Here is a 143498-nt window from a genome sequence, read left to right on the forward strand (position 1 = left end):
CAGCAATATCAAAATGAACTTTCACAAAAGGGTAAAATAAAACCAATATTGTGGCAATGATAGCTTACACAGCTCACTGTATTTCCTACTCTTGGTGGAAGGTTACATTTTATAGAAAAACTCATGTACCAAATAAATGTACTTTAATTTTTAAACTTTGGATATTAAGTAGCAGAAAAATGACATAATTTACAAATGGTTTACATTTCCTTTGCCTCACTGATATCATGTCATACATCCTTCTTACGCTAAATTTTTGACAATGCAGTCTGCCTGTATCATGGCAGCCTGCCTTCCTCATGCTGTTCCTTTCTGCATCCACAGCAACCCGGCTTCTGCCTCCGCTGAAAGTGTCAGGCATTTCTCAGAGATACCAGGGGTTCGGTTCTAGACTGCAGATGAAATGAATCACAAGAACTTTCTGGTTTCTCAGTGCATATAAAATTTGTGTTTACACTAATATTAAGTAGGCAATAGCATGATGTCTTTAAAACATGCATACCTTAATTTAAAAATACTTTGTTGCTAAAAGTGCTAATGATCATCTGAGCCTTCACCAAGTCATAATCCTTTTGCTGGTGGAGGGTCTTGCTTCAGTGTAATGGCTGATGACTGATCAGGGTAATGCTTACTGAAGGATGGGGTGGCTGTGGTAATTTCTGAAAATAACAATGATATGCTGGTGGAGGGTCTTGCTTCAGTGTTGATGGCTGCTGACTGATCAGGGTAATAGTTATTGAAGGATGGGGGAGCTGTGGCAATTTCTGAAAATAAACAATAATATTTGTCACATCCATTGATTCTCCCTGTCACAAAAGATTTCCTGTAGCAAGCTATGTTGTCTGATAGCATTTTACTCACAGTAGAACTTTCAAAATTAGAGTCAATACTCTCGAACATGGCCACTGCTTTATCAATTAAGTTAATGTAAAATTCTAAATCCTTTGTTGTCATTTCAACAATGTTCATAGGATTTTCACCAGGAGTAGATTCTGTCTCAAGAAACCACTGTCTTTGCTCATCCATAGGAAGCAGCTCATCATGCGTTCAATCATGAGACGGCAGTAATTCAGTCACATCTTCAGGCTCCAATTTTATTTCTAGTTCTCTTTTTATTTCTACCACATCTGCAGTTACTTCCTCCACTGAAGCCTTAAACCCCTAAAAGTCAACCATAAGGGTTGGAATCTACTTTATCCAAATTCTTATTAATGTTGATATTTTGATCTCTTCCCCGGAATCACAAATATTCTTAATAGCATCTAAAATGGTGAATTATTTCCAGAAGATTTTAAATTTACCCAGATTCATCCGAGGAATCACTATCTATGGCAACCATCAATTTACAAAATGTATTTCTTCAGTAATAAGAGTGGAAAGTCAAAATTACTCCTTGCTCCATGAGCAGCTCATGGAGTAGCACTGTTAATTCCTTCAAGAACTTTTCATTTGCATTCACAACTTGGCCAAATGTTTGGTGCAAGAGGCCTAGCCTTTTGTCTGCCTTGGCTTTTGATATGCTTTCCTCACTAAACTCAGTCATTTCTAGCTTTTGACTGAAAGTGAAAGGTACATGATTCTTCCTTTCATTTGAACACTTGGAGGCCATTGTAGAGTTATTAATTGGCCGAATTTCAGTATCACTGCATCTTAGGTAATACAGAGGCCCAAAGAGAGCGAAAGAGATGAGGGAAAGGTGAATCGGTGGAGCAGTCAAAACATGCACAGCATTGATTAAGTTTTCTCTCTTACATGGATGCAGTTTGTGGTGCCCCAAAACAATTACAATAGTAACATCAAAGATCACTGATCACGGATCATTAAAATATATATAATACCAATGAAAAAGTTTCCAATATTTCAAGAATTACCAAAATATGACACAGAGACACAATATGAGCACATGCTATCAGCAAAATGGAGCCGATAGACTTACTCAACTCAGGGTTGCCACAAACCTTCAATTTAGAAGAAACACAGTATCTGTGAAGCACAATAAAATGGGGCGTTCCCGTGCTCCTAACCCAGTCAATGCTGACTCCTTAATGCAATAGACATTTTCAGTCTTAACTTTTATTTCTCCCTCTGCTGTTTTTAATGTTATGGATCATTCTCTATTGCTTAACACATTTTATTTCTCTCATTTCTGTAACATCAAACTCCAGTAATTTGTTTCTAAATAATCTTAATTCACTTTGTCTCTATTATTTCTTAAAAGCTAGTGCACTCAACTTTTTCCTCTCCACTGAGTGAGTTTTCTTATACTAAATGTCTCCTTGAAAGATCACCACATTTTTTACCTTAATCTAGCTGTATGTTCTTACCTTTTCAAAACTCAGCATTAACCAGGATCTCTCTTGAGAAAATTAAACATGTATATCTACTCTACTTCTGAACCTCTCCACTTTATGTCTCAGGAGTTTCTTAAATTCAAGATATCTAAAATGGAACTCATCATTTCCCTTCTAAATCCCACATGTTAATTTATAGTTCTACCAACAATTCAGACACCTAGTGAGAAGTCTCAGGTATTTTGTTTATAAGGACCTTACCTTTACCTGTATATATAATCTACGAGTCTTGTCAATTCTATTTAATTATTATGCATCAAATCTGGGCAACCACTTATTTCTGGGTCCAATCTTCCAATTTAGACCTTCATCCTCTTTGGCCTAGGATGTTCGAATCTACTTCTGATATTTGTCTTCTATACCCTTCAGATACATTCTCCACTTTACCAATTGATTGATTTACCTTAAACATAGACCTGATATTACTCACTTGGTTAAAATCCTTCAATACTTCCAACTTATCTAAAAACTTAAAATTTTTAATGTGCATATGATGATTTGCATGGCCTCATCCCATCTGCTTTTTAGTTTTGCCTCCTCCCATGTACCTTGCACTTTAGCAATAACAACTATTTAGAAAGCACTAAACACATCATACTAAGCCATGATTACATGCCTTTTCCAAACTCTTCCATCTGCTTTAAATAGACATACTCATGCCATTCTCTCTTCCCCTGGTAATCAACACCCTGTCTTTTAAGACTCAGCACCATATATCACCTCCTCCAGAGAGGCTTCTAACACCTCTCCTTTGTAAGGTTAAACACAATTCATCCATGTTTCATGATATCCTATACAACCCTTTAATGACACTTTGAATATTGCAATAAAATACTACTTTATGCCCCTCTCTCTTTTTACTCCTTTCTCCTAACGACAGAGATTCCTTAAAAGCATTTGTATCCTTCTTTGTATTAACACAGCCTGATATTTACCTAATGCCTAATAGACCTCAATAAATGATGGCTGAAATGAAATGGGAAAAGAAATAGAAGCTTCCATGGGGTGCCTTGTAAAGGGATTAGAAATATGCCTACACATGAAATATTTGGATATTCAAATGCCTCTTATTCTGGCTATTCATACATCATAAAGAGATTCCAGCTAAAGTAGAGGTAATCCTGACTCCACTAGTCCATGACTCTAATTATACTATGCCTCCCTTAGAGCCTAATTGTCAGCCCCTAAGACTTAGGCACTAATAGAATTATAACTACTAAATAATAATCTGTGTGTGAAGATACAGAAAAATTGCAAATGTTAATTTGTGTTTGGCATTTTAATTCTTGAAATCTCTGACATTTGATTTCTTCTCTAAAATTATTGCCTCTTGTTTAATGCCTCATACATCTTTACTACCATTAAAGATGGTGTGCAGGCTAGACAAAGGGGACAGAATTCAATTTATACACTCAATCAGTTTACCCAAATTAATCTACACAAAAAAGGAACATAAGTGACTTTTTAATGTATACGTCTATTTGAAAACAAAACTATGAGAGCTATAGTTTGATTGTTGTTTCTTTGTTTGTTTTTCAATTATCTGAGACTTCCAAACTTAGCTGTCTAGTTTTTGACCCTGATTCTCTTCTGGAGAGTGCCACGTATTTTCTCTTTAGCACTCTTCCCCTCCTGATTAGAATTTTTAAACACTCACTAAAGAAACTTGTGATTAATGACAGTTAGAACTTATTGGACTTGAAGGACAAATGTTTGCTTCACCAGTTAAGGGAACGAGCTAATCAAAATGAAGAAGTGCAGGGCAAGGAAGAACAGGGAGAGAAACGAATGCTGTGAATCTGTATGGATTCGCTTGAAGAGATGAGCTGAACTGTTAACTTTTCATTTACTGCATCACAAACTTGACTCAACTTTGTCTGTATTAAGAATAATGGAGCCATTCTTATAAAAGAGTGTAAAACTTCTCAAATTAAGCCTCCCCCCTCTTACTTTTATAGCTTTTGGTTGGTATTATTCCAGCTTTTTCACAGTAAATGTTTCACAATATCTTTCATAGATTGAAAAAGTTTTCCACCTCCACAGTTACAAATCCTGCTATAACAAACCAAACTGGCTGTCTCTTCAGGGACTGTGCTTCATACTTCAGCACGAAATTGAGACTGAACTTTTTATTTACTGAAAAGGTGACACAATTTTCTTTTATATGGTGTTGCCTCATTCTTCGCTTTTACAATGACCTCAGAGGAGTGGGTACCTCAAATATTTAGTGCTAGATTGTTTGTGAACTAGAGATGAATCAGTCTTGAAAAGGAGGTAGAAATCCTTTTTGGTGGAAGGGCGCCAGGTAACATCTCAGAGTTTGCCATGTTGATATTTTCTATGTGTTTCATCAAAAAATTGCACTATTGATAGAAACTCAGGCATCTAGGAATGTAATGTAGCTGGCTATATGTTCTTTATTTCTAACTAATCTCTGCAGAGCAAAAGAGAAGAGGGTTAGAAAAACAAGGATGAAAGTTACCATTGCCTGAAAACGTTTGTGTATGTATAATAGTACTTACAAAGTGGAAAAACGAACTATGTACTTTCTGCTTCCCGTGAGAAAAAAATCTAATCACAAAATTATGCCTACACTGATTTTCAGAAAAATTTATGTGAGGATATGATATGTTAGGACATTATGTAAAGGGGGCTTTACAGTACTTGAAAATTTAAAGTATGCTCAGAGCTACTGTTTTTTTTTTTTTATTTTTAACCTTTGCTTCTCCAGGAAAGATTCATTTGCATATTTCTTTAAAATATCTCTGCTTATATGTCCTAGTCTATATAGTAAAACATCACATGGACCAAGCTGAATGACAGCTAAAAAGGTGCGATAGTTAAAAATAGATAAAGTAGGGCCAGGCACAGTGGCTCATGCCTGTAATCCCAGCACCTTGGGAGGCTGAGGCGGGTGGATCACGAGGTCAGGAGATCAAGACCATCCTGGCTAACATGGTGAAACTTCGTCTCTACTACAAAAATACAAAAAATTCGCCAGGCATGGTTGCATGTGTCTGTAGTCCCAGCTACTCAGGAGGCTGAGGCAGGAGAATTGCTTGAACCCAGGAGGCAGAGGTTGCAGTGAGCCAAGATCAAGCCACTGCACTCCAGCCTGGGTGACAGAGTGAGACTCCATCTCAAAAAAATATATATAACTATATATATATATATATATATAACTATATATATATAACTATATATATAACTATATATATATAACTATATATATAACTATATATATATAACTATATATATAACTATATATATAACTATATATATAACTATATATATAACTATATATATAACTATATATATATAACTATATATATATAACTATATATATAACTATATATATAACTATATATATATAACTATATATATATATATATAACTAGATAGATAGATAGATAGATAGATAGTAAGTAAGTAAGTAATCTGGCCTTTATTATTTCTGTGCTTTTCTTTGTCAAAAATACCCTTCACTTCCCTTAATAATCTTCTCAGGGAAAGCACTTGTTGTTCTATTTATATGTCTCCAGGGGGCGATAAAGCAAGACATCAAATCTCTGCAAATGACTCAAGGGCTCCAGTGCAATAAGGGGATCAATGTTCCCAAAGCTGTTGGACATCAGATGCCTGTTTAGTTTGGCAGATTAAATGGCTAGTACTTTTCCTTCAGTCAATTTACTGGAAGCCCCTCCCTTTCTTACTCTTTCCTCTCTTCTCATACACATAAGCTCCCTAGGGGTTCAGAGTACTTTCAAACATTTTTTAAATGTTCATTTTGTTCTGTTATTAAGAGCTTTTTATTCTAACATACAAGTGTTTCATAATTTCCCTTCTTAAAAAACAACTCTCATGTTTCAGGAAACTATTCTGTAGTATATCTCCTGGGATAAATTTTAATACTTAAGTGCAATTTTTGAAAATCACTTTGATATATTATTAGTTTTATTAATATGACTTAACTTCCTTCTCATTAGTAAGGATTCAAGTTTCCTATCTCCTTGTTGAAATCATGTGATGTGTTTTCAGTGCAGTCCATTTTGTAGTCAATTCACCTAATGAATACTGTAGAAATTTAGAATGGAAAAAAAAAAGTAGATTAGAAGCTCAAAGGGATGCAACTCTGAATCTGATTCTAAAATCTCTTTGAAAAGACACAAGAAATAGAACAGGAAAAACAATGTTGGAAAGGAAAAATGAAGTGGGAAGAATGATGCTATCTGATTTTAGGACTTAGCATAATGCTATAGTAATCAAGATATTGTGGTATTGGTGAAAAGATAGACACATAGATCAATGAAATGAAAAGAAAGTCAAGAAACAGACCTACACAAATATGTCCAATTGATTTCTGACAAAGGTGCAAAAACTATTCAATAGAGAATGAATTTTGTCAATAAATAATGTTAGAACAATTGGACAACCATATGCAAAAAAAAAGAATCTCAACCTAAAGCTCTTTCCATATACAAAAAAAAAAACTCAAAAATGGATCAGATCTAAATATAAAATGTAATACTTCAAACTTCTAGGAGAAGGCATAGAAGAAAATCATTATAATCTATGGTTAGGTAAAGAGCTCTTAAAGATGACACAAAAACACATCACATAAAAGAAAAGGAATTGATAAATGGGTTTTATGAAAATTAAAAATGTTTCCCTCATTAACGGCCCTAGTAAGAAAATTAAAAGACAAGCTATAGAAAAGAAAAATATACTTTGGAAGCATATATCTAACCAAGAGCTTGTTAGAAAATATATATACTCACTACACTTTTTACTGGAAGGAAACAATTGACTAAAAAATGGGCAAAAGACTTGAACAGACACGTCACTAAAGAGGATATATGGATAGAAAATAAACACATGAAAAGATGTTCAATGTAAGAACATCAATTTAATGTCATCGGAGAAATGCAAATTATAACTGAAGTGAGATTCCACTACTAGATTTATAAGAATGACTAAGGTAAAGAATACTGATAGTATTAAATGCTGATGAGAATGAAAAGCAATCGGAACTCTTATAATTTGCTGCTAGGAATGCAAAATGTTTTGAGTACTTTTTTTTACAAAGTAATCAATGATGTGCAGTCTTGTGCTTTTTCTCTTTTAGCTTGAACTGACATTTGAATTGTTTGTATTTTCTTTAATATGAGAAGCAGAACTATTGCATTGACCTTCTTTATATGGCCTTTAGTACCTAATAAAGTATAATTCTTTAACTCATTATATATTTGCTGATATTATTTTTATTTCATGTGATTGGTAACAACCAATAGTTTTAATGTCTAGAACCAACATCATGAACTTGCTTTCTGACTGGATAAAAATATAAAACTTGTCTGTGTACTTAAATTTATAGTTGTTGGATTCTGAAAATAAAAGGAGTTTGGTGTTTTTGTGTTGTCATTTTTTTTTTGTCTTACTAAAATAAGTGCCCTATGTGGCTAAATTAATTGGCTTGTAATCTTGAAGCATTCATCTTAAAATAAAATTGTGGGGTATAGATTACTTTTAAATCTACAGGTAACTCTGCATGAGGGTTCCCCAACCCCCGGGCCATTGCCCAGTACCAGTGCATAGCCCGTACGGCTTAGGAACCAAGCCATACAGCAGAAGGTGAGCAGTGGGTAAGTGAGCAAAACTTCATCTGTATTACAGGAGCTCCCCATCACTGGCATTACCACCTGAGCTCCGCCTCCTGTCAGATCAGTGGCAGCATTAGATGCTCATTGGAGCATGAACCCTATTGTGAATTGTGCATGTGAGGGATCTAGGTTGCCTGCTCTTTATGAGAATCTAATGCCTGATGATCTGTCACTGTCTCCCATCATCCCAGATGGGACCATCTAGTTGCAGGAAAACAAGCTCAGGGGTCCCACTTATAGTGAGTTGTATAATTATTTCATTATATATTACAATGTAATAATAATAGAAAGAAAGTACACAATAAATGTAATGCATTTGAATCCTGAAACCATCCCCCATCCTCACCCTGGAATGTGGAAAAATTGCCTTCCACAAAACCAGTCCCTGGTGCTGAAAAGTTTGGAGAACCACTGCTCTGCATGACCATGCTTTCCAAGGAGACCAAAAAGAAAAACATAGATTAAAAGATCGCATTGCTATAAATTAACTATGCAAAGATTAGTATATCCTTTCATTTTGCTTTAATACTACTTTTGTCCACACTTTAGATGACAGAATGGCATCAATCTTATGAGAGTTAATACGAAAGTTACTGCCTGGAGATACTATCTCTTAAACGTTGCCCAGAGCAGAATTTCCTCTTTAATTCATCAGACTCCAGACTCAGGGTCATAAAATAAGTACCATAAAGCGCCTTTGAGACCCTCCAATTGTCAACAGACTTCCCTAGAACCATTCATACCCATAGGTGATAGATTTCTTGTCCTTTTTCTGTTTTGCTTGGCTCTTGACTTTACAAATAATTTCCTGTTAACAGCTTTGTCTCCCACTTTGGAAATGATGTTTCCTGTGTCTTCTGTGGCCTTGACTTCTGGCTTCCCTTCTTGACCTAAGAATGATATATACCCTTTTAGTTACTCTGTCTATAGCTTCTCTAAGTAGACATTTCAGCTGGTGTATGCTGGACCAGGAAGGCTACACTTTCAGCAAAACTTCTCAATCAGCTTTATTATTTAATTTGCTCTGAATATACTGTAGTATTTTATAATGCATGAAGAGTTTCCATTTCTATTATTCATTTATATTATTATCATTATTCATAATAACTAGCTAAGATTCTCAGAACAAAAATAATCGTTTCTGTATAAAATATAAGAAAACTGAGGCTTAGAGAAGTAAAGCACCCTGACTAAACTTTCAGTAATTTCCTGAAGGGTTTAGAGCTCCTACTGAGGCCTGCTGATTCCACTTCCAATGCTATTTTCACAGATCCACACTAAATCTGATTTATCTCCTGGAAGAATGAAACCATAAACAAAAACAGCTGTTTCTTAAAGTTTCTTTTTTTTTTAACTAACAAATTCTAAAATTTCTAACAGTGGTCTTAGTACTTACTTTCTCTTTTTAAATATAAATATTTAATAGCTATAAACATGTCCTATACCCTGCTCTATCCCCAAGAAATATATGACTAAGCCTACAAAAATCAGGTAGTAGTCTAATAGGAAAATTTAATACACTCAGGCTCTTATTTCTCCTCCATTCTTATTAATTTTGCATGAAATGTGCCAATAAATTAACTCTTAGTATCCACTGGTTGTAAGATATGCTGATGCATATGTTTTCTTAGTTTTATGGAGAAATAAGGAATCGTCTAGCATAGAGAGAGTCAAGTAAAGAGGAAAATATTAAGTAAAGTTAAGAGCAGTGCCTAGTTTTCAGGAGAAATTATATATGAATTAATTTTACATAAATATACTTGACTCAAATTTTAAAATTATTCCTTTCTATCCTGTTTCATTTAGGAGAACATGCTTATTAATCATCTATAAGGATATAAGGTATAGTATATCATCTGTGAATATTCCAAAGCTTCTGAACCTTAGTAAAAAAACACAGATTTAATCACAGAATTGCCAAGGTGGCATTGCTATTTGAATATCTGGCATGCCGTTTATACTGTATAAAGAACATACACATAGTAAGTAAACATAAATGCTAGCTACTATGATAATTGCTAGCATCATGACATGAGGTTGATAATATCAGAGAGAGAAATAATTGAACTCACGTATGTATGCATAGTGGTTATAATGATGTGTATATCCTGCTCATTAAATAGCCCAAAGTTTTCTAATTTCTTTATGTTAGTCTGACAATAACAATCCTATTGAAAGCATTCTTAGGTGTAATTCTTTTTTAATTTCTGTCCCCTGGTTAATTTTAATTTTTATTATTTATTGTTTAATATGAAAGAAATATTTATCTCATAAAATATATTATTGTTTGGCTGGTCAATGTATTGAGTATTAATCTTGTTTTGTTTTTGGTGTTTTAACATTTTACTCAAGTTTCTTGTTAATGGTCTCAAATATTTTTTGAATGATACTTTTTTTGCTTCAGATTTGTGTTCAATACCATAAGAGATTTGCTTGTGTTCTGAAGTGAATTCTCCCTTTTTGTAGTGTGTGTATATATATATATATATATATATATATGTATGTATGTGTATATATAAAACATATATGTATATATATTTGCATATATACAAACATGTAGAATTGTAATCTATAGAGAGAAAATTGTTATTTATATATATACATATATATATAAAGACATGTAGAACTGTAGTTCAGGTATTGTTCATTGTCTTTTTCTTTTCTTTTGTATAGATATCATGTGATTTTTGGATATAATAGATATAATAATTAGAATACTGGCAAAATAACAGACAACTTATTATTCCTCAATGGGACTAGTTTTGGTTCTTTATTAACTTGACGTTTTGAAATACAAACATATAAAGACCAATCTCTTTCTTTAAGAAACTGTATTCTTTACCCTGTATTCTAAAATAGTTCCAATCTATATTCAGATAGTATTGCTACTCTTTCCAGCTTACTGCTAGTGAGATTTCTTATTTCAAACATCTTAACAGTTCAGCATGTGTACTTTCTTTGGGGAACCTTGTCTATCCCACCCCTAAGTTATGATTTTATTTTTCATATAGAAAAACCACTGACCTTAGTATTTTGCAAAGGCTTTCATATTATTTTCATTTACCACAAAATTATTATATCTTTTAGAAATGAATATTTAAAATTTTGTCAAAAATGTCACATCAAGAATAGAACAATAAAGTGGCAAGAGCAGTGCCACATTTCCAAAGACCTTGGTCTCCAGGAGATGTCTCAAAACAGGGAACAAGTACCTAGAACAAGGTCAGTTACACCATGGATATTCCATAAGTGCCTCTGGATAAATGAAAGGATGAGAAAATGAATAGCTATTTAAAGTGGACTTAAAGCAGGCCATATTCTACATCAGTGCAGGGTGTTCTTGATTACCTTTTGGCTCACTCAGATCTTAGAAGACATAAAAATCCTCAGTGGGTCATTTTTCATATTCAGCTAAGTAACTTAGTAATAATAATCATGTTAACACTTCCTTGCTGTAACTCCTATCTCAGAGCAACCTCATCTGAGGCAAAAAGGAATAGTAGGAACAGTGGAAGTGGTACAGTTGCAACAATATCTTTCAAGATCATTACAATCCCAATCACCAGCCCTTCCAGAGAATAAACTGTCAGCTTTCCCATCTAATAATTAGTCTTTGCAGTCATATTGTTAGGTAAAGAGGTAGAAGCAACATCAATCTGTTCTCTACAACTTATTCACAGTTAGACTGATACAGATAGGTAATTGAGAAAAAAAGTCCATATATAAAACAACAGATGTTCTCAAACAAGCAAGCTTAAATTTGTATACTAAGACAAAAACCTAAACACAACATTTTTGAGTCCTGCTTCTTATTTTTAATCTTACAAGTTAATAAATTAATGAGTAACTCATAACTGGGGGATTCTGTATTGCCATCCCTTCTTTTGCCCAAATCAGGAATTTGCAACCAACTTATGATGGCATGTCATTTTAATGCAAGCAGTTGATTGTGTCCTAAGCTGTATATTTGGCATCTGTGCAGTTCTTTCTTGGTGCCATCTTGAAGCTATTCACTTTTCTTCTAAGAATGTGAAAACTATATGATGAGTTTCTTATCCAAATTATGCAAGAAATCACAGCCTTTTCTTTCTTCTTATATATGATTTTATATTAAACAGTGTTCTTTATTTTTAGTTCAAAACATTTTTATACTTTATATGTTTTTACCTATTTTTCCAAAGATACTATCTAAATATTTTAGTCAGTTTTAGCCCTTATTATTTTACTTCCCAACTCATATTAGTAAGAAATTGATATTTATTGAATACTTGTGGCTTTTCAGAGACTTTTGTTTGGCATTTCAATTTTGATCAATGTTTTTTATTATATGACATGTTAATCTTATTTAAAAACTTGGAACTCCTACATTGCAGTTCAAAGACTAATGACATTATCCCCATTTAACCAATGTGCATCAAGTAATCCTTCATGCCAGGAATTATTCGACGTCCTCAGCTCACAGTTGTGAGCATTACAGAAAACAAGATTACATTTTAACACAGGAATAAAAATAAAAAATAATAAAAACTTAAATAAATGAGAAAACATTGGATTAGAATTAAGTGCAAGGGAGATAATTAAATTAAGATGCTGTGATTGAGAATGATGAGTAGATACTTCATACTCAATGGTCCGGGAAAAACTTTTCTGAGGAGATAACAATGAAGCTGAGACCTAAATTTTTAAAAAATGTTTTGTGCTAATGCTGTAAGTTCTTCTTGTCTTTATATCACTTTTCTGGCATTGTTACTCATCTAGGATTTTATGATTAATGTTGTCATTGTTATTATTATTCACTTTTCAAATTCACATAAATTTTACTTTTTGATGTACCACCCTGTCAAATTTGATAAATGCTTACAGTCATATAAAACCATGACCACAATCAAACTGCAAAATAGTTCATCACCCCCCAAATAACCCCTGTTGCTGCACTTTATAGTCAACACCTCCTGCCTGCCCAGCCCATAGCAAACACTAATGTGCTTTCTGTTCCTATAATTTTACTTTTCCAGAATGTCATTAGATAGAATCATACCATATAAAATTTTTTCTCTGCCTCTTGTTACTTAGCACATGCATTTGAGATTCATCCATGTTGTGTGTATATTATTAATTAGGTTTTTCTATTGCTGACTAGTATTTCATTGGATGTATATGTCACTATTTATCCATTAACCAATGAAGGATGTTTAGGTTTTCCCAGTTTTTGACAATAATAAATAAGACCATTATAAACCTTTCCATACAAGTTTTTGTATGAACCTAAGTCTTCATTTACCTTGGTTAAATACTGTGAGTAGGATTACTGAGTCATGGGCTTATGTTTAACTCTATAAGAAATTTCTAATTTATTTTCAAAAATGGTATATCACGTTTATTCTTGCAAACAACCTATGGTATCTCATGGTTTCAATTAGTATTTCCCTAATGACTACTGGATTTTGAGACTCTTATTATGCATATTTATCATCCATATATGTTTGGTGAAATACCTGTCAAATCCTTTCCTCATTTTCTATTTGGTTGTTTGTTTTCTTAAAATTAGTCTTATTAAGGGTGGGTGCACACCTATAATCCCAGCACTTTAGGAGACCGAGGTGGGCAAATCAATTGAGCCTAGGAATTCTAGACCAGCCTGAGGAACACAGCAAAACCCCATCTCTACAGAACATACAAAAAATTAGCTGGGCATGGTGGCACACGCCTATAGTCCCAGATACTTGAGAGGCTGAGGTAGGAGGATCACCTGAGCCAGGGAAGTTGAGGCTGCAGTGAGCCAAAATGGTGCCACTGTATTCCAGCCTGGGTTACAATGTGAGACTCTGTCTCAAAAATATATATATTCATATTAAGTATTTCAGATTCTTTTTATATTATAAATACAAGTCTGTATTAGTTACCTGTTTTGCACATATTAACCCAGTCTGCAGTTTCTTTCTTTTCTTAACATTGTGTTTGCAGAAAAAATACTCTTGTTTTTATAAAATAAAATTTATCAAAGTTTCTTGTGTTCTTTTGTTGTCGTATTTTAAAAATATATTTAACAAGACCATCTATTGAGAAAAGAGGGTTCACATACTCTCCAATAAACTACTTATATCTACAAAATATTAAGAAAAAGTCCAAGTGCCTATCTGAGAGGGAAATTTTCATCTTTGTAGGTGATTGCTAGAAAAATGTTCTACCTATATTTTCATATCTCAAGTCAAGCTAAGACAACCAACCACTTGTCAAAAATGAGGTTTACTGTAAAGAAGAAAGAATTGTAAAATTGGTATATACTTTGAAAAGTAAAGTACACCAACCTTTTCATTCAAATCTAATAAATGTATCTAAGTAAACTATTTAAAACTTTTCAACAGATGCAGAAAAAAAAAGCCTTCCTAGAGCTTTCTCTATCTGAGTAAAAGTAGAAACTTATGGGAAATAAGGCTGCTATAAATTGCACTTCAGGGTAGATCTAATCCCAGAAGGGAAAATGTAAATAAAACCTACCTCAAACCCCTTCTCCAGGGGAGTATTATGGCCCTGAAGGAAACAGGAAAAAACATTCATAACTATATAGACAAACATTATCACAAACTTTATCTCCTGTTTTTTCTTCTGAAAGCCCATTTATCTTTCCAAAAAGTCATCTGTTTTCCCTAGGTGCCTTTCTCTCTCTCCCTTTCACCTATTGAAATTGTATTATCTATAAGCTCCAAATTCTAATTACTTCTTTTGTGTCACTCATCATTGAGTTCTTCCATGTATATGGGTGCTGCAAGCACAAATAAATTCTATTGTTTTCTGCTGTGTATAATATGGGCTAAATTTATTGGTTGGGTTTTGGAGGCTATCTAGAAGAATGTCAGCAAACTATTTCCATATGGTAGAGCAGGTGGAAAAACATGTATGTACACATGCATATCCAGAAAGAACAACAAAAAAGCCCTCTGCTGATCAAAAATATTCTAATAAACTCAATATATATACAATAAAAATAATACAAGTAAAAAGATAATAGAGCATAACAATTATTTACATAGCATGTACATTGTATTAAGTATTGTAAGTATTCTAGAGAGGATTTAAAGTATATGGGAGGATATTGATAAGTTACATGTAAATAATATGCCATTTTAAATCAGGGACTTGAGCATTCATGGATTCTGTTTTAGTGGGAGTGATCCTGGAACCAATTATCTCCAGGGATACTGAGGGACAACTGGATAGCTTTTCCATCACCCACGCGGATGTAAATAACCACAAGATCATCAATAGCATTAAAATATGGTGGAATAATTAGAAAGTAATGAATATTGAGTATATATTGCATGTTTTTATTATAATATATGGAAGATATGGAAGTATGGATTTATTCTGTAGATTTTTTAAAAACTGATATGTGCATTTAAAACCTGTCTTGCAAAATTCCTAAAAATTTAATAGCTGGCTTTTAATAGACCATAGAAGGCAGCTCCAGCACACCACTGGTCTTATGCCTCTGGAAGCTTCCCACAGCAGAAAATAAAGCCTGAGAGTGCAACAAAGCTGAGCCTATTCTAACTCCATATCTTGGTTAGCCATAAAGAGGAAAAAATAACTATAAAACAATGACAGATCTCCTTACTCTACCGGTAGTAAATTTGTGTATGCTGTACTGAACTCTTTATTGCCAGGCAAAATTCTATGTCAGTTCCAGCAGCATACAAGACCAATGAAACCCCTGCTCTCATGGATTTACATTTCAGTAGCCCATTTTTGTTGCCCCATGACACACTCCTTTTCTTTTAATTTGTTGATTTAGAACCTCAAGCTTCTTCTTGGCTCCTTGGACAAAACCATGTTTATTCTTGGGATATACCCTATCAACCCTGATTTCTCTTTAAAGATGTACTCATTCTCCTTTACTGGGAATTCTCCATTTTTGTGGCCTTCTCACTACCTCCTTTCTTGTTGTTGTTTTTTTTATCATTAATTTGTTCTTATAATTTTGTTTTTGTTACTTAAAAAAAAGACTGTGAGAAAACATTGACAAGTGTATTTTCTGTTCACCTTAACCAGAAAATATTATCTGATAATTTGAAATCAGATTGTTAATCTAAATAGAATGAATTTTAAAAGTTCTATCTTTTTTTTTTTTGATGGAGTTTTGCTATTGTTGCTCAGGCTGGAGTGCAATGGCACGATCTCGACTCATTGCAACCTCCGCTTCCCAGGTTCAAGCAATTCTCCTGCCTCAGCCTCCCAAGTAGCTGGGATTACAGGCGTATGCCACCATGCCTGGGTAATTTTGTATTTATTTTTATTTTGATTTTTTAGTAGAGTCAGGGTTTCTCCATGTTGGTCAGGCTGGTCTCGAACTCCCGACCTCAGGTGTTCCGCTCGCCTCAGCCTCCCAAAGTGCTTGGATTACAGGTGTGAGCCACTGCGCCCAGCCAGTTCAATCCATTTCTGAAAGTATCGTGGAAGCCTGGAAGATTTATTTAGTGGCCCTTCAGATTAACATATTAATTTTTTAAAATAAACATAAGATAAAAGAAATATAACATCAGAGTGAAAGGAAAATTGGGACCTCATTGAGTACAATTATTCCATAGCCTCTCTATAATTGGCCAAAATACACATACATTTTTGTGACACACTTAGTTCTAAGATTTTATAAATTTCTACTAACGTCCTAAAAAATCCAATAAATGTAAAAGTTGAGCAAACTGTCTTTGAGATCCATCCAGCTAGAATTTTTTTCTGTCTTTAACCATTTTGTGGAATATATTCTTATATTTATATTTTATCATATGTTACAAATTTATAGTTTTCATGTGTTTTTAAACTGGGTGAACGTTTATTGTATGGGAAATAAGAACTCTACATGTTAAAACTTAAGTTTAACTTAGAAGCAATTTAGTTAACGCTATTAAGTTTTAAGCATGTATTGATTTCGTGTTTTCATCTCAGAATGTTGTGATGCATTAAATCTACAATTACAATAAAAAAGGCATGAGTTCAATTCCTTTAATCTGTAACGTTGAAATGTTTTATTTAATCTATTTTAGGGTAGAAATTCAACTGGGATCCATCAAAGCATAAATTTTGTTTGATTAAAAAGCTTATGTATTGACAATTAAGCATTAAAAATATTCACTCTTTTGCATCTCATTCTAAATGAAAATAGTGACTTTTGTAATGCATTGATCAAGGAAAGCTGGATAATTTACATCTTTGAGTGATATTATTTTACACTATCTTTCTGCTTTTTAATATCTTACTGTCTACTATCACCTTTAAATCACTGTTGATGATTATAGCACAGGTCAGTTCTACTTCCTTTAAGTTTCATCTGAAATGCTGAAGTTATCAGATCAAGATGGCAATGAGTAAATTGATACTGTTAGAGGTTTGTATTTGGTCCAATCTGCACATATAAATATATATATATATAAAACCAACCTATATAGGTCGTATATAGTACAAACTGTTTTAAAAGCCTTTCCTAGGACTCTTTTCAAAAAGTTGTTTAAACAAATAAAATCAAGAAGAAAATAAAATATGCTATACAACTATTTATGGAGAGTATATATTTTTAGTTTGACTTCATACTGTCAACATAGATATACTCTATGACCAGTTCATTTCTCTCCTTGCTACATATTCTTTTTTATATAATTAGTTCTTGTCTTCTTGTGCTTTCTGAATATCGCTGCTGTATAGAGACACCTGCTGGGAAATAAATGAACAGAAGAAAATTCAAACCTGTGCTTAGAAACAAGAAAAGCTTCTCTCTTATACAGTTTAAGCAAGCTTTCCTCTAATAATGTATTTTGTATCAGAGCATACACGCCTTTGAAATATATGAAAATCTACCTATATCTGGAGCTTTGCTATTAATCTTAAAATCTCTACCTCGGCATGAGGTTTCCAGAATCTACATATAGGTACGCTTGCGGTATAAAATAGGTATGTAATACAAGACAGTTGTAAATCTATTTCAACTAAGTCATTTAAGTGTTCACATGTATCTTTAAAAATTTTTACACATAATTATTTTTCAGTGATTAGGGCTTCTCTTATTCATATTTTTACATCTTAATTTTTATTTAAAACATTTGCTAAAGCAAGGCAAACTTTTATTATTGATTGGTTTAATGTAAATATTTGCATTAATGAAAATTGTCTTTTGAAAGTTTGTTTACATGAGTATCTGTTTACATAAACCTTTGTGTTCAATTTCAACCTAAGTTGCAAATGGCAAGAATTCATTATTTTTTACGGTTGAATAATATCTCATTGTGTATATGTACCGTACTTTCTTTATCCATTCATCTGTCGGTAGATACTTAGGGTGATTCCGTATGTTGGCTATTGTGAACAGTGCTGCAATAAACATGGCAGTGCAGATATCTCTTCAATAGACTAATTTTCTTTATTATGGATATATACCCAGCAGTGGGATTGCTGGATTATATGATAGTATTATTTTTAGCTTTATAAGGAGCCTCCATACTATTCTCCATAGTGGCTATATTAATTTACATTCCCACCAACAGTGTACAAGGATTCCCCTTTCTCCATATCCTGGCCAGCATCCATTATTACCTATCTCTTTGAAAAAAGCCACTTAAACTAGTGTAAGATGATAGATCATTATAGTTTTGAATTTCATTTCTCTTTTGAGGGAGTTTCCCAATTGTAAACCAGCAGATCAACAACATTGAAAATTAAATGTAAAAATACATTTAATTGATAGTTTAATAACAAACCATCAATTAGGTATTTCAATTGTGTTCCAAACTCTGGGTCAAGCTTAACTTCTTCAGAATTGTGCTGATTTCTCATGTATAAGATGATAAGTCTTGAAGATGATATGAGCATATCTGAGTCCTTAAATAGTTTTAATAATTTCATTTATGTGCTTTGCTGAATGAATATCAAATAGCAGGGCAAGATTACAGGCAGGTCTTGAAGTGCAGTTACTACAGCAGTTCTCAAGTGATATTCAACATAATTCAGCTGAACATAGACCAGTCATGTGCGGAGAATGGATGAGAGCAGGATTTCCAAGCACCTGCTCTCTGCTCCCAACCAGATAGGAAAAATACAGTACATGGTGACAAACTGATATCAGGCCTCCAAACATGTGGCAAAGATGCTGACAATTGCTAAGAAGCCAACCAAACATATTATGATTAGAGATGGGGTGAACACAGTATAATTTCAGAGGAGAAGAAGAGAATTCACTTTGAGAAATTACAGTCTTGTAAAAAGAAAATTCACTTTATACTTAATATTAAATGACCTTAAAAATTCAGATTGTCCTATTCAGATCAAATATATAAACCAATTCCAGGATCTCAATAGCATCTTGAAAGAGAGAATAATTTATAGCGTAAGAACACAGACTCTGGAATCAAACAAAATCAAGTTCATTCCAGTGAACTTAGAGTCTCCAGTGCTAAGCAGCTGACACAAGGTCTTTAACCACTCTAAATAGAATTTTCCCTATTAACACAAAAGATATATTAATGGTACTATTGGGATGATTGATAGTAAATAAGATAATGCATATAAAGTGCTTACTAGAATATTTGGTAAGGGTAAGCATTCAACTAATAGTGACATTTTAATGCTGAACATCAGCCACAGGGGAGATTTCATTAAATCATTGTACACATTATTTCTACTACTTTTGTCGGATTATAATGACATTATTATTTATATTCTTTGTAGAAAGAGAATATTATTTATATTCTTTGGAGAAACAGAATCTTAAATGTTGGCTTTTTGAACATTATCAAATCAGTTGGAAAAATCAGATTGAGGGATATACCACAAAAATACAAGTTTTAACTAGACTGACATTACATACTTTATGTATTATTTTCAAATATTTCCAATAAAATTCAAAACAACATTATGCCAATATACATACTATCAAAAGGAAAATACTGCCTTAATTATGAATTTTTTGAATTGTGCTTCTGTCTCACCATTGATATTTAAATGACTCCTCTTGGGCCTGTTCTCCTGGTCTACCCCCCAGGTATTTAGAATAGTGTTGCATGGCTAGTAATAGAAGTCCAACACAAAATATTCAAGGTAATTTTAGTTCAGATTTTAAAACAATTTGAGATGCACCACAATGTAAATCAGAATATTATTGTTTGTCACAGGACTTGAGATTGAAAAAGTAAGCTATTAATTTTAATAGCTGAGTAAAAAGAAGAGTGACAATTGAGCAATTACAAATTGGAGGCTCCACATAACATCGACAGTATTTATTATCTCTTCTTGTAAGGAAACAAAGACAGTTTTGTAGAGATTTTGGGTTTGTTTTTGCTTTGCATGTGATTGGAATATATGTCGGCCATAGAGAGAAGAGGAATTTGGTAAAACAGAAGAATTTACTCTCAGAAATATTGACATTCTTGTTTTGTTTGATATTCTTCTTAGAAATAAGTGAAAAAAACATAAATAATGCATATGATTCACCAAGGCAGTAATTTAAACTTTTCACAATATAATATCAATGACTATGTTTGAATGTTTCATAAACTCTTTACTATAAGTAATGGTATTATAAAGGTATCTTAAGGAAGATAGATGATAGATAGATAGATACATACATACATACATACATATATACCTACATACATAGAATATGTACACATAAAGATATAGACAAAATAAAAATAAGTAAATGCAGTGTTACCAATTGGTATTGTTTGATTATCTGGGAAAGTAAAAGATGGTAAAAGATATGTGTGATAAAAATGAAGAAGGAGAATAAACCAGAATTTAATAAATTTAATAGGAGGATAACAGTTTCAGAAAATTTTATAAAAATATTACTTTTGACCAATCATTTTTCTTTAGAAGTAGAGGACAAATTATAAAGCAATAATTTAGGGTTCTGCTTGTATTACTTTAAGCACTTTTCCTGAGTTTGTCTTACAAACTGAACTCAGATATAAGCAAGACCGAACTCATTATTGTACCCTGAAGACAGCATGAATGTAAATCAGCTAAAATATAAGACTCAGGGTAACTTTTGGGCTAGTAATAAAATTCATGGTGCTTAAATTGCTTACTTCTAATGCATATTTTACAAGTCTCCGAGGAAACCTCTGAAACTCATAGACTTCCCCCCTTTCCTCATTACTGTATTTGATTCACTTTCAAACTCTGTAGGATGCATTTAATACTGTGTATAGCACCAGAAACTCCTATCTGAAATAACCTGAAGGTGCTACAGAAGAGTTGCTATTTATGAGTCAATTTTGGAGTGCTGAATGGGAAAACTGAAGACAAATTTGTCCAAAAATCATCTAACACCGGAAAAAGCTTGGTCTTCTAACTTACACTATGATGCTGGCATTTACCTCATGGTCCCTTGATCTAATATAGTATAAATACTTCTTTACCATCAGCACTTTAAGCTCTTTAAGAAGATTTTGCTATGGTGGATAGGTTACATGTTCATTCTGATCTGTTTACATTTCCATCCCTTGCTCTCTGTTGGGTAATATGTTTTAGCTATTATTGAGTGATGGCCTATGGCCATGAAAGAGTACTAAGCTTACTGGCTGTCATGGGGATGAGAACATGATCTTCACTCAATTGCCATCACTCTTAAAATAGCTTATCAAACTAACCAGAGGAACTAGAGAAACACTCCATGGGGATACAGAGGTGTCAGGAAAAGTAACAAATCTTTAGGTCTCTGCTCTAGAATCTTGCTTTCCTTAGAAAAGAACACCAACTTACTGTTTTATGATTATATCCCACTAATTTCTATGATAAAAGACAGACTTCCACAATCTTTGAGTAATATCGGAATTTAAATAAAGTGGAATTTAAATACATTCCTAATAAAAAAAAGTACACCTGTCTTACTTCATTCTGTGCTGCCAAAGGTATAGAATACCTGAGACTGGGTAATTCATAAAGAACAGAAATGGATTCACTCACAGTTGTAGAGTATGGGAAGTCCAAGAGCATGGCACTCACATCTTGTGAGGGCCTTATTGCTGTTATCATCCCATGGTGGAAGGAGGAAGAAAAGAGTGGAGGAGCCAATCTCACTGTTATAACAATGTCACTCCTGCAATAAAGATACCACTGCAATCATGAGGGCAGAACCCTCATAATCTAATCATCTCTTAAAGATACCATCTTAAGTTTCTAACACATGAATCTTGGAAGACACATTCAAACCATAGGAAAAGTGTACATAAACATTACATAGACAAGAATACAACCATTTGGATTTTTTTTTTTTTTTTTTTGGTGGTGGTAGGGGATGGTGGCTGAGAATTGATTTACTTCATCTTCATGCTAAAAGAAAGATATATTTGCTGGGTATAGAATGATGCATTAATAAGTATTTTCTCTCAGAACACTGAAAAAGTTACTTTCTCTGTCCTTTAGCTTTCACTGATGAGAATTCAGCTGCTATTTTTTAAAGTTAATCTGTATTTCCTTCCCCACCCCACCCCAGCTGTTATCTACCTGTAGTTTCACAACAGTATGTCTAGGTGTAGATTTCCCTTTATATAGCTCATGCTTGGGGTCCTCTAAACCTGTATATTTGTCATTAGTGACTTTCATTAGCTCTATGACATTTTTAGATATTAGGTAATCAAGTATTGTTTTGTGCTAATTTTTACTGCTGTCTCTTTCCACATTATTCATTAAATCTTTTCTCCCTCCATGTTTTTTACCTTTTCTCATATTTTTTCTTATTTTTGCTTCTCTGTACTTTTTTTGAATAATTTCTTCTGATTTGCTGTCCAATTCACTAATTGTCTCTATGTCTGTGTCCAATCTGCTATTAAACATGTCCATTGGGTTTTTAATTTTTATTACTGTGTTTTCAGGTCATATATTATAGCTTATTATTCTAGAAATACTTTCAAATTTGATTTCGTCCCCTTTAAATATACAACCATTGTTAGTTTATAATCTGTGTCTGATTATTTCAGAATTTGAAGATGTATGCATCTATTTCTGCTGTCTGCTGCTTTTGCTTATTTCTAACTCATTATGCCTTCTTGTTATGTGTATTTATTATTTTAATATATTATTTTTCTCAGGAATTTATTCATGCAAATTCCTTAAGGTCAAGGATGGACTGTATTTTTCTAGGGATGATTTATGTTGCTTCTGCTGAGGACCCGGGAAGACCATGTTTCTGGGATCATTTAAACTGAATTTCTAGTTTAAGAATTTTGAGTACATTAGGGAAATGCTAACTTGACTACATTTGTAAAGTACAAGGTTTGTGATTACAATTTCTAAGATGCACTGTTCTACTTCAATGTCAGGGAGCCAGGTTTGTTTAGTGTCATCCTCGTTATGAGACTATAGTCTTTTAGGGCCTCAGTTTCAGGGGTAAAGTGTAGCCTGTTAGACTCTGACCTTTCAGCTTTGATTCTTGTCATCTTTGACCTGAATTGCAATCAAAAGCTGAAGTCAGTTTCATTAGATCCAGCAAATCTTCAGTGGTCTTTTTAGCTGTATTAGTTCCTGCTTTTTTTTTAGAGTACTGCCTGGTAATTTTTGACACTGTCTCAGTGGTTTGAAAAAATAAAATCTTGAAATATTTTATATATTTTTAGTTGTGTTGATGGAAAGATGTGGCCAAATCATCTAGCTTGTTAAATACAGGCATAGAGACCAACACTTTTTTCTGCTCCACTACTATTGAGGGTCAATATATTTTAATTAAGTTTTCTTTGCAACAAACTCAAATTGCAAGTTTTGTGAGAGATACAATAGTAGAACAGTAAAAACTACAGTATAAGAATAGTGATAACTTTTACATAGAAAGATGAAAAAATAAGCATATATAAAAGTTGTTTGTGTGTGTTTTAATTTTCGCATGTGATGAATATTGACTTAAACTGTGTAGAAATGATTTAGGTTAAGCTTCACAAGATTTTAGCTTGAGGAAATAGAAGCAGTGTTAGGGAAAATCTACTTTACCAGAGTTGTTAGGTATGTTACCACCCAACAATAATAGCTATTACTTACTGAGTAGACTTTGGAGGTTAGACCATTTAAATGGATGGTTTTACATCATCTTCACAACTGGCTTATAACTATGTCCCTTTCACCTATGATAAAATAGGTCCAGAAATATTACAAAATTATTCAGGCCCATAACTAATGACAGAACTGAGATTCAATTCCAGGAAATCTTATTCTAAACCCCACTGGACTCTTATCCAAGGAAAATATATGGTAGTCTAGATGCACTCAAGCACATGCTATCCACAACAATAAATCAGATAATATTTTAAAGTCCTTCTAGCCTTATGAAAACATATACAGATGTAGAAATATAGTTGGAAATTTATTAATAACTTATGTTTCAAAAAACATAAACACACACATACTCCCTTGTTTTTATTATCTTCATAGTATCAGGTTCATAAATTCTTATTTTCCTTACATTAGATACATACCTGGAGTTTTCATTTATTATAGACGAATTTTTTAACCCTATTGTAATTGAACAAGAGTCTCACTTTTTTAGATCTTGTACTTACGTTTAAAACAAAAAAAAAAGAGAGAAAAAATAATTAAAGACAAGACCAATGTTAGTGATAGAATTTATTTAATCCACATGAATGCTAAATGAATTATCTCTGATTAACATGTGGTAAAGTAAATAAGCTAAGGTATTAATATTGACTTGTTTTGTTAAAAAGGCATTCCAAATATATCTATAATCCTCTTAAATAAAACAAAATTCTAACTACTTATTTTTTCCTGTAAGACTGTCTTTTGGTGTTCCGTTTAACCCAATGAGGTCATTGACTAAGCAATATTATTTCAGTATTCCCAATGACAGCAGTTAACCTGTAAACCCAATAAAAATCTCATGCAGCCAAATTTTCACCTCCAGCCTGAATTTCAGAACATCCAGAATATTTTTAAATGAAATTAGTTTGACTATTTTAGTGCAAAGCCTATTAAAAATAATAAATATAGTCAATGAAATGACTGATGTATAACATTACTGTTACATGAAACTTGATTGATATAATTAGGATTTCCCCAAAGAATCTATATCTTGAGTAAGATTATTTCAAAAACTTTAAAGAAATATTAAGAAAATGAAGCACAGGTTGCTATGGGAAGGGAGGAGTTGGCCTGTTTATAATGCAGCAAACTAAAACCACTAGAAGATAGGTTAGATAAATGCAATTTCCTACTTTCAATCTAGGAAGAATTTAGCAGAAATAATTCCTCAAATAACACAACACCGTCCAAATATGCGAAACTAGCAAAAAATATCGAAAAAAAAGTTTCCCTTTCTGACTAGGCTTTGTAGATTGAAAGTTAAATCACATATTCTAAACATTCACTATAAACTATTCAACCATTTGTGACTCAAACAAGAAATCGCCAGTCTCTGGCCTTGAGCTCAGTTGGGGTCATGATCTCTATATTATTTAGAAATTGCTTGATTTTTGCCTTATAAACAGGGAAAACATGAGCCATTTTTTCTCTTTTGCTTAAAACCACATATCAGTTTGATATGTGACGTAGAAAGGAGAAAATTGGTGTATATTTTTCTTCCACAACTACAGATGAAACAACAGTAGGCCTGAGAATCTTATCCCTACTGTAACCACAAGCTTAAATGAATCAAACAAGCTGTTTTAAGACACTGTGACTGGTTGATTTAAGATTCAAATGGCTGAAAGAGTTCACCAAATTTACATTCCTTGTGTTCAGAATGCTTGACATAGTTCTTCAAACCTATCCAAGCCATTATTAAATGACATGAAAGGTGTTTACTGCTTCAAAAGGCAGCCTACCAGAATATTGCTTTTTCCCCCTCTGAGCTACACAATCCTTTAAATGGCACTTTCTATAAATGCTACATCTTTTCTAATAAGAAACAATCCTGTGATCTTGGAGAAACCTCACATATTGTGACAAATCTTTGGGCCTCTGGGCTGTTTATCCAATGCTGAACTTAGACTGTTTTCTTCTCCATATCTATGTTTCCCCTAAGATAGCTCATTTTTGTTCAAAACATAAGTAAAAATCTATATTCTGCATATTTACATTTAAAAAAGGCTTAAAAAGAGACACAGTCAACCCCATTAGAAAGCTACAATCAGGAATACTTTGAGTAAATTTATCCCATGAGGTCTTAATGAACACCCACAAATGGAGATAAAGCTACCTATGCCACCATACCCCACAGCTCTTCTCCAGAATAATTTCATTTTGTTTTCTTCCCTAAAAACTCATTAAGTTTAAATAACAATATAAGAAGGTGATTTGGGATGGACTGTAGTGTATTAATGCAATAAGTATTTATGAGGACTCAGTAGAAGGCATTGTGTTATATATTATGAAGGAAAGCAAAGAAGTATAATACTCCTACCACATCATTTCTTAGGAAATCTCTAGTTTCTTAATCTCTACTTATTTCTTCAGTCCATTAGTCATTTCATGGCCCCCTTCCAAATCTGGACATGAATACTTTTGCCTTTTGCTTTAAACGTACACTCACACTAGCCCCCTCCATTTCTCTCTTTCCCAGTCTCCATAGCTGCTGTTCTCCATCTTTACCTTAATTTCCAAGCCCACAATCACATAAGCAACTTTCTTCTACAAACTACATATATGCACAACTTTACAAAGAACATAGTCAGAGTAGTCTTTCTTCTTACCTCTCTTTCATTCAAAATTTCTTACCTAGTGACATATTTCCATTGCCTGGGTTTCATTTGTTGCTCCATTGACCAATTTGTTAGATCCATTTTCTTCGGTCTGCTCTCATCAATTATCCCTCATTAAATCTATTTCTCATCTTTTCATCAGAGCTTTCTTCTTTTTTTGAACAAAAAGCATATAAATGTCACATATGTAAACATCTGTCCTTTTGTCCCATGCTTATATTCATTGACAGTGCCACGTTTTCTAATGAAGAGTAGCATTGATTTCTTTCAACTCTTTAACACAAAGTCAATACCTTGCTCCAGCTGGATATCCAGAGCCCTCTTAAGTTTCCTCAGACATTTCCTCCTAAGTAAATGTATATTTATCCTTTGAGGTTAGCCCAAATATCTTCCCTCTGGAGAAATTATTTAGAGCTTCCTGCTCATCCCATCTCCAGAAGAACTAATCACTTCCTCTTCTGTAATTCTATAATGTGTTGTTCATTATGCTGAGTTCTTATTTTAGTATTACTTGTTTGTATACCTTTACTTCACTAAATTATGAAATATTTATGGGAATGGATACTGTCTCTATCATCCTTCCTACCTCAGTCATCTCTTGCATAACACATGACACACAATAGGTGCTCAATACGCTTTGTTGCAATGGGGAACTGGTTCTGGCCCTCAAAACACTCATTATATAATATACTTATGGTAAATTACATAGAATGATAATATAGGAATTGAGAAAAAGATAATCTTAGGGTGATCTAAGGAAATCAAAATGTGCTTGAAGAGAATTCCAAACTTACAGCCTGGGGAATATCTTGTATTGTGCAGAAAGAAGAGATTGAACAAAAGGTCAAACCTGAAAAGGCATAATGCTTACTAAAGGAACATTGAACATCTAATCTAGCTGGACTGTAGTAATAGAGAAAAAGATAAGGTTTAAAAAATAGAATGAAGGCTGAAACACTTTGCATCAATCAGAAATGAGTTTGGATGCAGATGCCAAAAAAAGGAGAAAAAGAATATATTTCTCTCACATATAAATGAAATCCAAAGATAAGTGGTTCACAGCTGAGCCAGTCCTTCTTACTTTGTTCTCCATGACCCCCAATACATGCCTTCCACTTTCTGGTCCAAGTAGCAATTTGAACTCCAAGCATTTTTTATTTCAATGAGCAAAAATAAGAAAGAACTGGAGGTGGTACATCTTTTTCATATCAAGACATGTACTGGAAATTTCAAATAACTGATCAGAATTTAGTACCAAGGCCATACCTAGCTTGCAAATGAAACAAAAACCTTTATATTTCTCATGGGTAGCTATGTTTCTTCCTTTCTTCTCCCCAAAATAGGATTTTCTCTTCTTATTTAAGGTTTTGAGAGATAAGTTGAGGTATTTGCATTTTAATGGAGAAAACAATTCAGGTAACTCATAAAAAAGATATTTTCATAAATCGACAGTTTTAGGAACTTTATCAACACCTGTTGATTTGTGTACTTAATGTTTCAGATGGAAATTAAGCATTCACTTTCTATTTGCCTAATAATTGTTCATCATAGCTATTTGTCTTTATAAAATAAAAATGCTGATTATAATATTCAATTAAAAGGAACAACAGAAATCTGCCAAATTTAGTTCTTATCTCTGCAATTATGTAAGAATTTTTTTGCCCAGTTCCATGTGAATGGTCATTTCAGTAAATGACACTGTAATGCAGACATTTAAACACAATGAAAGGATGACTCCCTACTTCTGTTTGCTGATTGATGTGGTTCTGTTGAATATAAATAAGCAAAGTAATTTCTTTCAAAATAGCTGTAAGCTATCATCCCTCATTAATCTCTGCAAGGCTTTCCTTGCTTACATCATAAACCCAATAGCAGAAGGTACTAACACAAAGCTCCCAAGCTAGCCTGGGAGTGAAATTCATTTCTCCCGTGCTCAAATATTGAATTAGGAAATATTTCAGACATGATACTTCAAAAATATATAAATACTATGTCCTAAGTATGAGAATAAGAAATAATGCTTTAAATATTTGTCCTTTCATACTTTATACAATTGGAAATATCAAATAATTATAGAAAAATTAGGAATTAACTACTATAGGACATATAATGATATTTTGATACATATATTCTTTGTATATACAATTCTAATTGTGGATAAATGTAAGTATATCATTACCAAAGATGAAATAAGAAGACATATTAACAACTCAGTTTCTTTTTTAAATAAGGTCCAATTAATTAGCTTCAGACACATCTCCTGGCATTGTAAAAAGAAAACTATGAAAAATCAGCAATAAATAAATAAATGAAAGCATTCACTATCAAAACTGAGACGACAAAAAGTATTCAAAATTTGAAAGGATATTTTGCTAAGTCTAAGGAGCTGCTGAGAAAAACAAAGTGTCCAGCTCGTGCTTACAAAACTAAATAACATTAATAACATAAGAGAAGGTAGGAATATTTCTTTTCTTTTGCATGTTATAAATATCCCCTCAATACATTTTTGGTTGTTTCAAATAGAAAACTAATTAGCTATTCCTTCCTCTACTATGAGGGGAAAATTTTATGAAGTGATTAGAGCATTGTTCTTAGGCCTCTTGGCTTCATATATTTTTATCTATTCAAAGACTAAAACTTCAAGAAAGGAGCAAGAAGAAGATAGGGTAGACATAGGCTTCCTAATTCTCTTATGCTTTATCTCTAGAGAAAAACACTTCAGGTGGAGGCAAGGAATAAGAAGATTCTTAGAAGTACATATTGGGGCTTATGCTTCACACATGGCTAGCCCAAGGATTATTGGTTTATCATAAAAGTGTACAGCAGAATAAATAAAGCAAAAAAAAATCTCCTGACATAAAATACTCTGAGATTAAGACTGACAATGCTTACTATATACTTCAAACAAAACATATGAAAATTAAATAAAAGAGGCATATTTTGGAAAAAAATTTAAGTTGTAAATCAAGAGAAAATTTGGAGAAGAAAGTTGATTAGAAATGAAAAATTGGACTTGCTTTCCTCCAATTCTTCTCCAAATACCAATAAAATAAGAGCCAAGTATTTTTATTTTTAGTCATTAGTGTGCAAGGCCAAAGAACAGGAAAGACGATAAACAGCAACAGAAGTTCCCTAAGTAGAATGCAGAAAAACACAAGAGGTAACTTACTGTCCTGAGAAATTTGGTCTTAAGATATCAACGAAGAAAACTGGTTTTGATGGCATTAGATATTTATGAAAGCGAGCCTGATAAACAAGATTATTTGAAAATCCATTTTAAAAGAAGTTGCACCACCTGAGTTCCTCAATAAATGTGTGTTCCTCGCCCCCCACAAGGAAGAAGGCAGAAGATTTATTCTCTAAAGAGACTGAACTAGAGGCCTTCTGCACTATTAGGTATCCAGCAAAATTAAAGGTAATGGGACCACACGGAAAACAAGAAATTTGACTCTTTACACGGAATTCTGATATATCCAGTAGTCTCCTCTTTTCACTTCTCAAATGAACACAACAAGGTTTATATTCTCCCATGCAGGATACCAAAATGTTTTCTGAAAAATGTGACCAAAGGAAAATATACAAATTAAAATTAAAATTATGGAGATTTCCCAATGAATTGAACTGGTGTATCCCTACACTGAAGGCTAGCATTGGTCAACTCCATCTATGTACACAGAGATTTAAATTAGATATCCAGAAAAAGATAACGAAACAAAAGACAGAGACCATGTAAATATACAAGTAAAAAACATAATTAGAAAAAACAGATTATGCAGTAAAATTATCCACCCCCCAGGTAATGAAAATTATTATTAATATTTTCAGAAATATGAAAAAGGATATCATCCATTTTACAAAAGGAATCCATTTCAAAAGAGCATGAAAAAAATAGAAAACATATATGAGAAATTAGAAAAACATGGCAGAAAGAAAAAACTTAGCAGGATTGTATCATAATGTTGAAGAAATTTTGTGGACTTTGTAGACAGAAAGATTCACTGAATAAATGCCCAAATGAAGCAGTGAAAGTAGACTAGTGATAATTACATCTCCATTATATTTCAGAATGTTAGAGCAAAAAGCTGATTCAAAAAACTTCAAAGAGAAAAAGAAATGTTAAAAAGATTAAGAGAATGATGCTATTAGACTTCGCAACAACAACCCTGCCTTCTAGCTTAGTAGAACACTTAATTTCCAACATGGAATTCTTGGTCGAAACAAATTACCAAGAAAGTGGCTGAATAAAGACAACATGATCAGTCCAAGATCTTATAAACTTACTTCCAATGCACCATTACTTAGAAAGCCACTGGAGAATGTTCTCACAAAAATAAAAAGAACAAACCAAAATTAGAAAGATATAGGATACAGGAAAAAACAAGACTATTTATCAAAAAAAGACCCCGAAGGATTACAACCATGAAGCAGACCTAAAAAATAAAATAAAATAAATAGACCAATCAGACCAGACACAAGGGCTCTAGCCTGTAATCCCAGCACTTTGGAAGACCAAGAAAAGAGTACTGCTTGAGTTCAGGGGTTTAAAATCAGCCTGAGCAACATAGCAAAACTCCATCCCTACAAAACATTTTTTTAAATAATTAGTTGGGCTTGGTGGTATGCACCCATGTTTCCAGCTATGTGGGAGGCTGGGGCAGGAGGATCACTTGAGCCCAGGAATTTGAGGCTGCAGTGAGCTATGATCCCACCACTACACTCCAGACTGGGTGACAGAACAAAACCCTGTCTCAAAAACATAAATCAAAAAATAATAATAATTTAAAAAGAGACCAACAACATTGGCATATATCAGAACTTTCTAGGAAAGTTTTAAGTAGTTAAAATTGATAGAATCCCTGATCATTTTTAATATGGTAAGTAAATATTTACACTATTTGGGGAGAGGTTATGGATAAATTGGTGATGAATACATACTTAAAAGTAAACAAATAAGCATATAAATTAAAAAGATGATGTATGTTGCAGGAAGACAAAAACAGTCTTGCAAGAAAGAAAAAAATTAATTATAGTACTTAACATGGCACAGCTGTAAATGGAGTTCATAAAGTCACAATAAACACTTAATACTGGAATAATAGAATTAGAATATTACAATAATGAGAAGGTAGGAAGATGAGAATTGCATGTGTTTTGCTTAGAGTGAGGAATGAAGAGAATTATATCAACATCTTTAAGAGTAAATCGATCATCTCTCAGCCTAATGTATCCAAATATCAGCAAATTATTTAGAGCTTATATTGAAAGGCACAGTTAAGAAAACTGAAATAAATTTCCTGTTAAAATGAGACATATACAAGATGGGGGTATTCTAACAAAATTAAAATGTCTAAACATTGGGAAAAATAGAATTTTTTTAAATACTCTGACAAAGACAATATAATAATACTCAAATAAATATTAGTACAAAAATATGTGATACAAGCATTTTATGCAGTCAAGTAATTCTTTTTTTTATGAGTAAAGGCAGTTTTTAGAGACATGCTCACATAGACAAGTGCTTATAAAATAAATCATGTACCTTTTTCTTGCAAAAACTAAGAGTATCCCCGTCAGCTAACAGAGAGTTTAATCAAAAGAAGTAACAATTCTTCTGGCTAAGGTGAAGTAACGGGGAGTAATATTTCCTCCTGCATCACACAACCAAAAAAAAAAAAGAAAATGGACAGAAGAGCTAAAACAATGATTTTCAAGACACTGGATATCAGGTAACAGAGGCCAGTAATCCCTGAGACAAAACACAAATGTGATGTGCCCTTTGATTGACCAAGCTTACTACCTTGAGAGAGCATTCACATATAACAAAGAAGGGTGGAAACCTATACCTGTAGATTTCCTTAGTTGAGGAGATATATCTGACAAGTCCAGGCCAACCAAGGCAGATAGAATTCACAGGAAAGAAAGCTAGAGACGAGAGATCCGCACAGAGAATCTTTGAGCTCTGCACTGGGTGGGTATTTCTTACATATTCAGCCAAACACTAATCACTGGATACATGGTAGGAAACTATGTGAAGATAGCCAAGACAAGAACCAGCCAAAACGATTGGAAGTAACACTGCCCAGCACTTACACAGGGCCAGAAATAATGTCTGCTTCCACCAGCAACACTGGAAAATCCTATAAATTGTAGGTCATTGGGTGGACTCTACAGTGAGCCTTGCCTTCATAGTGAAAAATAACTGGGCATAGACTAAACACTGTTCTAATCCTGCCTAATAAATCTTAAAAGGAAGACAAAAAAGGGAAAATTATTTACAAGCAACTTAGCTGCAATACAGAACAAAGCTCAAGAGTAATGAGAAGAAAAGAAGATCTGTCATTTTAAAAGTAAAAATTACAATAGCAGGCATCCAGTCAACAATTACCAGGCATGCCAAATGATAGGAAGACATCATGAAGAGATAAACCAACCAATCAAAACAGACCCAAACAGAAACAAATGTTAGAATTAGAAGGTAAGAATATCAAAACAGTTTTTATAACTACATTATATATAATCTAAAAGTTAAATTGAGATATGGAAGACAGAATAGAATACTAAAATCAAGCATTCAAGATGGAAATAGTAAAAATTAGAGCAGGTATAAATAAACTAAAGAATAGAAAAAATAGAAAAAATCAATGAAATTATAAATAAGTCTTTTGAAAAAATAAAAAAAATTGACAAACTTTTAGCTAGATTGACTCAGAAATAAAGAGAAAATATAATAACTAGAATCACAAATGAAAGGGGACATTACTATGAATTTTATAGAAATGAAAAGGATTATAAGGAAGCACTATGAACAACCACATGCCAACAAACTGGGTAATGCAGATCATATGACAGATTTCTAGAAATATACTATCAAGACTGAATCATGAAGACATAGAAAATCTGAACAGAACAAAATAGTAAGGGTGTTGGATCAGTAATACAAAACATCCAAAGAGAAAAAAGACAAAAAAAAACATATCCAGCACTAGGTGGTATCAATGGTGAATTCTATCAAACATTTAAAAATTAACACAAATCTTTCTCAAACTCTTCCAAAAACCCTGAAGAAGAAGAACATTTTAACTCATTCTATAAGGCCAACATTACCCTATGATGTGAAAGCCAGACAGACACTATAAAAAAAGAAAACTATGGACTAATATGGCTTATGAATATTGATGCAAAAAATCTCAATAAAATGCTACTTGTTAGGATCTGATTTTGCCCCTCCAAAATTCGTATTTTGAAATCTAATTCATAATATTTTGGTACAAAACGGTGGGGCCTTTGGTAGGTGACAAGATCATGAGGTGAGAACCCTTGTGATTGGCATTAGTGCCCCAAGTCTGAGGAAGTTTGTTTGCCCCTTTGCCCTTTCACCATATGAGGACCCAGTAAGAAGGCACGTTCTTTGGGAAACAGGCCCTCACCAGACACCAAATCTGCTGGTGTCTTGATCTTGGACTTCCCTACTTCCAGAACTGTGAGTAATAAATTTCTGCTGTTTATAAATTACCCTAAGGTACTTTTTTTTTCTTTTCTTTTTTTTTTTTTTTTTTGCAGCAACTGAATAAACTAAGACACTGGTACTGAGAAGTGAGGTTCTGTTGGAACGAATGCCTAAAAATGTGAAAGCAGCTTTGGATTGAGTAATGGGGAGAGGCTGGAGAATTTGGAAGTTTATTCTAGAAAAAATGCTTACATTTCTGTGACTGGAGCATGAAGGACAATCTGATGAAGACTCAGAAGAAGAAGACAGTCATAGAAAAAGTCTCAGTCTTCTTAGAGATTGCCAAAAAGATCTTGAACAGTGTGTTGGTAGAAATATGGATGGTAAAGACCATTTTGATGAAATTCCTGATGTAAATGAGGAATATGTTATTGAAAACTAGAGGAAAGGTAATCTTTGTTGTAAAGTTGCAAGGAATTTGGCTGAACTATGCTGACGTCCTAGTGCTTTGTGGAAGACAGAAACTCTGAGTGATAAAATAGAATATTTGGCAGAAAAAATATCTAAGCAAATTATTCTGGGTACAGCATGGCTTCTGTTGACTGCATATGGTAATCTGGGAGAAGAAACAAAATAAATATAAAATTTATAATTGACAGAAAAACAGAACTTAAAGATTTGGAAAATCATCAGGCTGCCCCTATTATAAAGAATGAAAGGCATGTTTGAAAAAGAATACCAAGGATGCAGCCAAGGAAACAGTTAATGGAGATTAGTATGGATAGAAGGAAACCAGATGCTATTCATCAAGTCAGTGGAATAATGAACTCAAAGGCATTTCAGAGATCTTCCAAGTTGCTCCACCCATCACAGACCCAGAAAGCCAGGGCCTTGGAGACAGAACTATTTCAAGGCTTCACTCCCCACCTTCTGGTGCATCACTCCTTGGCTGCTTCAGCCATTGCTCAATGAGTCCAGATTGCAGCTTGGGCCACCGTCTGGAAAGCACAAGCTGTAAACCTTGGTGGTATCCATGCAGCGCCATCCTCACAGGTGTGCTGAGTACACGAGCTATGGGGACATGGCTACCTCTACCTAGATATCAAAGAATGCCTCAGAGTACCTCACAGCCTAGGCATAGAATGGCCACAGGGGTGGAACAACTGCAGAAAGCTCCCATCAGGGCAGTGCCTAGTGGAATCACGAGAGCAAGGCTGCCATGTATCTAATGGAGACATGGAGGTGGGGCTGCCCTGAGAGCCCAGAACTATAAAGCCATCAGTGTGCAACTCCATTCTGGGAGATCCACAGGTACTTGACTCCAACCCTTGAGAGTTGTTATATGGTCTGTGGCCAGCAAACCCATGGAGGTAGCATTGATCTGAGCCTTGGGAACCCAATATTCTCCCCAATGTGTCCAGAAAATAAAACATGGAGTCAAAAAAATTGTTCTCAATTCTTAAGTTTTAATGTTGTTTACCCTGATGGATTTTTAGATTTGGTTGGAACTTATTACCCTTTCTTCCTTTCTATTTCTCCCTTATGGAATGGGAATATCTGTCCTATGGCTATCCCACCATAACATTTTGAAAATACATAACTTGTCTGATTTCGTAGGCTCACAGCTGGAGGGGGATTTGCCTCAGAATGAAATATACTTGATTCACACTCTTATCTGATTTGTTTAATATTTAGATGAGACTCTGGACTTTAGACTTTTGAGGTGATGCTGGAACAACTCAAAAGTGCAACAGTTCTTGGACCTCCCAGCCTCTGGGACTGTGAGCAATAAATTGCTGTTATTTATAAATTGCCCAGTCTAAAGTATTTTGTTAGAGCAGCCTCAACTAGAATAATACACTACCACATCGAATTCAACAATATATTAAAAGGATTATCCACCAAGTGGAAGTTTTTCCTGAAATGCAAGGATGGTTCCACATGTGAAAATCAATTATTATGACCTACCACAGTAATGGAATGAAGGAAAACATATATGATCATCTCAATTGATATCTAAGAACCATTTGACATAATTCAACAGCTTTTCATTATTAAAAAATTCAGTAGGGAGGAAAAGAAACTACCAAGACATAACAAAAGCACATATATATACATCTATATATTAATACATATATATGTATATAAAACCACAGACAACATTATGTTCCATGCTGAAAGACTTAAAGCTTTTCTTCTAAGATCAAGAACAAGACGAGGATGCTTACTGTTGACATTTCTACTTAAAATAGTATCAAAATTATCAGAGAAAAAATTAGACAAAAAAAGAAATAAAATGCCACCAAATTGAAAAAAGGGGAAGAAGTAAAATTTTCTGTTTGCAGGTGACATGATCTTGAATGTAAAATACCCTAAAGACTACACACACACACACACACACACACACACACACAACTAGTAGAACAAACAAACAAATTTAGCAAAGTTTCGGGATATAAAATTAATATGTAAAATCAGTTACATTTCTACACAATCACAATGAACAATCTAAAAGAGAAAACTTAGAGAATATTCTATTTACAATAGCATCTGAAAGAATAAAATACTTAGAAGTAAACTTGAAGAAGAAAGTGAAAGATGTATATACTGAAAACTACAAAACAATGTTGAAAGAAATTAAAGATGCAAATAAATGGAAACAAATGTTCATTTATTGGAAGACTTACTATCGTTAAGATGTCAATATACCCAAAGCAATCTACTGATTCAATGAAATCCCTATAAAGTGCCAGTGACATATTTAACAGAAACAGAAAAATTCTTCCTAAAATTAATATGGTATATAAGGTACCTAAAATTGCAAAAAAAAAAAAAACCAAAATAACAAAATTGTATGCCTTACATTGCCTGATTTTTTAAACCTTACTAAAAGTATACAGTAGTGAAAATAATAAGAAAAAGAAAAAATAAAAATATACAGTAATCAAAAGATTATGGTACTCACATACAGACCATCGGAATAGAATTAAAAGGCCAGAAATAAACCCTCACAGGTATGGCCAAATGATTTTCAACAAGGATGCTAAGACCATGCAATGGGAAAAGGACAATCTTTTCAACAAATGGTGTTGGGGCGAGCACAGTGGCTCATGCCTATAATCTCAGCACTTTGGGAGGCCCAGGCAGCCAGATCACCTGAGGCCAGGAATTTGAGACCAGCCTGGCCAACATGGCAAAACTCTGTCTCTCCTAAAAATACAAAAAAATTAGCCAAGCATGGTGGCGGGTGCCTGTAATCCCAGCTACTCGGGAGGCTGAGGCAGGAGAGTTGTTTGAATCTGGGAGGCAGAGGCTGCAGTAAGCTGAGATCACGCCATTGCATTCCAGCCTGGGCAACAAGAGTGAAACTCTGTCTCAAAATAAATAAATAAATTTTAAAAATGGTGTTGGGAAAATTGGAGATCCATGTATTAAAAAAAAATGAAGTTGGACCCTTATATACAAAAATTGACTCAAAATAGATCAGAGATATAAATGTAAGAGCTAAAACTATAAACCTTTTAGAAAAAAATAACAAAAGAGCTTCATGACATTGGATTTGGCAATGATTGATTGAATATGTACGGCACCAAAAGCACAAACAACAAAAGAAAAAAGAGGTAAGCTGGACATTATGAAAATTCAAAAGTTTTGTGTATCAAAGAATACCAACAGAGTGATAAGGCAATTAATGAAATGAAAAGAAACATTTTTAAATCTTATGTCTGATAAGGAATTGATATCCATAATATATAAGGAACTCCTGCCACTCAACAACAAAAGCAAACAATCTGATTTTAAAAATAGGCTAAGAATTTGAATAAATCTTTCTCCAAAGAAGATGTGCAAATGGCCAATAAACACATAAAAAGATGCTCAATATCATTAGTCATTAGAGAAATGCAAATCAAAACCACAATGAAATACTACTTCACACCCATTAGGATGGCTATTATAAAAATAAATAAATAAACGGCAAAAAAACACAAATGTTTGTGAGGATGCAGAGAAACTGAAACTTTTGAGCATTGCTGGTTAGAAAGTAAAATGGTGCTCCTCCTTCAGAAAATAGTATGATGATTCACCAAAAACTTAAATACAGAATTACTATATAATCCAGCCATTCTACTCCTGAGTTTATAGACAAAAGAAGTGAAAGCAAGGATGCAAACATATTTGTATACCCACATTCATAGCAGCATTACTCTCAATAGCTACAACGTGGAAGCAACACAAGTACCCACTGAAGAATGAATGAACAAAGAAAATATGATACATACATACACAGGAATATAATTCAGTTGTGAAAAGGAAATAAATTTTGACACATGCTAAACAGGAATGAACCTGGAAGACATTACACCAAGTGAAATAAAATTCACTTAAACAACTAAAGGACAAATATTGTATGATTCCACTTAAATGAGATTTCTAGAGTAGTCATTACTGAAAGTAGAACAGTGGTTACCAGGGAATAAATAAATGTAGGGTGGAATGGGAAGTTAGTGTTTGATAGTAACAGAATTTAAGTGGAGGAAAATGAAAAAGTTCTAGAAATAGATTGTGTCTATGGTTATACAACAAGTGTGAATGTATTTAATACCACAGATCTGTACACTTAAGATGATTAAAATGGTTATTTTTATATTGCATATATTTTACCATAATAAAAAGAAGAGAAAAATCTTAAATGCAGACAAAGAAACTTACAGAGGAAAAAAGAGATGGCAATGTCTTTCTTGCTAAAACAATGCCAGCAAAAAGAGCAACATCTCAAAATATTGAAAGAATTATATACTCAATAAAAAATGTATTTCAAAAAATGAAGGTGAAAAAATAATATTTCAGGCATATGAAAGGTAAAAGAATTCACCTGAAACAAGCCCGCACGCTAAAGAAATCTTTCAGGCTGAAGGGAAATGATAGCAAATAAAAATATGAATCTACCCAAAGGAATAAAAAGCACTGAAAATGGTAACTGCATGGGTAACTATAAAAGAATTGTATTATTATCTATACCTCTTTAAAATGTAACTTTAAAAAATAACAGTGTGATGTGAATCTCATATAACATGTAAAAGCAAAATATATGACAATAGTGCCATAAAGGCCAGGAGGTAAGAAATGGAAGTTTACTCTTGTAAAGGTCTTATATTTTATGTGAAGTGATATAATATCAGTTGAAGCTAGATAGTGATATAGTAATAGTATGTATTATAAACTGTAAAGCAACTGCTAAAATAACAAGTCATGTGTAATAAGCCAACAAAAAAGATTAAATTAAATCATAAAAAATTCTCAGTTCAAAAGAGAAAAGAGAAAGAAAAAATGGGACAATTATAAAAATAGTAAGATCATGATCTTAAGGTTAACCGTATAAAAATTCACATTAAATATAAATGGGCTAAAGATCCAATAAACAGCAGAGATTGTCAGACTAGATAGCAAAGCAAAACCCAACTCTATATTGCCTTCTGTATATATCACCTATCAAATTCTCTATTGCTTATCACTTTAAATATACATAGAAAATAAGTTAAAACTTCATCATTATATATATATATATCTTGTGTATTACTTTACTAGGGTTTTCGTCACAAAGAACCACAAACCTGACGGCCTTAACAAGTGAAATTTATTTTGGAGGATACAAGTTTGAAATCAAGATATCAGCAGGGTAGAATTCTTCTGACACCTCACTCCTTGGCTAGTAACAGCCATCTTCTCCCTGTGTCTTCACATGGTCTTCCTTCTGTAGCTATCTGTATCAAATTTCCTATTCCTCCCGCAAAGTGAGGGTCCAGGTGAAGTTAACAAAGGTTATCTAATTTAGGATTTTTTCCATGCAATATTACCTGCCATAGATGATGCTAATTTTTTTAAAACTATGTCCCAGCTCCAACTGATGCAATTTAAACTGTGTTTTTGTGCTGAATCCAAGTCAAGAAGATGCTCAAGACTTATTATAATATAATATACTTAAACTTATAGTTGGTATATAATTAATTTTATTTTTAAAAAGAATAATTGTTTTATTTATGACTAGGTGACAAGTATTTTTAAAAATAGAAGGTAATTTAGATATATTAGTACTGATATATTTCAATATATAATTTCACAATAGATATGTAGTATAAAATATGACTAATATTAGATAAAGTAAGGAATTTTAATGATCAATGCACTGTGTGGTTAAGAAATATTCTTTCCTTCCAGTGAAATAGGAGCATTATCTTAGCCTGTCCCTGCTGCCATAACAAAATACCTTAGGCTGGGTAATTTACAAACAACAAAATTTTGTTGCTCACAGCTCAAGGCACCAGCATATTTGGTGTCTAGAGGGACAGTTTCTCATAAATGGCACCTTCTAGCTATGTCTACACATGGTAAAAGAGGTAAACAAACCTCCTCAGGCTTCTTTTATAAGGGCACTAATCTCATTCATGAGTGCTGAGCCCTAATGACCTCTCAAAAGCCTCACCTTTTAATACTATTGCATTGGATATTAGTTTTCAACATATGAACTTTGGGGGAACAGAAATATTCAGGTCGTAGCAAGTATTGAATAACTGAGCATGTTGGTGTTTTATTGTCTTGTCATTCTTCTGTTTTTCCTTTTTGTTTTGTGTTAGAGAGTAATGTATGCTTAATCTAAGAAAAGGGGAGAGATTGTTTTTATTTTAAAACGCTTGCAACTAAGAAATTGCAATGTACAATCCCAAATACGATGATCTGCAATGAGTTCTTGCTCAAATCATTTTATTTTTCTATGGCTCAATTATTCCTTCTCTAAGAACTCAAAAAACTTATATTCCAAATAATCTTTGGAAAGTAAAATAACACAAATTTTCATATATTTGACAATATAATATGCTATGATATTCTGAATGTTTTTTAAGTAGTAACACCCCAATCAATATTAGTATGTTTACATTACATTGCACTTGCTACTCTGATCACAAAAGCACATTGAGAGATTTAGTTGGTTCTTCAGAATTATGCCATCTACTTGAAGTTAAACCAAAGATACAAAAGAATTAAATTCTGTGCTTCAGAGTCTTAAGTGCAAAAGGGATTCAAGGAGTAGAGAGACTAAGAGAATCAGAATGGGAAGAGATACTTCTCAGAGGGATAGCCTTGAAAGTGCTCTTGGAGGATAAGAGGACATAGCCAGGTGAGAGGGATAGAGCTGCAAAATTTCAAACTCACTAAGTGAGTTTGAAAGAGAAATATTCTCATTTGGAAATATTTACTGCCAGAGAGTAGGTGACCACGAACCTGGATAGGCAGAATGCAGAATATTAGCATATTAAGATTCAATTTTGGAAAAATAAAATAAAACCAAAAACACCTATTGAATATGTAAAATAGTGTGTGAAAAAGCACAAGTACAGATAATATAAGAGGTAAAATATAGGGAGTGAAGTGTATTTAAATGCATAAGTTCGTGTTTGCTAACATGAAATAAAAGTGATAAATATTTATAGAGGCTGCCTCTTATTTTATAAAATCTCTCCACAGGAGAAGAAAAACATGAATTTAATTATGGAAAACGATCATTGAAAATAGTATGAGAAAATGGCTGCTTTGTCTGGAAGGCTTGGGAAAAGTTATACTAAACTTTTCTAAGCCAAAAGAAAATTAATATAGAATATTTCTTCATGAGAACTCAAATATCCAGTAGGAAACTGTAACTGCACCAAACCAATCTGGCTTAACATTTAAGTAACAAAGTGAGTCCTTCTTCGGTTGCCATGGACTCCCAGGTAAAAGGTCACATAACCTGATCATTGTTTTATTTACTACTAAAGCCAGATGAACAAAGCATGCAACCAGTGGAGGAACCCGGGTGCTGAGACTGAGGTGCAGGGACTGATTTTAAAAGTTAACACTGTACCAGCCGGGCACGGTGGCTCACGCCTGTAATCCCAGCACTTCGGGAGGCCAAGGCGGGAGGATCACAGGTCAAGAATTCGAGACCAGCCTGACCAACGTAGTGAAACCCCGTCTCTACTAAAAATACAAAATTAGCTGGGCATAGTGGCTCGCGCCTGTAATCCCAGCTACTTCGGAGGCTGGGGCAGGAGAATCGCTTGAACCCGGGAGGCAGAGGTTGCAGTGAGTCGAGATCGCACCACTGCACTCCAGCCTGGGCGACAGGGCAAGACTCCGTCTCCGAAAAAAAAAAAAGAAAGAAAGAAAGAAAAAAGAAAAGTGAACATTGTATGGCAGGATCCAGAATCCAATCAGATAAAGCTCTGGTGTCACCACTGGATTCTGGATCCTAAAGCTTTCAGGTGACACCGGGGCTTTATGTGATTGGGTTCTAGATCTTGCCCGATTATCCAATCAGATCATGCCTCATTACCCTATGCATATAAAATCTGGTCCAGACCCCAGCTCAGAGAGACAGAAATGAGAATTTTCTTCTGTTTCCTTGCCAGTCAGCTCTCCATAAAGCTTTTCTTTTCTCAAAAGCCTTTGTCATGGTGTTGGCCTCCATGTGCATGAGGAAGCAAGCTCATTTATTGCTCTATAACAAAATTACCAGGAGAAAGCTCCTCACTCCTGCTCTTGGGTCCAGGAAATCAAGCAAAAAGTCTAGTTAGACACTCTCTCATGGTTTCCTTTGAGCTATGAATTAAACAGAAACAACAAATATATTATTGTAAAGGGAAATAATCCATTTGTTTAAGAAGGAGTCTTAAAGTTTATATTTATTTCTCTATGATATAAGGAACGTAGGGTAAAAAAAAACTTACATTTCAAAGTCATGGTTATTTTGAGATTAAAAAAATGAAAAAATTGTATTCTTAAAAATAAAAATTTAAAAGCATAACTTTCACATGTGTTTTTGAAAACCTGAATCAATATGGAACAGTCTTTGGACATGAAGTTGTTTTGTATTGTTTGGTTTGGTTTCAGGTAAAAGCCATAAATGTATTTCATTCATTTGGGGAGGGCAGCTGAAAATTATGAATAATGTCCTTCTAATTTTATCTTTTAAATATATATATATTTTGAGATGGAGCCTCACCCTGTCACCCAGGCTAGAGTGCAATGGTGCAATCTTGGCTCACTGCAACCTCCACCTCCCAGGTTCAAGCGATTCTCCTGCCTCAGCCTCCTGAGTAGCTGGGATTACAGGTGCATGCCACCATATGCGGCTAATTTTTCGTCTCTTTAGTAGATACAAGGTTTCACCATATTGGCCAGGCTGGTCTCAAATTCCTGACCTTGTGATCCACCCGCCTCGGCCTCCCAAAGTGCTGGGATTACAGGCGTGAGCCACTACACCCGGCCATATTTAATATTTTAATGTCAAATTAAAGCATATTTTCACTGATGAAGTCTTTGTCAAAATAAAGTATGTAACTCAGGATTAGAAGGTAGGGAAGGAAAGAGTGAGAGGGAGAGAAAGACAGAACAAGGAAATTGTCAATTTTGTTATGAGCCAATGCTAAGAAATTGTTAAGTTATTATGAAACAAAAGAAATATTACAGAGCCACAATTTGATTTCTAAAGGCATATCAAGGATATCACATCTGAAATGTACATGATGGTGGAGCAGCAAGGACAAAACTATGGATTATATCATACCTGGCGCTCTACATCAGCCACAGGAGTAGTCACATGAGATACCAAGCATTTCTATTCTACCCAGTCACACCTTGATAAGACAGAGTAGCAAACTGAACCATGTTAAAAATAAATGATTTCCAGGATACCAGTCCTAGACTTTTTTTTGAGAAAGACTTAGGAAGTAGAGAAATGATTGTAGTGTACCTGAATTGGTTAAGAACAAACATCTAGCTATGCATAAAATATTCCTGTAAAATATATACAATGTGAACTCCATCAATCTTTGAAGAACTATGTTGCAAGTCGTTTTACACAATGAGGGGATTGGAGAAGAATGTGAAGAGAGAAAGAGAGAGAGAGAGAGAGAGACTGTTTTTGACCCTGAGGGCAAGTAGATAGATCATATAAGTTTAATATCTCTATATTCAGGCAGAACTCTATGTGTGATTATGTGTTGAACTCTATAGAAAGGTATCTCTAATAGGCCCAGCAATACTATACCAGGGCTGGAAAAGATATCAGCAAACATTTAACTTCCCCTTCTTTTTGTAGGCAAGTCTGCTCGTAAATTAACAAAAGAAGAAAGCTCTGCAATCCTTTTTAAAAGTTATTGGGAAAAAATATTCTTTGGCCATTCTTTGCCATTTCAAATTAAATAAAATAAATTTAGGCATGTACTCACTATGAAAAGTTAACAAGGTCATTGAGAAGAGGGCAGGAATCTGAAGAAATGTATATTTTATGTATGCAACACCTGGAAGTCAAGTATGTGCTGAATGCTTTCAGTATGATTAAATAGTTAGTACAGTGAGAGTTAAGTAAAAATAGTTTGAGTTCACCTATTTCCTATGCAAAAGTAACCTTATCAACTTAATTGTAGAGTAGTTTATTCTGCATTGTAAGAATTTGAGACATATTTTTAAATAAATGGATAAATGAGTGATAAACAGCATCAAAGATGGAAATGCATCTCTCATCTTTACACAACTTACCCTATTTCTTTATGAAATCAATACCATATGTGTTAGGGTAGGTGTATGTGTGGTTAGACCCTAAGTTGTCTTTTTTTAATAAAATGCAAAGATTTATGAAACATTCTAGATATTCAAAGGCTGTTATAGGCCAGGAGTGGTGGCTCACTCCTGTAATCCCAGCACTTTGGGAGTCTGAGGTGGACAGATCACTTGAGGTCAGGAGTTCAAGACCCATCTGGCCAACATGGTGAAACCCCACCTCTACTAAAAATAAAAAAATTAGCTGGGCACAGTGGCATGTTTCTGTAATCCCAGTTACTCAGGATGCTGAAGCACAAGAATTGCTTGAACCCAGCAGGTGAAGGTTGCAGTGAGCTGAGATTGTGCCACTGCAAAAAAGCTGGTGTAAATTTGAGGACTCTAAAAGCAGATATGTCATAATTATTAGTCCTATGACAAGCTGATATATTATATCACTTTGCAACACAGACTATGGAATTGCTAAGATCTGGGTTCCAGTACAAGACCAACAATTATTAGCCATGAGTCAATAGACAAATAACATTCTCTGACAATCAACTTGCTCTGCTATAATATCATTACTGTAACTAATGTATAGTCTTTTATTGTAAGTATAAAATATAGTGTTCTTAAATATTATAGCTATTAATTTGTGGTATTAATCCATAATCTGTATTGCATGTTTGACACACTTCCATCTATGATGTACATGCATCACCTCCTCAATTCTTTCCTCCACACATTTGTGAGATGCCCTAATTGAGTACCTGACAGGTAGTGGACCTTTAAGTAATGATAGCAGTTACTGTGTGGAGGAACAGACATGAGCTTACAAAGACATTTTGATTACAAAATGAACAACTTAGAAATATTTTGGGAAAAAAAGTTGAAAGCAGATATGAAACAACTGAGCTGAAGTCAATACACTAACACTGCTCTCACTGTTTAGCTGTGTAATGACAATTAACATGCTTAAAATATGATTATAAATATGCATATTAGATCTAATTATCAGCCATGTAATCATCTGTAGCATATGGAACAGGTCATGAAGAAAACCAAAAAGATGATTACAGGGCTAAGGAATAGTTCATATAAAAAGGTTCAGTAGAGCTGTTTTTGTTTTGCTTTCTTTTGTGTTTGGTAACAGAGAAACTAGGATGCAGAATGACTTGATTGACACAAAAGCTATATGTCTAATTTGTCACTCTTCATACAGACTAAGGAAGTTTTATTCAGGATGACAGAATGAAAATTCTTCCTGAAGGTGATAATGCATAGTTTTTAAAAGGCTATAATCTTTTTGAGGGTAGGAAGAGGATCTTATTAGTTTTGCATTCTTGTACCTGGTGTACACTAAGTGTTTAAAATGTATCTATGGAGGGGAAAAGGAGAGAGTTAGGGACAGAGAGAAAAGAGAGAGAAATCCCTTCCTGATGCTTGGCTAGAGAATAGGGATAAAATTGTCCAAATTCAGGCTATTAATTGAAAATGTAACTATTCATGTGAATTGCCTGATATGCTTCTTAAAAGTACAGATTACCAGAATAAAATCCACAGAATTAGAAATCTGAGTAGTTTTTAAAAGAAAGATTCACAGGTGTTTCTAATATTCCAGATTTGTACCCATTAGATTAGGTAATAATGTTACTGGGTCAGAGTTCCAAATTCCAAATTCATTTGGAGGATGACATTGGTCCTCACCTCAGATCTTTGGTAAGGAGCACAAAAGTTGGAGTTTTGACAGACATAGTGACTAAGACACTTCTACAGTATATTTCTGTTAAACTGGAGTTAAACTAATTTCAAAATCTTTATGAAGAAATCATGTTCAGTAAAATGTATAGCTTGACTGGCTTCATCCCTTGTTCTTAATAGAAGAAGAAAGCTATGAGAAACAGAAATGAAGCTTTCTCCCTCTATGCATCTGTGAGTCTTCCAAGTTAAGAGCTCATTCTGAGCTCTTACTGAGCTCTTAACTTGCAACTTAACTGGGCTTACAACGTCAGAGGTACCTGTACTAAGCGGAACAATCAAACGTTTTTAAAAACCTTCAGCCCTTTCCACATGTTGAGAAGCAACCTCTTGTTTCTCTATAGCAATGTGAGGTTCCTCTTGGATTATCAAATATAAATATGCATCAGGGTCAGGCCAATTTGCTAACACTGGATACGCATTAGCAATTTCAATACAGTGTATCAAAATATATGTATATAAACGTTAAATAAGACCAGGCATTTATATTATACCCCCATAGGCTACTCAAAATGAAGAGTGTTGCATTATGAGAAGGGGGAAAAGCAATGTTGCCAAGATTGCTTTTGTTTTTTTACCAACATGTGATTAGTGACATTTCTGCAGAGACATCTCAGGGGTGTAGAGTACACTTGGCCTAGCAGATAGGATGCCTTTTTACCATTTTTCTCTCTCCAATAGACAGAAGGTTTAGATTAGTGAAGGTGCAGTCTTCTTAGATAAAATACTTTCTGTACTTAGTCCAATGGCATTCATAATTCTGAATTTAGTCTGTTCTCTAAAGTTCTTCAGAGAAGATCAAAATTAGGTAGACCACTGTCAAGCACTTTGTGATTCAGCACAATACTAACCAATCTTACTTTTATAATGTTTGATGCGGAATGTTTCAGTAAACAGAAATTGTATTTAAACTAATACACTCTGCTATATAAGCATCACTTTCTTCTAAAATATTTACCATCAGATACACCACCATTACCAACACTATTTTAATTACCTAAGCCAGAGTTATCTCAAAAAGGTCAGGAAAAATGAACCACATCCCTAAATTGATGGCATGTATATATATATATATATATATTTGATTCTAAGTAGCTTCTACCTAAAGATCTTTGACATGCTTAGTATGCTTCCCCCAGAGGATTTAGTAAAAATGAAATTAACTGCAGATACTAATTTATGAGATATCAAATTCATATGTATGTTGTATTTGATTCATTTATATAAGTTTCACATTTTTTTCATGGCAGCAATACCTAATGAAATATTTGATACCATAGTTTGAATCTAGACTCTGCTACTGACTTACATAAATGTCTTGGGCAAGTTGCTTAATTGCTCTGAACTTCAGTTTGTTTGTGTATAAAATGTCAATAATGTCATTCTACATCATGAGGTTGTTTTGAAAAGCAAACAAAATAAGGTTTTTAAAATTAGCTCAAGTAACACATGGCATATAGTATGCAATACATTTTTCCATACTTTGTTTTATATGCCAATAGTTTAAAGTAGGTACTTGACAAGCAGTGCTTGTACTTGTATGTCCTGGGCTAGCATAAAATTATTTTCCATTTCTGACCATTTATTTAACTGAGTGTCTTATCTAAATCTCAGATTCTGAAGAGATACAGTCTGGATCTTGAGATAGAATTGTTGCATCTGTCTTCTTATCAATTAAAAAAGCCAAATTAGTTTAACAACTATCAGAATCCTGAAACAACATTCATGAAGGATAAGCTTTAAAATGCCTATGAGAATATAGAGAGGACTTGCAAAATACCTTATTAGGGTGGCAGTTGTCCATAGAATAATACAGTAGATGATAGAGAGAAATGGAGATGGGCAATCTAGTTGTTTTCAAAACTGGAAAATAAGTATATTCTGCTTGAAATATTTTCTGGAAAATACTGCAGGGAAATTAATAAAAGGAATACTTAAAGAATACATGAATCTTAATAATCTAGGTACCTAAGGAGCAAACAATAACAGTCTGTATTCACTTATAAATCCTCACTGCCTACTGAAAACTCTCAGAATAACTACGTGAGCAAAATGGAGAAAAAAAATCTGGATATCTGGATCTTATTGCAATTACTATTTGAAAAAATGCCCAGATGAGTTGTTATTAAACTGATCCACACCAATAGGAAAACTATCAAGCCATATATGTTAAGATTGTCTGGCCTTGCGTCACCCCTAATAAACATTTTGGCCATCAACTTGAATATAGGTTAAGAAGTAATAATGGCAATAATAATGGCATTTATTAACTCTCAGCTATGTGCTACGGCATTTTGCAAAGTATTTTTTCTGTATTATCTCTGTGTTACTGATAACCACTCTATGAAATACATACTATTATCCTTATTTCTTACAGATAAGGAATTTATGCTCAGAGAGGTTTAGTAACAAATTCCAAATCTTAACAATTAGTTATGCTATTGTTGGGCTTGGAATCCAGGTTCATCTTACAATAATGTCACTTGAGTAATAGTCTATACTCTCTCTCTCTCTCTATATATATATATATATATATGCTTAATTAAATATATGTGCACATATATATATATATATGCTTAATTAAACTTGCAGATGTCAAATCCGGCAGGTGAATGAATACCTCGATAGCTTGGTATGGAAGATGGTGTTGGACCTCACCAAGAATCAATAATTGCCCTATCCTACATCTATGCTCCAAACTTCAACTACACAACTCAAGAAAAGGACAGAGGTGATTTAGTGGCAAGGGCTCAGTCTGTGTATATGAATGTGTATGTGAAAATATGTGTACGCGTGCTCATGTGCTGGACAGAATTACTTGCTTTGGAAGAACATGAGTCTCCTCTTTCTGAAAGGATTCAAATCTAGGCTGGATGAAAGTCAGGAACTGTGGCTAGAATTTAAGCACCAGATGGATGTATCGACTGAACATTTAAGTGTATTTGCAACCCTAATGTACTGCTGTCATGCTGCATTCAACTGTTCAAATAAAAACAATTCAATGTGGTTAGGAGAAGAGATATAGGGAAGTATATATTTCTAGTATCTTTAACTTGTAGTGAATAGTTGGAAAATCCATCAGAAGTGCAAAATCATATCTTGACTGACAAGCCTCACCCAGTGCACACCCCAGGCAATGTTTTCGTGTCACTGAAAAACAAACTGGCCCACCCAGAAGACAGCCTTACTAATCTTGATGCCTAGAAGCTTGAAGCCTCACTGGAGAAGTGAGCAGTCAAAGGGAGCTTGTCACCACTGATTAGCTGAAAACAAAGAAAAAAAGAGAAATAAAGGAAGATTTTTTTTGCCAAGATAGATAAGATCCATTGGCTGAGCTCTACAGCTGGAGGGTAAAGGTAAGTTACCATAATCGGCAATAGTCACTTCTAGCTGGAGTTGGAAACAGTCTCTAGTATAAAAGCAGGCAAAGGGGAGCACCTTTCTCTTCCCTGAAGGGATTTCTGGCTAAAGGAATACTGTCAGCCGCCTTCTGGGGTCCCTCCCCCAAACATATGTGGACTCTGATTGTAGGCAGCCAACCTGGGCTTCTCTCCAGTCAGGGGCATATGGTGAGGTCACAATGGCTGAAGGGGATGAGACAGAAGACGATTGATTTCAGAGCCAGAGAGAGTAATCCCATCAAATGCAGGTGCACAGAAATTAGGAGATCAGAACAGCTCCTTGCATTTCTTGCTACATTTCCAGTATTTTCCCATTCCCTTGCTCAGTGCCTTGTCAGCACACCTAGAATTGAGGGTGTGATAAGAGAGGAGCAGAAAAGTAAGATTGAAATATTGTCAAATACGACTAAGAATTTTGCAGAATGCAATAATTGTTTTAAACAGAACAGCAGTTTATGGTTATCAAGGCATTAAGGAATAACACTGCCAAGAATTTACTAAGCAGTAGGGCTTCTCTGACAGGAACTGCGCAGCAATGTTCTCCCAGCAGCTTGACGTCATTCTGCATTGGTTGGAGTGAGATTGGACAGAGCGTGGCTGAAGCTGACAGGAAAGAGATTATGCAGGTATGTGAAAGTAAGGGTACATAATTTGCACACAGTTCCTCATGAAGTCAGGAATTAGGGTTCAGATGAAGGTTGCAGCTTTCTTGTGGCACGGAATTCAGCATATAAAATACGTTTTATACCAGGAAGTAATATGTTGCAACTTTGATCCAATTCATCAGCCACCTAAATCCATTAGGAAACAAATGAAACAGTCTAAATAAAGAGACTAGACTAATTGAGGTTAGGATTTCCAGAACAGAAAGAGTTGAGACTCTAATTAAAGAAGCTTCCTAACCCCACACGTGGAGCAAAGGAGCTGAAACAGAAAGGACATGAATTCCTTCTGTTGTGCACGACAATAGCACCATCTGACAAGTCAAACATCTGTCCAAATGACCAAACATATGCACATCCCAGTTTAAAATGACAAGACATGCACACTTAATTTAGAGGTATCTGAAGTATTATGTGAGCCTAAGGGAAATCCAGAGAGACTGGGATAGAGGGAAACTAGTGCCAAAGCTTTGGCATTCACCTTAAATAACAAACAAAAATATCTTGGATTTTTGCATTCCTGAAGTAAAAAAAAAAAATCAATATTAGAAAAACAACAAACATGAAACTCGTCCCCTGATACTTATCAGGAGAGTTTGCCTCAATATTATTCCTCTCCATGATCTAGTGTTCAAAAAAGAAGTACTGGTTGTTTTTATATTTGTTTACTTTGCAACCCAATGCATTTGTTCAAATCCAAGCAGAATCTACATTTTCTCTTTTGTTTCAGTGGCTAACCAGCCAGGTAAACTAATTGTTCTCTGCTATTAAATCAAAATTAGAGTTAGGAATAAAAGCCAAAGTAGCATAGTTAACAAAAACCCACCGACGTTTACAGTCATTACATGGCACAGAAGAACCTATGGTTTATTAGGAAATGTCACCTGCCAGAAGCTAACATTTAGACCAAGTCTTATATCACTGTCCTGGCCAAACCATGACAAAGCGAAGAAATTGCTTAAGCAAAAACAAGGACAATAAAACAAAGGTTCTCTAAATTACTGTTGCCCGTGTCATTAAATTTCATATTGTGCATGGAATATAAATACATCACTTTGTTCTGCATGACAAGCAGAAGTGAGCATTCATACATTACTCAGCCACTTAATTAAGTGCCTGGGATATTTGCAGTTAGCAGAAACTAATAAGGGAATCACATTTAAATTCAAATCACTCCTCAGGGTAGCTGTCTGCAACATAAGCAAGGCTTACTGGGTAGATGTTCCACTAAATGCTCAGCTGAAAGCTTAGATTCACTGTATTTGTGAATAAAGAATAATTCTACTTGTGATTAAAGGTGAGAGTAAAATAAACAATTCTGTTAGGGATATTTGAGTGACGTTTTATTTCCCCTGTTTTAAATAACCATTTCGTCTATTACTTTGTCTCCCAGAACAAGGGTATGATTTAGGGCTTTGCTAGCTTAGAGCAGGAGGTTCCATAAAAAAACAAATGACGAGGCTGACCCTTTCCATGGCAGCCTTTCAACAGACCTGACAGTAACACTCCCTGCACCACAGACAGTAAACAACAAAATTATAAAGTCCCCATTGAGAAAAAAAGCAAACAGGAAACAAAGTGATGGAGGGTCACAGGAGGCAAAGAGTGGGGAGGAGAGAGGAGGGATTCACATATTTATAGCAAGAAGCCAAGAACCCAGTATTCCCAACTCCGAGGAATTGCTCGTCCTCTAGCCATTGCCCAAGACTGGGTTTATTTTTAGCCATTCTTCTTTATAAATTTTAACTTTTCTGGACTAAAACAATCCCATATGGTTTCAAATCTGCCCTTGATTCCAAACAGCCCCCACACCGAGCTTCTTCAAAATTTCAAAGCCATCTGGTCACCGTTGGTACAAATGACCTCTCAATATCCCTCCTCATACAAAGTGTGTTTTTTTTTCAGCTTCAGGAAACTGGACTCTCAGGGCCCCACACAATTACAATTACTGAGGGCAGAGGTAAAGGTACACAAAAGACCCCATCACTTCAAGAAAAAAGCGTGCTCTAATCCAAGGTATACAGAAAAGTGAGCAGAATAGCTTAGATGCAATTGTACTCCTTTGTTCCTTTACTGAAAGAAATTACATAATTTCACCTGACACCATGTACCATTTTGCTACCGAAAAAAATAAACTCCTAATTCCAGATTGCAATCCCAAGTTGAAATAAATTAAACTCTAATATTTTAACACTGCATTTAGACTGAACATAATATTTTTGGTTAGATAGAAATTTGGCATCTTCTGCAAGTCATAAAATCTTTGAAGCATAAATTCTGATCATCACAATAGGTACTGTCACACAGCATCACCTCAGATATTGTCAAGGTACCATCTGGCATTAGTTATACAGCAGTGGATAGAAAAGGTGTAGGCCTAGCACCCAGTTCTTAAAAGGGTGGGAGTCAGTACTCATACCAGCATCAAGAACCAGCACAAAACAGCTCCTATGTAGAGTATATACGCAGAAAAAAATGCTTGAGGATTTACATAGGGAACCATTATCTTAGTTATAGCTGGAGAGAAGACAGGGAGATTTAGTTTTTAATTATATATCCTTTTATACAATTTGAATTTATTGCCATGTGCATTTATTAGCTTTGTTAGAAGTAGTAATTAAACAATAAAAATTAAGTTTGCCCACAGCTTTTCAATTTTTCCCCAATAATTTCTCTCAAATACCTCAATCTGAAAGTACATTTCACTATTCAAACACATCCACTGAAATCCACCCTACCATTTTAAATAACAGCCTTCTCAGTTCAGAAGTACAATCTCCCCCTCAATATTCCAAATGAAGTGCCTTGATAGGTATGCCCTACTTAGATTCATCTGAGTCCTGATGGAACTGTTAAGGATGATCTCTTATCCAGAACACGTATTTGATTCTTTGGTGGAATTCTTTTAGACACTTGAATATTTAGGATAGACGTTAAGAAGTTGAAGAGTCTAGTATCACAGGCTAGCTACTATAACAAATAATGCCAAAGATCTGAGAAGATTAATACACAACAAAAGTTTATTTAGCCCTAATGTCACACATCAATGTGAGACTACTTAGAGGCTCTGCTGTATAAAATTAGAGTCCAGTTTCCTTCCATTGCGACTGTGTAGCTTGGACATATTATTCTAGGTCCAAGAGTCCTCCACACTCAGCCAGCAAATTAATAAGGAGAGAGCAAGAAGCATAGTGTGAGAGGTTTTACGAGCCAAGCATGGAATTGGCATTTGTCACTTCTAACTACCTTTCATTGGCATCACCCCTTCCCATGTGACACCCTATTGGCAAGAGAAACATAATTTAAGTATTTTCTCAGGAAGGAAAGTTTGGTGAACACCATAGTAGATCAGATCCTTCTAATTTCTTCATTCTCTCCATGCATCCATACCTTTGCCATGTGACTTTGCAGTACTTCTCAGGAGAGTGAGCAATATCTATTTCCCCATCTCATTGATATTGGCTTTGGCCATAAAATTTGCTTTGTCAGTGGAAAATTAGCAGAATTGACAATAGCAAATGTTTTAAATGTCCTGAGCAAGTTTCACCTTCCCTTGCAATTTGTTCCCTTAATCTTGAAAACAACAAGCCTCAGGAAGGATGAAAGGCGTGAAGTAGACCAAAACTTGTGCAGATATGAGTTTGAAGCCACATCCGGTGAACCCACATTCTGAGACAGAGCCACTCAGTGTAGACCATCCTAGATCAGCCATACTACAAGTGGCTTGCTGGCCTGGTAGGTGAGAATCAGTTTGCTGCTGTAAGATGCAGAATAGAGGGAGAGAGACAGAGTTTGTTAAATATCATTACTGTAGTAGTAGCTAACTAATTCAGACACATATCAGTCTCTGCTTCAGCTGGTGTCTGTGAGCAATTATAATTTTAAAGGACCTCACTGTATATCATTTTTAAAAGAATATTTTACCCGCATAGGAATACTTTTGGATAAATATTGAGAAAATTGTGAAATCTCTTAAAATCAGGTATAACAAAATGAGTTAACACCATGAACTGTAACCTGGATAACATGTTGTTGTTCTACCACATTTTTCAAGTATTCTCTTAAGTAATTATTTAATGTTCTTAAATGCCATAAAGTGCTCATTTTAAAACTGAATATATTTTTGAGAGGTTAACAATTCTCCAAAAGTCATTTGCAAAAGACTGAGAAACACAGCATCTATTCAACTACTATAACTGTAGATGATCACCCAAAGACTCATTTCTTTGTGTCTATAAATTATTTAGATTTCTTCCCTTGATGCCTGCATTACAACATTTATTTCACAGCTGGTTTGAAATTTTAACAAAGGATGATCAGAAGCAGAGATGTTTTTCACACCAATCATGAACTAAATAATATTAGGCATTTAAATTATACTGCCCCATAAAACCCTGAAAATATTTCCATTCATTATTTATACTTGTCCCCATTTACAGATGAAGAATCTGATCCTTTTAATTTTTCCTAAATTTTTAATGTTATATTCTGCTAATGTGTTATAAAGTTGAAGGGCTCAGCTTAAAACTGAAGGAATCTTTCTCTAAAGTTCACATTTCATCCACTACACCAGCCTGTCTCCACAATTAATATAAATGCAGAAAATTTAGTACATAAAACAGAGGCTAAAAGTAAGTTTAGGAATGATTAAGAAAAATACATTACTGACAATACAGACATTTGTAAATTTGGCTTCATTTTCTAGATCTTGCAATAAAATTTAACAGTAATGTTTAGCCCACCTAAGATAAAATAATTAATAAATGTAGTTTAACAGAAGAAGGAAGAGATTCATTTGTACAACAAAAATCAACTGATTTCAAGCCCTGAATTCACTACAACTTGTTATAAACAAATATAAGAAAATATATTTTTAAAAAATCCCCTGATCTTTTTCTAAAACATTTGGGAAAAAAGAGAAACATATACGATACAATTTTGAAGAAAACAGTTTCCAATTTTAGAAACTATTAAGTTCAGTAAGCGCAAAGTACCTATCTAGCCAATGTAACACAGCATAAATTGCAAGAGACCTTCTGTATCTGAAGTTTGGTCAGAAAGAGCCAACATCTCTCTTAACCTCCCACGTATTTACCTTAGTAATCAGAAAAAGTCAAAATAAACCAAGTAAAGACGAGTTTTGTTTTAATTCTTCTGTAAGTCAAATACATTAAAGTAAGTAAACACAGGAACAAGCTCCCACAGGGATTGAGGAATAATAGCATAGTAAGTGACTTGCAACGGGAACACATTCAACACTTCATGAGCTCACTGGAATTCGTGACACCTGCTCCACCTATTGAGTCAGCCTTGTGGTGGGTGGGTGCTGGAAAGGGAAAAGTGGGTGACAAATGCAATTTCCATGGACCAAAATAGGTTCTGGCACATTTAGCTCCTAAGATTTTTTCTATTTAACTTTCTGAGGAAATTTTGGAAGAAAAAATGTTTACCATACAAAGTTTTCTTTCAATAAGAAATAACTTTTACAAAGATTGAGATATAATCCTAGTTTCTATTGCAACATAACTTGAAAATACAAACGTATTCTGATTTTCAGTTAAGCCAGTACATCAGATTAACTTTTCCCCCAAGATGAGCTTTCTACTTTTTAGTAAAAAATCATCATCCAGGTGACAAATCAGCTTTAAACAGGCCTTAAATCAGCCCAGAATTTGAAATAAGCTCTTTCCTGCCAAAAGTGCAAAGACATCTGTTATCTCTTCTCTAATTCTTCACATTAAAATTGCAACAGCAGAGCAAATTTTTAGCATCATATCTCACTCAATCATTGATCTATGGATGAAAATTATTAAAATTAAAAAAAATCAGATATGCTTATTCCCAAAAGTTTCATTCTTTGAGGTTTTTGTTTAAGATAAAGTTGAACACATGCATTTCTATCATGGCACTTATTTTAAGGCTCACCTTGGCTATTATTTCTCTCACTTACCAGGTTAACTACTCTCAATTTCCACTTTTTTGTTAATTTAAATGTATAATAAATATACAACTAAATCTCTCCTTAATAAATGCCACTTTTATTATACATATATATAAAATAATTGACTTAAGTCATTCAAATATAATCAGGTTTAATTTATCTCTTCAAGTTTGTCACTGAAAATATTAGCTAAAAATCTCTAGATAGATTAACTAATGTCATTGTATGTATATGAAAATATTTTAAATTTTATGTTAATACAAAATCATTATTTTATTATTTGTTATGTAGTTGATAAATAGTCATTGTTGAAAATATGTAAAATAAAAACACATGAAGGTATTTAATAATCTTTCATTCAACATCTAAATATCTCTTTCACTGGAATATATTAAAAATATATACAATATAATTTATATCTATATTTGCATAAAATGTTTCTGTAAAATTGAGGTGACTCCTTATATCATTTTATAACTTTTTCCAATTGTGTTTTCTTTTATTTCCCTAGTAATAATCTGTTAAATCTCCAAGTAGAGCACCTAATATTTAGGATACTCATCCTTATAGACGCCTCTCACTCCCTTTTTTTTTAAACGTGAAATATTAGCATCTTATAATTTATTTTATAGAATGATCTGTTTTCAAGTTCAGGGATTTCTTTAAAAATTGCATTAATTCAAAGGCAGTTCTCCATTTAATTGGATTAATGTGCTTCACCTGCACAACTTATTTCTCGTCGAGTTGTGATTTTTATACCTTTATTTACAGAAGATGTGAGTAATCACGGAATGTGCTTCTTTGGTCCTCAAACACAGATATAGAGTTCTGAGATCTAAGGAAACTCTTTGGATGTTAAGCCAATATCTTTGATATGAGAAATCTGAAATCAGCATGATTATCTTTTACTTTTTATGTTAACCTATTTTTTAATCTGATCTAGACGGTTGAAAAACATTTTAAACCTATTTTTAAATGTAAAATAAAAATCTAGCACAGGTATAAATATGTTTCCTCAGGTAGATTTTCACTTATGTTCAGTAAACTTTTTCAATCTAAAGTTTTAAGTCTTCTGAAGTTTAGCATTTATCACTACTCCATCAGTTCTGTGTTTGCACTCAAAACTTTTTTAAACATATATTTAAATCATATATGTTGTGTCTGTCCTCCACATCACATATTTTCCCTTTCAGTTAGAAGAAAGTTTCTCCAGTTTTTCATCTTCTTCACGGATTTAATTTTTCAGCATTGTCATGGTTGTTACTCATTGTTCCATTTTTTATTTTTATTTTATTTTATTTTTTTGTGAGGCGGAGTCTCGCTCTGTCGCCCAGGCTGGAGTGCAGTGGTGCGATCTCAGCTCACTGCAAGCTCTGCCTCCCGGGTTCACGCCATTCTCCTGCCTCAGCTTCCTGAGTAGCTGGGACTACAGGAGCCCACCACTATGCCCAGCTAATTTTTTGTATTTTTTTTTTTTTTTAGTAGAGACAGGGTTTCACCGTGTTAGCCAGGATGGTCTCGATCTCCTGACCTCGTGATCCACCCACTTCGGCCTCCCAAAGTGCTAGGATTACAGGTGTGAGCCACTGCGCCCAGCCTCATTGCTCCATTGTTTTAATGTAATAACTTTGATTCCGTTTTATGCATTGTGCACTCTTATCTCATGTTGTTTCCTTCTTTTTTAACTCCTTACAAACACAAGTTTTTTAAAAAAAAATTGTAAATGTTTATTCTGTTTCTTGAGTAAGTTTATTTTGTAGAAAAAAAAAATTGCCATGATTTTTTATTTGTTGGTTTGTTTGTTTGGAAAGGAGTCCCTTTGCCACCCAGGCTGGATGGAGTTCAGTGGCCCAATCCCCGCACGCTGCAGCCTCCGCCTTCCAGGCTCAAGCAATTCTCCCACCTCAGATTCTGGAGTAGCTGGGACTACAGGAGTGCGCCACCACGCCTGGCTAATTTTTGTATTTTTAGTAGAGACAGGGTTTCGCCATGGTGCCCAGGCTGATCTCGAACTCCTGACCTTAAGTGACCCACCTCGGCCCGCCAAACTGCTGGGATTACAGGCATGAGCCACTGCTCCAGGTGATTGCCATGATTTTTAAGAGTTGTTCCCAGAGTATGCACACGTATGTTTATTGTGGCACTATTCACAATAGCAAAGACTTGGAACCAACCCAAATGTCAAACAATGATAGACTGGATTAAGAAAATGTGGCACATATACACCATGGAATACTATGCAGCCATAAAAAAGGATGAGTTCATGTCCTTTGTAGGGACATGGATGAAGCTGGAAACCATCATTCTCAGCAAACTATCGTCAGCAAGCTATCACAAGGGCAAAAAACCAAACACCGCATGTTCTCACTCATAGGTGGGAATGGAACAATGAGAACACCTGGACAGAGGAAGGGGAACATCACACACCGGCGCCTGTCGTGGGGTGGGGAGAGGGGGGAGGGAAAGCATTAGGAGATATACCTAATGTAAATGACGAGTTAATGGGTGCAGCACACCAACATGGCACATGTATACATATGTAACAAACCTGCACGTTGTGCACATGTACCCTAGAACTTAAAGTATAATAATAAATAAATAAAATAAAATAAAGAGTTGTTCCCATTATAGTGATAAACTGAGAAAGCAGAAAGTAAAAATGCGTGTTCACGTGCCCACAGACCTCAAAGGCCCCAAAGAGGAAAGTGAATCATTAAGACTGACCACGGTATCAACCACTGTGCTATTACTCATCTCTTCCTGGGATGATTTTTTTCTATCACTTATCTACCTAATTTGTGATTATATAAACTCCGGTTTCACATACATAGATATAGCCGTGAAGATAGATTGACAGCTTGTTACATTAGAAGCACTTAATAAACATGAATGATTATGATGATGACGTGCTGCAGAAATCATGATTTCAGAACACTATTGTACAACTCTCAACCTCACATAGAAGCTTAAGAATACTAAATGATACTTAGCTTGCTTACTTTACTTGAAGGGAAAACCAACAATTATCTTTTCAAATATCCAGTAAAAGAAAACAATTGAGTTCATCTGATAGCTGCTATCAAACACAAAATAATGAAAACTTACAATCTAGAATAGTAAATCTGAGCTTTCAGGAGATAAGAATCATTTGGCCTATTTACAAATTAGAACATGCAGTCAGTATGTATTTATAAAATTAATTTATATAAGTGATTTCAAAACATGTGATCTTAGATCATAAGCCCTCTTTATTTAGCTGAAATAATCATAATAAAAAGTTGTTGGCAGCAAAACTTGTAATAAATATTTCTGAATGGAGATTTAATTAATTATAACAGCAATGCTTGAACAATCATTGCCAAAATAAATAAATGCCACCAAGAACACAGGCCTTCCATGCAATTTGCATTGCATTAACAGATCTCATTTTTATCATCAGCAACTTTTTACTAAGAAACCATTGTGAACAAAATATTGGCAGTGCTCTCCTTGCTACAGATATGATCAACTGTATTTTCTCAGGTGAGTGGGAACAAGGAGGTGGACCATGGGGAAGAGGAAACAAGATATGAGTCTTTTGGCCTCTCCGCTTCATTTAGAACAATTGCAAATATTAGGATTCCAACAACAATTTTATTTGTTCGAGCTTACTGATTTGCCCATCCTTCAAACTTAGAAAAAAAACAACCACATTTTTTCCCAGTATTATGAGAATCTTAGAGAGTTCTACTACAGAAACATACATGTCCCTGTCAAGATACAGTTACTCAGTCTCTTGTATTATTGCCTAACTAAATTATTGCCGAATAAAATAATATAAAGCCAGATATCCTAACTCTATTTATATATTCATTTAACTCATGTGTTATATTTTAAGCTTATCATCTTAACGGTTTTTCTCTTGTGCTTTACAAGAGCCTGGTATCACTTCATTTGTGACACTCCACACTGAGTATAGAAATCTTACAAGATACAAACACATGCTTCCCTACTGAGACTACCAACAAATTCCAGTCTGTTTCTGCTATACTCTTTTTGATATGTCTCACTATCATGCTTCATTTAGTAACTCCAGTTGTTATATTATACAATTCATATTAATCCTCCTTAATATACTTTTGGCATCAAATGGCACATAGGTAAGTCATTAGTAAATATTTATAATTAAGCTTAAATAAAATAGTTCTGTAATAAAAGCCAAATAAGACACCACTGGGCTGTAAAAAGAGCATTTTTAACCCTAGCCCTTATTGTTTAAATGATAGCTTAAACTAGAAGGCAAGGAATCATGGATATACAATATAATGTATATCTGAATAAATGAGAACCTTTAGAGCTATACAACAACTAGAGGCTATTTTCTGCCATGAAAATTCAGGTAGAGACACTAAAGAAAGGTCCGTTGTGTCTGCAAAACTCATCTGGGAAGCTTTTTAGGAAACACGAGGTGGACTTCATGTGAACGAGAAATAAACTTCCACTGTGTTTTTAAAAAAAAAATCAGGAAAGTCTCTTAAAACTCCTACTTCAGACTACAACCACAAGCACTGAATATTTTTAGAAGAATGTTTTACAGTAAGCATTAGCCTATTTTCTGGTAAGGAGAGACAGTCCTCCATACTTCCAGCATTTCTTGCACTGTATGAATTTATGAAATAGCAAACGGCATTGGTAAACACTAAACTATATTAATAGAATTTATGAAACCTCTGTTGATAAGTAAATGCCTATACAGATGACACTTAAAGGTGTTAGGCTCTCTCTGATAGATAATTTAGCATCATATTGAGGAGTGACAAAAACAAGCTTAAAATAGTATGGGATGCTAAGAGACAATTTGTATCAGAGGCTAACCAAATATGGAACCAGGTTCCCATATACTAATGTCTCAGCTACACTTGGACAGGGACTTCAGCAATATTCTTGTAATGAAAGCCTAGTAATCAACATTAGCATCAACATGTAGACTATTTCATATAATGTGCTCAGCTATATCCACCCAATTTTTTGTTTTATTTATAAATATCATGTTTAATAGAACTTTTTCAAGTATTTATGGTTTAAATTTGATTCTGCTTCCTAACTACTGAGACTGAGTTCTTTGGAGGAATTCCTATTCTAAGTGAAATTAGTAATGGCTAGAGGTTCTGCCTCACCAACCCAACATACATTTTTGTCATATACCTTTGTGACTATGTCCTCGGCCTTAGCTGCACAAAGGCTATTCTTGCTGAATGATGTAGAGTTTACAAAAGTATGTAGAATGCCCACTGGGAATTAGTCCAAGACCTAGATCTAGAATACTAGATACTAAAATAAAATGAGTATTATTAGATTACAAAATGACCTAATTTTTTTTTCTATCTTCGTTTCTCAGTGGGATTTAATGGAATCATTGTAAGCCACCATAACAAAGCAGAAGAGCCCAGGGAACCACACATATCTGTTCATTTCTCTCTGAAATTTCCATTTCTTTTGAGTCCCATTGCTTTACTTAATTAATGTTCTATGATTCATCATTCTCAAATATCTGTCCATAGCAAATACAAAATTTGTTCTCATTTGCATCCATCCTATAACTCTGTCAGTAAAATAGCCTCCTTGTTATCTCTTCTCCCACAACAAAACCATTCCACAAATCATTTTGACTTTTTTTCTTTCTCATCATATTGACCTTCATATTCCCATTCCTGAGATTACCATTGTTACACACCAAAAGCTACAGAGACACTGAAGTTATAGGAATGCAATTTTACCAAAATCATTTATAACGGTCAATTATTTTTATTTTGTTCAACAGACAATAACTATAAATAATCTGAAAAGAATGAAGTAGAATAAATTAATGTTTTCCTATGAAGAATATGTGTGTATATTCTAGTACCTGACCCTCACTAATCCACGAAGCAACATTTAGCTAACATGCAAATCTCCATATATATTTAATGCACTAGTAACAAAATGAGATCAACAATAGTACCAAGAGTTTCTATAAAACAACAACTAATGAAAATGTCTACAGAGGAATATTTTCACTTTTTAAACATAAAATGATCAATCTAAAGAATATATTTTGGCAAATTAGGTAAGAGCACAATTGGTTCCATTATCTTTTGGTTAGAATACACTTCTCTAAATGTAGAAAGGATTTTGATTGAAAATATATCCTTGATTTTATGTAAAAAATTATTTCTATGTCATATATTGTAGTTAATTGTGTTAGTAAAATAATTGCACAAAAGTGGATGTTCTCGAGTCATTTATGTAAAATGTAAGAGACACAGTATTATATTCAATAGCAATAATCGAAGGTATATTATAGAATCTTTTAAAAATGAGCCATCAGCAAATTAGCAGGTATATTCTGGCAATAATACTCACATAGTGACAAAATTGCTGTATTTTCTATGGGAAGAACTGGGTAGTAAATTTAATATTATACCAAAGTTCATTTAACAAGGGGACTTTTCACAAGAATCTACCATTGTGAGAAAAATAAAAATAAAAGCAAATACAAGTAAAATACCTGAAACTACACAGAAGCCCTCCACTATGTTACCATGACACTAGTTACAGAAATCCAAGAGTGTTTAAATCCTGCCTCTGGCAATGTTATATATAACATGTGTAAATTGTATTCTCAAGCCTTAAATTGAAAAATTTGCTTCTCTTCAGCTCTTCTTGTGGGCTGAGAAAATAAAAGTCTGCAGGAAAAAAAAGTATGACATGAACAATAAACATAATAGATTTTTGGACTTTCCATCCCTACATTTTATACTCTGAGCTTCCTTTGTGTTGCCAAAGAGAATAGAATTTTCCCAAAGCAATACTGGTAGTTGAGGCAATATTCCACAAATAAAGTTCATTAGAATTAGGAACGAGCTATTTCCAGTTGACAGTTCACTCAGCTCTATAGCTGTGTTTGCACCCAGTTTAGCCATCATCCGTCACATTTCTGTTCCCTAGAGGTACAACACAGGGAGTTCTTTGTTTCTTAGCAGAGACTTTCCAGATAGCCAACAGAGGAGGTCTCTCAGGGCTTTTCCAAAAGAGACTGGGTAAGGAAGCACAGGTAATTGCAGACCAGAACAAGAAACAGCAAAAGAGAAAAAGCGCTCTTAGCATAGCACTGGGCTCTTAACAGATATTCAAAAAATATTTAATTAATTTTTTAAAATTCCATATCTCATACATTCTATAATCAGAATCACTGAATTAGGAGTTTTTCATCTCCCTTTGTCCTTAACAATCTGCAAGAAGACATTCAAATTTAGAAACTAGACATACCCACACCCATCTACATGCAAATCAGCATTTGTGTGCAACCCCGGGCATTTGGAAAATGTTAATATTTACAACTACCTGTTTCAATTGAATAGTATAACGTATTATATTGCAAAGTGTTTTAAAATAAGGGAGCGTGCATATTCATAAATACTCTTTCTTGAATTTTGGACCTGATTTTTGAAAGTAGTATCGGGATTCCCCTTTCCTTCACACTCCCACAATCTACTTCAAATTTTTCAGGGAAGTCCCTAGAAAACAACAAGGGCATAAAATATAACCATCTTAGAACACAATCCCACCACTAGGGCAATGAACTTTTTCATCAAAAGAGTGCAGAATCCCAGCACTTTGGGAGGCCGAGGCAGGCGATTCATGAGATCAGGAGATCGAGACCATCCTGGCCAGCATGGTAAAACCCCGTCTCTACTAAAAATACAAACATTAGCCGGGCGTGGCGGCACATGCTTGTAATCCCAGCTACTTGGTAGGCTGAGGCAGGAGAATTGCTTGAACCCGGAAAGTGGAGGTTGCAGTGAGCTGAGATCACACCACAGCACTCTAGCCTGGTGAAAGTGTGAGACTCCGTCTCAAAAAAACAAACAAACAAACAAACAAACAAAAAAAGTGCAGAAGATAAGATTTCCTGTAATGTCCCCACTAGTAACAGAAAAGAAGACAAACTCTGGAATTACATAGCCTTCCCCTTGAGATTTGTCTTCAGGCTAAAGAACCTAGGGGAATGAAAAGGAGATGACATTTACTGAGTGTACATTACGAACAAAACACACTTCATGGCTTATATATTATATATTTAATCTTTGCACTAGTCCTGTGAGGTAGGTGGTAGTTATCCCATCTTACCAATGATGAAACTGACACTCAGAAAGGTTAGGCAACATTTCAAGATTACACTGTTAGTAAAAAGAGGGCTCTGTGTGACTCAGTGGCAGCCTTCGCTGAACTGTGTACTGAAGTAGACTGGCTCTTGAGCAAGAGCCATCTGCTTGGGCTTATTCTGGTTTCTGGGACTTACAAAAAGAGAAACCGAGGTTCTTCTTCAGAACTCTGTCTTGAAAAATCATTTTTTAAATCCATTTCAAAACTATCAATTAAAAAGACAGAACAGAAGGAGGACTTTGAAAGAGAGAAGCCAGAGAAAGGGAAGGGAAAGGAGTCTTTAATTCTCAGGATGCCCGCCCTGGTAAATATAAAGAAAGAAAGAAAAAAAAAAAAAAAGAAAAAGGAGCATGAAAACCCCCTTTCTGAAGGACTCTAGCAGTCAAAACAAAAATGTGGCCTAAAGCTCTAGGACTTCAACAAGGGAAAATTCAAGATGAGCCAGTTTTCTCACTATATTTCTCACTCATATTCACCAGCTGATTGATCATTTAGTGATTATGATATCTAGATTGCTAGAATAAAATAGGACTTAAATGGCTTTAGAAATCAAAGCTATTAGGTTGAGCCATGTGAAAATGTCATCTTTGTCGATCAAAACTGGTTGAATAATGACAATTTAGTGTGGTTCAACCTAACATATTAGGTTGTTAACATCAATCCAAACATAGGAGGAGACCAAAATAATGAGAATTCAAACATAGCAACAACTCTGGATCATGTAAAATACAAGTTTTGACCCACACAATTTCTCTGACCAAAGTTGATAAGCCAGTTTGCAGGTAGAACATTCCCAAAAGACAGTAGTCCAGAGCTCTGAAATATTACTCAGGAACAGTCTTTTGCCATAACAGCAGTTTCACATATGGCAAAGCAAAACACATGTGAACAAAAGTTCTACTTCTCCCATGCCAGGGGCAGTTTTTCAGACTAAAATAGCTGGTCTGTGCTTAACTATTCTCACAGCTATGGCGAAGCTTTAGTTAGGACCTCAGTGTAAATTATATTCAGCCAATAATTGTGTGGAAGTACCAATTTAATTTTTAAAGAACGAGCCTTGAGGTTTAGCATAACTAAGCTTGAATTAACATGTTTGCTACAAGGGCTAGGCAAGCTGCTGGGTAGGCTGGCCAATTCCAGTGTACAACCAACCCCCTTAGGTTTTCTACCACATGTTTGAAAGGCCTGTTCTCTATGGCAAAGGCAGAATATATCCTGTAGGCTCCCTATGCAGCAAGAGGCTAAAATAGCATTTAAATTTGATCCTTGGAACCAAGGGGGAAATACAAAGCTGTCCAATTTCAGAAGAGTTGGAATGAAATTCAGCTGATATCACTGTCATGCTTAGGAGAAGGAAAAGGCAGACAAGCCCAAGAGGAGACAGTCACAACAAACAAGAACTCTGGATCTCTGAAATGAGAACCTACTGCCAAGTCCTCTCATCTAGCAGTGCACAGTGCTGTGAACTCCTGGGGAAACTCAGACTCTCCACAGATGGGCACTTGTGGCATATGTTTTCCCTTCACAGTACACTGTAAACGGATACTTTCCTTTCTGCTTTGCTTCTTTGTCTAAAATTTAAAGAGCACATTTAATTGTGCTAGGCACTTTCCTAGACATTAGGTCTAGATTCCAGATATTGGTGGACTAAGGGAGAAGACCCCTAAGAAATTGTTTTAGGAAGAACCCATCACTTTGGAAATGGTGAGTGAACAAGAAGTCCAATAGGGAACAATTCTAACAAGGGTAACACACCTCAAGTATACAGAAGTTAGGCAATTAAAGCACCGTTTAGTGAACTAACACGGGTTTAATTTATAAGCATGTAAGTGAATTTAGATGAATATACATTTGTAAGAATGTAAGATTTTTGCTTTCTCGTTAAAGAGGTATACTCTTTAGTGCTAGTCTTCACATTTCTGACTTGTTCATCCCTCCCCACCTAAACTCTTAGATTATTTCCCTTTGCCTTACTTAATTGAAATACTTCCCTTAAGGGAAAAGTATCTACATATTACCTTAAATGTAACCTGCCATTTTTCACAAGCAGTTTCTTTAGAATGGCCCCATGATTTTTCTGTATGTTATTATGAATTAGAAAACTAAAGCAGAATGGAGAATTGGTTGATAAAGTTAGTGAGTGAAGAAACTTCAAGATTGTATCTCAGAGATTCCTAAAATAAATAACATCCCTTTTCCCCATTATGATTGAAATCATACACAGTGTAATCCAATTTTTTCAGTATAAATGTTTTAAAATAAAGGAAGTCATGTGGATAAAACAAAGGCGAAAGTATTCTGATGCCTTCTAGGTTCAGCTCTATCTGTGCCAAGTTGTTCTTTGATAATTCTATTACCAGATTCTCCTACTCAAAGAGGCTTAACTGGAACCTGTATGTGTTATACAATTAAATTATGTGTGACTAAAAAGAAATAAAATGTTTTCCTTTTCTAAAATATAGTTAATAAAAATTGATTTTCCCAATTTTGTCCATACTCACTTTGTAACCAAATGTACTTATTAAGACATGTCGTAGACACTGCAGTGTACATATGAGGTTTTTTATTTTCCAGTAATATACCTTTTTGTCCATCTTTTGTTAAAGCACACAGATTTCCCTTCAGGAAACTGGACTACATTATGTTTTTATTCCCAATCTTCCCCCTCTCTATATTTATATCTTTTGCAGTTCTTTCAACAGTAGCAGATTATACTTCCCTACCTCGTTGATTGGCTGTGTTATTTGCTTTGATCAATGAGAGTGTGAGCAGACATGACACGGAAGCTTCACATGTACTTGAACCAGTGCCTCCAGGGTTCTTTAGCCATTGCTATGAACAGAAGATACCCCTGGTGGCACACAGGCCCTAGAATAATGAGAGACACGTGGAGATGAGCTAAAACAACACCTCGCCTGTAGCCAAGCCAGAGTGAGTTCAGCTAAGACCAGCCAAACCCCAGCAAACCCACGGAAATGTGAGCAAGCAATAACTGCTATGGTTCTATGAGGATAATAGTTTGTAGTTCTACTATTCAATATAATTGGCAGCATATCTGAGTGATAACAGACAAAAATTCGTACCCTTATGAATTCTAGTGAGACTTTCAGTAAAGTTTATCTTCTTCCACTAAAAAGAGATGGGCATATGACCAAAGTTAGGTCAGTCTGACTCTCTCTCCTAAGAATTTCAATCAACCTGAGTAACAAAGGCAGAAAACAGTTGAAGCTGTTTCATCCCGGAAATTCTGCAGAGATTATGCAATACTTCTTAAAATCCAAATTCCTAAAACAGCCAAGGATCTTGAATTTTCCAAGACTTCAGATTTTTCTTTATTCTGTTGAGCTAACACACATTAGTTAAATTCATTCATTTGTTCTTAAGGTAGTGACTAATTTTCTGTTGCCGGTAACTCAAAAACCTTAATGATATAAGGACTTCATTTTTCAATCTCTAAATAAATTCATTGAATAGCAAAATATCTTATCATTATTTGTTTTTTTGTTTGTTTGTTTTTTTTGAGACAGAGTCTCGCTCTGTCGCCCAGGCTGGAGTGCAGTGGCACAATCTCGGCTCACTGCAAGCTCCCCCTCCCAGGTTCACGCCATTCTCCTGCCTCAGCCTCCCGAGTAGCTGGGACCACAGGCGCCCGACACCACGACCGGCTAATTTTTTGTATTTTTAATAAAGACGGGGTTTCACCGTGTTAGCCAGGATGGTCTGGATCTCCTGACCTCGTGATCCGCCCGCCTCTGCCTCCCAAAGTGCTGGGATTACAGGCGTGAGCCACCGCGCCCGGCCGACATTATTTGTATTTTTCAGGACTGACCAAAATTCACAACCAGAAGGGGGTTGCCTACTACAATGGGAATTTCTCCAGACAAGTTAAAAAAACAAAGGCTTCAACATCAAGTAACTTACATGTATATTTAATTTGACATAAGAAAACGAATAGGGCCTGATGATGACTCTTTTTGTTTTAGAACATTAATAAAAATATTTCCACCAACAAACATTTCATAGGTGTTATTTTATTACAGAAGCTATACATTATAAAATCAAAGAACCCTCTTGAAATGGCATATAACATGCCAAATATAAATTGAGTCAGAATTATTATAAATGTACTTTAAATAACTCATGAAAATGCAAATATTTATTTTAAATGATGATATAATTCCTGTTTCCAGCAATATGATGATCAAAATAATCTGAAAACTCAGCTGCTACCAAATAGCTACAAATGTGGAATAAAATTTTATTGCATATTTTAACTGCATAGCCAATATTTAAATTACACTTGTGAGATATCCTCAGAAACCAAAATTGGAAAAGGAACGAAAAGTAGGGGAGAACTACATGAGCTGATAATTTTGCTGGGGTGGAGTGGGCTACAGTTAATTCTTCTCCTTAACAAGGGATCTTGGATTTTAATGCCCAGATGTAGCTAATACTCTGTGTCTGAGAAAGGAACGGATTATTAGTGATAGTCTCCCACAAAGCTGAGACACTCGCCTTCAGCAAAAGGGTAGACACGCGTAGGTAAAGAGGGACTATAAGTAAGCTTATGCTTTTCCCTGAAATTTGGGTGAATAAAGAACTGATCTGAGAATCCAAAATAGTGGTGAACCTAACATGGATTTGAAATTCAAATCAAAATATCAAACTCTATGGTGCTTAAAGTACAAAATTAATATTAAAACAGCACCAGTTTGATTACAAAACCTTTAGCACTGGCATTAGCCAATGCAGACACCTAAAATGAACAATACTAACAATAAATAGCAACAGTGATACAATTATAGCAGAGATTTAAAATGCTAAGAAAAAACTAAGAACAAAGTTAGCCAATGAATATAAACTTTTAATTAAAAGACTTACTAGAAGAGGACAACTTGCAAATATATTTCATAAAAGACCTATAACCATTAGAGAAATTGAATTGGTCTACACCAGTATTTCTCAACTTTGTTACCATTGATGATTTGGACTAATAATTGTTTGTTTTCAGAAGCTGTCCTATACACTGTGGGATATTGAGCAGTGTATCTGGTCCCTATTCACTAGATGTCTGTAGCAACCTCACAGTTGTGATAATTTTGTCTCCAATTCTCACGGATGACTGAGGGGTTCAAGACTTCAGTGGAGGAAGTAACAGCAGATGTGGTGGAGATAGCAAGAGAACTGAATTACAAGTGGAGCCTGAAGATGGGACTGAATTGCTGCAATCTAATGGTCAAACATGAATGGATGAAGAGTTGCTTCTTTTGGATGAGCAGTGAAAGTTGCTTCTTGAGAAGGAATCTACTCTTGGTGAAGATGCTGTGAACGTTGTTGAAATGACAAGAAAGGATTTAGAGTATTCCATAAACTTAGTCGGTAAATCACCAGCAGGGTTTGAGAGGATTGACTCCAGTTTTGAAAAAAGTTCTACTGTGAGTAAAATGCTTTCAAACAGCATCACATGCTACAGAGAAATCTTTTGAGAAAGGTAGAGTCCATTTACATGGCAAAATTCATTGTTGTGTTATTTTAAGAAATGACCACAGCCACTCCATCCTTCAGCAATCACTATCCTGATTTGTCAGCAACCATCAACACTGACGTAGGATCCTCCACCAGCAAAACGATTACAGCTTGCCTAAGGCTCAGATGATTATTAGCACTTTTTCGTATATGCATTGTTTTTTCAGATATGTTATTTCACACTTAGACTATAGTATAGTGTAATCATAACTTTTATATGCACTGGGAATCCAAAAAACTCTTGTAACTCACTTTACTGTGATATTTGGTCTACTGTGGTGGTCTGGTACCAAACTTGCAGTATCTCTGAGGTGTGCCTGTACAGGTTCTCCAAAACCACAAATTAACAAATAATCTCCTCCTTTAAAAATGTGTCCCTGAGACTCAAGAGAGAATTTATTTTATGCGATGGGCCTTACATTAATGTGAAAATTACATAAGGGCAGAATGAGAAGTAGGTATGATTTCTTAAAATGGAAGAAAAATTCTTAATATTAGAAAACTGATTCTTTAAACACTTATACACTGCTAGTGGGAATGTAAATTAGTTCAGGCACTACAGAAAGTAGTACGGAGATTTCTCAAAGAACTTAGAACAAAAGTACCATTCAACCAGCAATCCCATTACTGGGTATATACCAAAAGAATATAAATCGTTCTACCATAAAGACACATGCGCACATATGTTCACTGCAGCACATTCACAATAGCAGAGATATAGACTCAACCTAGATGCCCATCAATGGTGGACTGGATAAAGAAAACATCGTACATATTCACTATGCCATACTATGTACTCTTTTGTAACGTACTCTTTTGTACACTGAAAGAATCAGGTATTTTTTCAAATGTTATTTTAGTTTTGGGGGTACAGGTTGTCAATTGCATGTCATGTAGATGCCATACTATGCAGCCACACAAAAAATGAAATCGTGTCCTTTGCAGCAACATAGATGCAGCTGGTGACATCATCCTAAGCAAATTAATGTGAGAACAGAAACCAGATCCCTCAAGTTCTCACTTATAAGTGGTAGCTAAACATTGAGTACATGTGAGACAAAGAAGGGAACAATAAACAATGGGGGCTACTTGAGGATGGAGGATGGGAGGAAGGTGAGGGTCAAAAAACTACCTATCGGGTACTATGCTCACTACCTGAGTGATGAAATCACCAGACCCCAGTGACATGTTATTTACACTAATGACATGCAATTTGACAACCTGTACCCCCAAAACTAAAATAACATTTGAAAAAATACCTGATTCAGTGTACAAAAGAGTACATTACAACTGAACTGAGAGCATCCTAGGAATTCAAGAATGAGCATTAGAAAAGAATATGATTTTAATTTATCATGTTGATACTGCTACAGAGGCATTACAGAAGCATGGATGAATCTAATGAACATAATATTGAGCAAAGAAGTCATAAGCACATAAGTAAATATGGTATCCCATTTGCTATAAATTTCAAAAACAGACAAAACTAGCATATAATGTTAGAAGAGTAGTGATTCTTGGCAGATGCAGGTAGTGGATAGTGAAACAGAAAGGGCATGAGATATTTTATTGTCCTCTGCTCTTATGTTTATTAGGTCTTTCCTTACCTTTGAAGTGCTACTGCTTGCCTAGGTGTAAGGCTATCAATTTACCTCTGAGTTCTGTTTTATCTACATCTCATAAGTTTTATGATGCTATGTCATCATTCATATTCAGCTCAAAATACTTTACATTTCTGAATTTAAGTTCTCTTTGACTCATGAATTATTTACAAGTATATCGTATGATTTCCAGGGAGTTTTTCTAGTTGTCTTCTTGTTATTTATTCTAGTAATATGATCATGGTCATATAACATCATCTGTGTTATCTTAATCTTTTCAAATTCATTGAGGTTTTGTTTGTGGCAGCAAATGGACAATTTTGGTAAATGTTTCATGTGTGTTTGAAAAAAATGTGAATTCTGTCATTATTCATTGCAGCTTTCTATATATGTCTGTCAATCAGGATAAATTTGTTAATTGTGTTGCTCAGCATGCTATATGCTTAATATTTTTTGCCTTATTAGCCATTGAGAGAGGTATGTTAACATCTCCCAATATAATAGTAGATTTGCTAATTTATCCTCTTAGTTTTGTCGACTTTTGTAAGTTTTGAAAATATGTTTTTGGTAATGTACAGATTTAAGACTGTGATATTTTCTTGTTGGATTAGCCCCTATATTGTTATGAATATCTCTCCTCAGCTCTACCAACTCTTGCTTTTAAGATTGTCTGATAGTATTGCTAGACCTACTTAATTTTGTTTAGGATTTTTATGATACTTTTTTTTTGCATTTGGTTATTTTAACTTCTCTGTGTTCTTAAATTAAGGATGTTTATCTTAATGCAAATCAAAACCACAATGAGATACCATCTCATGCCAGTCAGAATGGTGACTATTAAAAAATCAAGAAATAACAGATGCTGGCAAAGTTGCAGAGAAAAACGAATGCTTTTACACTGTCAGTAGGAATGTAAAATAGTTTAACCATTATGGAAGACAGTGTGGTGACTCCTCAAAGATCAAAGTTCTAGAAACAGAAATACTATTTGACCTAGCAATCCCATTACTATGTATATAATCAAGGGAATATAAATTATTCTATTATAAAGATACATGCACATGTTATATTCATTGCAGCACTATTTCCAACAGCAAAGACATGGAATCAACCCAAATACCCATCAATGGTAGACTGGATAAAGAAAATGTGGTACATATACAATACGGAATACTACACAGTCATAAAACGTATGAGACCATGTCCTTTGCAGGGACATGGGTGGAGCTGGAAGCAGTTATCCTCAGCAAACTAATGCAGGAACTGAAAAGCAAACACCACATGTTCTCACTTATAAGTGGGAGCTGAACGATAAGAACACATGGACACATGTTGGGAAACAACACAAACTGGGGCCTGTCTGGGCAGAAAGTGGGGAGGAAGAGCATCAGGAAAAATAGCTAACTGATGCTGGACTTAATACCTAGGCAATGGGTGGATCTGTGCAACAAATCACCATGGCACACGTTTACCTATGTAACAAACCTGCACATCCTGCACATGTACCCAGGAACTTAAAATGAAAGTTGATTTAAAAAAAAAGAATGTTTCTCTTATAAGAATACTACAGTCATTTTTTTTAATCCAACCTGAACAGTCTTTATTTAGACTATGTCATCCATCTACATAAAATATAATTACATGTTGGTCTATATCTACACACTTAATTATTTGTTTTGTGTTTAGTTCAACAACTTTATGTTTCCTTTTGCTTTCTTAACTTCTTTTGGATAAGATCAAATATTTCTATTTGTTCTTTTGTTTCTTTCAAGTAGTGTGATTATTTGGGTTTTGTTTTTTACTACTCATATAGCGTATATGCTAGATACTACAACATAAATCATTGACTTATTATAATCTAATAAAATTTGTATTCCTACTACTTTCTTGATACTACCTGGAAACACAGTACTTGTAAATTATATTGACCTTTCTTATCTTTTATATTATTAGAATCATGCTTTTTAGTTCTACATATAATTTAACCCACAAGATATTACTATTATTTTTCAGTAGTCTGTAGAATTTAATATTTGCCTGTATGTTTCTCTTGCCTTGTGTTCTTTATTCTCTTATACAGCACTTCCACATTTCCATCTAGATCATTTCTCCCTTGAAAAGTGTGTCTATTAGTGCTGGTCTGCTAATAATAAATTGCCTGTTTTATTTGTTTCAAAATTTATTTTACCGTGTTTATTGAGTAACATATTTTGGGATAGAAACCTTAGCTGAGAGTTTTTTCTAGAAATATCATTTAAATTTTTTCTGATTTGAATAATTTATGTTAAGACATCAGCTATCAGTCTAGTGTTCCTTTGAAAGCCACGTCCTTTTTTGTTTGTTTTTCTGAATGTTTCTCTCTTCTGTGCCTTTGATTCTCAACAATTTTACTATGATGGATCTTGGTATGGTTTTCTTTGTATTTGTCCTGCCTGGGATTTGCTAAGTTTTTGGAATAGGTTAATATCTTTCACCAAATCTGGAAAATTCTTTATTGTTTGTTCTCTGAATATTGCCTCTGACACAGAAAGAGACTAATCTCTCTTTCCGGAATTCCAATTATAATTATATTAAGGCTTTTAATATGTCCATGTGTCTCTTATGCTATTATTTTTTTTTATTTTGCTTTCTATTCTGTTTTCTCTGCATTCAGTATTTTCTATTGACTCATCTTTGAATTAATTCATCCTGCCTTTTGCTTTGTGCAATTGACTATTAAACTCATCTCTTGAGTTATTCAGTTCTATATAATATTTTTTAAATTATGAGTTAATTTGTACATCTTATTGATTGCTATTTTTATCTTTTACACTGATTTTTGTTCATATATGTCTCAATTTTTAATATTTCCATCACAATTAGCTTAAAAGTCTTTGGCAACTTTTATATCTAGATCACATGTAGGTCTGCTTCTGGCATCTGAATTTTACTTTTATTATTAATATAATGCAAATCTTTCTCCTATTTCTCCCATTTCTCAGGAAAGAAGCTCAACTCCACAGAGAATTACATAGCATTGGTCATTCACAGAAAAGTAATTTGAAAGCACTTATGGCCATTAATAAGCAAATTTTCATTCATCTCATCATAGCTAGATAAAATGTACTATTTTGTATCTTTAAAAGAGTGGTTAAGATATACGATGAAATCTATTAAATGCCTTTCAGACATATACAATAATCCCATTAACTTTGAACTTAGAAATTCTATTAGAGTTGTCAAATCACTGATACTTACTACCACAAGGATTCAAATGGAACCCCAGTGATGTTGCATCAATAGTATATTTTCCTACATGATTGAGAGCAAATTCTTGTCAATAAAGATGCTCTAGTTTAGGTATTGTTAGAGCTCCATGTGTACGGTAAAACCTACACACAATTTATCACTTTGAAAGTTATAGATTTTATATAGTTCATGGAATGCACAGGTGACAAAGATAACAGTAAATTTCACAAAATTTAAGTAAAATGACTGTGTATGACTCAGATATGTCTCCCTTTTGAGACAAATGGCATATTTGTAAAAGGGAAGAATTTCTAGTGCACAAATAGGTGTTTAAGAATTTTGATCAGTATTGCCTAATTAATTGCTCCATTTGTTATTTAAAAAAAATAGTAGTAGGCTCCAACTTACCCAAAACAAGTACCTGGTTTACAAGGTGACACCAATTCACTTCAAAGCAATTCTGATCATATACAATTTGTCCATGTAGAATGATATTTTAAATATCCAATTCTACATATATTGTAGTAAAAGCCAGAAACTTGGTGGACAAAACTATCTGTAAGAAGATCTTGGTGTATAGCCATTTAGAATCACAAAGTACTTTGTTTTGATGACATTCTAAATATCCAGTTCTACATATATTGTAGTAAAAGCCACAAACTTGGTGAACGAAACTATCTGTAAGAAGATCTTGGTGTATAGCCATTTAGAATCACAAAGTACTTTGAGATAGATGGAGAAATTAAAATATAGACTAAAAACGGCAAATGATACAGAAAATATCTACATGCTAATAAAATGTCCACGTTTATTCAGACTCAAATAAAGCAAATATTGGTCACCTTATTTTCAAATATATATTCCACAATTGTGGGAGAACCTGGAGAAGTAAAGACTGGATATGGGAGACAGAGGTTCACAGAGAGTCACTAACAAAACAGTCTGCTAAGCCAAGTACTTCTAAGCATGAGTGGGTCCACCAAGGGGAAGGTTATGGGGAAATCTATGAGAACTTGTGTATTTTGTACAGCTATCACCTCCATGAGTCCACAGCTATACATGTGGTAGTAGCCATGCACCCACCCTGTTAGTTAATGGGGACAATAATTGAAAAGACCTGCTCAGTTAGCAGGAGAAAGAAAAGACAAGCTACAACTTAGCCGGCCCACCTGTGTCTGTCTGCAAGGACATCTAACCACAGAATGACCTTTGGAGAGTTTCACACCCACGTTCAGAGCGTTTAACCTCCACCTTCCCAACTTTGCATAAGTTCCTTTTTTTGCCAATTCTTAACCAGACTCATAAGCAGAAGGGGATTCTGGAAATGTAGTTCCCAGATTAATCAAGAGGCAAAATATGCCAAAGTACCTAACAAAGTTAAGTGCCTCTGTCTTACATAAAATTATAAACATATTCTCATTTATAATTTATATTATTGCTTCAAATAAAATTAAGCAATAATTTCTTACAGTTTTATTTTTAAAAAAGAAACAAGGGATAGGATATAGCCTTTCCATTGACGTAAATTTCAAAACTTACAAATTTTAGACCCTCTTCCAAAATAAAAATACTGCCACTTACCATATGATAGAAAAGCAAAATTTGTATCTATATTTATGTTACCCTGAGAAAATCAAAGTTAATTTTAGTTCGATTATTAGTTTTGTAACTTCTTTCTTACTCTAGAAATTAATTTGTTATATATCATTAATCAATAATATATAAGTAGGAGAGTATGTATTTCGTAATGTTTAGCACATAAGTATAAGATATTAACTTAGCCTCTTGGAGAAAATCTTGTTGAATTTTAGAACTACCTTATGACTTTGATTGACCTTAACTCTTTTTTACTTCTTCGACAAAACACATCTAACTGAATTGTTTGTATTGAAATTCACAGAAAGTAATAAGCTAAAATACTTCATTTTGAGTCCAGAAAATGTGTCAATTTAAAAGATCTCATCAGGCACATTTGACACATTGTTGCTGCACACACTTGCACCCTTTTTGTTCACATTTTGTTTGAGTTCAAGGAAAGGAAAAGAGAAAAACCCATATACCTTGTTGCTCTGTGAATTCTCCAGCCTGCAAGTGTCTGAGAAGCTGCCAGAACCTTTTATTTGTTTTGTAATCTTTAAGCTCTTTAAAAGGACCTTGACATTCTGCTTACCTTCTTCATTTCAGCTACCTATTAAACATCAGCGTTTAATGATTTTCTAACTATAACTGTAAAATTGCTTTGCTCATCCTTCTGATGTCACAGCCTTTATAACACAATTCTTCCCCTTCTTTATTTGCTCTAGGGTGACATTCAGAGTACGAACATCAAAATCCTTTTTTGTTTTCTATTCCATTCCCTGGACACATAGCACTCCTTCCAGAATCCTTATGTTCCCTCAGATTCACAAAACTGCCCCCTGACTGTACGTCATTACCCACAAAAAAAAAGTCATTTGGTGAGCTGATTTTCTCTCTCATGCACAGCGCATACAAAGCACCTCATTATATCTCGGTATGGCCTAGTAAACTGCAGAGACGTGGTGGCCACTGAGGAGCCTCTGCACTTCACAGTCCCTGATGAAGAAAGAGCCTCTGCACTTTCTTCATCCTTTCACGTGCACTTCCTTAAGGAAAATAATCTCTAAGATGAAGAAGTCTTGCAGGCAACTGAAATTGAACTCCCTTTCTCCCCATATTCTCACTCCTATAACCCGCCTTCTCAGTCCCTTTCTGCATTCATCCAACACCCCCTTCCTGAAATTATTCTCACACAGATTTCTTACTCATTCATTGAACCTCTAAAGGAAATTGTTAGTATTTAGTAAGCTCTTTTCATATATTTCTCATCCTCCCTGGGAAAAGATTTTATTGATCCATGAATGTCATGACATTTCCAAGATGATGACAGTTATAGAATTTTTAACATGAGCAAGGCTTGGTTTGGGAAGAGACAGAAGACAGATGGGGAACTGGTGTTGTCACATATTATGTACCACAGAATATGGGGGTATCAGAGAGCACATGTGAATATGTCAGCAAGATTCAGTAACAGATTAACACCTGAAAATAAAACTGAGCTAAGAATGAAGCAGTGAGGAGACAGGGTATTTATTCTTAAGAGAAAACTAAAACAACCATTAAAATTGCAGGTGAAACTTTGGATTTGGAACTGACATTTTATGTCAATAAGCAATAATTATGGTGGAATGTGTTTCCATACTGCATGTAAGTAATTTGTACATGGATAAATATTTTGTATTATTACTCAATGAGAGACCTATTATTATTTTTCCATGTAATAAGAAAAAATGGTATTTGTAAGTAAGGCCAGTGGAATTGTCTATTAAATTATGAGAAAGAGATATTCATTTAGGATAGTTTGGTGTCTATGATAAATGAGGAAAGAGAGAGGAAAGAAGAGTGAGGTTCTGGGAGATAGGAAGTTAACTCAAGATATTGGAAGGGGATTGAAAAATTGGGGACTATAAAACCAGTAAAACATAAGAAGGGAAACTTGCTTTTATAAAGAATGATTATTTTTTTGTTTTGATTTCCATGAAGTACATGAAAATAAAATTTTTCTTGACTGTAGTTCACCCAAAGGTTTACTGACCTTAGCTTTACAGCATTTGGATAAAGAGCGTATAAAACGCCTATCATTCACAGGCCTGAGGAGCAAGAATTCTTCCTAGGATAATAACTCAGGTGTCTGCCATTGACAAAAGTTGGCTGCTAGATTTCTTTGCAATGCAGTTTAGTTAAGTGATTCTGCAAATTATCTGTGCCTGCTATGTCTATCAGTAAGGCATTCTCACACAAGTGTAATTTTCAGTGAATAAGCAGTCTTGGCAATCAAGTAAAAAAGAAAAAAGCAGGAGGAGAGGGGAGGGCAGAAGCAAAGAATGCCACTCTAATCAATTCTGCCTTGGAGCGGAGACTCCTACCTAAATAACATGAGAGTTAATCAGCATTTTGTATGTGGTATGTAGAAAAAAATTGTCAATTTTTTATTGCAGTATAGATACAAAAGTAATGTTTCCATTACTGATTGGCTTCAGACAGTGAATATGTTCCATCGCAATGTAGTCACCACAGCTATTTCATTTAATACTATCTTTTATTTTGAAGTAAAAGAACATACCTTATGAGGGGCCGGGCGCGGTGGCTCACGCCTGTAATCCCAGCACTTTGGGAGGCCAAGGCGGGCGGATCACGAGGTCAGGAGATCCAGACCATCCTGGCTAACACGGTGAAACTCCCGTCTCTACTAAAAACACAAAAAATTAGCTGGGCGTGGTGTCGGGCGCCTGTAGTCCCAGCTGCTCGGGAGGCTGACGCAGGAGAATGGCATCAACCCAGGAGGCGGAGCTTGCAGTGAGCGGAGATCACGCCACTGCACTCCAGCCTGGGCGAGAGAGCGAGACTCCGTCTCAAAAAAAAAAAAAAAAAAAAAAACAACTAACATACCTTATGAGATACCATAACAAAATATCATTTTAATATTCAGCCTTCTCAGTTTTTTTCCTTTCAAATTATAGGTCTAAGGAGAACTTCCTTGTGAAGCAACCAAGAATTGTCTTGAGACAATAACATTCTAGAATTAGGTTTTGGGAGAGAGTGTCAAAATCTCATTCTAATGGTAGGTAGTTATGAGAGAATTGTTCATGTCATCCTACAAATATACAGTGAGCATAGATTATATTCTAGACAATATTATATTGTTTGGTCATATGCACAGATGACTAAGGCTGGCTTCTAGACTTCAAGAGATGATAATATAGTTGGCTTTGTCCGAGGACCATTAGAATTGCCCTGCCTTCTTTTTAGTCCATCGTTATATGTACAGATAATTTATCTGGCAAATTATAAGACACAGGAGCAGATATTTTCCATTGAATTTCCCTGATGTAAGTATCAAAGTATTAATATGAGCTTGAAAAAGTCATATTGCAAAATTGCAAGTGAATTATTTCTAGGAAATTCACGCCTGCAAAAAGGATACTTACTGTCCAAGTGGTAGCTCTTTAGTAAACTCTACACATTTGATTTCTTAGAGTTATTTATTAATCCAAATCCACTTTCTTACCAACCCCCAGGCTGAACAATTTTATCTGGGAAGAGATGTGGCCAACTTTCTAGGGCTGACTTTGATCCAGTAGAACATGTCTTTTACAAGCATTTACTTTACCAACTGGGAGCTCAGTACCCTCCACTATGAAAAACACCCAGGCAAGTCCAAGGTAAAATTACAGCTCTCACCTGCTAGGACAAAAACGGTAGAGATGGTCAACATAATCAGGCCAATCCAGCAATTTCTAGAGCAAGATATCCACTCTTTGAACTTCTATGTGTTTCAACATCCCCAGGACTCCCATTGTTCAGACTGCCTGTGTGTGGGGTGGCAGAGGTGGAGGGACTGCCTGGCTTATTTAAGCACATGTTGACCAGACATCTATACAGAGCAGAATTGTTCTTACATCAGAAACAAAAACTTTAGTAATTCTAGTTTAAACGCGATTGAGCCGAATCAGAGTTGCAGTTTATTCTCTCCTAATTTTTCTCTATTTATAGCCTCACTTAGTGACAGGTCTGTTGCACAGGAGTGGCCTCTTACTCAACACATCTGCTCCCCATGTGTTGCTGAGTCACACATACTTTTTTCATTACCAAAAGTAACAAATATTTATTTTCTCCTTGGCAGTCCCACAGAGTTGTTGCAACAGAGGGAAAAACAAGTGGGATTCCATTCAGCTTGGCTCCTAAAAAGATCCTTATTGGTGCTTGTGCCTCTACTACTAAGAGAGTTGTGGAAACCTTGGAATGTGTCCAGAGTAGAGCAATGGAAATGATTGGGAAAGAGGATCTATGAGAAAAGGCTCAAAGAATTGATATGGGTGTAGAAATAAACTTGTGTAGAATTACAGATAAACTATTTCAGGTAAAAAAAACAAAAAATTAGAGAATAGCCTACAGCTGAGTTTCCTCTAAAGCAAGTTTTATAAACCTGAGACAGGCTTCAAGGAACTTTTGAACCCTTCTTTCAAATATTATATCTACATCAATCTTTAATTTTTTTTTGTATGAGCCTCAGATGTAATCATGCAATATTATCTTAAGGTAATGGCATAAATTATGTTTTTCTCACGATGATGTCAGAGGGCAGAGGTGAAAAACTGGGATTTTCCACTCTTTGTGATTTTCTATTTGTAATTCTTTAAATTGCAAATTGCAGCTTTGGACTTACACATCAAACCATGTCTGACCTAGAGGACAAGGAGTGAAAACGAATAGGCTAGCCCACATCGTTTCTCTGAATCAGTTTTATAATTGAACTGCACTTTAAACCTTATCTTTAGTCTTCTCACAAGTCTTGTAAATGAATGTCACCCTGATTTGATTGACTGATCTTCGTTTCACACCCTTCATAAAGTAGCCCAAAATAGCTGCTGGAAAACATTACAAACCTGCTGAGTTTTAGCAGTCGTCAAGTTTATATTGTCAGAATTTCTTGTGGGTGAGTTATAATTAGGTTTATTTATTAACTATAAAAGCTCCTGAAAGAAAATGTCACAAATCATGCCATAGCCATCTCATCTTGTCACTGCTTCTCTCTTAGGAAAGACAACATCTTATCCACTGTCATTAAGGATCATTGCTTAGAAAGGAATTTTAGGAACTAAAAAGATTGACTTCATACTGTGACAGTGAATTTGCCTTTTCTTTAAACTGGCTTATTTGCTATCTTAATTGCATATGTGTGAAATCACAAACATTCACAGGATAGGCTCTACAAAGGCATATTTGCTAGTATAATGATCGCTTTCCTTATATAATCTGGTAATGGACTTAGCATCATTACACACATTTTGAAAGAAAAAAAAAATCCTTCTATCAAGGTGGCCTAAATCAAAAAGAATGTTAGCTGACTTGAACATCAGCTGCTGCTTCGTGACCTTGATTGCGTTTAGATCACCTACATTCCCCCTGCTTCAGAAGAACCCACATTATGCTAATGACCCTACTTCCCAAAATATCTAACCCTCTCACATCTAGTTAAGCTAGTGCTGTTCCAAAAACATAGATCACCCAAATGCTCAGGTGCTTACAGAAAGTTCACCCTTTCTAATAAGTCATTTTGGCTTGCCACTGCAAGTGTTCATGCATAAAACATACAAGCTGAACTCAAGAATTTCTGTAAAAATATGTGCCCCAGAATATTTTTCATGACTTAAAAATCATGTATTTTAAATTGTACACCCAATGTAATGTGGGAGTATAGCATTTTTAAGATGTATTTAAATACTTTAAAGAATTATTTTTCTACCTGTGGCTTAGCTAATGCAATCTGTGTTACTTACCTTTCCAAAAGCTATTAAATAAAAACGTAAAATTTATTTCACTTTTACATATAAAACTCAACTTTCTGCTCAACTGTAAACTCTCTGTGGGGACAGGAAATACAATCCCAAAATCTAATCTGTTTTTTAGTCTTAAAAATCATCTGACAGCTCTCCAAATGCAAAGTACACACACATTTTGAAAGTTAACCTTCAGGAAGTATAAATAGAATAGAGAAGCACCTTGCTGTCTCATTGTGTGTTCAAATGGCATAAATTGATTCAAAATCTATTAAGATTAATCTTTCAAAACTAATACTCTGTGGTTCGAAGGTTACTGAGATAGTTTCCCTTCATACCTTGACATGTTTTATCATACCTCAAAAGTGTCTTAAGGGCTCACATATTATCTGATGTTTATCTAGGTTATTGGCCCATTCCATTCATAGGCAACCCAAGCTATTTCTTGTCAGACAGAAACTGATAAAACTTCAATAGTATTCAAGAACCTTTTCCAGCAAAGTAAATATCCCACTGACATGCAGTAGCATTAAAAAAAGAAAGAAAAAAAAACTGGTAGCCAATGTATTACGAATGCCTATTTTCATAAATGGGCTTTTAGGTGAATGTGTAAGCACATAGTACTACGTCTGAAAGCTAGCTACTAAGAAAGAAACATTTATCTGTCATAAGAGTGTCTTTAAGTATACATCAATTCAAGAAAAATGATATGGCAGAAAAGTAGTGTGAAATGAATGTGAGCAATAAAGGCAACCAGTAGGGATAACTCAGGTCCCAGATATTTGTCTCAAGAATAGGATTTTGGCAGAATTCCCAGATTATAATTTCAGCTCTCTATTCAATTTTGCAATCATAAAGAAATCCAAAAATGATAATATATTGCCTTTTTTTCCCTAATGAAACAGCCATATATTTGAGACATATTTCTGTCTCAAATGAAATAAGATTCTGATAGACCTGGAAAAACATGTGGACAAAAAAATTTGACAATTTTAAACATTGTTATATTTCATGAAATTAAGTTGATGATAAAACCCGTGGGCTGTGCCTTTATGGAGGGGGTAGAGAGCATTTATTGGGAAGACAATTCTCACTAGGAAGTGGCTGTGCCACTAATATTTCCGAAATGCCTTAGAAACTTAGAAACAAAAACATTATTAAAATCTCTTCTCCAGGAAGTTTTGTTTTCATTCATTAAAGTAATCCACTGTTAATCATGATTCCATTATTCTTGTCCTTAAACATTATCTACTTCTTCTTCTGGAGAAAGTCAAATGCTGCTCAGACAGGAATTCTTGAAGCTTGGTGTTCACATGGATAGGGGAATGTGTCTAGCCAACCCTGTAAGTAAGGACCCTGCAGTGAGCCACAGCATAGACTGATGAGATCAATTTCTTGTCTTCAAAAAACACATATTCTTGATGTTCACTGCAGGTGCCAGAAGCAAACTTCAGGGAGAGCGAGACTAAAACTATCTTCTAAGGAATAATAAGAAATATTTTGTTAACAGCCATTTGAGATCGGAAAGTAGCAATCCTAGAACAAGAATTTCATGCTATCATATACCATCTGTTTAAAATAATGAAACCATATTAGAAATAAGAAATGTCTTTTATTTGGCTATTGTAAGTATTCCAAAAATTGTTTATGTCCAATTACTAAGCAATATTGTATACATCTGGAGTCAAAGTATTATACACTATACCAGGTCTATAGGTAATGCATTTATATATTACATGCCTATCCAGTTAATGGTTTACAATTTCTTTTACGTACTATTATTTTGAAATGTATTTAGGGATCGAAATGAAATGTTTTCAAAAGAAAGATCCAATAAGCAAAAGAGAAAACTCCTGTAGCAGGAGCTCCATTTGAGCTCCTTTCCTACTTGTCAGGGAAAACTAACAAAAAATATATAAGTAAATAAACATTTAGCAAAAAATAATAAAATCAACTGACCTGCTGGTAATCTCTTATTTAGGAGTATGAGGTTAAACAAACAAGAGAAGATGAAGGAGGAAAAGAAGAAGATGGAGGAGGACAAAGTTTTCAGAAGCGCTTATTAGACCTATTACATGCCAAATATCTACTCTGTGGGAAAAGCAAATTTCACAATATTTTTATCAACTCTGTATTCACACATCTGATCAAGGTAACATCTTAAAATGGGTAGATGAAATAATGACATGAAAAAAACAAAAAGAGAACCCAAAGATAAGTTGATATAAATGTCAATGTAATTCATCTAAAAAACTCATTCATGTTGAGACTCTAATTCAGCAAGAAGTGTTAACTCTAGTTAAAAATAATCAAGTCTAGTATCATAGATTAGTAAGTCAAGGCCCACCCAAGATCATATAGTTAATATGTGACAGAATTGCGATTTTATTATACAGTACTAGAATTAGAAATCAGTTAGAGTCCCCTGATGAAGATTGAGTCTTTGTAAGCATCTTCCAGTTTGATATAGAAATGGGTTAAACATTAAATGTTGATTGAGAAAAATACCTAGACACCCCAGAAATACTACTTAAACTTCAAGGAAGATGAGTGTTGATTTATCCCACAATCTCTAACCAGGTATCTCCCTCTAATTCCTGTAACCTAAGGTTTCATTTTTTCTTTCCATGAGACGCTGCTTCCAGGGGAGTTTAAGAAGAAGCAAAGTACCTTTCAGATTACTAGTTCTAAGCATGTAATATGCCCTCACGATAATTACACTTCTTTCTACTTTCTCCACTGCATTTCACCTGAACAGAGCTGGAACTAGATCTATAAGCATTCATAGTGTATCCAATGAGAGACTCTTTATTGTTATTTTAATTAATTTTGTCATCCAGGCTGGAGTGCAGAGGTGTGATCATAGCTTATTATAACCTCAGACTCCTGGGCTCAAGCCATCCTCCCACCTGGGCCTCCCAAAGAGAGACTCTATTTTTAAATCTAGGATAAGGCATATCTACCCCCGGGTAGCTTTATGGTGAGTTGACCAGAAAAGTAAATTTCCTTTTTTTTTTTTAAGGTTCTACCACTTTTGAAAGTAAATATATATAACATAACAATTGAAGGAACAGTGAGGTAGGGGAAAATATAGTGGCATTCTTTATTTTTATTTGTTAAATGAGACAATCTGATTCACAAGAGGAAAATGTAAGCTCTTTATGAAATGTAGCAGTAGTATTCAAGGTAATTTGGATTTTATATTAGATATCACAGATGTTAAGTGCATGCCCAATAGGTAATAATCTATTTAGGGAATAAACAACTTCAGTCTGTTTTAAAAGTATTTATATGTTTTATTTTATGACTAAATATTATCATTGAGCTAAAATAATTTATACAGCTACAAACATGAAAACATTAACTGTGGATGTAATTCAAGCAAGTGCAAGTATCACCTGTCAGTTGGCTGTTATGAAAACAAATTATAATTAAAACAAACTTAAATTAATTCAATTTCTCTAAAATTCTTTGCAAATACAGTACAGCTATTCGAGAAATGAAAACTAATTTGACTTCCATTACTCATAATTAGCATTCGTTAATAAGGCAAGAACTTTTAAACAAGCTATAGCATCTCTGCCTCCAAGAGTAGAAGGATTGGCTTTTATTACATTTAAAACATAATTGGTAGCTTAGATAACTTACCTAAAGCAATCCAGCATTTTGAAATTTTGAAAAGAACTTAGCTGCTCTGGGCTGTAATCGTCCTGAAGAAAAACTGTCTACTTTCTGTTCCCAAATATCCCACCCAAGGACTATCAAAATCTACTAACTGAAATGTTGTGATAATTTGAAGGCTTTCTTTTCTTATTTTTGTGTAAAAATCAACATGTAATAGACAAGGAAAGTATAGTCGGCTCTTTCAATTTTGCAGGTACCTGAAACATTCTTGTATACCTTCAGAGAATGAGGCTAGATGAGAAAAGAGGGTCATTTTATGCCTAAGACGTGGTTAGAATTTAATTTCCTTTTAAAATTTATTTTGAGCAAAGGGAGCTTTACTTAAACACACTGCGTGATTCCACTGGATTGTCAGAGACTTCCCTCATCTGTCCAATTGTTCTGCTCACAGCATTCAGGAAACTCTGCTCGCCATCTCTCTTGTTCAGTGATGTCATTCTTCCTCTCTCTTCTTGTTCAAAGGCTCCTGAAATCTGTTTTCTTAATACAGGTTTCCATGACTAAGAAATACAAAAGAAAGCAAGCTAATCTTTCTGCCCCTAATTTTTTTCTCACTAGCACATTTCTACTATGCAGCAAAACCACTCCTGGATTAGTGCTTGTACTTTAGCACTTTCCTATCAGTGCTTGCATAAAATGAGCTATAAATGCTTCATCCAAAATAGATGGTGATTTTTTCGGCTTTATATAACCACGTTCTTTTATATGTTAATCCATAAAAGTTCTCTTCATTTGAGATACCTTGAGATCAAGGACATTATCATTTTGAAATAAGTCTGAGGATCCCATAGAAAATGTTCATGTGACATAAAAAACAGCATGCTATAGAATTTGCACTAAATCTGCTCAGCACAATATCCAAAAGTTTGCAGAGACTTGGAGCTAAATTGGGTTTGCTGGTGATTATACTTGGTTTAAACCAACAGCAGAGATTCACTAGCCAAACGAAATGAATGTCTCATGTTGTTTATGCATAGTTTTAAAAAACAAAACTACAACAAATACACTTATCAATGTCAGTAAATTATAAAACCTAGAAGTTGAGAAGGAAGTCAAATATATTGACTCTCACACTGACCAGAAAATAAAATATAGAATGAGAGGATTTAAAAAAGAGAAAAAAAAAAGGAAAGAAGAATGAATTTTAGGCCTATCAGGGGCCATCCCACAATATCCTGTTAGATTTCAAAAAGAGGATATAATTAATTGCCCACAGACATTCATTTCATCGGGTGTTTTTAATCAAATGTCTCCCTAGAATTTAAAGCTGATTGCTGTCCTAAAATGCTATGACATGTACCACAGGCTCTGAAAGATCCATCTGATATACGTAAGTCAATATGCATTTTGGGAGGCTCAAGGCATCTTCAGAAGTCAAAACTAACAATCTACTCTCTGCAATTTACAAACTAAATAGTACTAGTATTTTTGCATGCATTAGCCAGTTTAATCTTCATGATAACATAAACTAATAACTAGAGCCAATCATTAGTTATTTTTCATTTTACAAATATAAATTGTGTCCAGAAAGGATAAGTAATTTGTCGAAAATTATATTTCCTAAGAATAGCAGGGCTAGGATATGAATTCAGAACCTGAGTATTTAGTCATTTTGCCCATCTGCATCTCACAAAGCCTTTGAACAAAACCTTATCCAACATGATTGGCACTAGAAGTTGATCATTTAAGAAATCAGTTAAGCTAAGAAATTGTCTTAAACAATTTACAGGACAGACAGACATGGAGAAAGAAATGGATACATTAACAGATATATCTGTAGATATTTTCATATATGGCCAAGCTTTTTCTTTGGTGGGTATCCTATTTTGTGCTCCCCACAAAGCACACACTGAAATAAGGATAAAGTACAAGTGGCGTATATGAAAGTGCTCCAAGAAAGCACAATGAATAAAGTAGGGAAGATGATTTAGAGAAGGGGAGAAAAGTCATCAACGTGTAGGTTTAGCTGTGGAAACTGAAATTCAATCACATTTGAAATTCTCTGAGGAACTGTGTGGTATTTCAAAACTACCCTTAAAAAAAAAAAGATAGAAAGCTGGCTATATATTTATTCATTGATGTCCATGCCTCATCGAATCAGAGTTTTACCTGGGAGCATTAAACCCCTAGCACTTTAGGTGGCCTTGGCACTGGACTGAGCAAGCTTCTGTATCTCTAAGAGAAATCCTCATGCAGAGTCAAAGGAATGCATGTGTGTGGCATGGCAAGCTATAAAGCTGCTGGGCACTGTCTACTGAAAGTGCAGGTGAACACAGAAAAGCTGTGGATGGAGCATGAAGCGTCAACAGTGTCTGCTACTACTATGGGCAGCAGAGGAGAGCTCCTGGTTGGAATTTCTCATCATTTTTCTGCTTAACCCACAACTCTTCCCTATTTTTGATAAATATAATTTTATGTTCCCTTAAAATGAAGTAAGAAATTAAAAATACTTGGAAAGAAAAGTGTAGAATCCTTTAGGTGATTTATTTTTTCATGCTTTTATATACTTTCCCAAACCTTTACAATCATTTTATCCTCAACAAATTCTACAGAATGCTTTTTGGAAATGTTCTATAATAAAGCTTCCCAACAACTCAAACAACAACTTTATTTCATTCTGCAATATTTCAACTGTATACAAAATAATTTCTTAAAAATAGATATGACTCTTGGAAAATATACAATTTAGCTGGTTGGGTGGCTAAGGCAGATGAATCATCAAGCTTTCTGCTTGCCTTGGACATTAGGTGCTATGTTTACCAATGAAGTTAAGACCATGGGCTAACCTTGTGGGGTTTTTTTAAGTGGAAATTGCCACTGTTGCTGGTATTTACTGCTGCTGGGAATCTTAGTCTCAGTCCCAGAAAAGGCTCATCATTATTTACATTTTACAAAATAAAATGCAAAGAAAAAATGATTCACTGTGTGGTCTAAAAAGGCCACACTATTGCCATGTGCACTTACACCCAGGTCACCAGAAGGCACACCCATGGCTAACTGATGAGGCAAATCACCCATTCATCTAAACAGTGAGGCAATATGATTATAAAAACATTAGCGAATTAAATAAATAATTAAATTAAATGTATTGATGTCACTAATCCATGTAATCACAGCCTTAAATAATGACTAAAATATATTACTTTTGTAAGAATCAATCACAAATCCTAGCCAAAAATATAAAGTGGGCAAGCCTGTCAGCCTTGCTGTCTTCTCCTTTCTTGAAACTTCACTCATGTTTAGGCACTTTTGGCCCTTTGTCTGTCCCTCCTCAAATACTCCTCCTTCCATCGTATGGAATAATTGCTAGGAAGCAGGCACTCATTTCAGGACTTCATTTCTAGGTTCCATTTGCATCAAAATGGGGCTGTATGATTAGTTTTTAATAGGATAAAATGGCTGGAAGCAAAGTATATTATTTAATGGTCCAGATATTTGAAAAATGAGCATGCCTCCTCCCTTCTCTTTTACTATCTGTTGGCTGAATATCAAAGCCTAGGGTGTCCTGGAAGATAACATGGCTTCTGGCAGCCTGGTCTCTGAATGTCTGAATGAATTGATCATGACTCTTTTCTAGCCCCAGTCTCTGAACTGGAACTACCTTAGACTGTTTAGCTACAGAGAAAAAGAAAAGGGATTTCTGGAGCCTAGGTTTGAAACAATGTTATGTGCTTCCCCAAACCATGCCATTTTCCTGGGCATACAAGAAGACTATAATGCCTAGCCTATCCTGTTTTCACATTTCATATCTCTGCATTCTGGCTACTAGAATTTGGGTATAATTGGTGTATACTATTCCCAGACTCAGCCAGAAAGCTTCTTCCACAATCCTGCATTCTCACTACTACTCTCCTGCATTCTCCTGGAGCTACATGCTGAAGACGGGAGAAGGCTAGGTCTTGAATTGATTAGGTGGGGCAACTTACATTGACTGTGACATGACTCATGACAGGCATCAGAGTGTTCATTGAACACATTTGGTAAACTATCACCTATAGCCTGTGCCTGCTGAACTTGATCTAAGGGAAGAGGTTAGAAAACAAAGCCATCAATGTATAGGTTGGTTGCTTCTGTTGTGTTTGGTAATATGTTGTAAGAAAGAGATAGACTAAGAAAAAAGTGGCTAAATTTGCAAGCAGAAATAAATGAGGATGAGAATCTAGAATTTTTGAGCCTTGCTAACCCCTTCTAGATCCCAAAGAGTAAGAAATAAAATTGAGGAAAGTCTCTGACCCAGTGAAACTTTTCAGTTGAACAAAGTGACTCAGCTTTGTGCCCAAATTCAGATCAGGGATCCATCCTTCCTAAAATTCCTGATAGCCTCAAAAGAGCTGGCATTAAGCATAGAGTCAGAGACGTGAATGAGGAATTAAAAGAATGAGTATATTTGTGAACTATATCCGAGAAAGAACTTTAGGTATGGCTACTAGGCCATGTAAATGGCAAGAAAGATAGATTAGAAGATACTGTTTGTACAAAACTATTTTTTTAATAAAGGAAATCATAAGCTCAGTCTAAAACACTGGAGGATTTGGGGGTAATGTTAACCATTAGCAGACTAAGAGCCAGGCTGCAAAACCTGTGCAGTCCTCAGAGAAGGCAGAGCCAGGCACCCTCTAGGAGAGTTTCTTGCAGAGATTGGAATTAGCATCTAATCAATAAACTTCTCCCTCTTCCAAAATACATAGTCCTTACGATGTTCACCAAGCAAGTTTTAGAATTTTTCCATACCAGTGTCTGTTACATGGAGCCCATTCTTTACCTTTTCACATGACAATGTTGTCGTGCTATTGGGTTTTGGGGATAGGACCAGATAAAAAGAATTTTCAGGTTATAGGATGCTGACCCAATGAAAAAGACAACACATTGTCGGAAGATTCTAGACTTTGAGTTGGAGGCAGTGACTGAATGAATTTTTGCACCTCATTGGAGAGGTCATTAGTGTTTTCTGTGTGTAGAAGTAAGAGTGAAGTAGATATTTCATATTGGAAGTACAGACTTTGGCAGAGAAAATGCTATGTGTTCACCAAAACACCTTTCTTGGCTTTCAAGAAGAGTACATTTTTTCATACATCATTTTGATTAGTTTGAGTTTCTATGATTGAATCCTAGCCATCTGAGTATGCCTGTGAGTAAAAGTGATGTATGCCACTTTCACACATGATCAAAAAAAATCTGTATGATCATCTATTCTCTTTTTTCCCTTTTGCAGAGCTGTTAGAAGCCAGTTCTTGAGAATGGCAGGACCACCTGGTGGACATAACCTGGGTCGGTGAATGACTGCATGGAGCAGAGTCCTACCTGTCAAGACGTCAGATTATGATGTGAATAAGCAATAAACATATATTTTGTTAACTCATTGGATTTGGGAATCTATTGCTACAACAGTGTATTAGTTTCCTAGGATTGACATGATAAATGACCACAAACTCAGTGGCTTAAAAAAACAGAAAATTATCCTATCACAGATCTGGAGGCCAGAAATCTAAAACCAAGGGGCTTGGCAGGGTCATGGTCCCTCCAAAGAGGGACACTCTAGGGAAGTGTCCTTCCTTGTCTCTTTCAGTTTCTGGTGGCTGCTAGCAATTCTTGACATTTGCTGGCTTGAGGATGCATCAGTCCAATCTCTTCCTCCTTTTTCACATTGACTTCTCCCCTGTTTCTGTGTGTGCATCTCAAATATTCCTCTGCTTTTCTAGATGACACTTGTCCTTGGACATTTTTTCCAATGACACTTGTCATTGGATTTAGCCCCCCCCCAACTTCAACTCACAAGGAGCATTTAGCTCATTCAGTCCATTGAGCTCTCAAGCTATTCTACGCAACTTTTTTTCTCGGAAAAATAACTCTCCAAAACAGAAGTCAATGTTTCACAAATTGTAGTAACCAAAATGATTTTAGATGCTATACATGTGATTATTAATAATTACATTTGTCATTTTAAGGTTCGTTCCTAATTATATAAAGTTTTAAATAGATGTATTATAAAAGACAAAATGTCAAATAATTGAAAGAAAAAAAAAACTTCTATCTATTGGTAAGCAGTAGAGAATCTTCCTGAAAGTAAGGTGGCTTTCCTGTATCCTTAAAATCATGATGTTGGGAGGCTGATGGCACTGAAGAAGATGAAAGGTGGTCTCTGATACTAGGAATTAGATATTGAGGAACACAGTTGCCCAGGCAGCCTCCAAGTTTGGACAAATTATATCAAGTAGTGACTGGCTTTGTGAAAAGCTGCCAAATTTCCAAATACATGCTCATTTTGGAAACATCAGTAGGTCACACTCTTCCTTCAGAGTGTGTCCATAAAGGATAACTTCTTCAGTCACTGAATATTAATGATCATAGAAATTAAAACACAGAAAAAAGTACATATCAGAAGTCACAATACTGACGAACAACACTGAGCATGATGTTGGATCAAATGCAAAGCTTTGTGCACGCACACACACACACACACATTTAGAATAACATGACTCATGTCCCTTATACTGGCCCATCAAAATAAGAGAAAAAAAGACAACAACATAAATTAAGAAGTTATTTGACAGAGGATTCTTTGACTCAATAATAATTAATTTAGTAATTAATTACTGAATTGTAATTAATTATATTTAATTAAACAATAAATTAAAATCTATTTGAACACAGACATGACAACTAGTTTCATAAAAATCCTCTCCAAAAGAAAATGTTCAAGGACTTCATCATAGTGTCTATTATACTTAGCATTTTTGGCAGCATATTCACCATAGATATCTCACCAGACATGAATCCTATCAAAATTTATGTAAATTAATATCAATTTTAAATTGAATGTTATTTGAACAAATATATTTTTGGCTTATTGTAAAGATATGAAATTAAGGCATCAAATAGCAGCACTAAGTCTCATTCTTAGATTACTGCCCAAATCTTCCTAAAGTCAACAGAAAGGAAAGACAATTAGCACGCTATTGATATTAATGTTCATTCTGTTCTTATTTCCAAAGCTATTGTATTTGCTAATTACGCTTTGATTAAAGGTTCTAGTCTAAGTTTGTAATATTTCCCTTTTTAATGCATTAAATTCCAAAAATATGCTCATTTGAGAATAGAATTATCAACTGAAAAATAGTAGTGGGCTTACTACATCTTCTCATCTATTTTGACCATTAAAAATAAATCTTTCTTCACACTGCTCTGGACATTAACTGCAAGTCAGATATATATTAAATGATAAAATAGCTGGTATCTGGGTTCCCTCTCATCTTATTTTCCATTTTATTTCAGTAAATAATCTATTTCCTTGTATTTAAAAAAATCAACCTGGTTAATAATAAGATTGCAATTTGGTGGCTTCTAGACAATAACTTTACATTTTCTCTGTTATTCTCTCTCGTTAAAATTTAAAACCTTGTTAAAACAAATATTTTAATTCAGTCGGGCTTGGGTGGGGCCAGTCATTATACATTTCTAATAGTCTCCTTGTTGATGCCAATGCTGCTGGTCCGTGGACCAGACTTTGAATAGCAAATTGCAGTCACATCAGGTAAATGTTCAATTTTTATTTTATTAAATTTTTACTGGCTTCAATGACTATAAAACCATACTATTAACCTAAAATGACAACAATATTCAAAAAGAAAAAAAGTCACACAAAGGGAAGCGCACACAGAAATAGGATAATTTTAGATGTGTTAAACCCGTTTTATACTCTTTGAATATGTTTTACATATTGTAACTGTGCAACAAGCTAGTTCAATAGTCAACACTTCTCAACTATACTAGCACTTCACAAACTATGCTAACACTCTCTCAACCACAAGGTTTCCTCGTATCTTGCTCATTTATTGATTTTTCATATTTTCAGTGTCCACACGTACTCCTGGCAGCCTAGCAAGATCCGATCTCTGATTTCACAGCCATATGCCACTTAAGTAATAGCAAAGCTTGCTTATGCACATGGAAACATGAGCATTCTTAAAAGTATCTCTCTTGGGATCTCACCAAAAGAAGCCAATTTTTTTGGTATCATTGTTCAAACCTAACTTGGATGAATACCCACCTGATCTTCTGTAGTGTATTCATTTACCTTTGCTACAATGTTGTCCATAAAGATCACCTATTGAAGAAACGACTTACCTAAAAAAGGAACTTATTGGAAAGTAGTCTAACAATTCACCTGAACAAATTATCTAATTAATTTATTTATTTATTGAGACAAAGTCTTGCTCTTGTCGCCCAGGCTGGAGTGCAATGGTGCGATCTCAGCTCATTGCAACCTCCATCTCCTGGGTTCAAGCAATTCTCCTACCTCAGCCTCCCAAGTAGCTGGGATTACAAGCACCCACCATCACGCCCAGCTAATTTTTGTATTTTTAGTAGAGACAGGGTTTTGCCATGTTGATCAGGCTGGTCTCGAACTCCTGACCTCAGGTGACCCACCCACCTCGGCCTCCCAAAGTGCTGAGATTACAGACGTGAGCCACTGCGCCCGGCCGAAATTATGTTCTTTATAAAATTTCAAAATTTTATTCGTTGTTACTTGCATGTACATGTACAGACACACACATATAAAACAGGTTTATAGATAGAGAGCTTAAAGAGCACAGTGAGAAAATTAAACTATTAATAACAGAAATGTTGAAAAGCAGCATTGAACAACCCTGGCATTTTCTACATAATATGTTCTTGTACCTGATAATAATATTAATAATATGCTTACTTGGAGACAGCATGGCATAACAGTTAAAAATATGTGTATTGAAATCAGAGGGCCTTAGTTTGAGTCCCAGTTCTTTTGTTCTATAATCATGTGAATTAGGATGCTTTACTTAACCATTCTTGGTCTCAGTTTCTTTACAATAGCTTCTGCTTTAAAAAATTACATTAACTTTTGTTGCATAGCAGAATCACTAAATCACATAGGCATAGAAGAAGAAGCATTATTTTCTCACTCATCACTCTGTGAGTTTGCAGGTTAGCTGGGGGTATCTATCTTGTAGATTAAGTCCAGGTCAGTTCCATATGCAGCCTTCTGGGACCTGGGTTAGAAGGACAGTGATTACCTGGAGACACGTTTTTCTCATAGTAGAGTTCTCAAGCTTCCAGGGGATTGAAGAGTGAAATGTACTGTTTTTTAATGACTCAAGTTCGATACAACAATGTCATTTCAGCTCACATTTTATTGGCCAAACCAAGTCATATGCCAAGCCCAACATCAAGGAGATGTGGAAGAAAACTCCCCCTCATGAGGTGGTAAGGGGAAAGACAGTAATCATTATCTAAACAATAATCTAACCTTTATCAATGTCTTGTGAGGGATTTAAACTGCACTTCAAATGCTTAGAGAGGGATATATAGTAAGTATTCAGTGAATGCTTGAAGAAGAGAGATATTTAGTGTAACTATGAGACAGAACCTGGTTGGTTGTTCACCAGCCATTTCCCTTTTGCTCTTGTGCACATAGCTTGATTGCATTTCCCAGTTTCTCTTTTATTTAGATGCAGCCATTTATTTGCATTCTGGCCAATGGAGAGTGAACAGACGTGATATACTGGACTCAGCCTGGCTCACAAAAATCCCCCTACCAATCTCCCATGCTCTCTCTTTCTCATCTGCAGGCTTGAAACAGAGTTCCTAGTGGAAGACCCAGCGGCTCTACAGAGTGTCCAGCTAGATTTTTGTGATGATGGAAATGTTTTACATCTTTACACACCAATAAAATAGTTAGTAGGCAAATGAGGCTACTGAACACTTCAAATGTGGCTTCTGCAGCTGAGGAGCTGAATTTTTCATTTCAATTAATATCTACGTATGGCTAATGGCTACCATGTTGAACTGTGCAGTTCTAGGGGAAGGCAAAGACACTAGATAGATGGAGCCTGAAATGTTGAATGCTGGTCATTTAATTGAACTGTGATATGAGCTAGAAATGAAATTTTACTTTGCTAAGTAACTGAGATTTGGAGGTTGTTTCGTGGAACTCTTAGACTACTCCAACTAATAAGGGGCTGTAATTAATAGAGTTAGGCATTCAGGCTTTAGCATGAGACAGAAAAAGGTTTCAATCCTGGCTCCACATTTACTAACTGCATAACATTGGGCCAGTTACTTAGCTATCTCCTTTGCCTATTAAAAGAAAATATTACCAGAACCTACCTAATATGGTTATGTGAGGATTAAATAATACGCTGCTTTTACAATAACATATGAAGCATAGTAAAAGCCTAAAAATAGCAATTACAATTGTTGCTAAATAGTTGAATAGCTGAAAATATACAATTCATAAGGGTCACCCCCAAATCTCTCCTTACCTTAATGAAATATCTATGATAATTTTGTATGTGAGAGCAAGGATTGAGGCAAGCCATGACTTTAGTCAAATAGATTTGGACAGGATGCATTATAGCAGTATAAAACCACATTTTAGTATTATGCCAGGGACTTTAATATAAACTGCATGGAAATAAAGAAATAAAAAGAATCCAATCTATGTTATAAAAATGATTAAAGGGAGGGAATGCCTTAAAGAGGCATACTAATTAATAATAATAAAATTTAAAACCATAGTTGAAAACATACTCAAGAGGAAATAATGTAGCATGAAAATTCTAAAGAGATGTGTTTGGTTCAAGAATAGTTTTCTACTAACCCCACCAACCTACCTTGACTATGATTTGTTTGGGACCCTCATGATTAGGGAAAACACAAGTATGTGTGTGAGAGAAGAAAGAGTGGATTTGGAGAGTGAATGGGGAGTTTATGACAGAACTCTTACCCTAAATAAAAAGCAAATTACTGTAGAAGTATAAAATTTTCATAATAATTTAACAAATTACCACCAGTGCTATGTCATATGCACTTTAAAGCAACATTTATCATCAAATTAGAAATGCCTTATTTCATCTAATTAAAAGAAAGCTTCATACATTTTATGATAGAAATTTATACCAGGAAATGATACAATTTAAAATCATATTTATTATGTTATAAAGCAAGTGACATATTTTAGGATGGGATAGATCAACTCATTCCAAGTGATAACTTTCTCCAATTTCAGTTACCTTGTTAAAACTTGAAAAATTATCAGAAATTTCTCTCTCATGGTGATATTTAATCTGAGTAAGGCCTTCACATTTTGTCTGATTGGCATATAAATCAAGAACAAATATTTCTTAAATGCTTATTTAAAGTACTCATTTGCCAGTTTCTGAAATATAACTCAAATGTTATGGAAACGAAAATTAATGTTCTTTTACCCATATACTTCCTAGAACTTCTTAATTTAGGGCAATTTTTGTGTGCTGATTTGTTTTGTTTCTTTGAGCTCATTTGTCCACATTAAAAAAAAAACAATTTTAGATTATCATCTCCCTTAGATCACCTCATCTAGTCCAGTGGCTTTAAACACAACCAATAAGCCAATGACTTTCAAACCTCCATCTGCCTCGTTGACAGTGTAAGTCTGCTTTTCTAGGATAACAAATAAATGGAACATAGTGGATTTCAGCAACATGGATTTCTTGTGCACAGCACTCCAGTGCTACAACTCCAGTGGCCTTAACTCAAACAGCTCAGTGTCATGTGTCTTCTCATCTCAGATGCCAGGCTTAAGAATCAGAGAATCACTGGGACATATCACTTTCTTGGTGAATGGGCAAGAAAAAGGGGCCAAACTAAAACATGCAAGCCAATTTAAAGCTTTTTATTACACACAGCAAATGTTAGGTTTGCTCATATTCTATTACCCAAAGCCATTCGTGTGGGATAGGAAGTATGTTCTGCATATAAACATGGCAAGGGAAGGAAGGGGACGAATACTCACGAACAAATAATCCCAGCTACAGCACTACCCTTTTTCTGAACTCAAGGTTCATATGGACATTAGAGCTGCTTAATAACTCCACCTGGATGTTTAACAAACATTTTGCCCTTACCATGTCCAAAATTGAAATTTTGATTTCCAGTGTCCCCTCCAAGCTGCAATTCACTGACCTGTCTTTCCTAGCTCAGTAAATGGCACTATTATCCAGTCTATGTTCCCAAGCACTATTCCCCAGCAGTGTATCCTATCAGTAAAGGCTAGTATTTACAGAGTCAAATCTGGGCACTGGATTGCTTATTATACTGGAGGAAAGTTGTGTTTTTATATAATTTTAAACCTTTGTGTTATGAAAACTTTCAATTATATATAAAGTAGAGGGAATAGTTTAATGAATTCTATGTGCCCAACTTTAATGACTATCCAATTCACAGCTAATCTTGTTTCACTAAACCTCATTCACTTTACTTCCCAACAGTTTTTTAAACAAATTCCAGATATCACAACATTTCATCATTGGTATTATACTATAAGAAGAATAATATTTTAAAATCATCAAACAAATCACCATATGCTCTTGGTACCCTACGATAGGCTCCCTTTGCTGCCGGAATAAAGTCTAATTTCTCTGATATCCATAGTATCAGCCCACACCTACCTCTCTAAATGCTTTTCTCTCATGCTGCTGTCACCTGCATCCAATAGGCCCTGAAACACTGAAATTTCTGGTCGTCTAGTGTTCCCTTTGCCACCAAAGCTCTCCCACGCAATCTTCACATGGCTATATTCATCTTATTATTTAGGAATAAGCTTAAATGCTGACCTCTCAGAAGGACATTCATTGACCACCAGTCTTCATGATCAATATGATTTGTGGCTATTTTTTAGTTTATTATCTGCGGTCTGTTCATCTACCAGAATCTGAACATCTTGAGAGAGAGTTGGTGTTTTTTACTATCCCATCTTTACGTCTAGAACAGTGCTCTTTTGATAGCATGTGTTTAATAGATATTTATTATATGAATATTTGTGGTTGTATAGGTTGGTGAACTTTCTACTACTTGGACCATAATCCTCAGTATTTTCATTTAAAGAGTTAAATCCATTTCACTAAGTTACGTGGTTTCCAAACCTTACTATATATCCTTGCCTAAGATTTGGAATTACAGAAGACAAGCACAGAAATAGGGGAATGCTGTCTCGCCATGTTAAGATTAAATGCATTGATATGCTTGCGTTTCATTCAAGTGAAGAATGAGGGATGTGAACTGGATTCGGGAATGCACAAGGCACTGAAGAGCAGTGAAAGGTAGATCCAAAATTCCTCTTGGGACATAATTTAAGACAGCTTGAAAGTAAAAATGAAAGATCAAAAAGGTTTAAATTCTTATTTCTGCTATTGTGGCTTCTAGATATAAACTCAGTTCTAACACATCCAAGAATTTTGTATGAATTTTTTTTGTTAGCCTATTACTCAACATAAAACCACTGAGAATCATCATCTCTGTCTAATTTTTGACCACATTTAAAGCAAATGGACAAGCAATAAAATAAAATATGCAAGCAATAAGCAGAAGGCAGCATACAAGGAGGGCTCGTCAGTAAAGATTGTATCACCAAGATCAGATCTGCGGGTGCTGTTGCGGGGATGATTAGTAAACATTGTTAACTTTCCCATTATCTATCTCCAAATAATGCATAATGTGCCAGTGTGCCACCTACAAATGCAGCCACCATCACCACTTCCAGCCGGATTACTGCCCCTAAGCTCCTTGTTGAGAGAAATTTAGGAGTTGCCAATAGTTAAAGGTATTTTAAACCAAAAATTTATTACCTAGGGAGATTTTATTTATGAATAAAGTTTCTTTCTACCACTTCAAGTGGATAAGAAGACAGAAAGAAAATAAATTGCTCTTGACATTAAAACTAGAGAAGCTAGAAAGAACCAGGACATCCCTTGCAGTTAACTTCAGCATAAGTCAAAGGGAAACACGGAGGAAACTTGTTAGGCTGATGGAATTTACCAGTTTCCTTATCTTTCTGTTTTGTGTTTTATATATTAACAATGAGTTGCTAAGGTGAATGCCATGTTAGGAAGAGAACACAATCATCATGATAGGAAGACAAGTGTATCTGGTACAATAATTTCAAACTTAATTATGAAAAATTGTAGTTTTTATTTTCTATAACTCAGTCTAATTTAACCCTAACCCCATTCTGCTCAGGAGAACTGAAACATAATTTGCCACTTCAAAGCAGTCTAGAGGATTCGTCTTCCTGTTCCCTTTCTTCCTGGTATTGTGTATAAACGCCAAGGTCACTGAGGTGAAATGTGATGAGGTGAAAGGTGGCATCTCATCCTTCATCACTACCTGCCTATCGTGACATCCACTAAAATATACCCTCCATCTGCTTTCTGGAATTAATACCTTCATGATGATATCAATTGAGGTATACAGTTCTCATGTGGTCTCTTATCATATGATTCATGCCATGTATGCTACTGCAACTCTCCTCCAATTTGACTGGCAAAGCTATGCCAACCTTATCCAGAAAAACTATCTGTCTGTACTGTAAGTCTTGTTGGTGCATGGAGAACTGATTTAGCCATTTCATTGTATCCTCTACTGCCAAGAAGGAACATAGAACGTTGGCAGCACAGATTTTATCTAATTGCAGATCCCTCAAATTATTAAGGGATTCCACTTTGTCCCCATCAGTTTAGAATTAACTCAAGTAAGAGAGGAGAGGGCAAGAAACACATACCAGCCTCTGGATTGCTAAACTCCTTCCTTCAGATTTAATGATCTTTCTCTAGTCTCTGGTCTAGTATAGTTTGGGAAAGAACTCCTTGTGTGTGATCATGTTTGTTTGCTTGTTTTTCTCAAATCTTGTTGTCTTATACCTGAGAACCACTTCGAATCTAAAAGGTAAGAATTTTAGGTCTATGCTTTTGTTCTGCTGTTTTCCTGAGACTGTGCTCCCTTAAAATAATGAATGCTTTCTTGTGTCACTGCCTGGAATGAGGAAGGAAAGTACCTAGTGACACAAGGAGATGTAATGTTTAATACTTTAACACTTTGCAATACTAGTCATCAATAATAAGCTTTCCAAACTTAATCATTTAACTAATGACAGCTTAGTATTAGCCTTTATGTTACATGTCTATCAAACGTCTTATAAAGATGTAGTTTGAATTTGCTTCATGTTAGATTCTCCTTTTGTTTATTTGGGAAAATAACGTCTACTAATTTAAAATTTGTCACATCCAAAATTTGTGCTATAATAGTATAGTGGAAAATGATGGTGTATCAGAATTCTCTCTTAGCTATTACTGATGTGTTTAATTTACAGAATGGAAAGAGTTTAAGAGCTTAAAGAAGGAATCTTGTTATTTCTTTCAAGATATCAGTAATATTTATTCATGAATAGCCGCTTGTTCTAATATTTTAAGTTAAACTGAAAATTACTCAGAATATTGTAGCTGAGGTAATTATCAAAGCTGTTTCATACCAATCACAATTTTATAGACAAGCTAACACAAGCCGTTGTGCTCCTTGCCATACAGAATTCAAAAACTGAAGACAAAATTATTTTGCAAATTTATAATAAGAGTAATCCAGAACATAGTAATGAGTATTTAGAATTTTGTTGATTTATAATTTTTAAGGTAGCTTTCAGTCTCAAGCTCATTATGTTCACTAGCAACTCCATGAAATATGCACAATGACGTATTTTTATTTAAATGATAAGCAATTAGATTCAGAAGAGGTAAAATATTTACTTGAAGTCATGAGTCACAGATATTCAAAAGTAGAGCTAGAAATATATGATCTGAAAAATAACCCCGTAGTTTTTCTACTTATTATCCCTCTTGAAATTATGTTTGAAAATCTGGATAATGTTTTAACTGTATTTAGAGATGGGTTCTTTATATCAGCTGCACAATGTAATTAAGCATTCTTATGAAAGTTATGACAGGCCTCACAGATTGTAATTTGTAAGGCTTTGATAGATTGTCTTATTTTCTGAGTTATGTGTTATGCTGTAATAGTTTAAACAAAATATAGTTTGCTCTAATAATTCTTCCGCAGTCTTATTTACATTACTAAAATGCTTACTAATGCATTTTTTGATATTTTGCACAGATAAACATAAACCTAGTTCCTTCCTGAAATACCAGAAATTGCAAGCTTGTCAAATTGTGATTAATAAGGATTTACTGGATATCAACATATGAGTCTTCGATAAATAATGTTTATTCTTTTTAACTCAATTGCATTATTCAACAATGAAGAACAGAGCAATGATAAATAACATGCTAACATGATAGAGATTTGAGTGAATGTTTTGTCTTCACACATCTTCAATGATTTGAACAAATTCAGAATTCATTACTGCAGTTCTTCACATAAAACTAAAGAAAAAAAAAGATCAGTTCAATTTCTAAGAGCCAGATATTGGAATTACTTGAAACAGGCTTGCGGTAGCTGTTCTCTGGGGAGAATAGTTGTTAACTCAATAGAATCAAGTCCTGAGATGGAGGGGGAGAAAAACAAACCAATCAAGGCTAATGGTTCCTGATGAACCCAGATTAAACACAGAGATTGGTCTGGTTTAAATATACTCAAGGGAACAGTCCTTCAGATAAGAGTATCAATTTTCACTCTGGGTCAATAGGATGAAGAGTGTGTGGTTAAAAATCAGATATTGCAAATGTATACAGCTTGAGTCAGGATGCCTGTTGGGGGTAAAAAGAACACTTGGCAATCAGAAGAAAACCTGAAAGTACATGAAGAATTATAATGAATATAGTCAAATAAAAAATATTAAATTTAACAAGATAATTTTTAAAATACTTAAAAATAAATATGCAGAAACCAGTAACTTGCATATATATATATATCAATATCTTCAAAGATTAAAAAGAACTATATGAACAACATAAAAATACTTATGCATAATATTTAGGATTAAAGTGAAGAAAACCTCAGAAGTATTGAATAATATAAGCACTTGAATAGAGACATTACCATACATAAGTTTAAATGTTGTAAAGATTTAAGACATTTCTACAAATTAATTTTTAGATTTAAAGCAAATCTAATCAAAATCCCAATTTTTTACTTACAAAATAATACTAAAATTTAATTTATCAAAACATGTATTGAAAAAAGGCAAATAAATTAAGAGATTTTACTATAAGGATGTTCAATGCAGCACTGTTTAAAATAGAGAAAGATGTAATTGTTTAAATAAATAAATTACACTGCATCTGAACTTTATGATTTTGTAGGCAAGTTATTTTCTTACAATAATTTGTTAGATAAGTTACAAAATGGTATGTATGTTATAATAATGATTTTTATTTTGAAAATACTCTGGAAATTATATATATATTTACATATAGGAAAAAAAAAGTTTGAAACTCTCACTGCTCCTACCTAGGGGCAGATAAATCTCCCAAGACGGGAACGAAGAGGGCAATTTCATGATCTTATTTGAGGAACACTCCTTGAGCAACCTCCACCTTTCATAACTGGCCCCATCCATGCATTGCTATGTTTTCTCTTCAATCTGATTCTTGATAATTTTTTTCAAGGGAATAATTATAATTTTTCCCCACTGCTTTTACCAACATGTTTATGTATATGTATGCATTTATTCATTTTATAATATCTTCCATTGCTAAGGTTTTGAAGCTGGAAAGGAAAGCTACAGTATGCATTTATTCTGTAATCTTGAAACAAAACTGGAGAAATTTTGGCAATGGCAGTCAAGACTGCCTTATCTCTGTGTTTGCAGTGTTCATGACTGGGTGGTGGAATTATGAATGCTTTTTATTTTCTTCGTTTGAGTAAATCCATGCTATCCAAATTATTCACTCTTGGCATGTATTGTTTTACAATCATAAAATCTATACTATTTGTTTCTGTTTTTAATATCTCTAATAATATCTGGTAAAATGAAGAAAAATTAAAAGTATTTTTGAAATAAAAATGAAGAAAAATTAAAAGTAGTTTTGAAATACTTTCACTTATATTGTCTTAGACCACTTATAGAAAGAAAGTGGACATTTTCTAGTAAGAAATACACTTAAACAAGTTTGAATTAAACTCAAGTATTTAAGGCTAACTTACTGTTCACCTGAATTCCATTTTATCAACCCTCTTATGCATCCTAGTTTAATATAAGTAGAGGATATGTTTTCAACTCTCTAAAAAAAAAATTCCACAGAGATTGTGTTAACTGCACACAGTATTAGAGGATAATCTCTTTGAGGATAAACACTGTGTCAAATGCATTTTTATACCCTTCATTGCGGCTAGCATAGGGCCTTACACAAGCACACGATGAAACACACAAGTAGTTAAGACTGACTTAAGATCCACTTCAACCCCATTTTATCAATCACATTCTAGTTTGATATATTTAGAGGATATGTTTTCATTTCTCTAAAAATATTTTAAAGATGTCTGAAAATAATATATATCATTATGTTGAAAATAATAAACTCAGGATATATGTTGCTCTTATTTATTATAAGGTCTCTGGTTTATTATCTTAAAAAAAAACTCTGTGACAATATACATATGCTTCTATGAATCATTATATGCTTGAGATCTAACTGATTCCATTATTTGACTTTTTTACTTTTAGGAATATTCTCCTATCATTATTTCAGAAAGGAGAATGACCTTGACCTTATAAGCATAGAGAATCAAGTAGAACTGACTAGCATATAGTGCTATTGTCTTTTTATGTATTGAAAAGATACGCATTTTTTTTAGTCCCCAAAAGGGGTCAAAATAAATGTGGCAAGCTGGTTATTGGTCTCAGATTAGAGTCATGTCTTCCCAAAGGGCATTCAAACTAGACCATTAAGAAAAATGGGTTACTGGGACAAAAATTATCATAAGATGATATACACCTACATAGGATTCCAAGGGACTTCTGTGTTCTATTAGGGCTCTGAAAATATGCAATATGAATGAACTAGAACCTGTAACCTATCCTCTATTTATTTTGTTGAACTGGGTTTACTAAAAAAATTAAAAGTTTGTATCTGCTGAAAATATATACATTCTACATAGGGTTCCAGCAAGTATGAGGGAAAAAAAATCTAATTTGACCAGACTGCTGATTGATTTCCTAAAGTCCCATTGCTTTCGATTTCTCAGTGATGACATACTTCCCTGCAGTCAATATGCATCTCTTAATTTGTTTGCAGGAAAGTTGGCCTCTTTTGCCTTCTCAAATCACACTTTGTAATCAATGGCTATGTTCTAAATAGAATTCAGAAATGTCTTTAGAAATTGAGGGCAGTTTCAATAAATTATTTTTAGCCTGCTCTCCCTCTAGGAACTTATTATTACCATAGCATAGCAGTGAATTATGTTTTTTTCCTTACATCTGCAAACCAACACACATTCTACTACAATGGTCCAGGATTTACAGAGCAGCCACATGCTATGAATAGATTTTGTTCAATAAAATCTATTCCCAATTCACTTCTTAGAAACATGCCATATTTACATGATTCTTGTAATATTTCAAAACAGAAATTAACACTTCAGTCACTTGGCCTATTAAATAAATTTCCAATATCTGCATGTGGAACAAAGTCTTAATTTTTAGGAAACTAAGAGACTTCTAATACTATTAAAACATCCAGGATGAGTAAGATACTCAGGCTTGGGGATTTGAAGTCAAAACTAAATTACAGTAATAAGTAATAATTACACCTTAGAGTAAACTATTTCATTTATATTTGAGTGATTGCTGTTCCACAAGATAGGTTATCTTTCTCAGAGACTGGTTAGTTTATTACACTATCATTTTATTTGAAGTAGTATATATTCATACCATTTCAGTTACCACTGGTGAGATAAACCTCAGAAGCAGATGACCTACACAAGGTCATCTGAGTATAGATTTCTGAACTTGAATACTGCATCTTAAGAAGTCATCATTCTTGATTTGTCTGTTCTACAAAAATTTCGACCTATGAACAACAACAAATGCCACAACCTTAAGATCCTACAATAACAGTGGAAGGAGATTCTACATTAATGTTTAGCAACAATACATTCAAATAGTTAATCCATTTGGACAAAAGACACAAGTAAAGAAACAATCAAAGCCAAAAGCAGAATAAAGATACTACCAGAACTGTTATTAAAGTTGTGGTTCAAGGCTTTCAATAAGGTCACTTAAGGTAGGTCATAGAGTTCACTAAGACTGAGGCTAAGCTATAGAGCCGGTGCTGATGACATACATTTATGGTTCATTCACTCACTGACAAACCCAATGCTATCTATGCACCATTGCTGACTGAGGGACTGTTCTTAAAGGTGGGATACAGTAGAGAAAAACATAGACAAAGTCCTTCTTCTCAGGCTGTCATGGCTTTTCCATTATAGATGAAGCCAAGGAGGAGGAGGAGCTCCTCAATTGATAGATAGATAGATAGATAGATAGATAGATAGATAGATAGATAGAGTAACTTAAGGTAGTGATAAGTGCTATGAGGAAAAAGCAATATATCACATTCTCAAACGACCATATTGTACCACATCTCTTGAAAATATACATTAAAACAGCTTCAGTACAACATTGTTAGAATTAAAAAACAAGAAAACAACTTTTCGGGGGATAATTCATATACATACTTATACAAGTAACTTCTCTGAACTTACTAGTAGCAGGATTAGTGTAAGACCTAGCATTTTCTTAATTCTAGGCTTGTGCTTAGATGTATGCCTTAGCTTTCAGCTTTCATTAGCCACAGGTTACATTTAACTTTAAGGATTATAGTATTACCTTAAGAAGAGTATTAGAATAAAATTCAGTAAATGAGGATTCTAGAGATTCAAGAGATCATGGGCAAAATTTAATCTCTTTGTGTTGGTTTCCTCCAACTAACAAATGTGGATACGCTTTTTCAAATAAATATAGAGGAGTATTTGAGAATTTCTACCCGATTCAACTCCTAATATGCCAGCTACTGTGACAAGCATGGGGGTTCATCAAGGAAGACAAACACTAAATAATTCATTATACATGTTGGAAAAGTGGAGACCTACCTATTTTTTGGAGAAGATAAGCCACAATAAAATTTGAGCTTATGCTCAAAGGGTGAGCAAACATTAGTGTGTATACTAGATAGCATATTTGAATTCTTTGAGGTTCCCAGGAAGAAAGACAATCAGTATTTGTCTAACAGTAGTGAAAGTCACATTATTATAATTTCATATCAGAAGATATAGAATAATCCCCAAATCTCAAATAAATATTATATATGAAAAGAAATGAAGTCTTGGTGGTTAATAGGCTCCTCACTAAATTCCTGAATAAAATGTGGCCCAACCTTTTAAAACTTTAGGGCATGGCTAAATCTTACAGGTATTTTCAGAATGAGTTATTAACCTTCTCCCTGTTTCCTCCTTAGTTTCTCATTTTTTACGTTCTTCATTCTCTCTTTTCATTTCATTACAATCACACTAGTTACTAAACAGCATAGTCAAGATAAAGTGGCCCCTGAAATTATTCATCTTGCACTGAAGTCATTGAGAAGCCAGTGAATAAGCTGTAAGCAGTTTTCCCTCCAGAAGCCATCTGGTTATAAGGGAAAAGGTGAAACATTAATTTCTCTATGAACTTTGTTTTTAAAAACAAATCTTCATAAATTGTATAAGGTTGATCACTACAGTAAAAATGCCCTTTAATTTGACTTAAATATCAAGTTTTGGTGATGAATCCTTATACACATATTATAGTGATAGAATAAAGAAATAAGATTTCCAGAGCTCACAATAGCTACATCAATTTTCCATTAAAAGCTTCAGAATTTAGCTGATCTCATTTAGTAATAACCTAATTAGTGAAGGTAAGGAAATAATAACATGCATCAATCTATTATCTTTTTTATATAAATTATATAATGAAATTAATTTACAGCCATAAGAATACAGGTTATAAATGACTCTGATAATGTATTAACACACTAGAAACCCAATTGAACCTGTAAGTACATATTTCCTCACTGAAATTGCTCAAAATCCGTTCATCAAATTGTTTCATCTAAATTCGTTTCCCACTGGTAAGGAGAAAAGGGGGCAGAAGAAGAAAGACGAGAGAGAGGGTAGGAATGAAGGAATTCCTGATGTTATAGTCCTGTGCCAAATTTTAAGCTTTTCAAATACCTAACAGAAAAAAAAAAACTTCTAGTATGTTGTCATACTAAACACAACGAATGATGGCTCTTGTCCCCAGTTTCAGTTAAATGCTAAGAAATACAATTCATGACCTTATTTTTGTGTGTTTGTTTTTCTACAAGAGCTCCAAAGAGCCAAAGCTTGGCGTTGTTCCTCTTATCACCCTTATTTGCATTTATGTTTTGGAATAAGAATTTTATGATACAAAATTCTCAGTATGCACCTGATGGCCTTTTGAATTCTCCCAACTAAAAACTGACATATCTCCGAAAAAAAAAAAAAAATCCAGTTCATCAGGCCATATGCCGCAATTATTTTATCTTCTCAAAACTAATCTTTTTTTGTCATAAAGTCACTGGACAGTTTCTATATATTCTGAAATAACATCTACTGCATGCCTCCTGAAATATTTCACTTTCTGTAGAAGTAGAGAGCAGAAGAGAAGGAATATTAGAAGCACTGTGAAACTCTAAGTCAAAGACGGGTGTTTTGTTGTTGTTCTTTTGGTTGGTATGACATTTAACAAGTCCAGAAAAACGAAAGATCTCTCCTTCAAGAGAACATCCTACGTAAGTAGCCACAGTGAACCTCTCCCTGATGACCCCTCAAGAAAGAACAATTGCCAAGTGTCTGTATGTAGGCCAAAAGGTCTATCTCAACATTCAAATTATTTGAAATATGCATTATTTTCATATTCATGTGAAATTTTCATTTTACTTCCTTAAATAAATATCAACTTATTTTCATTTATTAAAAATTCCTGGCCAGGCACTGTTGCTCATGTCTGTAATCCCAGCACTTTGGAAGGCCGAGGCAGGTGGATCACCTAAGGCCAGGAGTTTGAGACCAGCCTGGCTAACATGGTGAAACCCCATCTCTACTAAAAATACAAAAATTAGCCAGGCACGGTGGTGGATGCCTGTAATCCCAGGTACTTGGGAAGCTGAGGCAGGAGAATCACTTGAACCCAGGAGGTGGAGGTTGCAGTGAGCCAAGATCACGCCATTGCACCCCAGCCTGGGCGACAAGAGCAAAACTCCTTCTCAAAAAAAAAAAAAAATCCCAGGTAATATTTCAGCCCCACACCACCACATGCTCCCAGGGGTATCTATAACTAAGCATGAGATGCATAAATAAAGCTGACCTTCTGGATGAGGTATACTAGCTTATAGAAAACTATTAAATGCATGCTCTAATTGACCTTAAGAGGTTATATAGTCAAACCACAGTTTCTAGGTAAGATTATATTTGGTCTAAACGCAACAATCTACTTTCTATTTGAAAATCTCCAGAAGGGGAGGTAACATATCTTAGTATGTTTTAAATTATAGTACTCAAGAAAGTATTCAAATCTAAAAATTCCCTTTCTCAGTGATAAGTCATCTATTCATTTCCACCCTAGGTTGCAATGAAGGACAGCTATTAACTATTACTACCTCATCATTATTATCTTTTAATATTAGAAGCTCAAGAAAGTTACATTTTGTTAAGAAAAAGCTGATTTTTACTCAGAACTGTGCAAGACCTATGAAATGATAATAGCAGTAAAAATAGCAATAGATTTGAAACTCCATCTACAATACCTCTGCAAGCTCAGGGGGACAGAGAAACTAAGGCATTGTCCCTTCCAAGGTCATGCAGAATTAAAAAAAAAAAAAAAAAAAAGAGTCAATGGGAAGCCAATCCAGGACTTTCAGTCTCCTGTTCTTACTGCTTCAATAGCCTCACCATCATTAAGTTCTTTTTCATTCAGGTTAGACAGAGTCCTATGGGATTCATTCCCCCTTGTGTGTGTTGCTTGGCTGAGCCATACATTTCTATTGGCCCTATTGATTAGGCATCTGCTTCCTCTGTGAGGATAGTTTGCTCTTGTGGAACTGTGTTTAGCAGCTGTTACAGTTCAGATGAGTGTTGACAGGATGAAAATTAAATTAACACCCAATAACATTTTAACACCTGGTCCAACAACTGCAATATCATTGAATTTCACCTTTTCAAAATTGCTTCGGGAGTTAATTCATCCTTACTTTGACTTTGACCTGAGGAGACATTCCTGTAATTTTGCCACAAAAGACTCTCTCCTGACTGTTCATTTATAATTTCCATGAACCTCTCTCTGATCCATGTTTAGTGACTGCATGGCCAGTTTTTGGAAAATACACAGGATAAATATCCTATTGGAAGATGTGCCACCCTCTTGATTACAGCTAAAGAATGAGCACAGACAAAAACTTTAACCGAAAAGAAGTTTTGTTTCACTGTAGCATAAGCCAGATTGGTGGGCAAGTAACCATCTTACCAGGGAAAATGAAGTCAGAAAGAATGCAGGTTTCACACACTTGTGACTCTCTCAGTCTTGATCAGCTTGTGAATAATGTTGGAAGGAGGATGTAAAGCACTGTTTTGAAGCCAGTGGACTCTGAAGTTGGTCAGCCTGGTTGAAAACTTCACCTTGGCTGCTCCCTAAGCACATGACATTGTGTAAAATACTTCAATGCTTAAGCCTCACTTTCTTCATAAAATGCAACTAACAATGGTGTCTATTATGCAGGATTATTTTGATGATTATACAATCCACATAAAACTCTTAAAGTGCTAGTGCCCGACAAGGTCCTAAGTAAGCCTAAGGTACCATATTATTTCACAGTCCCTGAACTGAAAGGGAGCTTTGAGATCATTTAATCTTGCCCTCTCATTTTACATTAAGCAAGAACAAGGGGGTTCAGCAATTTCTCAAGGATGTTTATTTTTGTAGTTAGAGCTGAGAAACAACCCAGGTTTCCTCATCAGAACTTTTATTTTCTTTTTATAAGACTGCCAACTTCTATTTTAATAGGTTATTTATTTAGAAAAGATTCTGTGTCCATGCTATGTGATTTATCCACTTAAGCTCCTTTTGTGTTTATCTTTCTCTTCTGGGAGGTGGAAATGGTGTTACTTGCTATTGGCCAGAGTTTTAAGAGGCATAGATAATAAAAATATCATACTATCATTTGCTGTTTAGAATTTCTATCAGATGCTAGGTGCCCTGTCAAAGATAAATATAACACAGTACCTAACTTACAAGAAATCAAGAAAAAAATGTTATCACACCACCACATAAAAAACACAGTGTATTAACAATTGTTAGAAAATGATAATCCATTTTGTAGATTTTCCAGGATCATTATGTCTTTTCTTATTTTTGTTGCCTTCAATTTTATTGCTAATTATATTGGTACAGAAGGAGGACTAGCAGAAGGGAGAATTGCATTTTTTAATTTGGGTAGTGTTGCACATATTAACAATTATTTTGGCAAATGTTTTGTATTTCTAGAGATTGATATTTTAAGCTGTAATGAGATTTTAGGATTAACTGTAACTTGTATTTATCTATTTTTCCCACCTGCCTTTTCCCCAATGAAAAGTAACACTGACTCAAGAGTTTTTCTTTTTGTTTTATGATAGATTATCCACCCCCAACTTTTTTTCTTTTCGTCCTAAATGTATAGTAGTGATAAAATAGGCACAATTTGCAAAATACAATTTGGGGGTGATAATTACTTGCACACGTGATACTTTTAAAAAATAATTTTAATTATTTTAAATAAAACATTCCAATCCTTTATTATTAAACTTGCAAAATTGAATGTAAGCATTAGTTTCTCAGAAAAATGCATTTTGTAAAATGAGGTATAATTTCATGACAAAAAAAATGACAGATGGGAGGGGAGGGTGTGAGGATTTTTACTATTCTAACCAGCTAGTATGAGAAAAGCAGTTCTCCAGAAGCACAAATCAAATGGTGGGAAGTATTGAATGTTTTCAAAATGTTATATAATTGCTTAATTGCCTCACTCTCCTAAATGGTTCCCTGTGTCCCCTCAGGCAAATAAAGCCTTCATTACCCTAACTGTAGAAGGGATCTAATCACCCTGGGGAGAATATGCATGTAATTTGAAATATATAAGCATTAATGATATAATAATGTGCTCAGCAACAGGTATATCACTGATTCCATCTATATTTCCCAGATAAAGGAATATGTATCCGGAGAAAGGTGTATTTTTCACTAAAAATAATGAGACTGATAACAGTTTAAAATTATTTTTAGTTATCTAAGCATGCATTTAAAACAGGAAGACAAGTTATGATTCTCGAATTCTCATAGATATGATAGTGTCTTTTATCAATCTTTTGCAGAACTAATTACTAAGCATCTAAAAGTACTCATACTAAAACTAATATATTCACACTATGGTCAGGATTAATATTTTAGTGTTGTATGAAGAATGAGAAAAGATAATCTTTACAGACCTAAAATATGTTTGAGCATTTTTAAGAGCCTTGGCAGCCAGTGACGCTTTGCTTTTGAATATTTTAATTATTCTTTACTACAGTAAGATATGGTAATCTGGGGAAAAAATATTGTTTTCCTAGGAGAAAGAGAAGCAAAAAAAAAAAAAAGTGGAATAGAAATCAGGAAAACTTCTCATCTATGTCATTGCCGATATATAGAGTTATCAAGTAATAATTCATAAAATCATAGAACTGGAAGGAATCTTAGTGTTCCATTCAGTCCACACTCATGCCTCCTGGAAGTTAAGTAGAAAATAAGAAAAAAAGGAAAAACAACTATAGACTCTTGAATAAAAAACAGCAGCTCGGCCAGGCACAATGTCTCATGTCTGTAATCCTAGCACTTTGGGAGGCCAAGGTGGGCAGATCACCTGAGGTAGGGAGTTTGAGAGCAGCCTGGCCAACACAGTAAAATCTCGTCTCTACTAAAAATACAAAAATTAGCCCAGCGTGGTGGTGGGTGCCTGTAATCCCAGCTACTCGGGAGGCTGAGGCAGGAGAATCACTTGAACCCAGGAGGTGGAGGTTGCAGTGAGCCGAGATCATGCCACTGCACTCCAGCCTGGGTGACAGAGTGAGACTCTGTCTCATACAAAACAAAACAAAAACAAAACAAAACAAAAAAACCCAGCCGCTCATCAACCTCTGATACTATTTTAAAATATTCATGATAATTTTGGCAACGAAAGCAGGTAGAGCTCCTTTTTTGCCACTTCATCAGACATAAAATTAACAGTAATAATAATAATAACAATTAATTAATTAAAATACCAGAGAAACACAACTCAGCATACTGAGGATCATCTGACGGGAACACTTTATTTTACAGATAAGATGACCATCCCCTGTAAATTGTGGCACGTGTTCTCCATGGCTACATAGATAGAAAAAACAAGATGCAAATGGAGGGACATTACCTGGCAGGCCAACATCCGTTTTAGGACACCAAGCTAGTAATCAAGCTTGCTCTATTATTAGCTATTAACACTTAAGTGGTAGCAGAAACTAACAGGAGTCTGAAAATTCTAGAACTTTTAGTTTATTTGACAAAGGGAATCATGATCTCGACCTCTAGGGCATCTCAGATGTGGCACGGAAGTCATTTATTTTGATGTCTACCAGCCTCTCTTCCAGCACTCTGACCTGCTACAGATGACTGCTAATAACTATACCCAAATAAAAAAACCTTTGGAAGGGAAAGTTCAAATGTACAGATTTGGTACAAATATATATTAGCAAGAAAATTACATATGTATATATCTGGTGGAAAATTAATCAAAATATTATTTATATAGCTAATGTACTATTTGACATAACCTACGGTCATTATTGAAATTCTTTAGATCTGTTCTTTGGGTATTCTATAAGAAGGTTAAGATTCGTAATGTTCGCCACCATCTCAATAGATTTTTTAGATATTTTTCTGATTTTACTTTTAATACAAACCACTATTAAGACAAGAAACAAGCCAACAAACAAATACATTTCCCATGGTAACTGGAACTCATTCTCTCTACCACAGATCACCAAGAAAGCAAAGTGTATTCCATCTGCATGACAGTTTAGGCTGTGAATACCAAGAATATAATGTTATGACCTAAGAAATCTGAGGTGAGAATGTTCTTTAAAACAGTCTTGACAGATACACATAATCAAGATGTCATGTTGCTGTGGCATACCATACCCACATCCATGTGAAACACAACCTGTAGAAGAAAACAACAGGAAAAGACAGAGTCATTCTTTGGCCGATACCTTATACATTGCATCACCACCAAATGTTAAGTAAACAAGAAAGCAGATTTTAACCAGGGGGGTAAAAGTCCTTTATCCAGAGATTTTTATTTAAAGTTTTATTACAAACTGGGAAAAAGAAATGTAATTATATTTGCTTTCAGAGAGGGATCAGGCTTAATACATTTATATAAATGTAGCCTTCCTAAGAAAATAGATATTTAAGCTTTGGTTCCTGGGAGTTCCTAAAACTGAGGATGAAGGGAAATTGCCTTTGGAATCAGTTACACACCCAGAATGAGCTTCAAGATGAACTAAGGGAATAGGAAGAAGAGACAAATATAACCTATCACTGAAACTATATTAAGTTTATATAACTATAACATTGTCATCTAATGAAAAATGTTATGAATTGAAATTTATTTGATTTATTGACTATACTTAAAACATACAATTATTCAAAATATTTCCCATCTGAGCTATTAGTATTTTGTAGAAAGAATGTTTCCAAATATTTAAAAAACAATCACATTCTTAATAAGCTCACAAATTATACTACAATTATTGCAAAAAGTTAATAGATAAATGTGGGCTGGTAACTTACTTTTACAGAAATAACAAAAGTAAGCTCAGATAGTCTCCATATTACAATAAAGACTCTTCCATAATTGAAACGCAAATGCTTTTACTTACAAACACATACAGTGAATGTTGATTAGGGACTTTGGGTGTATTTAACCTGTAATGAGGGCTGATGCAGTTAAGACTTGCCCTAGACAGGACACAAAAAGTTCAACAGCGCAATTCCATGACTGAAACAAAGATGGAGTTTCATCATTCAAGGAGAATGCTCATAGATTTAGCCATTATTGATATGTACCTCGATGTTGACTCTTTCTTAAAGCTCTCTAAGTAGTCCATTTCTAACTTGTCTTCTAATATGATCTCATCTCAGAATCTACATGACTTTAAATTTAAAAATTCTTATTGAAATAACTTCACTTCTCTATATTTATTCAATTTGTCTCACTCCTATTCTCAGGTGAGGTGATAATCCCATGTTCACCATCTTCGAAACAATTTATTTTATTTTTTTTTTAGACAAAGTCTCACTCTATTGCCTAGGCTGGAGTGAAGTGGCGTAATCTCGGCTCACTGCAACCTCCACCTCCCAGGTTCAAGCGATTCTCCTGCCTCGGCCTCCCCAGTAGCTGGGGTTACAGGCACCCACCACCACGTCCAGCTAATTTTTGTATTTTTAGTAGAGAAGGGGTTTCACCAATTATATTTTTTAAAGTATTTATTTAGGTCATCTGAAAAGCAGACAGCAAGACGGGAGTAGACTTACTTTTTTTTTTTTTTTTTTTTTTTTGATGGAGTCTCGCTCTGTCGCCCAGGCTGGAGTGCAGTGGCGTGATCTCGGCTCACTGTAAGCTCGGCCTCCCGGGTTCACGCCATTCTCCTGCCTCAGCCTCCCAGGTAGCTGGGACTACAGGTGCCCGCCACCACGCCTGGCTAATTTTTTTTTTTTTTTTGTATTTTTTTTTTTTAGTAGAGACGGGGTTTCACCGTGTTAGCCAGGATCGTCTCTATCTCCTGACCTCGTGATCTGCCCGCCTCGGCCTCCCAGTGCTAGGATTACAGGCATGAGCCACCACGCCCGGCCAGATGGGAGTAGACTTTCAAGAGATTTTGCAGTTAGAAACAACTGCAAAGAATAAAGAGGAGAAAGCAGGATCAGGCAGAGAAATCCTTCAGACTGCAATGCAGATCTGATGTTGTTGACAAGAAAGGGAAAGAAAGAGAGTGGGGCAGGTAGAGTCTCAGACTGCAGTGTAGCTCTAAGATAATCTGAGCCAGAAAGACAGGAGTCCCCAAACCAAACTTTCCTACTAGGGAAGTCCAATGTCTCGTCAGAATGGGCCACCATCAGATGCTTTCAACAGCAGAGCTCAATGGTGCGTTTCTGTCTGCCTTGGTAGTTTTGGACTCTTCCTGCATGTCTATGTGGATTGTAACCTGAAATATGAAGACACTTTTACTTTGTAAATGCCCAAAAGTGAGGCAAGAATCTATCAACTTACCTTCCAATTGGAGATAGGAATTCTATCAGTGTCACAGCGACTAAGGACTCAAACCAACACAATTGCCTTTTGACAAACACTATATTTAGAATAACACAGCTCTTCATTCACATGGGGAATTAGAAAAAAACCCTGAGGACTTTATTCTCCATTCATAAGGATGTCTCTTTATTTTTCTCACGATTGATTAAACATATCTTGGAATAAGTTTTTCAGTAAGGGTAACATCCTTCTTCAGAATATGCATATGTAAGAACTCCTTTCCATTGCCTTTGTAGATACACACCAACTTGACTGAGAGGAAATAAAAGAAATAAATAGTCAACGATACTGTTCCATAGGCGAGGCACATTTCCCCCCCATTCCCCCACCACCACCCGCATAATTCTTAACAGACCAAGGTAGAACTGCAGCTATTGCCAAGTGTGAAGGGATGTGGGGTTTGAGGATGAGACACTCCAAAGTCACTGAGGAACAACCAGAGAAATGAACTCAACTACATATAAACTGGTAGTTACTTGAACTTGTTTTATCATACATCATTTTACTCTCTTATTTGGAGAGGTTAGGAGGATAAAAATCATACAACATAGACTCCTTTGGAAACCAGGTTTCTAGATGTGAATTAGCTGCATTCACATGGCATTTAGGGGCAGTGGTGGCTGGCAAGCAAGTTTTGACAGGAAAGTTTTTGCTTCAGACAGGCTGAACGTTCTGCCCGCATGTCATCAACCATCAGCATATATGATGGCAGTGGAAGTAGCCCTGGGAATAGCAGGGATTTGCGATCTTATAGCAAAAAGTCTAATGATAATCTGCTTCCAGTGCTTTTCTAAAAAAGTAATTCCCTGTAGAAAGCCTCTTTCTGCATGGTTTTGGTTTTTCTGAACAGAAACCTTAACTAACACAATGATCATGCTATAGAACTGTGTGTGTGATAGGGAGGTAAATGGAAGGAGATCATAAGGTGGAAAGCTATGGAATAACTGCACTTGCATCAGGATGGAAGAGCATCATGGAAAAGTCATGATGCTGCTTATTGAAGACTAAGAATCTTCCAAAGAAAGGAAACCTAGTTAGTAAATTCTGGGGTAAGAACATCCTGGAATGAAATACAGAGATGATGGGCATGTAAAATGGTGAATTCTCTATGAAGTCAGGTAGTTCCTGAATGGATTAAACAGAATTCAGATATTATCTAGAAATTTCACTCCTAGGATATATCCAATAGAAATGAAAACATATGTTCATACACAAATTTGTACACAAATGTTTATAGCAGTTATTTATAATAGCCAAAAGATAGAAACAACCCAAATGTTCATCAATGTACAAATAGATAAATAAATGTGGTATATCTATACAATGGCATATTACTTGGCCATAAAAAATGAAGTGTTGATAACATGCTACAAGATTGATATGACTTGAAAACATTATGCTAAGTTAAATAAGCCAGTTTTAAAAGTCCATATATGATATGAATCTATTCATAGAAAGTCCACAATAGAAAGATCTATGGAGACGGCGGTTGTTTTCAGTTGAGGAAGGAAAAAGGGGTAAGTGTTTCATAGTTAAAGGGTTATGGGATTTCTTTTTGAGGTGGTGGAATAGTGGAAAAGTCTTTCCAGACACAAGAAACAGAGTAAGTCCACAAAAAGGAGTTGGTAATTTTATTTGTTCTTGCCTTGCTTTATTGCTGCTACTTTTTATAGGGTGTTGTTTTTAAAACATAGTGTATGTAAAACAATGCTACCCCTTCACAAACTGACATTTTTGCTTTCTTGTACCAGTAAGGCATAATCAAACTTGAAAACAACATGAAATCCTCTCTTACATCTTTCTTTTCATGTTGAAATTGCACTTACTCTTTTATTGTTTGTGTATTTTGATTTAGAGTTGTGTTCTAGTGTATTAATTCTCTATTACTGTGTACCAAATTACCACAAATTTAGTAGTTGAAGGTGACATCTCTTTATTATCCCACAGTTCATTAGTTCAAAAGTCTGGGCGCAAATGCCTGGATTCTCTGCTCAGGGCCTCACAAGTCCAAAATCAAAGTATCAGCCAATCTGTAGGCTGTAGGGAAGAATCTACTGTTAAACTCACTCAGATTGTTGGTAGAATTCAGTTCCTTGCTGGCTATTGGCTAGGAGTTACCCTAGGCTCCTAAAGGCAATTGTTTGGTCCTTGCATGTGGCCCCTTCCATTTTTAAAGCCATGAACACAACAGCATGCAACACCTTTCTTACACTTTGAATCTCTCTGATTTTCTTTCTGCCGCCAACTAGAGAAAACTAACTCTGTTATCAAAAGGCTCACGTGATCAGGTTAGGCCCACCAGAATAGTCTCCCTTTTGATTAGCTGAAAGTCAACTGTTCAGTAACTTTAGTTACATCCGAAAAATCACTTTTTCAATGTAAGGTAACAGAACCAGGGCATACTCTTTTGTTACATTCACAAATCAAAAGGTTAAGGCAGGAAATCTTGTGGGGAGTCCATCTTAGAATTTGATCTGCTAAACCTGGTTTAGATGAAAAGATTTCTATGAACAAGTAAACTTTAGAAGTGCTGTCTAAGAAATGGTAAGTAGGGTTTTCTTTTCTCTGCAGGACATCTCCACATTTTTAAATGGTTTCTGTACATTACGATCTTCCAAGAAGATAACAATCTGTGTTAATTTTTTAAAATTGTATATCATGAGTCATTATATCAATGTAGTACATATGATCATCACTGTTCATAGGAAAATTAAACTGAGTAAAAAAATATTAGAATCAACCACAATAGGTTAAAGGTATTTTTGTGAATGATTTTATACTCATCATCCATATATGTATGGTTTATAATGTATCAGGTAATGTCCTAAGAATTTTACCAAAAGCAACATATTTTAATTTAGTAATAATCTTTAGTGATAAAGAAACAGAGGCAGAGAATCTTGCCAAATGTGACACAGGTAGCAAATGTTAGAGCCAAGATATGAAACAAGGTTCCACCTGGGTTTGCAGAATCTAACTACTATAGGGCAATGTTCTTAAGCACCACTCTAGTGCTAAAAGTTTTGTTCTTTTTTCACAGCTTTTATGTCAAATATATTTAATAAGTAACCTCCTATGTTTCCTAAACATAGATTACAGTAAAATCCTTTGTTGATTCCATCCTGTAGTTCATTGTGTATCTTGAGAAACATCATTTAGAGATGCTTTTGTTTATATGTATAATATAAAAACAAGGTGAATGGAATACTGCATGGCCATAAAAATTAACAAAATCTTGTCCTTTGCAGCAACATGGATGCAGCTGGAGGCTACTATCCTAACTGAATTAATGCAGGAACAGAAAACCAAATACCACATGTTCTCACTTAAAAGTGGGCACTAAACATTGAGTACGCTTGGACACAAAGAAAGCAGCAAGAGACACACCAGCACCTACTTGAGGGTTGAGAATGGGAGGAGGCTGAGGATCAGAAAACTACCTATCATGTACTATGCTCATAACCTGGGTAATGAAATAAACTGTACACCAAACCTCTGGAACACACATTTGTCTATGTAACAAACCTGCACATGTATCCCCTAAACCTAAAATAAAAGTTGGAAAAAAGACCAACAAGATAGATCTTATGCAGATGGTTCTAAATCAATTTCAGTAAATAAAAAACTTGGTTTGTAACTTCAAGGATTGCAAAATATTTTAAAACTCTATCTAAATAGTCCCTATTTTAAAATGCTTCTTGACTTATGATGGGGTTACATCCTGAGAAACCCATCATAAATTGAAAATATCATGAGTAGAAAATGCATTTAATATACCTAACCTACTGAACATCATAGCTTAGCTTAGCCTACATTACTATGTTTAGAACACTACATCAGCCCACAGACGGGCAAAATCATCTGGCAACACAGTACACTATAGGGTACTGGCATTTACCCTCATGATTGCTGGGCTGACTGGGAACTGCGGCTTACTGTCTCTGCCCAACATCAAGAGACAGTATCATACCACACATTCATAGCCCAATAATCAAAATTCAAAATTCAAAGTCCAATTTCTACTGAATATGTATAGCTTTCACACCATTGTAGAGTAAAAGAATTGTAAGCCGAACCATCATAAGTCAGGGACTGCCTGTATTTCAATATTTTTTAGTAGAATTAAGAGTAATACAATTTTCAATTATTATTTAGGTTTATAAGACAGTCCAGGAATTCACTGAAGTAAAAAAAAAAAAAAAAAACCTCACTTTCCAGAGCTTGATTATACCATGGAGGCAAGAGTAAATGGCATTAAATCAATATCCTAATATATCAAGCAGCTTGTAGAAGCAATGAACTGGATTGCTGAGAACATTATGGAAGAATCCTAAAAACATACCGTTGAGTTAAAAAAAAAATGGAAATGGAAAAATACCTAACTAAAGCACAATGTCATTTAGGTAAAGAGAAGGGGATCATCACACATACAGACAAATAAAGATGTCACTGTATTTTTTCGAAAACACATGCATATCTACAACATAATGGGTACATCTAAGATTTAAAAATATCTACAATATTAAAGGCACCACCAGCAGTGATTTGTGAACGGTCTCATGCCATCTGCCCACAAGCTTCTTCCATGAAGCCTTGCCAAGTCCTGGCTCCATCTTGGAAACTGTCTGGCCTTCACTCCCAGGGGAACTTTGGCTGTTTTCTCTTGTCCCCACCTTCTGTCCTTGACCTGCATATTCACTTCTATTGATCATTTCATTCATTAATTAGAAGTAAGATTAGCTATTGCACCACTCTGTTTAGCTGACGTGTATGTCTTTGGAAAGTCTTCCAAGTAAAAGACAGTTCATATTACTTTTAATTTGTTATCTATGATACCAGTAATCATTTCTTCTAGAAGTTAGGCATCATGTCTTTGGTCAGGAAAGTGACTTTCTATGGTAACATGGCTTCTATAGGAACAGCAATTTAAACTACATCTTTCAAAGCATCTTTTCCTGAATACAAATTCTCATAAAAACAATGCATATCCATAGATTTTTGATGGCTAAAAAATAAAGTTTCTGTATATGTTATGGAAAGTTTATGTATTTGTTAATCTTTCTCGCTTATTTTATCAGGATACAGACTGAGGATATTTATGAGGTTTCACATCATATGTCTATATTTTGCAAAGCATTTTTTATTAATAATGACTTAAGAATTCCCTGAATGTATTTTAGGAGTCAGTTGTATAAACAATTACATGCAAATAGTTTAACTAAAATTACCTAATTATAAAAGAAAATTTTCCTATCTCAAAAGCAAAGAAATAACAGTCATGACAACATATATTATTTCTGTCATTCATTTACTATAATAGTCAAAAAATAACAACACTTCAAATTCTTGCTATGCCAAGTTTTGATGAGATTACTCTATTTTTCTTGACAGAAGATGTATGAAAAATTCTTATTGAACTTATAGCTAAGTGAAAATCCAGAAAAAAAGCTGGATATGTCAGCCAATGAGAGTGACATTGCTCATTGTGAATGTTCAAGTTTAGTAATAAATCCTCCCTTCAGCGCACAAAATATTACTTACTGCAATGGGACTCAGTTCCTCAGCTTACAGTTTAGGTCATACATGTGTAAGCTTCTTGCTAACATTTTAATTTAACATTAAGAAATGTCTTCCAGATGTTATTAAGAAAATGTAATGGTGCAGAAAAATGAAAGTTTGAACAATAAATATTTGCTTTGATGAACAAATGGAAAACATAAATTTAAGAATACTTAAAATCTACAAAAAGACTGACTTCTCCGTGCAGACAGATGCACAATAGGTTACCTTGCAAAACTGAGTTGCTTACTGGTAGCCCCAGCCTCTATCATGCTACGATAACCCACTGTAAGTCTATATCATTGCCTAGATATCAGTATAGTCTCTCACATAACAAAAAAGTTTGTGGATGATATCATCAAGACAGTTACATTTATCAAGTTCAAGTAAAGTCTTATGAATAATATTTCAAAAATAAATATAATTTGTTTCCTCAGGAAATAGATGTGTCAAGTCTGCTATTGTGCAGGACCTTGAATTAATATCCATTTCAGTTGATAAGCTTCAGAAACAAATTATGCTTTCATCAATACTTTCCTTAATTAACTCTCATACATATTGTCTGTGTACTCAGATGGACTCTGCAGTGCTATCCTGTAAATTGACCAAAGAGGACAATTGATTGAGACTCTCAAAAACAAGCTTCCTTGAGACAAAAGAACTTATAGACCAAAAAGTCAAAAAGGCCTAAAGTATTCCAGGTATTTTAGCACAGATTCAAATCAAAAGTTGGTAATCATTCCAAAAGAATTACTGGGATTCATCAAGGAGTGTATTTTTATATATACCTCCAGCGTTATTTACAGCTGTTACAGCTAAATTTCAGTAAAGATTCATTTACCCCAGCTTTCTCTCTTTTTTTTTTTTCTTATTTGCTCTTTGTTCCTTTGTAATTCCTGCCACAAAATTTAACCTGTTCTCTTAAAGTTTAACAATAACATAGTCGGCCGGGCGCGGTGGCTCACGCTTGTAATCCCAGCACTTTGGGAGGCCGAGGCGGGCGGATCACGAGATCAGGAGATCGAGACCATCCTGGCTAACATGGTGAAACTCCGTCTCTACTAAAAATACAAAAAAAAATTAGCCAGGCGTGGTGGCGGGCACCTGTAGACCCAGCTACTCGGAGAGGCTGAGGCAGGAGAATGACGTGAACCCGGGAGGCGGAGGTTGCAGTGAGCCAAGATCGCGCCACTGAACTCCAGCCTGGGCGACAGAGCGCGACTCCGTCTCAAAAAAAACAAACAAACAATAACATAGTCATCAACTCAAATATATATATCTTTTTAAATTTTATATATAATTATATAAAATATATATTATAATTATATATAAATATATTATTCTATATTCTATATTATATTATATATTATACATAATTTTATATACTTTTTATATACTTTTAAAATATACTTTTGTATACTTTTTAATATACCTTTTAAAATTTTTTAAAATTTTTCTCCTCTATGACCTGAGAGCTACTATGGAAGATTCTCCTTCCAATTATGATTGCCTGACCCTGTCCCTTTCTGTTCTCCTCTGACTTCTACAGCCATTTTTTCTCTGTCTTTTCTCTTGGCTTCTTTTCCTCAATATATGCGTCTTCACCCCTATTCCCTTATCTCCTCCTTTTTTGTTATTGTTGTTCTTCTCGAGCTCTCTCTCACTAAATATTAAATATTTAGTGGCTTTAAATATTATTTATCACCAGGTACGGTGGCTCACACCTGTGATCCCAGCACTTTGGGAGACTGAGGCAGGCGGATCACCTGAGTTCAGGAGTTCAAGACCAGCCTGGCCAACATGGCAAAACCCCATCTCTACTAAAAATACAAAAAATTAGCCGGGCATGGTGGCAGGTGCCTGTAATCCCAGCTACTCGGGAGGCTGAGGCAGGAGAATCTCTTGAACCCAGGAAGTGGAGGTTGCAGTGAGCTGAGACAGCAACACTGCACTCCAGCCTGGGCAACAAGAGTGAAACTCCATCTCCAAAAAAAAAAAAGTGATTTCTCTATGGCCCACCAGCGAGTCTACATCCACCATCACTTTACTCCTTCATTCTCATTTCTAATTACCTATTTGTTTAATCTATTTTGAGACCATAACAGAATCTCAAAGGACATATTCATAAAGTTGAATTTCCCAAATTCCTAGTTAAAATGAATTATCCTGTTTAATTCCCTACTTCAGTTAATGGCTTGGGTGTTTTCTCTACTCATCCAAGCTTTCAACTTAATAGTTTTTAGAGTTGGATTTTCTTTTTCTTTTTCTTTTTTTTTTTTTTGTCTCACTGTTACCCAGGCTGGAGTGTGATGGTGCAATTATAGCTCACTGCAGCCTCAAACTCCTAGGCTCAAGGGATACTACTGCCTCAGCCTCCCAAATAGCTGGGACCACAGGTGCACACCACAGTGTCTGGCTAAATTTTTTATTTTGGGTAGAGATGGGGTTTCATTATGGTGCCCAGCTGGTCTCGAACTCCTGGGTTCAAGTTATCCTCCCATCTAAGCCTCCCAAAGTGTTGGGATTACAGGCTTGAGCCACCATATCCAGCCTTTTCTTCTTCTTCTTTTTTTTTTTTTTTTAAACTTCATAGACCTTGCCTCCATCAATATAGTCAGTTGGGAGGCCATGTTGATTTTCCCACTGCAGTATTTAACATCTACACCATGTACCCCATTTCACTGTTACTGCCATCATTATCTCCTTCCCATTATACTATATTAGGTTTTGTCAACATTGGTATAAATAGTTCACTGTATTAGAGTATTCTCTATAAAACCTTTTCAAGTCTCTTCTTGATCCTGGCTTTTTCCTTTTGAACACGTAACTTAAACAGGTTAATCTTCTCTTAATTTACAATATCTTAAAGATGATACAAAAACATTTAAATGGGCTGGGCATGGTGACTCACACTTGTAATCGCAGCAACTGTGGAGGCTGAGGTTGGAGGATCAGGAGATGAAGGCTGCAGTGAGCTACATACACACCACTGTACTCCAGCCTGGGCAAAAGGATGAGACCCTCATCTCTAAAAAGAAAAAAAAAAAAGAACTTTAAAATGGAACTATGATTGTCATCTCTAGGAGCAATACTTAATCATACAAAACTGGAAGTAGTTTAGGGTTAAAAATAGCTTCATAGGATAAAAGCTTTCAACATGCTGCATCTAACTTGAAAGCCTTATCCCCCCACATTCAGTCTTTCATTCAGCCATTTAATCATCAAATATTTGTTGAGTACTTCCTATGTGTCAGGCACTGTTTTAGGCACTGGGAATATACTACTAAGCAAAACAGACAACCTGCTTAAACGAATTATCCTTATACTCTAGGGGTACTCAGGGAGTAAACAAAAAATAAGTAATGTAAAGATTACCTACAACACTCTGTGTGCCACCATAGTCCAATATAGATAGGAGAGAGATAGGGTCCAAAATGACAAATGCCACAGGGCCTAGAGAGAAACCGATTTCCTGTTAACAGCAGGAATCATATAGGCCACACACTGAATGAGAAAAACACTTTTTCAGTTTCAGCATTACATAGCATAACACAGTAGAACACAAGTTAAAGCAATAGCTACAGCTATAGAACAGAGCCTGTACTTCAGGTGCAAGCTAGTACAATTACAAAGTGAGAGACTGGTAGTCTTCACCTGCTAGTATGAAAGTTACCATCCTAGCACTGGCAATAAGAAATTATCACCTAGTACAAGGCCACACTCTACTAGAATAACTTTTCCTTTGATCACACCTATTTGATAATTTCTCCAATTTTTTAGTGAGTATACTAGTCAGGTTTCTCCAGAGAGACAGAACCAATAGAAAATATATAGATGTATAGATGTATAGATATACGACTTAATTATAAGGAATTTGCTGATGCAGTTATGAAGGTTGACAAGTCCCAAGATCTGCAATCAGCAAGCTGGAGACCCAGGAGAGCCAATGGTGTAGTCCCAGGTTCAAGACCTAAACAAAACTGAGGTCCCAGCTCAAAGGCTGTTAGAAGGAGTTCCCCCTTACTCATAGAAGGGCCAACAATTTGTTCTAGTCACACCTTCAACTGATTAGATAATGCTGACTGACATTAGGGAGTGCAATCTGCTTGACTCAGTCCACCTATTCCAATGTTAATCGCATCCAGAAACATCCTCACAGACACACCCAGAATAATGTTTGACCAAATACATGAGCACCCAGTGGCCTCCTTCTCTCTTTCTCTTTCTTCTTTCTCTATGTATACATGTATGTATGTATCTATCTATCTAATATCTATGATTCTGACCAAAACCGTGGATTCAGACATTATCAATTAATGCTGTCTTTGTAAACCATGTATTAATAGAACACCTTATCCTACTATTAATATTCAATAATGAGGCAAAGTAGACCACAGCTGCAATTGTCCAGGATGAGTAGCAGAGGTAACCTGTGCCTCCTGTATTGACTTTCAAGGCTTCTTTTCTTGCTAATTGATACATTTTCTTATATATCATTTTGTTAGCATTGGCAGAGATCAGAGTTACCCCGAGTTACCGGCAGCATATCCATGCAGGTCCACAGCAACTTCAATTCTTGCCTCCTCAGAGGAAAGAATTCGACTGAGTGGCATAAAGCAGAAAAAAAGACTGAGGCAAGTTTCAGAGCAGGAATGAAAGTTTATTAAAAAGTTTTAGAATAGTAAGGAAAGGAAAGGAAAGAAGGAAAGTACAACTTGGAAGAGGGCCAAGCGGGCAACTTGAGAAACCAAGTGACTTGGGGTTTTATACGTTGGCCTGCTTCTGGGATCTTGCCTTACTTCTCCCGACTCCTGAGACCTTATTGGGAAGCTGCTGATCAGTTTCAGGTGTTATCTGTCTATCAGGAGACTGCCTTTCCCCGGTGCTGGCTACAACCAATTATTACTTCAGAGAAACGGTTAACAACTGCCTGACCATCACGTGATGGTCAACACTCCTGGTGTGTGTTGGTGGGGAGCCCTCTCCTGCCCTGCTCATACCTGACTAGCTACCTACTCTAACAATTTTATATATTCTTTAAACCACTTTTTGTAAACAAAACTCAACCCCTTTTAAACTAACCCATACCATGCTGCTTGCTAGATTAGTCTTTCTAAAGCACCATCCCACCTTATCATTCTGTGTGCAAAGGCCTTTCATTATTCTCAACTGGTTTCAGCATAGTCTACTTCATATAAATTATATTATATAACCTACTGCAAAACCTTGATGTATACTATTAACTAGTCAGGGTGACATACTTGTTGTCCTCATTCATATATGGCTCATTCTATTCCTTTTTTCTATGACATAACTCTCAATCCCCAAATTTTACTCACTCAAAATCCTTCCTACTCTTAGGACTTAATTAAAATGTTATTTCTTCCATGAAATAACATGAACTGTTCCCTATTCAAAACAATCTTACTTTACATAAAACAATTTCTCTATACTCTGCACATGCAGCATTCTCTCTTTGAATCAACCTCCTAATGTTGGAAACCCTAGTGTTGAATCCCTGATAAATCCTCTTCTTTATCTGCACTCACTTCTTTGGTGAGTTCATCCAACCTAATGGCCTTAAACATCTATTTGCAATGTCTCATAAAGTTGATTTATGCTACCCAGTCTTCTCTTCTTTGTTCCAGACCTATGGTACCAACTGCATACTTAATATCTCCTCCAGAATGTTTAATAAACCTTTCAAACATAACCTGTCCAAAACTGAACTCCTGATCTTCCATCCACAAATACTCTTTCCTCTCTCAAGTGATAATACCATCCTTGCAGTTACTCAGGCCAAAAACTTGCAGTAACATTTTATCTGCCTTTCTTTCCCTCACAAACCCTGTCCAATCCCCCAGGAAATCTTTTTGACTCTATCTTCAAACTTTATCCAGAATCAAACTGCTTCTCAGAAATTCCCCTACTATCACTTGGTTTTATCCACCATTATCCACTTGTGTGTGTTTTTGCAACATCCTTCTAGCTACTTGCCAAGATTCTATTCTTACCATTCGTCATACAGCAGCCAATAGTCTGCAAAGGCCTATGTGATCTGTCATTCCCATTGCCTGTTTCACCTTGTGGTTTTCCCTTTCTGTCTGATTCACTCTACTCAAGCTGCACTTGTCTCCTTGATATTCCTCCCATACACCAAGCTAACTTCCATTATGGGCATTTCCAGTGACTAGTTTATCTGCCTGGAATGTCCTTCAAAATATCCTCATAGCTAATTTCCTCACCTCAAGTATTTTCATAAATGCCACCTTCTCTGTGAGGTCTATTCTGACCGTCTATTTAAAAATGTATCTCTTTCTATCCTACACTCTTGATCAGCTGTATCTGTTTTATTCATTAACCATGGTATTAATGGCCTTCTAATATGCTATATAATTTACTTTTGTGTATTTTTTGCATCTCTCTCTACTAGAATATAAGATCTAGTATTATACAAGAGCAGGTATTTTGATGCATTTTGATCACAAATGTATTTCAAATTCCAACCTTGGTGTTAACTGGATTTTCCTTTTTTTAAGTGATTTTATGCAATACACACTGCAGTACTGTTATTTGTGTACAGCTTATTCCCTTTCTCGGTTTTTGGACTCCATGAGGAGACTATCAGTGTCTGATTCATTTTTGTTAACCACATCTGCATTCACAGTATTCAGTATCTTGCTTTGCACATGAGAGGTAAGTCATAGTACAATTTTGGTACAAAAAAATACAAATTCAAACAAATTAACTGTTTTTAAATGGTGTAAATTAATTTTGGGTACATAACTATTTCACTGAAATGAAATAAATTTTTTCTATATACTTTCCATATTTAATAAGCAACTAAAACCAGGAAACTGGGATGATGTTGGGAAGTGAGACAGGGTCTCCTGTCTATGTCTTTGTGGAGCCAGATATTTCATCTCTGCTTGTCTGAACATTTTTTTTTTCATTTATGACTGTCTCTCCACCCCTTCCCTTTGATCTCTAATCCATCTCCATGTAGTATTTTACTGCTTCTTCATATTTATATAACAAAAATGGCTATCCATAGCTTCCTAGTTTAACTCTCCCTCAAATAACACTTGACCCATTTCAGTTTTAGGGGCTTGGGCCTAGCTATAATGACAGCCATTAAAATTTAACCCGCCAAATTTTATTCAAGTCTTTTCCTAACCATTTAAATGGCCCTCACTATAGGCCTAAATCTCCTACTTCGAAAAAACCTGCCTAGTTCAGCAGACTGCCAATGGACATCCAAACTCATTCAAGCAATCTTGACTAGGTTGAAGGATTCATTCTAATTAAATCAATTCCTTTGTCCCATTCATCACTCATTCTCTTTAAATAGCTATGCCAATTTATTTTGCCTTACTATAAGATTTATGACCTTGTGTTTATAGTGGAAAAGAAATGGAAAGGCAAGGTGAGAAGAAAGTTTCAAGCTCAACAAAGAAAAAGTGTTTTGCCCAGTTTTCGCTTATAGCAATGTAAAATCTTTAGGCAAGATATCCTGAGTTATAATTTTTTTAATCACTATGATCTAAATATTCTCCTTTTTTTCTCCCCAAAATGTTCATCTTCTTGTTATTACCGCTGGTTGTCAAGAAGACACTAGATCCCGGCTTTCTACAAAAAAAGCTGGGGAAAAAATACCCCACGACATTATTTAACAAAAATGACAACAGAATTTTAAGAAACAGATTTTGTCTTTTTGATATTCTTTTTCCTTTTCACTTACTTCTAAGCGAAAAATAACAACCAGAGATACTAGCTGAGAAAGCATATGATGAATGTCACTGCTCATCGGGGTTTCACCTAGACCACTGTTGTCTTTCTCCAGTCTATCCCACACTGATAGAGTTTAAAAACACAAATTCTTTGACACTCTTCCCATTGTGATATGAGGTCCACAGCACCTCTCCTTTAATCTGGGCAAGTTTATAACTGCTTTTACCGCTAGAATATACTATGTGGCTTCCACAACTAGGTCATAAAAATATCTATCCAGGCTTTCACCTTCCTTACTGGTACACTTGCTCTTGGAGCCCTAAACAACAGTGTAAAACTGCTGACTTGGGGTGGAGTCATGTAGATTCCCCCATCAACATTCCTAACTATGTCCATTCTTTTGCCATCCACTCTACCTGCTAGAGATGTGAATAAAGAGATCATTTTTAAAGGGTGTCCTCCAGCCCAAACTGTTTCAGCCTTCACCCCTTCAAATTGCCTCCAGTAATTGAGTCATACCATAAGCATAATAAAATGATTATAGCTTTGGAGACCTGACTTGTGCAGTAGTTTGTTACACAGAAATAGATAACTGGCCCACATTTCAAAGCTTTAGTTGTTGCTTTTGATTCCTGAACAACGTCTTCATTAACAAAACATTGACAGCCAGTTATCATGTGTAAAGGATGTGATAAACTTTACAGTAAGGTGTTAATAGGTGATAACCCAATATAAGCCTCTGAGCCTCCAGCTTCCTCATTATTAAATCAGGAGTATGTGCTATATAGTCTCCTAGATTCTTTTCACTTTGGATCTTTGCAGGACTCATGAGATGTGCCTTAATTTAGAGAATAAAGCACCAGTGGTAGCACTCATGGATGCATAATTTAATTTTCAAATATTTAGCTTAGAACCTCTCAAATATATCATTAGGTTGTCATTCTCATCAGTTTGCTCTGACATTAACTCTAGTCAAGAGACTGTCAATTCAACATTTTCTTAACGGGAGCAGTATACCTCTACATCTTTTCCCTAATTATTCCTTAAATAAGATGTGTGATTTTTGATGAACCATCCAGGTACTTTCCTTCTCCACAATAATTCAGAGAAGCAGTTCTCTCAGGACCATACTAATGCCATTAGTGTCTGTAATATTGGGCCAGAAGTATTTCTAGTTATTTCCTCTGGAAGGCAAATAAAAATGCTTGGGAAGTTTCCTAAGGATCAGATTTACTCAAGCAGTATTTTGTCCCAATGCATTCATTTGTTCATCACTAGAAATGTCATTATATCATCATTAATTCCTATATTAATTTTTATATTAAAGAAGATGCATTTCTGAATACTTCTAAAAATTTTACTTTAAAATAGATTTTGCATTAAATAAAGGTGCTTCTTTTCCCCTCTTAAAAGTTAGTGCAGTGAAGAAATTACTCTAGTTTGCTAGGATATTTTTTTCTTTCTTAAACAAGTATTCCTAGTTATTTGTTCATTTAATTATTGTTATTACATAGCTAAAGATTTCTTTTTTTTTTCTTCAGATTTTAAAATCTCTCTTTCCTAGTGGTAGACCACTGACCCTTAGTGAAAGGAACGAAACCAGTGAATTTAGGTCATTAGCATCTGAATGGAAACAGATTGTGACAGTTAACCAAGTTATACTACCCATTAAAGCTTAAAATCTGCTTTTCTGAAAATCCTGAGGTAACCCTCACACCACAGATTGCATGTGTTGTTCTTTTAAAAGTGGAGAATGACATTAAAATAACTATGAAATTATTTTTGAATGAGAACATATTGAAACTTATCATTATCCAACTCTGGCGCTTTGACTAAAATATAAAACACTTTTGCTGAAGCATTGAAGTTCTCATTAAGTAGCCCTAGCTTAGTCAAAGCGCAATTGTTGACCTTCTGTGCTTAAGGCATGTGCTGTTCCATACAGATAGAGGCTTTTCTACCACACTCTTCTTGATGGTTCATAATGGAGTGGCATGTGCATATCAGGAAAAGAACAGACCTTAATTTGAAATAGTAAGTAGTATACGCACATAAAAAGCCTTCATTAAAATATTAAAAGTTGGTTAAACCCATAAAAGCTAAGAGATGTGCTCCTATGAGAGGAAAATTCCAACCTCAAGCTCTCTCCATATCTTAATTTCTGACATTTGTTAATAAGAAAGTACATTAACTTAGAAAGTCATTTTATCCAGTAGCTGCTAAAGTGCTACTAGACTACCAGAGGATTAGTTCACACTTTACTTTTTGCAGAACACAACAGAGGAGTACAATATACGGTCATTGTATCCCTGAAAGTGCCAAACTACAAACTTAAGGCTCATTTTGTCATCATGAGCTAAATGGAGGATTGGGGGGGGAGTGTCCTCACTATAAAAATTTTCACCAAGGCATTGATAGCCTCATCAAGATTTTGATATTATAACGATGTCAATGGACAGTTAGATGCTCATATTTTCAACCTAAATTTGGGAAGCACTTACCATCAGAAAGTGCCTAAAACAGAGCGCTTTGAGTCTCCAGTTTTGACTTTTTTTTTTTTTTTTTTTTTTGAGATGGAGTCTCACTCTGTCACCCAGGCTGGAGTGCAGTGGTGTGATCTCGGTTCACTGCAACCTCCACCTCCTGGGTTCCAGTGATTCTCCTGACTCAGTCTCCTGAGTAGCTGGGACAACAGGTATGCGCCACCCCGTCTGCCTAATTTTTCAGTAGAGATGGGGTTTCACCATATTGGCCAGGCTGGTCTTGAACTCCTGGCCTTGTGATTTGCCCACCTCGGCCTCCCAAAGTCCTGGGATTACAGGTGTGAGCCACCGCAACTGGCTGACTTTTTAAAATATAAAACAACATATCTAAAGACTAATTTTTATATTAGCCATTAAATGAACTTAGTAATTTCTATATTTAAAAAGATGCATTTCTGAATACTTATAAAATTTTAACTTTAAAGTAAATATAGCTTTAAACACAGGGGTTTTTCCCCCTCTTAAAAGTTAGCATCATGAAGAAATTACTCTCATTTGTTAAGTAACAGGTATCAAAAAAGTGGTAATATTTATATATACCTAATCTTTAGATATTGTTATCTTAACAATTTAAAAATCATATTACATCCTGAAATCCACCATAGTGCTTGAAAGGCACCTGAGACATAATTCAAGGGCTATTTGTTTAGTATATAAATTTGTAAAATGCTTTACTTCTGCTGAGTACACTTTAATAGTATCATGAGGATAAACATTGAGGGAATAGCAAGGATTGCTCCAGTAACAACTAGGCTAGGGAGGACTTCGTGGATTTACAAAAAGGAAGAAGAAGTTCACAAATTGGTAACAAAGTAATATGTGAAAATTAATGTATTCGTTTTGCTAGAGCTGTCACAAAAAATACCACAGATGGGTGGCTTAAGGAACAGAAATTTATTTGGTTACAGTTCTGGAGAAGTGTAAGATCAAGGTATTATTCTGATGCCCCTCTCCTTGGCTTCCAGATGGACACTCTCTCCCTGTGTCCTCACACATTCTTTCCTCTGTTCCTGCACAAGGTTTTGATGTTTCCCTGAGTGTCTAATTTTCTTCTTTTTGTGAAGACAACAGTCAGATTGGATTAGGTCCCCCCTAAAGATCTTATTTTAATGCAATCACATCTCTAAAAACCTTATCTCCAACACAATCACATCCTGAGATACTAGGAGTTAGAATTTCAACGTATAAACTGGGGAGACACATTTCAGCCCATAACAACTAGTTTCTCAACTTCAAGGCCGCAGAAACCCACAATGTTAAAAATGGAATTTTGAAAAAACTGAGGTTTTATTTCTTTGGAAATGTATTAGGAAGAGACATTGAGGTCTTTAGATATTCAGAAACTATAATAAATTTGCAAACAGTACAAGAAAATTGTGTAATCAATAAAAGTAGGCCTTGTATCAATTGCAAAAGCAACAAATTAATGTCATCCTATTATACTATAAAAATAAAGGATCACTCTGCTGGAACAAAAAGTTGTTTCACAACCTATTTGAGAGAAGAGAAGGGGAAGGTATGAACTGAGCAATAATCAATTGCTATATATGGCTACATATGAAATCTCACTTCCAGAAGATAGATGTGGGAGCTTGGGAGGAAAGGCAAAGTCAAATGCTAATTACTAGCCTAAGGCTTACCAACCCTTACAAACCAACAGGGCTTTCTTGCTGGACCCTAGTTTCTACTCCCTAGAATGACCATATGTTCCAATTTGCCAAGGACTATCCCAAGTTATATCTGTTGTTTCTCAGTCTTATGACTGGTTAGCATCCCCTCTGACAATCAAAATTATCCTAGTTTGTATGATGTGATCATCTATCACTATGGCCCCTTCTCCCACAACATGCATATAAACCCACACAAATAGCAAGTATTTGAGGTTCGGAAGACCTGGTCTCCCATCCTCAATAGATACCACCCCCTCCCCATACTTGCTTATCCAACCTCTTTCCCTTTTGACCAGTGAAGAGAAGCTGAAAGATCTCAAGTTCTGTTTTATCTATCTTTGATGTATTAGTCTGTTCTCTGAGACTGGGTAATTTATAAGAAAAGAGATTTAATTGGTTCATGGTTCTATAAGCTGTACAGAAAGCATAACACTGGCATCTGCTTCTGGGGAGGCCTCTGGAAGCTTACAATCATGGCGGAATGCAAAGAGGGAGCAGGCACATCACATGGCAAAAGCAGAAGCAAAAGAGAGAGAGATGGGAGAGGCACCACACACTTTTAAAGGACAAGATCCCTCCTCACTCACTATTTCCAGGACAGCACCAAGGGGATGGTACTAAACCATTCATGAGAAATCCACCCTCATGATCCATTTGCCTCTCACCAGGCTCCCAACTCCAACATTGGGGATTACCTTTCACCATGAAATTTGGGTGCGGACACAGACCCTAGTCATAGCACTTGATAATACAACCTAGGTTCTGAAGAGAAAGAAGAAGAGTTCCTGTAATATTTTGCAAATTCTCAGATTTAATCTCAACAGTCATCAAGGTATAATAGAAAGAGGTCTGGACCAGAAATAATATCAGAATTCTGGTCCCTACTTTTTTAGTTGTTAGTCCTGAGACTTTTTACACATTATTTAAACTGTTTAAGCCTTACTTTCCTTATTCATATCAAAGGAATAGGGTGGATAGGGGAGCATGATATCCATCCTGCCTATTTCAGTGTCCTAAAGAATCAAATGAAATACTGGCTAAACACTTTAAACATCCTTTAAGCATCATATGAATGGTAGTTGTTATTATTCTTATAATCAGAGAGAGAAATAGACAGCATAATAATTAGATGTGTTTATTTAAAGGCCTTATCCACGACATTAGAAGTGCCCTCTAGGAGCCATATCTTCTCACTTCCAGACCACCATTTTCTCATTATTGTACTTTCACCGTGAGGATTCATATGAGTAAGGTGAAAGGAGAGAAGCTGAATTAAGGATTGCGTGTCTGAATATACTGCAGAATTAAGGACGAATGATTGAAAAACCTACAAGTTCAGAGAGGAGGAAAGGTGAAGTGAGATAAAACTGTAAAAGTACTTGATAAGCTTCCCAGTCAGGTCTTCAAGGGCATTGGGACATTTAAGTGGTGATATGTTAGTATCCTATGCTTTTTATACTTTGATTCCGGGGAAAGGGAAGTTGGGGAATGAGAAGAGGGAGAATAATTAAAGAGAAAGGAGACTGTAAAAACAGCAATGAAAAGACATTTAGCCTTTGCTTCGCCCGTTTTGACTTTTTTTAAAAGAGGACACAGAGAGCACAGCAAAATGAGAATCAAGATATGGGACTATATTCATCAACATAGGCCTGGATGTATGAGAGATTACCTTGACTTATTTGTTTTTAATGTGTTTATATGTTTCTTCAAGAAAAAAATATATAAAAGTATACAGTTTTGTCCCTAGAAAGACTGTTGCCTAATACTCAATCGGGTGAAAAAATAAAATAATACGTGGTGAATCTGGAAAAAAAAAAGGCCTTACCAACATATATTCTAGCACAATATTCCCCACTTTTCACTAGCCATCCCATTGGCTTCTTCTTTTTTATCTGTCGTAAAATTCTCACCATTCCTATATCCACAATTTAGTTTAACCTGGAGATATATCTAACTATGGATATAATGTATGTGCTCCAATTTCCAAAAAGTAATTCTATGCTCAGAGATACCAACGTCAAAGTGGTTGAAAGACATGTGGTGTCAATCCTTGCAATCATTGCAAATCAGTTCAAAATGTTTCTTAAAAAAATTCCCAAATCATAATTGCCCTTAAGTTTGAATATGTACTGTGACATAGTCTACACTCTTCTGACAGAAGGTTTTGTTTTGTTTTAACAAAACTACCACATAGTCTGTATTGAATTGATTTGCTACTTGATGTATTCAAAAACATTAAAATTTGGCAATGACTCTTCTCTTGATGATGACCCTTGGCTATGACTATGGCTAGTTGAGGGAGAAGAGTAGAGAATTAAGAGTGTTTGCAGAATGTGTGACCTCCATAAGCCCATAATGAAGCAATTTCATCTTTTTTCTTATTGTATCAGTTTTCTGTTGCCATAATAATGCTATAAAACAACAGAAAGCCTCAATGGCCTACAGCAGTAAACATTTATTTAGCTCACAAGCCCACAAGTTGATGATTGAGGCTGAGTTCAGCCACATAGTTCTTCTAGTCTCAGGTGAGATCACCTGCATATCTGGGGCTCTGCAGTCCCAGCTTGGGGCCTCATACATCTGGACTGGCTGGGTGTTGGCTAGAGTAAATCCACTCTGCTTCACTCAACTCTCTCCAGCAATCTATACTTGTATTCTCACGGCAAAAGCAGAGGAATGAAAGTTGAAAAAAAAAAAGAATAAATAAGTAAATGGTTTCAAGAAAAAAAGGAGAAAGCAGAACTGTCACTGTATATTTCTCCCTATCCACACCGAACTCTATTTCAGCTGCCTAAATGTTTCTCAGGTTTCTCGACTCAACATTTTTATCACTGATTTCCTCATTCTTCACCACATCATTACCGATATATTATTCTCCTGTATTCTTTACTCTCTATACTCTATAACTGATTCTCTGTATCCTGTAACTGATGTTTTCAAACCTTCTCACGCATTATACCTGCTAACTTCCCATTGACCAAACCAAATTACATGGTTAAGGTAGAATCCAGGGAGCAGAGAAACAAACTCCACCTTTTAGTGAGAGTAACTGCAAAGCCACATGGCAAAGAGATCCCTTTGTAAGGAGGGATGAAGAATTTGGGCTATCTCTGCAGTTTATGGTAGATATACCATCAACTATTCTTAGAAAAAAAACTTCTCCGGGCTTTAGGGACATCTCTACATGGTTTCACTGGAATATCTATATATATGCAGTTCCCAGTCATCTTCCCTGGGCCACCTCCCCACCCACCCTGAACTCTATTTCAGCTGCCTATGTGTTTCTCAGGTTTCTTAACATTTTCATGACCCTTTATCACATTGTTACCAATATATATTTCCTTCTGTGTTCTTTATTCTCTCTATTCTATAACTGATTCCATCATGTGCCAGGTCAAATGAACCAGAAAAATAGGAAGCTATCTTCCTGCCTACCCTCTCTTTACATTTTCCAATGGTATGATGTCCCATGACTGCTACCTCTGTAATATTTGCTTATTTATTTTTCTTTTATATTCCCACTGTCACAATATTGATTCTTGCTTTATCTTTTATAACTACTGAAATATTTTACTTCTCTTTCTATTCTGTCCTGATCCAGAATAACCTTTCTAAAATGAATATTGTCATGGGATATCCTAGCTTACCATCTTCAATGGTGCCCCATTGCCAGTAGGACATAGGATGTGAGGACCTTCATGATTTAGCTCCTTCTTACAGTACCCCTAATTTATGGTAATACTAATCTGGAATAATTTAGTGTTGTTTTGACAAGCTTGGCTGATTCTACTTATATCTTATTTGATCCGAATGTCTCATATATATATATATATATATATATATATATAAATAAAATACACGCACACCCACACACACACATAAACACATATACATGCAGAGACACACACACAACTGCACAACTGGGGTAGGGAAATCAATAAAAACATAGACTTTGGAATAAGGAGGATCCGAGTTTGAATCCTGGCTACATCACTAACTAGCTATTTAAATTTGGGCAAGTGAACTAAACTCTTTTAGCATAGTCCTTTGGTCTAAATGTTGATTTATGTATTCACATAAAAATGCACAATTGTAAAAATACACAAATACATAGGGTATGTATCTGTCGGGTCTCAGTTCAAAGACCATCATCTATCTGAAACCCTTTCTAAATGACCTAGAGTACCTTTCTCACTCTGTATTTTATGCCTCCACTACATTCTGTGTAGACCTTTATGATAACAGCTGTAGTGCATTAATGCACTTATTGCTTTACATCTGTCTTTGCTTTATATAGACTATTCTCATCTTATTAAGATGACTTCTTATTCATCTTTCTAACCCCAGAATCTAGCATGCAACAGATTTGATGTCTGAATAAACTCAGAGACAGGTGGTAGGAACAGTTTCCAGGTGAAAAGGAAACATTACACATGTACCCAGGACATGTCATATATTCTCTAGATATTTAATAAAACAGACTGAAGAAAATAGACTAAGCTTGAATCTTCCTGTACTCTCTTAAAAAATATCCCAGGCAATTTGCCACTTACTGCTTTTCAATCAGTGATTACTTCCTAGAGCTCTCTCCAGATGTATGAAATGACTGGTAAGCCAGTCTTATAGAGCCTGCCAGAGTCAGCTCTCCAGATGGTACTAAATGTGTCAATAATGAAAATATGCACGTGTTAATGCTGTCCTTCATTTTCATATACCTGACGAGCCAAAAGAATGAGAGAATGTCAACTTTTACAATAGATGGGCCAAGTGCTGGAACAAGAAGATTTTTGCCTTGAGGAGTACCAATCAATCATTAAAAATTTTATTGTACCTCAAGAGATATCTCCTCAGTGATATTCTTAACGATGAGGAATTACACATAAGAGAAGCTAAGAAATTTAAAATAAGACACAATATACGTATTAAATGTATGTTAATTTCAAAAACCTGTGTACATTCATTTAAATGGTACACATGTAGATACCATTCAGGGCGTCCAGGTAAGAGAAGCCAGACTCTAACCAAAGGAGAAGAAGGAAGATCTTGTGGCATCAGAATTTCACCTCTTTGAAGGTTATTTTTCCCTCCTACTATGAAATAATGAACATATATTCAGTTATCATTTTTTACAGTCATAATATACCACCTGAGAATGCCTAACGATTAATTGCATAGTGGAGAGTTGACCATAACCCTGAGTTTCTTCCATACCCATTGTCTCCTGCTGGCCAGAAGTTGCCAGCTGGCCAGCAGAGTAAATGGTGTCTTCACTTGTGTATTCTGAACTTAAAAGGTCATGTTAAAATTGATAGTGACTATCCAAACCAATTAGAGAAGGATTAGATAGTGGAAGGATTTAAAAGATTTGCAGAAATAAATAAATAAGAGCCATGAGAAAGTGCATATCATGAATAAGAAGAAGCCAGGAGGTAAAAATAGAAAAGCAAAAAGTAGCCACAAGTAAAAGCAGAGAAACAAGTGGAACAATAGAGTGATTAGTAAAGGGAGCAATGGGCATTTGCCTACAATGGGACAACTAAAAATCTACGGGGAGACACGAAGAACTCCTTGAGGGCTTGGGATTTGATTACTGAAGCAGCTTCTTGTACTTTCCCTCTTCTCCTATAAACCTACAATGAACTCCCATCATAAGGAGAAATCTAAGCACGTTTATTTCTTATCACTTGGAAGTAACATAATAATGCAATGGGAAAGTGTAAAGAAAATGCATGTGTTTGTGCTGGGCAGCATTTACAAGTCAATTTTTCTTTAGAATTTAACCAGGATAACAACTCAGAACTTTTAACCTTCAGAACCATATTAATCTGTTCCAAGTCTTTCATCTTACTGTTAATACACTGTTAAGTATAACTTTTCCCCCATCACGAGTCAATATTTTAAAACAGTACTTAGCTTAAGAGAAAAATGTCACTTAATAAGATAATATCATCTCTCTCAGGTACGTTAAAGTGCCCTCTTAGTTCATTAATGTAAATCAAAATAAGTACATTAAGCTACTAGTCATAAAAAAGTTCAAACCAAAACACAAATGAAATAAGATAATTCTCTAACATACTTTTCCCAACCAGTATTTGATCTATAACTCTCAAGACTTCAACTGATTAATATTGTCTGCCATAAAAACACCCATGATGGAAGCCAAACGGTTTTAAGAAATTCTTATTTCACTTCTCCTAGATTAACTCTTATACAGGGTTGAAAAGATATCCCTTGACCACTAGCTATGTTCAGAACCACTTCTGCCAGATATGGTTGGTCAAAGTAGTCACAAAGCCTGCTCAGAGTCAAGGAATAGAGAAATAAACTCTACGTCTTGGTGAGAGAGTGGCAACATCACACTGCAGAAGAGCACACAGGAAGGGAGGTCTCTGGTCATCTTTGGATAATACAATCTGTCAGCCTCCAAAGTTAAAATGTGAGCACAGATATATTTTACAAAATATCTTCTGCATTTTTTGTATTTTTATAGTATTTTCACAATACTTGGCATGCAACATATTTTTGCAACAAGTTTTATTTTTCAAGCAAGCTTTGAAATATTTCTAGTATGGCCACACAGTATACAAAAAGTAGAGGTGCTATTTTTTGGGGGTGGGGTTAGATATAGACAAGAGGATGTTATCTATAAAATGTGGTTTAAATTTTCAACTGCAGTAAGGTTATTGTTTGCCTTATGTTTTCCTTGATGAAAGTGGCCAGGAAGACTTCCATTCTGAAAACCTCACCTTCTAAAAGCCTCATGTGGTGAATACTATTTCCATGATTACGTAACTAGATTTGATCTCTGGGTGTGGGCCATGCATGTTCTTAACCTCAGGTTGATTTTTCTCTCCTCTAAGGATGCATAAAAATTAGTTTCTAAAGGTTCCTATAAACTTTCATCAGCCAAGTAGTATTAAAGGAAAAAAGCAAAAAAACAAACAAAAACAGCCTTCAATATTCCAGATGAAGAATCTCCTTTCGATTGTTACCAAGGAGACCTCATCTGAAGCCTCCCTCTGTGCTTGACATGCATTGGCTCATATTCATCACTCTTGACAGGCTCATATGTGTCACTGTCCAGTAAAAATCCTATCTGTTACTATTAATAAGCTACCCTTTGCCATATTGATTAGGTGCTTATCTGAGGTTTACAGACAACAACCTCTCTGCTTGTCTCAGAAGCCTCATATTAGTCAGAATGGTACCCCTAACTCTTTACTCCCTATCTTCATGACTTTAGGTACACACAGCTTTGACCTTAGATATTTTCTTTGTACCTCTGTCTTAGCACTCAAATCAAGACATTTTCTTGAACCTTGTTACAGTGTTAACTCTCAGACAACCACACTCTGCTCCATGCATTCCATATCTGGCACTTTCCAGAAGTAGTTTGGGTATGGCTACTCTGCCTAAAATACAGATGGTAGAAATGTCCGAGCCAACACGTGGGGCTTCTAAATAACACACACACAATAAATTTAAAAAAGATGCACACAAATATCCCATTTTCGACATGACCTAACTCCATTTCTTGATAACAATAACAATAGTTAAGTGAAACTGGCACAAAACTATTAGATCTAGTCCAGTAAATCAGTGGTATGACACACAAAGTAGATATTAGGAGGGAAAGGAGAAGCTTGTTCCCAGCTTAGCTGTAAACTGTGCTCAAAGATTCAGATGCTGCAGTAACTCCCTAGAGAGCCGATGGGTTGAGCCCACTAGGAATTTATTTCATTGACATGTCCACCTCGAAAGCAGTTTATCCAAAAGAATGAGGCATGCAAGCTCAATTTGAGAACGACATCAATTTAGAAAGAGGAGGCAGTTATCAACAGGTGCTTTATGTGAGTTTCATGGCCTCACATTTGTATTCCAGGAAAATTGACTTGCAGAGAAAATAAAAGCTGTTTTCACCAAAATCTCCATGAGATATTGGGACCGTGAAGTCCAACATGAAGTGGCTACTCTGGTTGCTTATATCTGGGACATATGTATCCAAGCATACCACAAAGGTGGGAGAAAGGGCTTCTCTTCCCCTAAGCATAGAGCAGAATGACCACATGGTGATTCCTCAGCTTCAACAATAACTTCAGTTTTGGCGCAGCAAAGCAGGTTCAGTTCAATAGAATATTGACATTGCTCAGTTCCAGTGATTTTTATCCAGAGACTATGACAATATCAGCAGCCTTAGAGTTCCTTTGAAGGATTGTGTGGACTTTGATTATTTTAGCAGCATACAATGCCTTAGAAGTATGGACCAACAATGAAGGCAAAAATGAAAATTTTAAAAGTTACACAGAGGTCCCAAAATAATTGGTGGAACTTTGAGACGGGCTACAGTTTCCACAGTAGAAATTAAGGAAGATACGGAAAACTATTGTTTGTCATTTTTAAGCTTAGTCCATATTGGTTTCTTCATATAAATATTTTTTAAAAAACAAGATATGATTTAAGATGTAGAATTGAGAAAAGCCCCAGCAGAACATGGAGATGAATGTTAAACATTGGCTTCTCTAACCCTATAACTTTGCAATCTCTTCCTTGCCTACCTTTTCATCTTTCCTTATTTTGTTTATACACATGAAGGATATTGGATGATGGAGCCACTGACCTATGCCTCTGCACAAAATAGATCCATTATATGCATATAAAAAACGGAATGCATAAAAACAAACACCGTGCGTAAAATTAGAAGAAAACATTTCAGTAGTACATTCAGTTAAAGTTGCTGTTCTTATTTAGGATGCTATTATAGCTTCTTTGCTAGAATGTTGATTTCTAGAATTGTTCGCTGCTAGCAACTCACCATAAAATTCAAGAAGTGTGTCATATAAGATCTCATCAAATACAACAATTAATCAGATTCTTTTAATTCTCTGCATACATTTTCTCAAAATAATACGTAGTATCCTTAAGAAAATGAGTTCTAAAATATGATCAAAGCAAAAATAACCTGTTTCTGATGGAAGCATAAAGTCTCTAGCAAGTACCTTTCTAACTCATATAAACAGAGACAAATAGGTTAATTTTGTTTATTGTTTTATTTTTAACAGCTCTCATTTACACTTTTTTTTTTTTTACTATAACTCTCTTTTAAAAGGGTATTTCCTCAAGACAAAGAAACTTCCTGGCATAATTGGCATGAGCATGTTATGTGAAATTGAATTATGTTAGCCAGCATTTCTCTAATTACCATTTTTTCATGGGCATCCATTTTTCAACAATAATATTAGAAAAATAATTAATACCTTCAGGACAAGGACCTGAACTTTATGCAAATATAGATTAGAAAAGTCCAAATTATTTTTTAATGAGCTATATGTATTATGTCTCCCTATCTAGAGTTCATCTGGACCATGGCATTAAATAAGCTTAGAGTTAATTAAGCGTATTATAACTATTCCTGGCTTCTGCCATTATTAGTATGAATCTGCCAGCTCAGAGGCACGCAGCAAACATGAAAATACTTTATCAACACCCCTCTCCAAAACACCTTGAAATATTTCAGTCCTGTCTGTACTCTTGGGATAATTCTAGAAGCTCAAACCTATTGGACCCATTTTGAAATCCATTACTTTTCTATTTATATAAATATGAATTTCAGGAATAGAGGAGGCTTTCTTTGTAGATGTTGATTTATATTAATAAGAGCTATTGCCAAACAATTGCTCTCAAGCACATGCACACACGAAGGTAGGATATC

At 35.0% G+C, this 143498-nt stretch overlaps 2 long non-coding RNA genes across 3 annotated transcripts; both read right to left on the reverse strand.

Moving 5' to 3' along the window:
• Positions 1–6323: 6323 nt before the first annotated feature.
• LOC109023183 (uncharacterized) lies at positions 6324–79276 on the reverse strand. 2 transcript variants are annotated; one of them, XR_010130736.1, is made up of 3 exons: positions 79165–79276; positions 8755–8901; positions 6324–6425 (listed from the first exon to the last, which is right to left on the reverse strand). It is a non-coding gene; the product is annotated as an uncharacterized lncRNA (long non-coding RNA). The 2 variants fall into 2 exon arrangements; XR_002002550.2 differs by lacking the exon at positions 79165–79276 and adding an exon at positions 21965–22097.
• Positions 79277–102106: 22830 nt separating this feature from the next.
• LOC109023184 (uncharacterized) lies at positions 102107–113514 on the reverse strand. Its single transcript, XR_002002551.3, has 5 exons — positions 113344–113514; positions 110388–110551; positions 105750–105876; positions 104012–104088; positions 102107–102288 (listed from the first exon to the last, which is right to left on the reverse strand). It is a non-coding gene; the product is annotated as an uncharacterized lncRNA (long non-coding RNA).
• Between the last annotated feature and the right edge of the window lie 29984 nt (positions 113515–143498).

This window comes from Gorilla gorilla, chromosome 15, assembly GCF_029281585.2.
Source record: "Gorilla gorilla gorilla isolate KB3781 chromosome 15, NHGRI_mGorGor1-v2.1_pri, whole genome shotgun sequence".
Lineage (NCBI taxonomy): Eukaryota > Metazoa > Chordata > Mammalia > Primates > Hominidae > Gorilla > Gorilla gorilla.